The sequence below is a fragment of the Labrus mixtus genome, chromosome 3, assembly GCF_963584025.1.
Source record: "Labrus mixtus chromosome 3, fLabMix1.1, whole genome shotgun sequence".
Lineage (NCBI taxonomy): Eukaryota > Metazoa > Chordata > Actinopteri > Labriformes > Labridae > Labrus > Labrus mixtus.
In genome coordinates, this window is record NC_083614.1 from 16,142,881 (window position 1) to 16,287,059 (window position 144,179).

A 144,179-nucleotide genomic window follows, 5' to 3' on the forward strand; every position below is an offset into this window, starting at 1 on the left:
GAACTCCAGATAAAGTGATCCTCTGCTGTGATTTATATTCCATTGCTATTGGCTCACATGATCAAGTCTTTGTCATGAAATAAGAGAGTTGTCAAAGTGTGGTTAAGTGTGGATCAATTTAAATTGATAGCCAAACTTTTGTTTGAGAGGACAACAAAAACGGGGAAACATTTGCGGCAGTAGAACTATATGTTTTGGTGATAGATAGGAAGAAAAAGGAAGACGCAAGAAGTGGTAAATCAACAAAAACAGCATCTGACCAAATGACTGAACTGCATTTGTTGTGGAGCCAGCACCTGACCCCCAACCAAGCATGAAGGCGAGAGTTTGACATTGGCCACGGCAACCAAAGCTTTGTCAGTACGGACCCCCGAAGAGATCAATTTGCTCCCCCCGTTTCCAGGCCTTTCAGCAGGGTTGAATAGAGGACAGAGGGCCGGTCGCAGCAGCAGGAGGCTTGGCAGTGTTTCTCTAACGGGGTGTAAAGACAAACAAATCACAGGGATGAGACGAGGCCTTGTTATTGTGATGAGCCTGTGATTTACACCTGGATCATTCCAGCTGATAACAGATAATTAGTTTGGGATTACTCTAGAGTTTTGGTAGATTAGTGTGTCAGTCTGTGGCTGATTGAAGAAATGTAAAGGGAAGTGTTGGGGTTCGCGTGTGTTTTAGATATTAGCACTAATAAAGAAAAACAAACTATTGCGTAATACATTTCTTCTGTTGAGCAACAAGATAAAATCCTCTTGCTGAGGCTTAAACTTAAGAGATTCATTCGGTAATAATCGTTTCACTTAAAACATTTTTAAAAAGGACAAATAAAATCCCAAATGGCTGATTTCAGCAGTTGAGGATCAGGGACCAGAATTTGCAGATTTTTTTTTTTTTTGCTGAAAAAGCATTAAATAACCTTACTAGGTTTATTGCTGTAATACTTTTCAATCAGTAAAGAAGGCTAAATTATTTCTTTTTTTGTGGCCTACAGGTAGACTTATGTAAAACCATAGTGATCCTAGCTCTGGTGATTGTGATTTTAATTAGATCAGTGGGCTATACATATTGGTAACCTTTATTTTGAAACTCTTCAAATGATCATTTTATGTAGGCTAAAGCCTAAACACTTTAGGTCTCGTCTTGAATTAGGCTGCTCGCTCTCCCACATAGGCTATTTCATGGTGCATAGCCTACTCTCAATATATATCACATTAGGCCTATGGGTAGGCTATTTTACATACAGAAACAGAGAAGGTTAAATGCTCAATACGTGGCTTTAAAGCTCACTGGAAGTCATTCTGCAACCACCTTTTTGTCTATTTGGTTTTCGAAGTCAAGATTCACATGCCCATAAATTACCTGAAAACTCAACACTGGAGAACCTGGGCACTTAATCTGGCCCAGAACAGTTATGGTAACAAACAAAAATAAGTAGAGTGGGTGTTAAAATACGTATCGGGAAAAAACATGTAGCCTAGTTCACGGGAGGAGGAGAGAGAAAAAAATATAATTGAACGGGTTAATTTTGAGTCATACCGAGCTCCGAGAAGTAGAAAAATGAGAAAAAAAATTCCTCCGCCTAAGCGACTGAGAGAAAGAAAACTTCAACTTTTTGTGTGAATTTGTGTTGTGTTCAGGGTTGATTAAGCAGCCGTAGCAAGGAATGCGATCTTTTTAAGCGACGAAAGAAACCATCAGTTTGATATCAGCTTTACAAAGTTTTTACTATCTTTTCAGCCGACCGATAGATCCGCGCTGACTTCGGCGGAAGGATATGTGTTTTTGTGTCTCCGCTCAGTGTGACTTCAGTAACTGCTGAGAGGAGAGGTGGAGGACTTTTCTATTGCCGTCTGTAACTTAGTTGAGGATAAATTAATGTGTATTTGAAGCGGTTTAATGGAACAACTCGTAGAACTCGTGAAATACGGCTGAAATGTTGTAGTTTGGCACTACAGTACTTTCCCTCTTAATTGTGTGTGACCCATTTTCAGCGAGACATTTTTGAGAACTAGCTAACTGCTTCAGGAGAGAACTCAACTTTTGGGCTGGCGACCTTATGTGGATTTTACAAAAAATATGGAGCAGTTTCCCGGTTTCTCCTCGGGCAAATCACTAGTCCTGGTCTTCTGCTTCATCCCACTCTCTTTGGGTAAGTTTTTTTTTAAACGATAAAGCTTCATTACGGTTCTTCCAAATTATTCATAACTCGTCATTATCACGTTTCGTCGCCTCTGCGTCTGCGGCGCACGGGGCGGACATAGCATCTCTGCGTGTGCACTATCAAGGTGTGGAAACTCTGACATGTTAGAAATATCTAAATCTGAAGATGGACAGAGGATGTTCCCTTAGCTCGACAAATAATGTATACACAGAACTTAATGTGTATTTTACGGTGACAGTTTCATTAAACTTAGAACTTATGTTCTTTCACCTATAATATACGCTTGCAAACACAACATTTAAATATATTATACATACCTCATAGGGTTTGAGTGTGTCACTGTAAAACTCACAGTTATTGACTTTCTTCGTTTGTATTTTGTTTTGTATTATGACTTGCTTATTATTAAATGGCTTTGAATTTATGGGCCTTTATTTGTTTTACCTTTTTTAATTAATGGCACTACAGGCTGCTTGATCTAGCCTATCTGAAATCCCCCTGTGTCTGATTCCGAGGGCTTTTGGTCTGGTTAATATGGGAACTGTGGGCTTCTTCTGACTGTCACATCGCTGCCCAGATGTTGAACAGCAGAACAAGAAAGAATTCAAAATGGACACCTACATTAACAAGACTGCTCTGACTGTAATGAAGGAGGGTGGATTTGGGGAGAACAAACTAACATCATCATTGTGGTTAAATGAGTTTCATGAGGAAACAAACAGAGATTTTGCTTTACAAGATTCTACCGGCGTACAACTTAAAAAGAAAACTATCAAAGATGATACTGTTTTTTGAACTACCCTGTTGTTCAGAATGTGTTGTCAGTGAAACAACTGCACATTCTGGGGATGCTCAAAATTGTGAAGGAAAGAGTGTTAAACTTCAATTGACAGTTTGGCATTAAATGAGGCACAGGAACTGTGCATATGTCAAAGAACTCTAGCACTAAATAGCACTGAATGCTATTTGAAAAAGCAAGTATAAAAACTGGTTGGCACCTGTCTTCAATTAAGCCCTTATTAGTTTCCACAGCCAATTATTGGGTCATTATGGTGTTAGGTATTGGGTCAGCTAACAGGAGATCAGGAAGTACTCTGAAGAAAGCATTGTTGTCTTGCATATAAAAAAAAAATTGGAACTAGATTGGAGCACTGAGACTGATATACCTTAGTAGAATATTTATTACATCAAAAAGGCTTGATTGTCTGTGTGCACTGTTTGTTTTTCACGGAAGTCTGAAGTTCTGAAACTTGCATTGCTTAAATAAGAGTGTTAACACTTAAAAATATATGTATATGTATTTTCAAACTTTCTTTGATAGGCCTAATCACCGTCATTTGGTTATGCATGTGTATTTCTCCTTGAGTCTCACTGCATCGATGCATGTTTATTCCAAGTAAATAAACATGCGTTATTGAATTGAATCCTATGGTAAAACATCTTTTGAAGTGTGTTTGGCATTGTTAACTACCATTGTCATACACATTTTAATGTTTGTCTTTACCATTATATGTTTCTTTGGCTGCTCTTAGAAAAAGAGTTGATAGATGCAGCTCTACTCTTCTTTCTCAAGTTTTTCATGGACCACAGGTGACTTGTGAACAGGAAAGTTACACAAAAGAAGTAAAAAGACAATGTGAAGTGCTGCAGGCAGTGCAAGGAGAGGCAGTGGAATGTTGTTGGTGTTTGACATTCCTCCCCCCTCTCTGTTCAGCCTCTCTATTAAACGCACACGCGCATGCACGTACTCACACTTTGTGAACCATGATTTTCTTTGCCTACTATGTGATAGTAGAGTATGTTGCGTGCAAGGCCAGAGTGTTGTTATTTTTATTTGACAGGATGTCACAGTAAAAGGTGTTGCTTACCTTGATGGCACGGTGAGGTTTTACCTTAGCGTAGTAGAGCTCCTGTAGCCTGCAGCAGGGTCTTTATTACTAATTCTTTAATATTTAAAAATGAGTTTCCTTAGTGCTTTACAGTATCGGGTAACAGGGTGCTATTTGCAACTGACATGAGAAAATGGCATGGCAACCAATTCTTGTCCTCTGCAACCTCTTTTAATGAGAGACAAATGGATGTTGTGCAGAACAGTTCAATATTATATTGAGAATTGTTGAATCCCTACTATAAAAAAAACATTGCAACAATGGTGATTATTAAGACAAGCAGTCAGATAAACCCGATTATTTAGAAAGCGCTTTTATAAATCTGAGTATAACAGACTGAAATATAAAAAGCTGCATAATTTGAATAACAAAGTAATTATTATTCCCCGTCAGGGACATCAACTTTACAAACAAAATATAGAAATCTTATGTAAGTATCAAGTTTGCTGTAATCCATGAAAACATTTATTTTTCTTGTATTAACTTTGGCAATGTCAAACACCTAATTATCACACACTGTTCATTTAGCAGATTTGTGTATCGATGCACTGCTGCAACCGCTTTTGAACAACAAACGTCCGGCGTATCTGTTTAGCGAATATTTCTTCCGTTTTTTGGGCCCAACACAGCACTCTGTATCAGAGTTTGTTTGGCTTAATTACAGCTACAAACTGCAACATGGTGTAACGTTAGTAACTTACTGCGAGATGATTTCTTGTTCAAGGCCCCTTTCAATATGAAGCAGTAGGTTTCTATTAGCAGTATCTAAATCTGACACTTGAACAGGAAATAAAATGCTTTGCATTTCACAATTTGCCTGATCATGTCAAGCAGATCAATATTACCATAATATTGTCTGAAGTAGATGATTTATCTGTTTTGTTCAGTGTTACTAAGCTCTAGATGGTAATTGGTGGTATGGCACATTCCTAAACAACATATCAGAGGGTACATATATAAGATATTTTTGTGTTTTGGTTGACACTGGACATTTTTTGGCCAGGGAGCTGGTATGATTCACCCAGCCAATGACAGCACACAGGTGAGTTCACGAATGGATACAATTCAGTGATTGGACGATATTCAAACCGGCGAATATGACGGACATGGGTGTAGCGCTAAAGATGATAAAATATAATTATAGTGAGGCAAAATTCAGCTTTTCCAAGGGTGAACTTAGGGTTGGCTTTTACCCGCGAACACAGAGCCTCTTTAATGTTGGACAGGCATGTGCCAAGCCCCAATGGTAAGCTTGTGCTAGTGTGCGGTAACTTGTAGTGTAGGAACAAGCAGTAAATGTACACACGGTCACACCAAGTCCTGCATTGAATGTGCGCTTTTGGGGGCAATGAGCCCAGGAGGAGGGGCCCAGTTTGAATGTTGTGTTTACAAGCTGCAACGAACAATGCTACTGGCTCTACCTTTAAGAGCTGTTGAAGACAATGAATCCCTCTGATTCACAAGGAAGCGTGGGTGTCATTTTGGTGGCACACGACATCATAGTGTTACCCCTATGATGTGGGCATGTGGATGGTTGCATATATTTACCCTGTGCAAACAGCAGACTGCTGACATGCGTGTGTGTATGTATTTGTGTGTGGGTATTTATTGTATTGTGGATACAAACTGACAAAGGCTAGCGATTGTGCAGTCCGTGGTTTACTTGCATCTGACCCAAGCTGAAGCCTGGTGTGAAATGTGATTTATCTCCGCCATGCTTCACCCTGTGCACTGAAGACAAAGATATTTATTGAGCTGCCCACAACACTGCATTAGTTTCTGACCACCAGCTCTGCCCACTGCCGTGTGGCTGTTTTATTAATGTGGCCTTAGACTTAGACTTAGTCTTCTCTGTGAGATTTTCCTTTTATTTCAATCTTTTCTCTTCTCATCTGCTCCATGCAGTCTCTGTGTTGTTCAATTTGTGTTGCTTCAGTGTGTTCATATTTCAGGTTATATTCTCTTCAGCCTGTTTAGTAGTATAGTTAAAAAATACCAATGTGTTCTCCCATATGTTTATCTTCTTGTTGGTCGCCAAGGGATAGAAATAGTAAATAACGTGAACTGCTTGTCAGAGGGTGACGTTTTGGGAGGCTGCAGTCCAGATGTAGTTGTCTGAATCTGGATGCACACATACAGTGCATGTGTGTGTGTGTCTCTGAAGCTGTGTTGGTTTATGATTGATTTAAAGATAAACTGTGATATAGCAGTTGAAGTTGACATGCATAGCAGAGAAGTTGAGAGTCACTATCGACCTGTTAATTTCACAGTGCTAATAGATAGATAGATAGATAGATAGATAGATAGATAGATACTTTATTGATCCCGAGGGAAATTCAAATCCATCACTAGGCATGCTTGACCAGTTTGCTCTTACTTGCTTTGATCCACAAGCATTAAATAAATACCAGTGAAAATGTGAATGAAGCGAGGTGCATGAACCATATGCACTGTTACTATAGGAGGGGGTGTTTGTGGCTGTGAAGGTCGAGGGGATTACAGAGCGCTGGGTATGCACTGTTGAACAGGTTAGCAAATTAACAGGGAATTACTGAAGCCTGCATTCCTTGGCCAACACAGCCCTGTAATCCTGGAGACATTCAGGCAGGGCACATGAAGTAATGAAGCAAGCAGGTCACATTAGGCTGGAGAGGGAAGGAAAGTACTTTATTAAGGACTTGCAGTATTAGTTAACTCTGGTTTAGCAACCCTGTTTAATTTCTTGCTATTATTTGGTCTCATTTGGTACTTGGAATTTAATATTAATTAACTTCACTGTTTTTTATTTTTTATTTTTAATGTTTGGAAAATACTATAAATTCAAATTGAAATTTGAAACAGAGCAGATTATAACCAAGACAAGCTTGAATACCTGGAAGTTTTAAGTAGAGCACATGATTATCTAGTGAATTCAGTGTTTGCAAAAAACACAAAACCCTGTGTGTAGAAACACATTGGCTCTGGGAAGGCTGCAGTCCATTTATTTTTAACCTCTTGTTTTTAAAAGTCAGCGCCTATTAGCTCTTAAAAAGTTGTACAGAGACAAGTGTTTGTTTCATCAAACCAGGCCAGGCCTGACCTCTTGGGATGTTAATGTAATCATGCATCTTAATATGAGAAAAGTGGCATTGATGTTTGTTTTCAATTTAATCATTGTTCATTGTTGTTCAGATACTAGTAGTGGTCAATTTCTTTAAAAGTAAATCACATTTTAACTAAGTAATTGCAATAAGTCTGTCCCAGCACTTGATTTGAAAAACATTTGACTCAACAGAAAAAGTTTTTGCGCACCATGTGTGTCTTGACTTGTAATACCAAAATATTGATATGGACCGATATGCTGTGATACTTATTTATCATCTCACTTACAAAGTGAATTAGTAAAACATGGATATGAATGAACAAACTTAAGTCCTGATTTTTCACAAGCAAAAAAAAAACAAAAACACACACAAACTTTGAGCTGGTAGGTCAGCTTTCAGTTTCAAATGAGACTATTATAACTTTGTGACAATTATCAAGCAATTGTTACTGTTTGAGGGCTTTCAGTGGAATTTCTGTGGCTGGGGATCTTTGTTCACCACCGTCGTCTTTTTTGTTTTAAATCAAATTGCAACACAGTGGGGCAGGTCTACAGCTGGTGTTACAGATGTGCAAAGGGTTAACATTAACAAAGTATCAAGGTTGGATTATGTTAAGTAATGCATTTAAAATGCCCCAATAAAATCAAATGGACTGGCTTGAAATATCCCAACTAATCACAAACTTTAGCTGTTTCTGTTGGCACTGATCTGAGTCTTACAGCACGTCCCCACCCTCTACACTGAAGCTGACCTGAGATACTGAAGCATTAAAGCTGCTGCTTGGTTTGTCTGCTGTTTGTGTGGGCCAGTAAGGCTTCCCTTAGGGTAATAGTGTTTAGTTTGAGCCTCATCTCCCTCCTTCCATGCTGAGCTAAGGGTATTTTATTGCAAGTTGCCATGACGACTATTTAGCCTGCTGGATATAGAGGCTTGTACAGCAATTCCAGGAAATGGGGTTACTTCCTCACTCAGCGCGAACAACTTCCTGCCTCTGCAGTATGGATGTGTGCCAGGGCTTGGGGACACCCATTCGTGTGCAGTCTTTGTCTGCAGTTTCATAATTACTTCCCCGTCTCAATCCTCAGCTATTAGTTCAAAGCCCATCCACCTCCCTCCCTCTTTGACTGCCTTTTTTTCTTCTCATGACATGGCTACATCTCTCGAGGGACCCTCTGTGGTGTTGGTGACATAGCAGTGGCGAGTGCTGAGGGAGGAAGCCAGCTAAGCACAACAACCAGACTTGCCCTCTGATTTTGATCACTGTCTACTTGAATCATTAAAGGCTTTATATGCGATTTTTTGATCCAGCAGATGTCGCCCTTGAGCACCAGCATGAAACCAAAACAGCTTGCGCTGCATTGTTGTGTTAGCATGCTAATGCTAGCAATCTTTATTATGCTAGCGATCTTTATTATGCTCGTATCTTCACACTGCATGTAAATTTACCCGAAATGACCGTGATCTAGAAACGCTTACGTGACATTCAATTAAGCAATGAGTACAGTATGTTATTCTTCTCTAGGACCCTCAATTAAACAGCTTTTATATGTGAGGGGATGAGCCGGCCGGCCGTCCCGACGATGTAAACAAACTGAAGATAGGACTCAGAAAACTCGGAAAGCATTGCAGACAGTGGGACTCGGGTGTTATACCCATTGACAGTCATGACTCACAAAGTTATTTTCAGAGGATATACTTGATTTCTATTACATTTAAGTGTGCTTTTATTTCTGTATCTCACACAGCTCAGTATTCATTTTGACAGACTGTAACGAAAATTCTCAGATTTGGTTTTGAACAAAAAGAGATTTCAATCTCAATGGATTTGGACTGATTTAAAAAGGTTCAATAACATTAAGAATAATAATAATTGTTAATAATTTTGTTGCTGCTATTAACCACTTTATTAAAAAAACAGTCCTCTTTGGAAAAAGAAAAATTTGTCTTCGTCTGAGAGACTGATGATGGAGGGTAAAATCTACTGGAAATTGACACTGAAGGTCAGGCAATCAACCTTTAAAACTTTTAGCAATTTTCATCATACTCTGTGACCTGATGAAGTGGAAGAAGGCCAGCTGTCTCACCAGTGATGAGTTTTGTCAAAACTCTAAACACACTGTTAACTAGATAGGGTCTTGTATTATTGAACTCAGAGTAGGTTATTGCAGATTAACACTTAGTTCTTACCTGTATGGTCACAACTGTTCTGCTTTTTCTTGTTTTATAATAACATTCATAGGATATCTGTCCAGATCTGTTGAGACATATTATCAATACAACCAGCAAACTTTGACATAAAGCAGTAACATCAATGTTCTCATCTATAACTCAAGAACCTCAACCTACGTTTTGTCCTGCACCTAAGCTTCTTTAACAGGCTATCATTGAAAGGGCTGGGTCACGTAGGTGCAGGGCAATTGAAAAACAGCAAAGAGAAAAAGAAGATATGCCTTCACACTTGCTCAAATACCACAAAAAATGAGAACTAATTTAGTGGTAAAGCTTCATTAAGCATTGTAATTAGCTGGTCAGCTGCGGAATATCAAACATCATGTAATATAGCTGCAGAATATCTCTCTCTGGTTCAGTTAAAAGTACCGTAAATCCTTAGTTTTCAATAGTGGTTCAGTGGATCACAGTTGATCTGAGATCTGTTTGGATCAACCCCTGTGGTTGGGACTGCTTGTGATCGGCAGGCTGATGTAATGTTTATCATCATTGTGTAAAATTAATGAACTGGTGCAAAAGCCATGTGCTGAGTTACTGCCATGTCAGGTGCCAAGGAGATAGTTTGTACACAAAGGAAGGCTGTTCAGTTGAAAACTGAAAAATACAATTTACACGGATAAGGGTCATAAAGTGTTGATATTTCTTTGTGTATGGATACTTTGTATAAAATCTTGCCTCGACTTTTCCTCTGTCACTTACCTCGCCTGGGTCAATGTTCGATTGAGCTAGAAGAACATCACTGTGTCATATTCTAAATTTGTCCGAGGTTGTTCTATTGAAACCTACTGCTCACCAATTGTAACGTCTGGATTGAAACAAAAATGTACCATGGCATTTTTGGCACACACCAGCCCCAAACGATTAGCCAACCATGACTTGGCAGACACATTATGAGATGACAAAATGAATGCAATTGGATCAGACATTGATTTCAAAGTGATTTTGAATCCGGCACTCAGTGGGTTGATCATTTTGGTGTTCATTGACTGTTGACCAATGACAACAGTCCATTGACTTTCACCTTTTATATGAGAAGATTTAGGCATATAATTTAGTATTTATTTGTATAAATATAATATTAATACATTATTGGTCACTCAATGTTAAGTCATGCAATAATTTGCCCATTACCACTTGTCATAGCTAGCTGAGCAAAAATATAGCTATATTTGTTTTCACAGAACTCTATTCATTAATCTGCCCCCACATTTATACATTTAACGGATTAAAAATTTCCTTTTATTTCCCTGAAATTCCTGTAATTACAAAGACAACAAGAATGAGAGCAATGGTTATCAGATTGGCATTGAGAGAAACTGAGCAAACCAGCACAGCTAATGCAAATACATGTGATTGTAAATATAGCAAGAGAAAGAAACAAAACTTAATTTTTGATTGTTTCATAGCATTTTTATTCTATCAATGTCAAATACCTCTCCAGCTCAAGAGAGACAGTGATGTCACCTGGCCATGTTGTTTTCTTGCAGTCCTTACCTGCAGGCTGTTTGCTGTGTGTGAGTGCTGCAGTACTGTACAATGATTGACACACACAAATAATAATGAGAAAACCTGAAATTACTGAGGCAGTGTCTGTGCAGATACAGACACCATCATACACTTTAGATGGATTATGAGTGATGATTGAGATTATAAAATAGGTCTTTAACAACAGCATTGTTACAGAAAACAAAAAAAATAAAATTTTGTGTGCCCATGGCTCCAGGGCATGGAGAAGCTGCTGTGTGAGAGATGAAGGTGTGTTAATAGAAATACTAGTTGGATGTTCAACCACATCACTGTAAAGCACAAGGAGAAACCGGCTGAGCCAGACAACAGTCGCACTCGTTTTTCACAAGCGGGGAAACTCATTTGCCACCTGGTCAATTAATATACACAACAATATTGACAGAACAATAAAAATACACTTCATGCCCGGACAAGCCGGTTTGAGTTTGGTTCGTTCTCTTCTCAAGTGAGTGTGGGGTAATGACAGTCACAGAGCCAGCTTTTTTGATCCTATTTTAATCACCCACACACTGTTACTACAAACCCATGGACAGCTCTCAGCACTGAGTTTTATGTTACCATCACTCATTTCTTCATTCAGAACTTGGATTTGAAGACCGCTGTCCTACAGACACACAGTACTGATGAGTGACACACTGAAAAAAATATATCGGACCACCGGGAGGTCTGTATTTTTCTACAGTAAAAAAAACAAAAACCAGTGATTACTGGAGCCATTTTAAAATGACTTTACTTTCTCTTCATTGTGAGCGAACATCACATATCGCCTGTAGCTTCCTCAGGTTTGCCCAGCATAAGTACATGGGCATACACAGGTGTGATAAATACATATGGTCACATGACTAATCATAACAATATAGATTATTTCAGGTCATAGCCTCAATCGAGAACTATAGTATGGATCAAACAACATGAAATAATTCATATAATCCACATAGTATATCAATATGAGCTTTGTTGTTGGTTTACCCTTCGAGGCTCCGCCTTTTTGAAGTTGAAGTCCCTGATGGGAGTGAAAAATTACTAATAATGATGGTGCAGCATCATATTAAAGTAAGTTGTACTCGTTACTAAATAAAACAGGGAGTTCAGGTTTATCTAAATTGTTGCATTATTATACGCATTTATAATATTAATTTGATGGTTTTTATGAGTGTTTGTTTTGTATTTAAATGCGCCTTTGCACATGCAATGTAGTTTGTAGTCAACAAGGTTTCCCTGGGACAGCAGAGGGATGTGATGCATTTGAAAATCTTTCATTTTTGGGTAGATTGGGCTAATCTATTCAGTTCATAGGTATTTATTTCATTCTGTTTAACAAACTCCCTTTATTCTGCTTTTGTTTTCCACTTACACCTCACACACACACACACAGACACACACACACACACACACACACACACACACACACACACACCCCACACACATACACACACACGATCAGAAGATGCAGTAGAAGTTTGCAGTAAAGGAAAGTGGATTTTTGATCAGGAAGGGTAAAAAAAATGCTGCTTAGTTGGTCAGCTAGCTTCGTATTGCTTCCCAGTTCACACTATCTGTCTGTAGTTTCACTGTTGACTTTGTTGATTGGGTTTATCAAGGCTATCATTCCTGGGAATTTTTTCTCTCTCTGATAATGAAGTGTGAGAACCATCAGGTAGAAAGGATCCAGAAAAACTTTTCACTGGTCAATCATAAGAATATGTGTGGACATATTATTTCCAAAATTGTATTGGGGAATTGCTGACCCTTGCATGCGTGCGTGTGTGTGTGTGGGGGGGTGTCTCAAAATGGCGTAATAGGAGACAAGCTGTCCCAATTCTGGCAAGATCATTGTGTCTGGTATTACGACAGCATGCATGGGAAACTCTTCAAATTTGGGAGAAAATATTTTTCCTGTCTCTGCTTTCTTACTTCTATCTTATCCCTCCCTCTAATTCACTTTTTCTACCCCTTCCTCCTTCCATTTACTGTACTCTTGCTTACGAATTTTGCAGATGTCTTCTTGCTGCTTCAGTAGATGCTAGTATCCTGACAAAACCATATGGTGCATTACACTGATTTACTGGACAGCAATCAAATTGGATGTTTTTTGGTTGCCTTTTTCAAAGCAGTACAAATATGTATTCTACATTAACTACAATGTGTAATTGTGTGTGTGATTTTCATGTGTAGCTTCCTGGCAAGTGAGTCTGTTCAGTATAGAAATAGTCCCAAAATAGAACAGTATTTTCTGTGGTCTCTTATTCTGCAGCAGTCGTCTGACACATCTGATACTTTATTACTGTGGAGGTCGTGCACTTGCACACAGAGGACTGTGTGTGTGCGTGAGCACGTGTTTGTGTGCATGTGTTTGGGTGTGTGTGTGTGTGCGTGCTTGTTGAGATTATGGATTTCACAGTAGTTTATGTTTGGTATCCCCATGTCTAATGGACTATGTCTGTTAGCCAGGCTTTATGGAATTAGCTTGTCCTCGCTCTCTAAGCAGACCAGTTCAAAAACTAGACTTAGAATACACTACACTTAAATTAAACATGTGAGTTCAACAATTGTACACTGCAAGAACATCAAATTGGATTAAAGCGTCAAAATCTGAATTTGAGTGACACTGTGATAATCTAGTGGCAGGAAGTAACAACATTGCTGAGTGCACTTCCTTGTAATGCAATGACTGTTTTGTGAAGACATTGTTGTCATTTCCTTGAAAGCTGACCTCAGTTTTGAAAAAAAGAGCTTTATTCTACAGTGGGTGTATGCATCACATTACTACTTAAACACAAGAGAGGAATGATGAATATAATCAAAAGTTTAAACAGTGAAAATTGTACAACCATTACTTAGGATTAATGATAGTTTTGGTTAGTTGATCACACACTCTTAACAGTCTTTCATTTGATTACCATATCATATTGATAAATAAAGACACAGATACACCACACTTTAAGCTGGCATGTAGGGTCAGCATGGTGTGTGTGAAGGCCACTTGAGCCATGTGTCTCTGGCAGCTTGAAAGCCACACAATAGCCAATTTGTTTGGCTATAGTGTTTCAGTGGTGGGTAGATAGTTGGGCTTTGTTATCTTCAAGACTCATTTCTGTCTGCCTTCATATCCAGCCACCCCATGACTACTGGGTGATTTCAGGCTGGCCTTTCATATTTGGCAAGATAGGTGGCAAGCCTTCTGCAGGAGAACGTGAAGACTATTACATAGCGCAGTAAATCTGGCCATGGGATATGCATCATGATACAGGGTTGATTAATACATATTGCAATACTGTTCAGAAGAAATGTATGACATTTATAAAATCTTAGTTTAAAGGAAGAATATGCAACTTTTTGATCCAGTAGATGAAACCAAAACAACTCACGCTGCATTGTTGTGTTAGCATGCTAATGCTAGCGATCTTTTTTTTGCTTGTATCTTCACACTGCATGTAAATTTACACGAAATGACCGTGATCTAAAGACATTCAAATAAGCAGTGAGTACAGTATGTTATTCTTCTTTTCTCTAGTTCCTCAATTAAACAACTTTTATACGCAAGGTGATGAGCCGGCCGGCCGTCCCAACAATGTAAACAAAGTGTAGATATGGCTCGGAAAGCATCACAGACAGTCATGACTCACAGAGTTATTTTCAGAGGATATATTTGATTTCTGCTACATTTAAGTGTGAAAAATCGCATATTCTTTTAAGGGAAACTGTCATAGGTTGAAGCAAACACCAATACAAGCAAAAACAAAAAAAGGGTACTTTTCGTATAAAATCACAATATTGGGATCTACATTTTAAGGCAGTCCATGCTTAGCCAACTTTATAGCATTAGAATAAGTGTACTAGAACGAAAACAAAACATTGTGCACACCACAGACTTTCACAATGAGCAAAAACATCCATTTAAAAAAGGAAACTGACGTATTTGAATCTACATCACCTTGTAACGGTGTAATGGTCTGAACAATGTCCTTATATAACATCATGTGGAACAGTGTTGAAGACAACAATTTGAAAAGGGTTATAAACAGTGGTATGATTATTAAGGAAAATCATTTTACATGTTAATAAATGCACAAACTTTAAACATTGATGATATTTTGACTGGACATGGAGCAGATAAAAACCTGTCTTATTCTCTACTCTCTAACTTGTCTTTGGTCTCTTTCAGCTCTGCAATGTATGGATGATAAGGCTCCTTGTGTGAACAACGCCACATGTCTGACTTTTAGCAATGGCACTGAGTACTGCAGGTAAGATTTATTGTTCTTTGATTAAACACACACTTTTGATTTAAAGTCATCTTGTCACAGCCACACTAACAACATGTACTATGTACAGCACCGACAGCAGAAACACCCTCATGAGGACATTACTGGATGTGAAAGCCAGAGCAGAAATAGCTTTTTTATATCAACCACAGCCTGTCCACGGGACCATGAGGTTTGCTCAGGCACGGAAGAGGGAATAAAAGCCTCCTCTGTCTGACAAAGTACATCAGTACTGGGAACAAAACCAATACACACACCTCCACCTCCATGATGTTATTTAGGACATTTCAAGGGTTTTGTTACTTACACTCTTGTTGCTATACAATTGATAGCTCTAGTGTTGCCAACATATTTACAGCCCATTGATGTGCTGTTTCTGGTGGATGTCAATAGAGCTATGAGACATTTTTACACCATACTTTATTACGGAAAAGTAACCTACTCAATGAGATTGATGATAAAAACAATCTGAAATTTGGTTGATTAGATCTAAATTACAGGTAAGCTTATCATTATTTCCAAATTTCTTAGTGCTGGCTTTGTGTTCTTGGCGCATGCCATGCTGTGGTGGAAAATTGAAAGAACCTACATGTAAGTCTCTTCTTTGAACAGTGGTGCAGCCAGACCTTTAAAGAAAAATGCTGTCGCAGTGGCCAGTTTGATGTATGCCTTCCCTTTCTGACAGCTTAGCCTAGTAGTTTGTAATTAACACTAAGCTATCTTTATAATTGCACTGCCACTCCTGAGCCAAATTCCCAACGAAAACACACCATAGCTGGTTCATGAACCTGATCATATTTCATCAAATGTTATGTGAATCACACTGTGCGTCTGTTCCCAGAGCTTTAGGAATTTCAACACTCTGCTACTTGTGTAAAGAGCAAGAAAGACGCATTCCTTAATCATTGTTTCACATTGTAATGCAGGTGTAAAGAGACTCCCTGTTTATGTGCATGTGTGTGAGTGAGTACGAAAGTAAGAGTTATTTAATTAAACTTTTCAAGATGAGGAAAAGCCTGACCTACTGTGTTCATCTCTTCAGAGTTAGCTTTTGCTTTACTCTAGACAGAAAGTCTAACCTTAAAGACAACCATTTAATTGACTCAAAGGTGGATGTGATATTTTGTGATCTTGCTGAATAAAGCTAACAGAGGAGCAGCTGTATTTTTAATTACTGTAGCATTGTGGGGGATAGCTGTGTGTAGTTCAAGTCAGTAATAAAGACGTGATGAATCATTGGCTCCAATGACCTTTTCAAAGTTAGCTGACGTTAGACAGCTCTTAAAGATGGAGGGAATTTATGAAGTATTTCTGGTTCTTATTCTGAATTTATAGATGAAATTGATGATAAAAGAGAGAGATAGCAAAGAGACTTCGTGCCCTGAAGACACACAGAGAGGAGCCTCTCAGTTTAGAAAAGTCAGCTGACAGAGCGCAGGCCTACTGTTGGACTCATTAACTCGTCAGTCAATTTTCTGCCTTCTCGAGCAAACATAAACAGCTACACATGCCCACACTTACACACACATATGTGCACACAAAGGACGCACTTGCCCCTGTCTGGCCCGGTCTGCTCTGTGCTGCTGGTGAAAAGGCTCATTGTTTCAAATCGAATTATGTGTTCATTAGTCTGCTCAGTGTATTAAAGGCAGCCGGTTGTAAGTAAACAGTCACTTTGGCTTTTTGGCGCGGACCTTCCTAATTAAGTCACATGGTTTCACGCCTCAGGTTGGACCGGGACTAGGAGTAACTGTTTGATTAAAACACATGATTCATGTTTTCTTTCAGTAACAGTAGCACCATTGAAACCAGTAAAAACGGTTACATCTGTTGGCAAGGACAATTTTAAGGGATTCCCTGTTCACAATAATGCTTACAGTGGAAAGAAAGTGCAAATGTCTTTGTTTCATAAATGTTTTCGAGCTGATGTTATAACAGGAGAACAATGTTCATAATTTTAAGTAATGAGAACTGTTTAGTTTATATTTTGGTTTCCACAATAAAACAGCTCCACAGTGGAGACGGGGTCTGTTTTGATTGGCAACCAAACGTGCTTCTGTGCATGTTGTCGTCCTTCAACTTGCCACTAACGCTCCCTCTGCAAAGTTCCTTTACATCTTTTAAACTCATATGTGCCCTGAGCATATGTACAGACGTTGTTGTTTTTTTTTTACTTAATTATTTTAAGGGTTTTGGGTTGTGTAGGATATTTTATTAGGTGTGTGTGCTTACATGCATTTTAGAACAAAAACTAGGGTAAATGCAGAAAAAAAAAACTATTTTTAAAATGTGTCTGTCTTTGTTCATGCTAAGGACCTTAAGGTGTGTCATTTTTGACAAAGCAATGTTGTAGAAGAGAGAGTTCATGGGAGAGGTTGACTAGCAGACTTGCAGGGCCGGCTGCAGAGAAGCTGTCAAGCCGGTGACACTGCAAGCCATCAGCCTTGGGTGTGAGAAAGAGGTGTGTTTTAAGAGAGTGTCTCTGTAGATTTGTGCATGTCACAAGTTTGATAGGTTGGTCTTTGTAGCCGACATCCCTGTTAAGGGATGCATTACTTCTTGATGAGGTATTGGCTAGTAGAAACAGAAGTCCAGTTTGTGTACCACAGGGGATTCCTGACCATAAGGAGTCTGACTCAATGATTTAATAACTGATCAGTTGGAACAAGAAAGAGGCAACACTATGTCGTTGAAACCCTATTTTCTCAAGAACAACATCTCTTTGTCTACTGTGGTCACAGTGAAAATTATTAACACACCTTCCCCTTCATTGCTGTTTTTTTCACCTCTCTTTCTCCCATAGTCACTGTCATGCCTTTATGTTTATTTAAAACATAAAGGCAAGGGAAGACAGTTACTGTGTTGTGTAGACCTGCTGCTTGTTTGATCTGACAGGTAAAATTTGTCTGCAGGGCAGACAGAGGAAGAGAAAGGGCCAAAAGAAAAGAGGATGTCTTTTTGCAAGTAATTTGAGGAGGAATCCCTCAGAGCACAGCTCTTCACTTGATGAGAGAGCAGCGAGGGGGGGAGTAAAAGAAGTGGAGCAGAGAGAGGAGTGTAATTTCCCTCTTGCTACGCCTCCTTCATCAAACTGTCACTCATCCATCCATGCCTCTGCTTCAGGGGGATGCCTCTAAACACAACTCACCAGGCCTCTTAATCCTTGTCCCTAAAGCCTGTTATTGTTGAGATCTTTCCCCATTTGCGTTATTCTACCAATACATGCTCTTCACATTGATATCTACATGTTTAGGGAGTTTTGTTAAGATTCTTTTGCTCTGTCTGTTGTTATCTATCAGTCTCAGCAACTTTATGTTCTCTTGTTATTGACACAGGAATCGTGGCGTGTTTTCTCGTCCACATCTTAGTCTCTTGTCTTTTGGTTAGTAAGGCAGTATATGAAGTAGTTGGGGGGAAAAGATGCGGAAAAATGGTTTCAACCAGTAACTGGTCATCCACAGATTTTAACTGGGTTTGGCTTGTGATTAAAACTAAAGTCAACTAACACTAACAGATAGTCACCCTCTGCAGTGATTTCCCACCCTTACTCTCCAAAGACTTATCTCCTTCCCACAGCTCAGCTACCAACGCTGTACATGTGGTTAAGACTGGAACAACGATGATAAGAGTTTCTTTGTGCACATGCTGGTGTATGTGCTCTGACTGTGTTTCCTGAAAAGTCAGGGGCACCTTGAGCCTAAGGCAAGTTCACATGCTGGCACAGTTCAGTTTTTATGTAAGTTCAGTATTTGGGAGATAGATAGGAGCTCAATGTGTATTTTGAACATTATGAGGTTAGTACAGTATATCATTCATCAGTGCTTGTCATGACTCTGACTAAAGAGTGTTTTTCAATAGCTATTAATCAACTATTTTTTTACCATTTTATTATTGTTTTTCTGGAAAATTATCACAATTTCCCAGATTTTGAGCTATTGTCTGGGCTGATGGTCAAACCCAACAAGTAATGTGCAAAGATCTTCTAAGTAACTTTTGATATGACTATCTTTTTTATACACCACCTTAAATACATAGTCCCAAAAGCAAACAAACAAACAAAGGATAAAACACACAGATGCACACCAGACATGTTGAAATTCAAGCCCACTCTCAGAAAGAGGAAGCCTTACAAAACAGTGAGGAATGTAGCAACCAGACCATAAACCCACATACAGTGAGGTGACAAGTGGAACTCTGTCACACATTGATGATGACACTATGGGGTCAAAAGTACCTCAACTTTGTCAAAAGTTGACATATTCTCTGTACATGCACCCAAAGGTGGACTCTAATAAGGTGAAGATTTGCTTAAACTCTTATTTTTTTGTCACTTATTTCAAAAGTGTCTTGTCACAAATGTTAAATGCCAGTTTCATGCAGACTTTTGAAATAAAGAAAAAATAAACTTGAGAGAATATAAAAAAGTTAAGTTGCAAATCTTCTTTGGTGGGCTGCAGTTGTTAATTGTGCTAATTTCTAAATCAGTCTTGATGGAACTATCCATAGCATAAAACTCTGTAAGTAACTTTAATGGGCTGACATACCTATGGTAGGAGACTCCTTTAAACAACCACAGAAACAGGATAATGACAGAACAGCATTGAGTGCTCGTCGTGCATGTCTCTCTGAGAGAAAATGGGTCCTGTGCTCTGTACCACAGTCACCGCTGATGAGTCTTTTTGAACATGTTTCTAAACACAGTCTCAGATTTTACCACATGTCCCGAGTTCGGACTCCACCCTGCTCTGCACTCCTTTATTCACTCAACACAGATGCTTTTCAGTCAGGCTGTCTGGCTTCCATTTCTCTCCATCTATCCATCTATCTCTCTCATTACGTTTCTGGGTTTAACTCCCAGCTCATTGCACTCTTTACTCAATCTGTCTTTTTTATGCCTTTCTTTCTATCTTTGACATCCCTCTTCCACCTCCCTCGTCTTACATCCTCTATGATGTTTTTTGCTACCTCTTCTTGTCTTTGAAAATGAGAAAAAAACAACTATTCAGAGAAGTGAGGGAGTGTGCAAAAAATAAAGCCAACCCACTAAAACTATGCCGTTTCGAGCAACTTAAGTAAACGATTCATAGTTTCCATCCTCAAACCCAAAACAAATTCAAAGAAACACTTAGTTGTAGATTAGAAGTGTGCATTGAATATTTCAAATGTAGAACGGGGCTCCTCCTCTCTTTGGTCTCTACTAATGTATGGGTTGTAACTATCATTAATTGTGTTTTGGGACAAATTTATTTCATCAAGAGAGTTTCCCAGACTCCCATAACCTCACTCCTCTTTCATATATTCTAGTGCTGGGGTTGTATCATACTCCTTTCAGGCTTACCACTTTTGAAAATGTATTACAAAAGAAATTACTATTGAGAGGGAAGAAGGAAGTCTGTCTTCACAAATGCTTATTTCCACACTTGTAGGGCTTTCACACTTGCAGCAAACTCCTGAAAAACAGCCATTTTTATAGTACGGACTTCACCCAGAGTTTCTCCCGCAAGACCCCTTCAGTGTGGACTTTGTGTCAAGGTGGAACAAACAACATCACACTTTTACATTCACATGAGCACATCGAAACCCGTCTTTTGGGGCTCCTGGATCCACGTCTACAGTTAGCTTTGAAGTCTAGAAAGTGTCTTCCTGTTTGTGTCACGTCTGGCTCTGATATGACTGTCAAAGCTCATCTCAGTCATTCAGGTGCTGCAACATCTAAAGAAAGTTTATGATTTATGTATAGAGTTTGGTTGCCAAACTTTAAAGTGTATTGATATCAGAAACGTGACAATGATTTTAACCAAATAACTCTGCCTTACCCCCAATTCACATATACTCTGTGCGCGCCGCGGTCCGTCAGCGCCGCGCACTACGTTGTACTTAGCTTCCACTCTAGTCAATCATTGTGTTCACACAGGGCGCACTGCGGTCCGTCTCCAGCGCGTGCCACCAACGGCACTACGCTCTGCTCCGTTTCAAATACGCAGCGAGTCTATTTTCGTCGGAGTATGACAGCCTGGACAGGAAGTCAGACAAGGCAACGCACAGAGCATCCGGTCAATTTCAAAATAAAACACAATATACGGACTCGCGACCATATTGTTCATCACTTTATCAACATTACGTCAAAACAGGCACCGAATTAACAACAATGCATCCTCAGAAAGACAAAGCAACATGTTGTTTGCATGTTTTTCTCTTTATTCCCGCGGGATCTTGTAGTTCTCCTGTGATGTGTCATGGGTGCGCTACGCTGACGTCCCAGAAACGGATCCAGTGTGAATGGGCGCGAGCCGTCCGACGGAGCAAAACCGTGGCGCTGATGGACCGTGGCGTGCACGGAGTATGTGTGAATTGGGGGTTAGACGGAGTTTCAGAACATCCTTCCTGTGATCTATATTTCTGTTTTTGCAGATTTAAAGTAGCAGACACAGCCTAAAGAGCTGCAGATCTTTTAAAGTGGCCAGTGCAATCTAAGACATGAGTGTTTGTGCTTTTCACATTTTTAAAATGATCTTCCTTCTTGCAACTACATTTTTATGATAAGCCAAGGAGTCCTCATTTCCCCACTTACAGCACGATACTTAAAAACAGCCATGCATTGAAGCAATAGCAGAGCCAGAAACTTGTTCTGAACTTGACTGGTGGTGTTCGTGCATGCACACACAGGAATACAGTACATTGAATAGGCCACCTTTGCTCCAGCCAAGACAGGTAATGATCCAGGTATTGAAATGTGAGCCCCCCTCCCCCTCCTCTCTCTTGCTGTCTATCTGTGATGGCCGCAGGGCAAGAGCATGATGGAGTTATTAAGCGTTGCTGAGACTAGAATAATGACTGGGGCCGGAGGTGGTGGTGGGGTTGTAGTTGAGGAGAGAAAGGTGGAGAAGTAGGAGGAGAGAACTAGCACAAAGGCAAAGGGGAAGTAGTGATTGGGGACAGGAGAAAAATAAGCACGAAGGGGAGTTAGGGACCTAGGAATTGGGAATAAAATGTAGTTTAAAGACATTTCATGAGTGAGTAAGAATCAATCCACCCCTCTCTGCTCTGTGAAGCCCCGATGGCTAGCCAGGACAAGCAGAGGTCAGCATGAGGTAGAAGAGTATGAGGAGGTGGGAGAGAGAAGGGGTGCAGGGGGGGGAGTTGAGATGGGGGCGCTAATGTGAACCAGCTGTAGAAACCTGACACCTCGAGAGCGGGTTTAGAAATGAGAGGTGGAGGAGTGAGAAAGAGAGGGAAAGAAGGGCTTCGGGAAATAGCACAGCGTAAGAAAAGGATGGAGAAAAAAGGAGGAAAAAAAGTCAGGCAACACAAAGGATCCCATAGATTAATTTGGCTGCAAAAGTTCTCTCTCTACTGCGTTGTATGAAAGTTCAGCTGACTGCATTGGTTCAAGGTGCACATTTGCATTAATCCTTTTTTTTTTTTTTCACTGTGCATGGAAATTCATCAGAATTGCACTGCTCCTGAAGTTGCTTTCAGTCACAGACTGTCCCCTAGGTGCTGCGTTGTCTCTTCCTTCAGCAAGATACCACTCCCTGACAATAATGTGAATCATGCATGGCCTTGTCTGTTTGCTTCGGGCTTTAGTGACACAGACAGAGACTAATAATGAGCTCTCTATCAGGCAGTGAAACCAGAAGGACAGGGTGGTATCGCTTCCTGATGCCTTGGCATGTGGTTCTGTCAACACTGGCTAGATAGCAATGACTCAATTTGCGTGAGGTTATTGTGCATCTTTCCTGTTTGCACTATTGAATTTACAAAAATGTCAAAGTAACAAAAACATAATTAATGGTGGTGTTCAACAAATGCGTAGGAATAACCCCCCCCCTTTTTTTGTTGCTTTTTCTTACAGCAATAACAAGGCTAACATAGAGACCTATTCCAGACTCCAGAAGATTTGTAATCAGGCTAAAGATTATGACAAAGAACCAGTTTCAAGTTTCCTCTCTCTCACTGAAGTAGCTATACTTGACTTTGAAAATGAGTCTCATATGTCCCATAGATTTAAAAGTGAGAATGTGTGAAATGTTCCCAGTGCAACGTAAACCTGGTATTAACCTGGACACGCTGTTCTGTGTGTGACGGCCTTCTAACATGATGTATGTCACAGGGCAGAGGGCCGTGTCATTACTCCATGAGGGGGGGGGAGGGGGCGATAGGTCGATAGGTCGTCCTGTAGAGAAAAAAGAGCGGTCCTGATTCCCAGGACGGCCATCTTGTTGTGATATCATGACCAAGCTGTGTTTGTGTTTGAAGTGAGGAGGGACGTCTTTGTGTTTGTGTATTTATGTGTGCGTGTGTTTGTGTATAGGCCTGTGTTTGGGGGTGTGTAGAGGGGTTGCACTGCAGACATGCTGATACAGGGAGGAGACAGAGAAGAGGGAGGGTGGCCGTGTCTAATCTGAGAGAGGTCAGGAGGCATGAAGTCTGTGTTTTCTTTGAAGATCATACATCACTAATCTACCATCTGGTTTATCTGTTTACCACCCGCACTGTTTTAGAAAGAGCTGGTTTTTAGAAAAACATTTGAGGGAAATAATCATTAATTTAAAGAAAATACTAATGATATTTGTGTATAAATATCCTGTCTTGCCTACTGATTAAAAAAACCTGTAAAAAAATCATGAATGTGTTGCTCAATATAATGGTATATTGATCCAATTAAGTGTCTTTTGTTTGTTTGTGTACTGCAGTGGATTTCATAAACTGTATACTTTTTTGTCAAATAATTTAGTCAGAGTTGGCCTCTGTTGCTTCATGTTGTTTGTCCTTTCTGTAGAGACACTGGATGACTCACGTCATGCAGACAGACGTATCACAGATGTGATTGATCTGTGAAACTTCTGCCTGGCATGATTCATGACTATCCTTCGTTCCCATGCGCTCATAACCTAATATCTTAAAGCTGCTTTGGGGTGGGGTGGCCAATAATAAATAAAGTTAGCAAGCGTGGGACTGCATTTCAGATAATTCCCATTTCCACTGTTTTATATGGCTCATAACACCGAACTCTGTTCTTCTGTCTACAGTGCTCTGTTTTCACATGCTCTGGGGCTGTTTATTTGGGAAATAAGCATAATTTTTCCATTAGAAATGGTTATGAAAGAGGATATTAGTTTATCTGTGTATGTGTGTGTGTAAGTAGCTGTCCTCTGTATCTCTGCTCTCCTATTATGTTACCTGAACCCCTCTAGGGATGCAGGTTTAGAAGCTGGTGTAAGAGGGAGCGGGTTGCTCTGTCGCCCATGGTCCCTAGGCAGGGTGTCTGCCATGTGCCCTTCACACACACACACACACACACACACACACACACACACACACACACACACCAAACCCATATAAACATACAGTGCAACAGGCAGTGCACAGGAAATGACCTGACTAATTACCTTTTTTGCTCAGTAAAAAACAACACATCTGACCAAATACTGTCAGACAGTGAGGTAAAGTGGGAGAGGCTGAGAAAACAGAGGAATAGAAAGTGAGGAGGGGATCATTGTCTCTGTTGAGATCCTGGTGGACATATTGCGTAATATTGTAATTTCCTCTCCGGTGCTCTGCATGCTGCTGAATCACTTTACTGAAATAGAAGTTTAGTAGAAGCAAGTAGAAGTCTTTACTGTGGACTCATTTTAGAAAGTAATGAAACTATTTATCTGTTTGCACAAATGTTGTTGGTCTATTACATTAGAAAAATGTTTTCTGGTTCTTTCCACGTTTTTGTTTTTTGTTTCTGCCAGCCTTCAGTCAACAACTTCCAGATGACTCCACCTCACATCCTTCTTCATTTTTACTTCTTCTTTGCCATCACTGGCCCTTGTTTAACCCTGTTACCAAGCTCAGCTTCCCTCTTTTGTCTTGTAGGCTTTAACAGCTAAGAGTATAGAGCAGTTTTTGACTGTAAGCTGAGGGTTTGTAGCTCAACTCATGTCTGATCTTAACAACATTTAAAATTGTCTTCAATATAAACCACAACTTCTGTCCTGGTTGTGTGTTTCCGCAGGGTCACTGTAACATGTGAGGCATTGTGCTGGGATCAGCTTCAGTCTCTCTTGGGACAAGGCCCTAAATAAATGCAGTCTATTAACTATTAACCATACAGCTTGATGGTTGGAGTGATTGAATAACTACTTTCTCTTAAGACACGACCAAACGTTTGACTAACACCTACTTTAGGATGTGGTTCCCCACATACTTGGTAAGATCACTAAATAGCAGAGTCAGGACTGTGTATTAAACCGTAGGGTTAACCCGCTCTTGTTCATTGGTGCATTTGTTCGTTTGATGTGTGTGTACGACAAGGCTATTGTTCAGTGTAAGATCTCACTATCATTGCTGCTGTTTGATGTGGTGCATTACGTGCACCTGACCTGTATGAAACTAACTCTTTTGTTTGGTTTGTTTGTGTCCTTAAAAAGCCCTAACAGACAACCAAATGTGACTTTTTGTTTAGCTTAACTTTCATCTTTATTGTGCAAACTGTGTGTGTGTAGATCCTCCATCGTTGACATTTTTGCTTGTTTGTGTGTCCAGGTGTGCACCAGGCTTTCTGGGTGAGTACTGCCACCATAAGGACCCTTGTCAACCTGGTTACTGCCTGAATGGAGGGAACTGTTCCGTGTCCATGTCAGCTGGTATACCTGTGCCGGGCAGCGCTGTCTGCACCTGCTCTCTCGGCTACACCGGACAACACTGCCAAACGCCCCAGAACTCGACATGTTACCCCAGCAACCCCTGTGCCAACAAAGGTGTCTGCACACTGCTTTCACTAGACAAGTTCAAGTGCGAGTGTGCCAGAGGATGGACAGGTGAGATAAGTGCAGAGATATGACTTATTTATCACTTTAACAAAACTTCATATCTATATGAATGCAGGAACAGACTCTATTGTTAAAATATGTCTGAAACTCTTTTCTGATTGTTTGCACATCAAAATGTTTTGTAATGACTGTAAAATTGTCTAAAGTTGCAAAAAAGTCTCCAACAAATCTTGCTTATGTTTCTATAACTTTCTACTAATCTGAACTTAGATGAATTACCGTTAATCAAGGAGGTTATAATTAATTTAAATGATTAAAAATAGCTTTTTATGAGGTTTGTAAATGTTTATACTCTTACTACTTCATCGTGCACTTTTTGACCTGATAACAAGCTGGACACTTTACAATTAAAAATGTTGTTACTGAAAACAAAATGTGAAAATAAGTTCTTACATCACTACAAAATAGATGCATACCTACCAATGCATATTGCTGACCCTCTTGTATCTCTTATATTATTCTTGTAGAAATAAGGGAAATATGTAAGGAACTAATGCTAAGCTTTTCTCTCTTTTTTTTTTATTCACAGGACTGCAGTGTGAGCAGGAGGATAGCTGTCTGTCTAGTCCCTGTGCCAACGGGGGAACATGCAGTTCCCTGTCTGGTGGAAGATACACATGTTCTTGTCCGAGTGGCTACATTGGTCCTCGCTGCCTTAATGACACCAATGAATGTGCTGTTACACCCTCCATATGCCAGAATGAAGGAGTATGCCTTAACACTCCTGGCTCCTACAAGTAAGAATCAAGTTCTTAAAAAATAAATGTCAAGTTTATATTAGGAGCAACTATTTAATAATATATTTTCTAGAAATTATGATATAGATTTTCTAGAAATGAGTATGACTTCGTAGAGAATTATCTGTTTTTTTAGACTGAATTGGTTAGACTTCATAAAACAAACTCTTTCATTGCTATAGGTGTATCTGTGCCCTGGGGTTTACTGGCAGAAACTGTGAAAGCTCATACATCCCTTGCTCACCTTCACCCTGCCTCAATGGAGGCACCTGCCACCAGAACTCTGAAACCAGCTACTCCTGCCACTGCCTTCCAGGTAGGAGGATTTATACATTTGTTTTGAAAAATATACAGTAATATATATATAATATGATACAAAAGCAATGCCAACAGAGATATGGAGGAGAGGAGGGACACCAAAAGGCAGAACATTTGAAGTAGGAAAAAAGGGAGCAACACTGTAACTGGTGTTTATGTAAGAATGTAGCTATGAGTTATTGTAACAAAATGTTGTTTGAAGTGTAAACAGCCTCATCCTGTTGGCTGTGTTGTGTTAGACACTCTGCTGTCACTCTGCTACACTTAAACAGTGGACATAACAAACACACAGGTTGTGTTTTTATATTACCAGGACTTGTTATAAGACTTATGTACATCAGAGATCATCATACTACAGCAGATGTTTTTTTGTGCATGCTTTGCCCCAAAGGATACATAGTTTAAGCTACGACAATGAAATGTTTCTTTCTTGTGTTTGTGCCAGGTTTTAATGGAACGAACTGTGAGAACAACATTGACGACTGCCCCGGTCATCAGTGTGCCAATGGAGGAACCTGTATGGATGGAGTGAACACCTACAACTGCCAGTGTCCTCCAGAGTGGACTGGTGAGGGATTTGTGTGTGCTTAAGTGTGCTCATGTGACCACAGTTACACTATGTGGTATGCCTCCCTCATGTTGCCCGCTTGATATTAGGTTTTCTAACATTCCTCCGTATTCTCTATCCTCTGGAGGCCCTAACTTCACACAAGGCGTGTCTCTACTAGCTCACTTGTGTTGCATATGTAAGCTTTCTGTCTACAAAGCAAACATGCATACATCTGCTTCCTTGGGCCTGTCTGAGTTTATGTAGCACTAATCGGACCAAGAGAAAATAAGGCCATTAGGTTTAAGGAGGAGGTTACGGCACAATGTGGGCAAATAATGTTATCCTACTGCATTTTTCATAAAATGCAAAAAATAAAACCTTTTCGATATTGTCCACAGGTCAGCACTGTACAGAAGATGTAAATGAGTGCCGCCTGCAGCCAAACACGTGTCAGAATGGAGGAACCTGCAGCAACCTGATTGGCAGCTACGTCTGTGTGTGTGTTAACGGCTGGAGTGGACCTGACTGCTCCGAAAACATTGATGACTGTGCAACAGCAGCGTGCAGCCCCGGCTCCACATGCATCGACCGTGTTGCGTCTTTTGTCTGTGTCTGTCCCCATGGAAAGACAGGTAAGCCAGTAGTGAGAGACAAAATACTTTTTTTACAATGATTTTGCTCTTCTTCTTACTTTGGCCTCTTATTTAAACAGCTGAATGATTCATTTTTTAAACACTTTCTTGTCATCTTGGTGTTCATTTCAGGTTTGCTCTGCCATAGAGATGATGCTTGTATTAGTAACCCCTGCAGAGAGGGCTCTCAGTGTGACACCAACCCCATCAGTGGCATGTACAACTGTAACTGTCCAGCAGGATATGTAGGCAGCACCTGCCAGACTGACAGAGATGAATGCAGCATTGGTGAGCAAGACAAAATTCTAAACCCACAAGACACGCACTCTGATGTGTTCTGCTTTTAAACCTTCCCTCTTCATCAGGTACCAACCCCTGTGAGCATGGTGGTCAGTGTGTGAACACTGATGGCTCCTTCACCTGTAACTGTGCTAGAGGTTATGATGGGCCTCGCTGTGAGCAGGATATCAACGAGTGTGCTTCAAACCCCTGCCAGAACGATGGCACTTGCCTGGATCGCATTGGGGACTACACCTGCATCTGCATGCCTGGTACATTTCTAGATAATTTCTTGCACATTTTTAACCAATTTTATTAGACATTCTCATCTAGATTTTTTTCGAAAAAGCACAACATTTAGAATTCTCATTATTATGCCCTTTTCAGACTGTGCTGAATGTGCTGTAACTAAGCTCAGCCATCTTCACGTCTGTGTAAATTCATATTGATTCTGTGACGGCGTAACTTTGGTGTCCCAGTCTGTGAATTCGCAGCAATGCAGAAACACAGCAGCGGGTGCTACAGATAAACACACAGTCAGACATGCACGCACACACAGTGTGTAACTGTGGACTTGTTAGAGTATTTATACTACTGCATCTTCAATCTTGCCCTCATAGATTGAAAAACTGCTTTGCAACTGCAAAAAGAAATGGGATTGGAAAAAAATATTTGGCCTGTTTTACTTTGGAAAGATGGAGCAATAGTAAAACCTGTTTCTTTCCCCACCTGCAGGATTTGAGGGGATTCACTGTGAGAACGAGGTGAATGAATGCCTCAGTTCGCCCTGTCTGAACCAGGGGAAATGTCTGGACCAGGTCAGCCGCTTCATCTGCGAGTGCCCAGCAGGTTGGTACACATGCTGTTAGAATTGTGCTTTTTTCCTGATTTATTTCCACCCACTTGAAAATGAACTTGTTATGAATTCCAGCCTGGTTCAAACTGGTTTTCCTGCATGTGTCTGTTACTTCTATTATCTGAACTGTCTTCTCTTTCCAGGCTTCAATGGGGAAATGTGCCAAATAGACGTAGACGAATGTTCCAGCACACCCTGTTTAAATGGAGCTAAGTGTATTGATCGGCCCAACGGATACGATTGTGAATGTGCTGAAGGTAAGAGAGAATAACCCTATGTTAACTTCAAGTCATTCTAATTTGTTTGCATGCTCTAATATTGTGCTATAATACTTTTTTTAAACTGTAGACTACGTCACATTGGACCCTTGCAGTAGCCTTTGTATTTATCTAAGAAAAAATGTTTTTCCCTCAGGCTTTAATGGTCTACTTTGTGAGGACAACATCAATGACTGCGTACCAGAGCCCTGCCACTACGGTGTGTGTAAAGACGGCATCGCCACCTTCTTCTGTGAGTGCTATCCTGGATACACAGGCTCAATCTGTAACATCCAGGTCCAGGAGTGCCACAGCAACCCTTGTCAGAACCGAGGACGCTGCATTGACCTGGTCAACGCCTACCAGTGTAACTGCCCCCCAGGAACCACAGGTATGTTCACTGTGTACAACAAAATGCACTGACTATATACTCAGATGAGTGTTCTTTGTTATTTTTGATGTGGTATGCAAATAAAGCAAGCAGTTGTGTGGTTTTGTTTAGACATCTGGGGGTAGCGTTATAAATTGAGATAAACATGAGAATAAAGAACCTGATCGGATACACTTTTTCATCTTATGAAGTGTTTGATCTACTAAACAAAGGTTTGTGCTGTTGCTTCATTTGCAGGATTTTAAACAAACCTGTGCTTGACAGGTGGTTGCTGTAGATACCATAAAGATTGAACTCTTAACACATAAAAAGCTGAGTTTTAGTTCTTTTTCATTTAAGTTCTGTTTAAATAAGGCCTAAACAATTCCAAACCCTTCTCACAGCTCACATAAAATGAGCTCCTAATTTTTTCTCCTGAGTTTCAATTCTGTGACCTTTCAAAGTTTGATAGTTGAGGTAACAGCTTGAATTAAATGTAAAGACATCCGTCCCCCACATATAGAGCTTCCTGTACAGCTTCCAATGTACTGAATGTGCTGTTAAGGGTAGAGCACTCCTTTGTGTGTGCACGCGTGAAGAAGTCACAAGTCTGGGTCGAGCACTGTGACACTACATTTCTTTGAGGATTAGTAGACTCACTTGAGTACGTTGTACCACTCTATGGCCTGGTACTGGAGTCTGTACTGTCCTCACTTTACTAAAACTGGCATCAGGTCACCCTGTCGGGTCTCTCTTTCTGGTAGAATGCCCACACTTCCCCTCGCCTCACGGCCTTGTTGCTTCTCTTGTTCTCTCTCTTTCTGTTTCTTTTTCGTGTTCATTTCCTCTCTCTTTTTCTCTCCCGGCCTAACAGCTGTGTCTTGAATGTTATTCTTGTCATTTTTCTAAATTCATGCCACAGACCTCTGCTGTGTTTAAATCAGTCAGACTTGTAAGCATTTCTTACTTCATACTGAACTCCATGGAGTCTTACTTCCCCCTGGTGGTGAATGAGTTAACTACACATTCTGTAAGAGCTACTTGATCTCTTTCACCTCTAACTCACCTCCATACTGACACCAGCTCTACAGGGATGTGAAGGGTCATTTTTAGGGTGCTACTTTTAAATCTTAAGAAACACTTTAAATATGAGAAAAGAGCATATAACCAGTCAATTGTTACTTAACATTTTTTTCCCCTCAGGGGTGAACTGTGAGATCAATGAAGATGACTGTGCAAGCAACCCCTGTGAATATGGAGAATGCCATGATGGCATCAACGAATACAAGTGTGTGTGTGCCCCAGGATATACAGGTATTGTTTGTTTGCTACCTCAGACAGTTGAATGTAGTAACTGCTTGTGTTTCAGAAACTAGGAAGAAATGTACCAAAAAGATAAGGCACTCTGACCTAAGATTGTGATGCAATCACTCTACTGTTATCAAGTGAAGGCTTTTGATACAACTGACTCTCTCTGATTTACTCTCTAATAGGAACTAAATGTGAGGTGGAGATCAATGAATGTGACTCAAACCCATGTATGAGTGGGGGAACCTGCATGGATAAGCTCAACAGTTTTCAGTGCCTGTGCCCACCCAGCACCCACGGGCCACTGTGCCTCTCTGGGACGGACCACTGTGCTACTCAGCCCTGTGTGCACGGAGAGTGTGTTGAACAGCAACACGGGTATGACATTTTATTCTGCTACTATTAAGTTTAATGTTTTAACATTCATTTGTCTTTATTCCATGTTATGTTACTCTATGAGTGAACATATTTGTTACATAGTTCAAGAAGGAATTTAAGAAGATACATAAGGTTGGGGAAATTTCTTCCAGGCTCTCTTGTTTTTAAAATTTTCCCTTGAACAACACTGAAACTGCAGTATCAGCAGATAAATGATAAGTCATTTTTTAGCAGATTAGCTGATGCTGGGGATATGTCAAAGACTACCTGCAGATATTGTTAACGCATTACTTATTTTGCATTCAATCTTGTGCTTTTCCTCCTTTTGTCTAAAGGTATCATTGTGAGTGTGAAGCTGGCTGGGTGGGACATCACTGTGAGGAGGAAAAAGATGAGTGCCAGCCTAATCCGTGCCAAAATAGTGGCAACTGTGTTGATCGACACAAAGGCTACACCTGTCAGTGTCAACCTGGATTCAGAGGTTAGTATTTTTAAGTATTACTTTTATATTATTTCTAAATAGCAGTCCTTACAAATCTCTTTATAAATAGAAGAAGCAGTACTGAATAAAAAATAAATCGACTCCCCTTTCTCATTTAGGTGTGAACTGTGAGAAGAACGTAGATGAATGTGCATCAGGGCCTTGTCTGAATCAGGGCTTTTGTATTGATGGAATCAACAGTTACACCTGCCAGTGCAGCCCCCCATTCACAGGTTAGTAAAACCATATTTCCATCTCATCAACATCACCATGTTAGCATGCATCTGCAGGGTTTATAGAGGCTAGCTGAATGTTTCTTTAGAGAAAAAAAAATCAGTTGCCTTTGTCTTTATTTCATTAATTAATTGGTTTGATATTTGATGCAATGTCAAACAGGTAAACACTGCGAGGTGGAACAGGATCCCTGTGCTTCTCATCCATGTGAGAGAGGAGGAGTGTGTCGTCCATCTGCAGACTACACCTCTTATACCTGCCAATGTCCCGCTGGCTGGCAAGGTATGTGTCTCTCTGAGAGTATCTTTGATAATACAAGATCAAAGGAAACGAAATTACATTTAGTCTGAAAGCTAAGTCATCTCTCTTCTAATGTACTGTACATACATTTAATATGTTAACAATTGTATAGGCCCACGCTGCAGTGAGGATGTGAATGAATGCAAAAAGAGCCCATGCAAAAATGGTGGTCGTTGCATGAACAGTCCCGGCAGCTACACGTGTAAATGTCAACCTGGATACAGCGGACACAACTGTCAGACCGACATTGATGACTGCTCACCAAGTGAGTTTCACATTGACTATTTCAGACACCTTATTAATGGCTGTACATCATGTAGACTTTAAATCCCTGCATGTATGACACCTATGTGTAATGAGACCTTTGTAATATTCTGTGATTCATCATCACATACTGGAGTTACACAAAGCAAGATTTCAAGATACCTCAAGATAAAAGCAAACTTAAAACAATGTACTCAATCGATGTCCGCAAACCTGCTTGTGCATTGTTCATTGACAATGATTATTTAAATAAGCCTTTAAATCTTCTCCCCTCTGCAGACCCCTGCCTGAACGGAGGCTCCTGTGTGGATGGTGTTTGGAGCTTCTCCTGCGACTGTCGTCAGGGTTTTGAAGGGGATCGCTGTGAGATCGAAGTAGACGAGTGTGTGAGCCAGCCCTGCAGGAATGGTGCCATCTGCAGGGACTATGTCAACAGTTTTGTGTGCGAGTGTCGTCCAGGGTTTGATGGAATCTTGTGTGAACACAACATCCTCGAATGTACTGAGAGGTGAGCCATAAAACCGACATTTTATTAGCAGGCTTGATTGCTCTTCTCTCTTGCAATACATTTTTCCTGAATTACCATTTCCCCTGCAGTAACCTGTGAGAATCAATCATGGCTGTGTCTAAAATAAATGTGGGTGAAAGAGGGCTTAAAGTTAACTTTTTAACTGTGTAGAATTAAAAAAATAATAATTTTAGTGTTTACAAAGATCCCTGATTTGAAGGATTATTACCAGTAGTGCTTGTAGTACTTAATATAGTTCTATGACATTTTTTTGGGCTTAAGTTTTTACTGTTTCTATACTTTTTTTCTTTCCTCTTCACCACACTTTTAGAAAAGAACTCTAGACAGGGGTAGTTTTTCTTTAACCCTTTTGCCCCCTCTCTTTCCTCTCTTCCCTCCAGCTCCTGTCTGAATAACGGTACTTGCATCGATGATATCAACACTTTCTCTTGTCGTTGCCGTCCTGGTTTTTATGGGACCTTCTGTGAGTATGAGCAGAATGAGTGCGACTCTCAGCCCTGTAAGAATGGAGGCACTTGCACCGATGGCCTGGACACTTACCGCTGCACCTGCCCTGTAGGATACAATGGCCGAAACTGCCAGGTAAAGTGTTATGTTTGATCACAGTGTGTCAAAAATGTGTAACATTTACGACATGGGTTGTATATGTTCTTGGTTCACAAAAACTCAAAATATAGCTGGTTTTAAAGGTGCATAATTTAAACACCCCTTTTATGGGAATTTGGGATTTCTGGTTTATATAAATACTCAAAAATATATTTTGTCAGCCCACAAAGAAATTAAGTGATCACAAACTGAAGAACACTTAAGGTATTTGACTATCTTGGTTGTAAAGTTGTTAAGATCTCCAGCCATAATTTCCAGTCACCTTAAATTCTCTCTTTCCTGTTTTTTTTTTTTAATTTGTAGAACTATGTGAACCTGTGCAGCCAGGTGCGCTGTCTCAACGGTGGCTCCTGCTCGCAGACAGCGACCTCCTGGACCTGTCACTGTGCATGGGGATGGACCGGATTGTACTGTGACATCCCGTACCAGTCCTGCCAGGACTTTGCTGCCACTAAGGGTGAGGAGTTTTTACCTGCTGTGTTGTTACTTCAACAAAAAAGTAAACTGAGATCATTCCTGATATGATGACAAAGTTTTGTAGGATTAAGAGATTGATCAAAGCAGAGTTGCACTATAGCTAAACAAACTTAAACTTTTTTTGTCATTCACCCCGGACTGAAAATGATTATTTTCTTATCCTGCATACTATTTCCTCAGTCAAAATCTTAAAATAGACTTTAATTAGGTATGTTTATAATGTTAATTCAGTGTTTTGGCCTTCCTAAAAATGCACCCACAGGTATTGAAGTGGAGAATGTGTGTGAGAATGCCGGGAGGTGCGTGAATGAGGGCAATTCTCACAAGTGTCAGTGCCAGCCAGGATACACGGGCAGCTACTGTCAAGACAAGGTCGATGAGTGCAAGTCAAACCCTTGCCGCAACGGAGCGACATGCAAGGACTACCAGAGCACATACGAGTGTATTGTGAGTAACTTCTCACGTGTTAGTTTATGTTTGTTTGTAAGTGGTGTGCGTGGCTCATACATTTAAAAGTTTTAATGGTAATGTCAAACTAGTAAAGCATTTTCGAGCTAACATCAGTCTCTTGCTTCATTGCTCCAGTGTAAGTCGGGCTTCCAGGGGGTGAACTGTGAGTATGATGTTGATGAGTGCCACTCAAAGCCCTGCCTTCATGGTGGAACTTGCATCAACCTCATCAACCGCTTTACCTGCGCCTGCCCACCTGGAACCCATGGTAGGTCTGCATAAAACATATATTCCTGAATACACACAGGATACTTAAGAGACTCCCCTTCCTATACAGTGATGTCTTGTCTGTTCTCTGTTCTGTAGGGCTCCAGTGTGAGGTGAACATGGATGACTGTGCCCCTCAGCCCGGCTCCTCAGAACCTCGCTGTAGGAACGGAGGACAGTGCGTGGACGGTGTGGGTCGTTACACATGCTCCTGCCCTCCAGGATATGTCGGAGAACACTGTGAGGGCGATCTGAATGAATGCCTGTCTGGGCCCTGCCACGCCCCTGGAAGCCTTGACTGTGTGCAGCTGGTCAACGATTATCAGTGTCGCTGTCGCCTTGGATACACAGGTACATTCATACTAACTGTCAAAGGGGCATATAAGAGTCATTGAAAGCATTTTGTAAATTAGAGAACCAGCATGACAATAGTGTCAGTGATAAAACTTTTTGGTTATCATTCATACAAATATTTCAGATTTTGATTATTATTACCTCTTCTCCTGTGTAACTTTCTCATTTTTCTCCCCTTGTGTCTCCAGGTCGTCACTGTGAGTCTATGGTAGATCTGTGTCTGTCCAAGCCATGTCACAACAGTGGCGACTGCTCTATGAACATGAGTTCAGTTCACAGCTATACCTGCTCCTGTCCACCTGTAAGTGTCCTTAATTCTTGTCTTTTTTTGTTGCATCATAACATGATTTTTTGACTCTTATGGTCCCTTCCCGAATCACACTTTTCCCCTCAGTGCAAACAAGCTCACTGTTTTTGTTCATCCTTTCACAGTTTATTATTTATGCTATGAATGCTACCTTTTATTCAACTGTAAAGTGGATGCTTTTAAACTAGTTTTCTAACATTATGATTGGTAGTGTTGTGCTTAATGTCAGAATAATAAGGTGTGATAGATGGCCAAGGTACAAGAAAACCAAACTGTTATTTTGACAGAGATTGGGGTGCAATTTTCAAATACTAGTGATTTTCCTCCTTATTTAAATTGTCAAATTATCCGGAAAGCTACCATTTCAATGCTAGTTCTTGCCAGTCTGTTTGAATGTCCAGTGAATGTTTACATGAATGAACCCATTCATTATTCTCGGGTCAAAGTAAGGAACTCATTTATTGTGTGTTAATACAGTGATATACAGTTGGACAGGTGCTTTTACCACCTCAGGTTTTCCTTCTCTTGCTCTCTTCAGAGAACATCAATCTTTTCATACTAAACGCTTGGAATTCTCTCCACTAACCTCTTATTCCTCCTCTTGTTCTCATGCTTGCTTCAGAGGGCCACACCATGGCTCAGGTATAGTAGACAAGCAGCTGATCTGTAGGGACATCATCAATGAAGTTTTATTTGGTGTTGAAATATTTGTAGCAAAGCCAAACTATGGATTTCAAACCTAAACAGCATCTTCTGTTTTGTAGGGCTTTACTGGATTTAATTGTGGTGAAATCGAAGGTTACAGTTGTGAGAAGCTACGATGTCAGCATGGAGGGCACTGTGTGGAGTCACAAGTCGGGCACCTGTACTGCCAGTGCCAGCCCGGCTTCAGCGGGCCACACTGCGAGAATGAACAGAGGTGTCCATGGACCTGCCAAAATGGAGGAACCTGCATCAAAGACCAATCCAACCTGTACCATTACAGCTGCCGCTGCCCCACACATTTCTCTGGACAATACTGTGAAAACACACTCGTCATACCACGTACTACATCCTGCCCCTATCTGCAATGTGAGCGGCAGTCAGGGGATAAAGTGTGTGACGATCAGTGTAACAACCACGAGTGTCAGTGGGATGGAGGAGACTGCTCTCTGAACTGGCAGCAGCCTTGGGTGAACTGCACCGCCAGTGTTCCCTGCTGGGATCTCTTTAAAAACGGACGCTGTGATAAGGAGTGTGACAACCCTGGGTGTCTGTTTGACAGCTTTGAATGTCAGGAGTCCAAACCAGCCTCCTGCAAGTATGGCACCCTCCTCCCAATTTCCTTTTTACTGCAGTAATAGTAATAATAGAAATAATAATTATTGTTCTGAAGCCAAATCACCACCCATGCCTTGTCCTCTGTATTTCCAGGTATGACAAGTACTGTGCAGACCATTATGGTAACGGTAACTGTGACCAGAGTTGCTACACAGAGGCTTGTGGCTGGGACGGTCTGGATTGTTCGGCCGACATTCCACCCAAACCAGTGGATGGCTCGCTGGTTCTCGTGGTCCGGCTGCAGCCTAAAGAGCTGCTAGGAGACTTGCGGGGCTTCTTGCGCGCCCTGGGAGCCCTGCTGCACACCAACCTTAAGGTGAAACTGGATGAAAACAAGAAGCTAATGGTTATACCTTACTATGGTACAGAGGAGGAACAGGGTCGACAGGCACAGAGGAGCAGACCCAAGAGGGAGCTGGAGAGGGAGGTTATTGGGTAAGGATAGTTCATGAGGGGGACACACATAGTTTCTCTTCTTTCAAATTCTGATATAATACTTGATGCTGCTGTGCTGCCTTTGACCATCACGTTTAACACATTTGTCTGTGCAGATCTGTTGTGCACCTGGAAATCGATAACCGTGAGTGTGTCCAGAGCTCTGACGACTGTTTCTCCAACACCAATGAAGCTGCATCCTTCATCGCAGCGGCACACATCAAGGGGGAATTGCCTTACCCTCTAGTGTCTGTTAATAGTAAGTCAACCTGTCATTCATGCAGATTATCAAATGTAATTGGCTTGTTAGTAAGTACAAGGGTCGGCAGTAGCTCAGTCTGTAGGGACTAGGGTTGGGAACCGGAGGGTCGCCGGTTCAAGTCCCGGTGCGGACCAAATATGGAAGTTGGTCTGGTAGCTGGAGAGGTGCCAGATCACCTCCTGAGCACTGCCGAGGTGCCCTTGAGCAAGGCACCAAACCCCCTCCCCACCATCAGCTCAGGGCTGCCCACTGTGGGCAGCTCCGTCACTCTGACATCATGTCCATAGGATCCTGTTTGTGTGCATGTGTGTATATACTTCAGCCTATATGTGTGTTGCATGACTACAGAGTGTAAAAACTGAAATTTCCCCTTGCAGGGATCAATAAAGGTTAATCTTCTCTTCTTCTCTTCTACAAACAAACAAATAACTGGTATTACAGGTGAACCAACAGTTACACCAACGTCACTGCTGCCATACCTGGTCGGAGTGTCTGTGTTTATTATTTTCCTCATCCTGGTGCTGGGGATGCTAGCTGCCAAGAGGAAACATAAACATGGATTACTGTGGCTGCCTGATGGCTTTATGGCCAATAAAAATGACAAGAGGAGAGAGCCTGTGGGACAGGATGACCTTGACATGAAGTGAGTGGTTACACTGACAATTAGTTTATGATAAGGAGTATTTACAACAGAAAAACTAGTAGATGAGCTTTCGTACAAGAGTAATTTATTTAGATTCTTGGATGATCTGGGGGGAAATTATGGTATTGAAAGTAAAGTAGTGTCTCTATTATTTTTAATAAACCTTACCTGTTAGCAAAGCAAGATATCAATGTTTAATGTTTAAGATATCCTAAATTTTGTTTTTGTTTTCGCATATCAGGAATTTTAAGACCCAGGATGGAGCCATGATTGACGGAGGTCAGAGTCAGAGATGGCTGGAAGATGAGGTCCCACCCAAGAAACCAAGGGTAAGTGAATTCAGAAAGAAGAAAAAGAATGATTCAAATAAAGCGGACGGATTGGAGTAGTTCAAATCAAATTTAGTTTGGAGCATCTTGAACTGTAAGAAATATTTTTGGTTGTTGTGGATGCTATTTCATGTTGTTTTGCTTCTTATAGACTGAAGACAAACCCTTGCTGCCTATGGCCATGGATGGAGGTGTTGACCACAGAGAGTGGACAATGCAGCATCGCAAGGCTGCTGACATCACCCTCACCCCTCCTCAGGCTGACCTGGATGCTGACGGTCTGGATGTCAATGTCAAAGGACCTGGTGAGGGAAAATAGGCAATTCTTAATTTTCACATCTGATTAGTTTTTTGTTTTTTTTTAATATCTTTCATAATGATTTCCTTCTCTCTCAGATGGCTTCACACCCTTGATGTTGGCTTCCCTGCGTAACGGCGGAGGCCCGGACTGTGGCCTACATGGAGAGGAGGAGGAAGAAAGCGGAGGAGAGGAAGCCGGACCGAGTGTCATTTCAGACCTGATCGCTCAGGGAGCTTCTTTAATTGCTCAAACCGACCGTACAGGAGAAACAGCGCTCCACCTTGCCGCCCGCTACGCCAGAGCTGATGCAGCAAAGAGACTGCTGGATGCTGGAGCTGATCCCAACGCGCACGATAACATGGGTAGAACACCTCTGCATGCTGCTGTGGCCGCAGATGCCCAGGGAGTCTTCCAGGTAAGAGACATTTTTAAACAGATGTTCTGTAAATATAACATTTGGTCATCCAAACATTTTTTATAAGGTTGCTTTTTATTGACACAATTTCAAGCATTGTAGTACTAATTTGATGAAGAAAGGTGAAGTTAATTCCTATGATGAGATAAATGCTTGTGAAATTTGCATCATAATAGTTTGTTTTATTAGTTTTTATTTATTTATTTAATTTTTATATATTGTGTGTCTGTTGTTTTTCCTTCGCTCAGATTCTAATCCGTAATCGTGCGACAGAACTGGACGCCCGGATGAATGATGGCACAACTCCTCTTATCCTGGCAGCGAGACTCGCCGTTGAGGGCATGGTGGAGGAGCTGATCCACTGCCATGCTGATATCAATGCTGTCGACGACCACGGTAGGAAGACTTTTCATATACTTACTCCTCCTGTCATTTCAGATCTAAAACCTCAACAACACAGTGTTTTTGTTATCAATAAACAAATACGCATATACACCTCCTTACTATATGTTATCTTTGTCTTTCCTCTCTGTCCCACTATTTTAGGCAAATCTGCTCTGCACTGGGCAGCTGCAGTTAATAATGTGGAGGCCACTCTTGTGCTTTTGAAAAATGGAGCCAACCGTGACATGCAAGACAATAAGGTCAGTTCTTTGTTTTTTCTTTTATTGGACATGTTCTCATTACAATCTCTGCCCTGTTTCAAAATTCACATGACCGCATTAAGTTTTGAATTCCCTTTTCTAGATATCCTCATTACATTTCAGGAACATTTGTTTTCTGGACACTGTGATACTTCTTCACATCATCCCTTTTTCCCACACCATGGGCCAGATTTACTAAAGGTTTGCGTGTCTTAAAACATGTGCAAACTTGATACCACCATCTGATCTACTAACGGTGCGCAGTGAGGATTGCGTCTTTCATATGAGCAAAACAACACACATTGTCCATTTAGTACCTAAATGCCTTAATGAATATGCAATATGGGGCGTTTCTGCCCTAGCGTGCAAAATACTGGGAGGAGAAAATGCAAAGAAGTTAAGTTAGTACACGCATTGCGATTTACCAAGCCTGGCAAAAATTGCGGTGATTGTGACGGTGTCTGTATTTAACACCTTTGAAAAGAACGTGCTAATCCAGGAGACCAGTGTTAGGCACAACAGGCTGCTGTTATTGTAGGAGGAGACATAGGCACGATCAAAGAAGGCATACAGGTCGCGTTATTCCTCACACATGTTAATATGTTTGGAATGAGAGCAGGAAACACCATGATTAAACTATATTGTTGCCTATGTATAGCCAACAAAGTTGAACATTCACAGCCTCTACATTCTAAAGAATTTCAACATTGACGTTTATTTCTTCCTATTTCCCTCATTTCGCCAACATTATATTTTAAACTGGGGATTTCCTTTTTCTCGGGCTGCGCGTCTCTCCCCCAGCTCGTGCCCTCTGGTGCTCTCCTCTCCATAGTGCGAGCGTCTCCTTCCTCTACAACCCGCTGCCGCTACGCTTGGATGGGGGGACCTCACCTCTGCTTGTACCCCCATCTTCAATACCTCTTTTTTCTGTCTAATATTTACATACAATGCAATTAAAAGTATATTTACATTTATATTGAGTTAAGTACAAGAAGTTTTTTTACTAACTGAATGGACTGTGTCTAATGTAACTTGGGAAAAATTTAATGTAAGTTGATCATGATTAAACAGATTTGCGTATTCATTATTTTCTTTCTTTTCTTGTTTCATCAGGAGGAGACCCCTCTGTTTCTTGCAGCGAGAGAAGGCAGCTTTGAAGCGGCTCAGGTTCTCCTTGACCACTATTCAAACCGTGATATCACTGACCACCTGGATCGGCTGCCCCGTGATACAGCTCAGGAGCGTATGCATCACGACATAGTGCGTCTGCTGGACCAGTACAACCTGGTTCACAGTCCACACAACGGGCCTAACCACATGGGCGGAGGAGGAAACTCCTCCGTAATGTGCGCCAATGGAACAGGTTACATCGGCATGCGTCCCGGGCCACAGGGAAAGAAGAGCAGGAGAGGGGGAGGCGGCGCGAAGGTGGGAGGAGTCAGCGGGGGAGCTAAGGATCTGAAAGACATGAAGGCAAAGAGAAGAAAGAAGCCTGCAGGAGGGGAGGGGCCAGGTGTGGGTGCTGGTGTGGGAGGAGGAAATGGAGGAGGTACTGGAGGAGGGAATGCTAATGGTGTCAAGGCAGCTGGTGCACTTCCAGAGAGCTCCGTCACCATGTCACCTGTCGACTCCCTTGAATCCCCGCACTCTTACACAACTGACGTGTCTGGCGCTGTCTCCACCACAGCAAACTCCCCTCCCCTCCTGAGCAGCCCCACCTCCAGACCCATGCTGCCCCCTGTTAGCCACATGCTGGGTCAGCAGCAAGGCTGGGTGGGCATGGCAAAGCACAGCTACAGTGGCCACATGTTCGGCCTTGTGCCCCACCAGATGGGCGGGTCTCACCCGGTCATGGGCCAACACCACAGCCAGGGCCCCATGCTCACCCCCATGAACGTCACTATGAGCAGAGAGCAGCTACCGCCGATCGTCACGTTCCAGATGATGGCACCCGGAGGAGGCCAGGCCATGATGAAGCAGCCGCAGCCCGGGCAAGTTCAGGTGACACAGTCCCAGGGGCAGAACCAGAGCCAGGGTCACTCCCAACAGCGGCCCGGCCACCTCCACTGCTCCCAGAGTCTGATGTACCAGATGCCAGAGCAGATGAGCATGACGCATGGCCTCTCCCACACCATGCAGCACCCCCACACCATCACCCACGGGGGCCATAGTGGGATTGAGGGCCAATCTCGGCAGCTGCCCTCCTACCCGCCCATGCAGAGCCCAGTGGATAAATACCCCACGCCCCCCTCCCAGCACAGTTACACCACCGCTGGCTCAGAGGGCACCACCCCTGGCCACTCTGCCCACCCAGCGAGTGAGCACCCCTATCTCACCCCTTCACCAGAGTCCCCAGACCCCTGGTCGTCCTCTTCACCACACTCCAACTCGGACTGGTCTGACGTCACCACGAGCCCCACCCCTCTGGGGAACCCCCACCATGCACTGCCGTCTTCACACCACACACACATTCCAGAGCAGGTGCAGCCACAGTCGCAGCAGATGCAGCAGGCGTCTCAGCAGTCTCAGCTTGGGAACATGCAGGTGTTTGCGTAAGCTAGAAACAGAAAAGCAGAAACAGACAGACTTTTGGGTACTGAGTAAATAACAACAAATAGTAACCCGTCTGATGCTTTTCTCTCTTCTCTCATTAATTCTCTTTGTTTGTTCTTTATTATAGCAATCAGTCACCTCCCTTTTATGTTTCTTTCTCCTCTTTGCACTTAAGAAAACTGTGTATAGTTTCTAAAACTGTATTAAGTATTATCAGCTTATCATTCAAAAGTTCTCAGAACCAAAAATCTGTGGAGTTAGCCCTCGGTCACAAACGAACATCAGATTTCCATGTAGCTCCTTCGATCTCAGTGGAGCTTCCTATGCTCACTGTTGGCAAGGTCAGACTTTTCTTTTTCGACCTTAGACACCAAAACGGAAACGTTTGATTGTGGGATCAACAAGGAGCTGCCGACCGGATAGCTGTCAGCTGAAACAAACAGACTATTGAGATGGACACTGAGATCGGGACAGAAGCGTCCGCATTGATATTGTCTGTCTTGGAGGACATTGTCGTTTTGTTCTGCTATATGTTGTACTTTTTTTTTATGTTTAATGTGATAAGCCTGCCAATACTAACTTTGTGTTGAACCATTCACTCTTCGATTTTAAAATTATGGGCCACTTTCAGTTGATGCTTTACTTCAGCAAAACTACCTAGTCGTTGCCTTTTTTGTGTTTTTATTCATGCTTTATGTTTTAATGTGCTAAAGCAGGATTTTTATAAAATGCTGTTGCATGACTAGAAAGACAGACAACAACAAATCACAGATAATTAAGAGATGCAAACAGAAGCATGTTACTAAAAAACTTAAGTTTATTTACTCTTTTGATTACAGTTTTATATCAGTGTTTCCCATCTAAAGTAATCTCTCTGAACACACAGAAGTGTTAGTAAGTGCATTTGTAATTTGGATGTTATAGGTGCAGAAAGAAAGCAGCGTGTTATCCCTGTTTTGAGGGCAGTTACTGTTACAATCATATTGTTTGGATGCAGATGTTTTGCCACAGACCATATACTATACTTCATCTGTTGTGGAGGGATTCTTTCAGAAGCTTGACAAACTTTATGCAAATAAATACATTAGTTTTAGATTGTTCTGTATTGAAATGTACATAGACTTACAGCACATTCTGCTTGTTGTTACTGAGCTCAATATGGTAAAGATTTGTTGACTTTTTTTAAAAAATGTTTCTTTTTTATAAATCCTGTTCGCACTTCTTCGATGATTCTGAATGTTACAGAGGTGCATGTTTTGATCTTTTGATCTTCATGTTTTGAACTGCCTCTTACTTAATGTTTTGTCCTCCAAAATCATTTAACCAGTTTTGCCTTTTGCTCGACTACAATCAGTGCATCTTTGCACCTTTTTGATTGTCATGATTCATTGACTAAGTCTGGGTATTTGTAAGGTTCAGAAAAGTATTTTTCTTCTTAGAAATGATACATGTCATAGCTTTGTGCGACCACTCCTTAAACACAGACAATCATTCAATGGCTTTATATTCTCCTTAAAGAAGCATCAGCGTCCTTAAGACCGGATAAAACATGTACAGACAATGTTAATCATTTCTTAATTTCTTTCAGCTTCTGCCCTCTTTCCAGTGTGTTTGGTGAGAAAGACTATACATGACACAATTTTGGTAAAAATAAACATTTTTAAATTAATTACCCTGGCAAGTCTGAAAATTACACAACAATTATCGAACACTTTAGGTCATTATTGTGTCTGTTCTAATGTTTCAAAAGCACATACAAATACTCTACTTTGAGGTGTCAGTCAGCTTCTTTTTTTTAAAGAATTGAGCATGTCATTTCCGTTCATATGCAAGACCATGTGTCCATGTTGTGTATATAAAATATTTTATTTTTTTTATTTTACTTTCCTGTTAACCAATTAGCTTAACATTTACATGTCATATGAAGTAGTTGTCACCATGTTTTATAAGGTAGAAGAACTAAAACTGATGATAAAAATAAGTTGTCTTTTGCAGAAAACCAAATGATCATCCAAATGTGCTTACTGAAATAAAGTCCAAATCGTCATAGATTCTTTTGCACGTGTCTTCATTTGAAAAGTTTCATGTTTTCAATAGTTGTCTAAATGTTGATGCTGTAAGTCAATTGATCCTGATTTGTTTCATCAAACGGCTGAAAGCTTAGATGTATGAAAGTTTTGAAATGACAAATATTCAAAGACAAAAAGTTGATTTCATCAGTGAATACACCTCAACTCCTCAGAGTAAATAATAAATGCTAATACAACTATTTGAACTTAAACTGAAAGGTTGATTGACAATCTCAGGGTGTATTTGGACTGAAAATTGGAATATTTTCATTCCCATCTACAATGTTAAGTTATAGCCTACTAATGAACGACATCAGAAAAATACACTTCAATGATGTATAGAAACATCACAGGTGGGAGGAAACAATACTTTGTTTTAATTTTGAAAGTATTGACAGTCTGATAAATTACTAAACCAGATCCTCTTACTAAAGAATAAAAAAGTTGCCAACATCTCACTCATCCTCGTCTCATAGCCTCGCTTGTCATAATTTCCCGGCCATCACGTATTAATAACAAAAATGTTATAATAGCATCAAAGTTACAATACATATTATATTCTTTCTAAAACAACTGGCGCAGTCTAGGCCTGTGAAGACTGTTTCGTCATGAGCCGGGGATCCGGCCGAAGATTTCTGCCTTTTAATAAGGCAGTTTTTTCTTACCACTGTAACTTTTGCTGCTTTGCTAAAGTGCTCATGATGGATAGGCCGGATCTTTGTAACATAGCAATAAGTAAGGTCTTTTACCTGCTTTTTGTAACATAACAATGAGTAAGGTCTTTTACCTGCTTTTTGTAACATAACAATGAGTAAGGTCTTTTTACCTGCTCTTTTGTAATGTTAACAGACAAAGAGTAAGGTATTTTACCTGCTTCTTGTAAAGTGTCTCGAGATAACACCTGCTTTGAGTTGACGCTATACAAATAAAAATTGATTGATTGATAACCCTGTTTTTCAGAATATAGCCTATTCAAGTATTCTAGTGTCTTTTCTTCTTTTTACAACAACGGCCAGTCGGCCACTGTACTGTACCACCACATTAGAGCTATGAACGCCAACTGAGAAATACTTAAAAAAAATAAAGATCCCCGTCAGGTAACACAGTTCATACACACTTCAGGTATGTGGTGACAGTTTATGACACTTCTCATACCAGTAGGGAGTCGTTTGTCCAGTTTGAAGGAGAGAGACTGAAGAGACAGTCATGTACACCTTCAAATTAGTTTAGAATCTTATGATGCTGATCCCTGTTCAGAAAAGTCCTCATTTATATGTTTACGTCACATGGTTATTGGTTTGGGGCCGTTAAACAGTACTTTAAAATCATATTATATTATATAATATCCCTTATCTTTTCCATTTACTGCCATTCATGTAGGTGTAACCAGAGCCTTATAATATAAATAATATAATCTTTTTATAGGGTAGGCTACTGGGTGTAAGGTTTTCACAGTTTGTCGTCAGATCAGCAGGGGGCGCTGGTTAGCACCGGAAGCCTTGACGCAGGGACGAGGAAGAAACATGTACACGGAAGTCAACCAGGATCTTTTTCGTGCATGCATTTGTTTCCACTTGGTAGACTTTTTTCTTCTTCTTTCATTTCTAACGGTAAATCAACCCGTAATGACTCTTAATGATGGGGCAGCCGGAGGGGAAACCGTGAGAAGATAATGTGACGATATCAGCGGATGGTTGAGATCCAGAGAGGGTCAGTGGACGCCAGGATTTGAAGTGGTCCTGTTTTGACAGCTGGGTTGAGCCCCCAGTACCTGGTCCGAGTGTCCGAGAGTCTGAGAGAGAAAAGAAGAGAGAAGTGTCGATAACAGAGAAGACTGGGGGGGTTCACTCTTAAAGGTTTTACTTTTTGAAGAGTTGTTTTCACAGCGCCATTGAAGTAAGGTTACAAAGGAGAGCAGTGTTTACTTTGTGAGTATAAAACTACTTTTGTTGAATCTTTATTAACCTCCTTTATTATATCACAACAGCACCTAGAGTTATTGTAAATGTAATTTCGTATTTTTTCCCTTTACTGTAGCTCTACCTTTACCTGTAGCTTCCAACAGGTGAGTGGTCATGGCGTCGTCCCGCCTGAAGTACCTGTCCCTGGGCGTGCTGGTGTTCCAGACCACCTCCCTGGTGCTCACCATGCGGTACTCCCGCACCCTGCAGGCCGAGGGCCCGCGGTACCTGGCCTCCTCAGCTGTGGTGGTGGCCGAGGTCATGAAGATCTTCACCTGTGTGCTGCTCGTCTTGAAGGAGCACAGTGAGTGCACATTGACACGATGCACATGTGGCTTAAAGCTGCAGAGCCTCACATTGAAGGCTTGTGAGCAGTGTTGTAATCACAAGAACTGAATAATCGTTTAAACTCCCAATAAAAGTATAGTCCTTATCGAAACATAGACATGATTTGAAGAGACCGACCAATTCTTAAAGGGATACTTCACTCATCTGCATTTAAGCTTTGTATCATTAGAAACCTGGTAGTATTTTTGAATGGTCGTGCATCCCGCCCTCATTTTCCACCGAGATGGGAAATCTTTGTATTTCTAAGTCTGAAAAGGAGCTTCCAGTGACGCAAAATGACGATTTTTGCGTCACTGGAAGCTGTTGCGGTTAGCGGTGGTGAAACTACAACGCTAGTTCCTCATGTTTTAGACCACTGAAGCTACAGACCAATCACAGATCAGTGGGTGGGACCTCACTCCCAGAATCGAAACTTAACGTCCATCATATTGCTTGGTAGCTTTGCCAACAGGCTCTATGGAGAAAGCTGATAATGGCGAAAAAATATAAATATAGCGGCGAGACGGCTGCTGCCGACAGGCCGGTCTTGTGTTTTGGCCGCCGCGAGCCCGGCCACCGTGAGCTTGCCGCGACACAAGACCGGCCTGTTGGCTATATTACTATATTGCCGCCGCCGAGCTGAGGCGGACTGGTAGTGTCGGTGTTCTCACTGTTTGCCTATGGACACAGACATAGAGTCTGTTTTCTGCCAGGAATTTCCAAGATCAATTCTAGAAGAAATCTCTGAATCTGTTGAGGAAACAGCCTTATGTGTTGAAGTAAATTTGTCTGTAAATGTTTTTATTACTATATTTCTACTGCTATACTGTATATTTTGGAGAAACTGTAACGATCGAATTTCCCTCTGGGATTAATAAAGTATTTCTGATTCTGAACTAGAGGACCTTAGTAGAAGTGGCCTGCGGTGGTGTGGCTTCTGGGATTTGGTGTCTTTCATCCACATGAGCCAAAAAGACACTTTCTGCCTTTTCACGGCCAAGAAGGCACCAACTTCAAAATGTATTTCACAATTCTACTACATCTATGACCCAATGTCAATACAGATTCATGTTTCAACGGGTGAAGTATCCCTTTAAATCTGATGAGTCATGGCAGTAATGGTGCAGGATTGTTTTAAACAAATCATACAGATATGTTGGATGAGAGTTTTTTGCCTAACATATTTAAAAAAGACTAAATCAACATTTGAATCAAGGTTATTCAGGTTGCTCTTGTCCTACTTTTCACTTCTCAGAGTACAGTGTGCGAGCTCTCAACAGTGTCCTTCGTCAGGAAATTGCCCATAAACCTATAGAAACACTGAAGCTGGCCATCCCCTCAGGGATCTACACCCTTCAGAACAACCTGCTGTATGTTGCACTGTCCAACCTGGATGCAGCCACCTACCAGGTACAGAAGATCTAAGAGGAGATCATCCAAACCTGAATGATTCAAAACATGACTGAGTGTTTAACACAAAGGAGCTTATCTGTCTTGTTGACCCATTTGGTCATTTGTTCATGGATTATGTAACTCCTGACACTTTTTCTCCATCAGGTGACATACCAGCTAAAGATCCTGACCACAGCGCTGTTCTCTGTGTCCATGCTGGGCCGCAGACTGGGCATCTATCAGTGGCTCTCATTACTTATTCTTATGGCCGGAGTGGCTCTTGTGCAGGTGCAGTACAGCTTCATGTATTTTCATAACTTGTGGTGATGGAAATCACGTGGTTCTCTTCTCCATCTTTAGAAATAGAAGATAGTAGAAACATAGAGCCAGTTATTGCCCAAAGTACTCTTAATGCTTGTGAAGCCATGAGTTTTTTGTGGTACCACATTTTCTGATATCTACATAGCAACACATTATTAAAATAGTTTAGGCTTTTTTTTACTAGCCTCATAATCTGACAGAATGAACATTTCGTTTTTAAATCATTATTCAATGGAAATATAGAGGCTAAAGCCTGCATAGACATCTGTATGAACAGGATCATTCAAATTTCAGGTTTCCTTATTGTCATGTCAACCTTAAGTGAAATTCAGTTTTGTTTCTCCGGGGCCATGATACAACACAATAGGTAGAAATACAATATTAAATAAAAGTGCAATATAGTAATATTCCGATTAAACAGCAAGCCCTGATTTTACCGATCTTAAGCTTTTAGTATTGCACTCTTTGATCAAAATAAATCACTTGTTGACTTTTAGAATAGCACATGTATGTTTTAATAGAGCTTAGTAGATGTGCGGTTGAACCACTAGTTCTGTCCTTGCGGCACTTTCAGCATCTCTGAAGCCTTTCTAGCAGAACAATTCTTTGTGATTGAAGGCAGGGTTGGTCATTTAAAAAAACTAGCATGGTTTGGAAAGTAGCATTCCCTCAGTGCTCCGTCTGCACCCACCCCCTCCCCTCTGTGCTCCCTCAAAAGCCACGCCCCTCACTTACATGCACAGGCGCTGTTGGTCCAGAAGCGGACCTCAGCTCATGCTTTGAGTGTGGGCTCGTGCACGCAAGAGGTAGAGAACGAGCAGGGAGACAGGGAGGCGTGATTGGTTCATCAGATTGGGACCTCGTGGCAGACATTGGTCAAAGCTTTTACAGGCTTACAACTGCTACAGATGACAGATTTTCTTTATTCCTTTTCCAGAGAACGTGAGTTATTAATGTCTGTCAGAACCTAAAGACGATTTTAACCAAAATCTTAAAAAGTGTATCTGGAGAAAATTACCAACCCTGCCTTTAGCTTCTGTGAAATAGGTACTGACATAATCACAATCATAATAATAACCACTTTATTTATATAGCACCTTTAAAAAAAATATCTGTATGAATTACTTTCCTAGACAAACCTAAGGCAGGAATTCGGGGAGGTAACAGAATAAACAGATCAGCAGTCAGGCCAAACAGAGTGCAGTCTACAAAAAGGCAAGAATGGAGATAGACGGAGGTCAATTTGTGGAGAGTTTTTGTTTGAATTCATCACATGTGGAAGGAGAAATTTAGTTCACTTTGATATTGCAGCCACCAAAATTACTTTCAAACTCTTAATGGTCCACTTGTGTTAAGTTTGGCAGGTTTGTTGTGATACAAAATGTCAACAAATATAGAGACCTTAAAAAAATCAAACACCAAACACAGGCATACAACTTCAGGAAGAAAAAAAAAGGGCCGATCTGAAAGTGTCACTTTATTTAGCCATGAAATCTTCTGTTTAATTGAATTTGCCTCTTGAATGTTGATGTAATCTAGAAAAGAAACTTGGTGTTGACCAAAGGTTAAATAAATAAAACAAAAAAAATTAGATGTTGCCACAACCCTAAATAAATACTGTCTGCCAGTGGTTCAACAGGATGTGCTAATAAAGGATTAGGAGTTGACAGTTGTGATGTCGCTTCCTCCTCCTCCTCCTCCTCCCCCTCCTCCTCCTCCTCCCCCTCCTTGGTAAAACAAAGGAAGTGGCAGTCCGTCAGTATTACACCAGATGTGTTCTTAATGCTGGCGGAGCGTCAGACAGAAGCACAATGAGGCTCGGGAACATGAAGAAACACCTTGATAAACCTGCAGGATCAGACCGGTGCAGATGTTAACTCTTTAACAGTGTAACCAAAAAAAGGATGTATCACACAAATCCACAGCAACTGTTGTGTTTGCAAACAGTATCACCCACTAAGAAGTAAACCAGCTGAAAACCTAACATGAATCTGCTAAAAAAATAATTGGCCTGTTTAGCATTAAAAAAATAAATACACATAGAGGTGAAAACAAATATATTCATGTTCCAATTTCTTTCAGGATTTTTTTTCTAACTTGTTCTGTTATTTTTGTCTCTATCCAAGGAAAAGTGCAGCTTCAATACTTTTCATTTGTTCTTACTGTGCACAACCAGAGATCATCACTTTTTTTTGTTCCTTTGTTTTTTTTTTTGCATTAAGTCTCATTTTCCTGCTTACTGCAGCACATAGCACGTGAACTCTCTCTGCAGCATTTTTACTGCTCGGAAAACATGTGCAGATGCCTCTGTATGAATTTCATGTATCCAGTATTCTGGATTCAGAGACTTTCTCTGTTAACCATGAGAGAGAGAGTTCATGTCATACTAAGAACACGATTGTAGTATTGTTGTATACTTGTATACAAACAATTATTCATTGCAGTGTCCCGAAATGAGATACCAAGTGGGGGCATTAAACCCATCAGGGTTACTCTGTCCGGTAACTTCTACAAGAGCTTCACATACTTTACCTGGTCATGTCTTCACGGGGTCAGGATGAAAGAGGAGAGTTTAGGCTAATTTAACAGGGTTTCATTATGATTGAAAGGCCATTGTCCAAAAAGAAGACATCCCTTTCTTTCATGGTGAAAACTGTCCCTGATCCTCACATGGTGTTACATTTGTTTGATTTGTACAAATCTTTGTGTACAAACAAGTTGTCATTCTGAGTTATGTGCTAGTCCATAGTCCATTTCTTTGCGAGGCCGTTGGTTAAATCATCTCTTAAAAGACACATGTAACCAGTAACAGCTTAGTGTTGTTCTCTTTTTAAACCAATGGGCTTCATTTATGACCAAAAACTGTTTTTTTTTGTTATTTAACTTAAGTTCTAGCAAGTGATTGTTCTTTTACTGCAGTTAAGATCAAGGGTTCATTTAAAAGGTGGAGGTTTGTTGTAATCCTAGTGTTTCTCTTGTATTTGCAGTGGCCCTCAGAGTCTGAAAAGGCCCCAGAGAAGGAGGCCCTCTCTGCAGGCTCCCAGGTTGTGGGCGTGGGAGCTGTGCTGGTGGCGTGCTGCTCCAGTGGGTTCGCTGGGGTCTACTTTGAGAAGATCCTCAAGGAGAGCAAACAGAGCGTCTGGGTTCGCAACATCCAGCTCGGTCAGTTCCAATCAATCCAATCAATCAATCATTAATCAATCGGGCTTAAACACTCCACAATTTAAACTAATAGTTTGATTCAATACACTGCAAAGTAAAGTTGAAGTTTACAGAATTTATAAAAGCACATCAACTCTCAAAGAAACCCTCTTTAGAGTTTCATTGAAAACAGATGAAAAAGGCTCTACCTCCATGTTTCTGAGGTAAACTAACAGTATGTCTGTGTGCACAGTTCTCTCCTTAGAGAGCCAGCTGGGCTTTTACCTCTGACATGTTTCAGCAGAGATGAATGTTCCTGTCTAGTTTATTTTTACCCTGGAGCATGTGAGCCATGTGTTAAGTCTTCTGTGATTCCCGATGTGAGATTGTAGCTTTTTCACCTGCATTATATTCTGGAGATCTGCAAATAGGAGTCGAGAAGTAAATGTTTTTATTCGTTGCTGCTGTCGGTGGTCTTCAAACAGAGACAAGTAATGTGAAATGAGGGAACTGAGGAAATACTGGAAAAATTATGGATTTATTGACCAAGAATTTAAAAATATTTTTGTTGGAGTATGCATGCTATATCTCAATTTGATTGAATTCTTAAATATTTTTGGGCTGCTGATATGACAAAAGAAACACTCTGGAGATGTCACTTTGGGCTCAGAGATCTAGTGAGCATTTTCCACAAGATTTAAAATGAGTGCAAAGTCACAATGAAAACAATACTACGAAATATGAAAATAATACTAGGGAAAATTGAAGAAAATGCCAAGTATTTTGTATGCATCTTGGCAAGACAAATAAGGAATAGTTTTATTTTTCTGAAAGAAAAAAAAACAAACATCTTATTTGCTAAATTTTGATGGTAACTTTAGTCCTTTTCAGGCTGCTGTTTCAATGCACCATATTTAGATCCATGTGGTGTTTTACCTTCAACAAGGTTGCAGAGGCGTAATGGAGGGACGAAGTGATCGCCTCTCTGTACCATCTTCAGAGGTAGTTACAGAGGCGGGATCAGCTGAACCAGCAGCGGGGGACACAGTGCTGTGTGTGACTCTGTGTTTATGTGGAGCTCCCGCTGTGCCTTGCTCCGCAACGTCGAAACGCAGGGTGAATTCACAGACTGGGAAAAAGATATCACGCCATTGCAGAATCAGTATGAACGTAAAATAGACTAAATAATGGCTGAGCTTAGTTAAGGCGCTTTTGCAATAACAAAATCTGAAAAGCCCTATTGATACATCTCACATCATTAATATGAAGCTTGATCCAGGAAAGTGCTCTGGAAACAGCTAGCTTCGCCAAAAAGTAACAAAAGAATCCAACTTTCAGCATGTTTAAAATTCACAAATTCATGCTTTTTTCATTATTAATTAATATGTAGAAGTGTAAACCTTAAATTAGCGTTTGATGGTAATTTGTTTAACTATTTCAGGACTAAAGCAATAACAAATTGTAGAATATAAACATGCAAAAAACTTTCCTGGTGAATATCAACATGCTAGTTTCCTTATTGTCAGCACTTCTGGGCTTGTCTCCACCTCCCTCAGAATTATCGCTTTCTTTTTGTCTCTGTACTTAGCTACATTTTCTTTAAAGTTTTGGAAGGACTAATCTTGACTTTATTTTGAATAACCCCTGACAAATGTGTTTCCCTTCTCTAGTTCTTTTGACTTAATTTCATACCTATATTAAAAGAAAAACAACCTTTGGGGCAACATTTATCCAAGTTTCTGCTCAGTCATTTACTTCGGTGTATTTTCCCAGGTATGTTCGGCCTGGTGTTTGGACTCTTCGGGATGCTGGCCTACGATGGCGAGAGGGTGAGGGAGTCAGGAATGTTCCAGGGATACAACACAATCACCTGGACTGTTGTCGCACTGCAGGTAACGCCCACTCTACAGATTCAACACGTTTCCCATCAAAAATGTTCAATACATAATCAGTTCTCACAGCACAGGCTTTTTATTTCTTGGAGCAAACTCTCTGTGGGCCAGTACAGGTCATGCCTCAGTCCATCTGTGTCTGTGTGTTTGTTGTTTCTCCAGGCGCTTGGGGGTCTGGTCATTGCAGCGGTCATCAAGTATGCAGACAACATCCTCAAGGGCTTTGCTACGTCGCTCTCCATCATCCTGTCAACACTGATATCATACTTTTTGCTTCAGGACTTCGACCCTTCCGGGTAGAAATAAATAAGACCTTACGTCTCTCACTCTTTTCTGAATGTTTGGTATTTCTGTCGCATAATCATTATTTCTTTACCTGACCGTTTTGTCTTCTGTCTTCCACAGCATGTTCTTCCTGGGGGCCATTTTCGTTATCATGGCCACTTTCCTGTACGGCTACGAATTCAAGCCGTCCTCCAACCCCAGCAGGGCGTAGGACTTTCACAGCTTACACTACAGCAGCAGCAGGAGGAGGTCCTGATGAGGCGTCAAGACGTGGAGGGGAAAGGAGGACAGAGAACTGGAGAGAAAGAAGGGGAAAGGTCTTTATTGTATACTTTGATCACTAACAGAGAGCAGGGGAGTAGGAGGGGAGGCGGTAAGCAGACTGTTAACAGGGAGAATGAAAAAGAAGGCTAATAAAATAAGCAAGATTAGTGCTGTGATTGGTCTCACACACCAATAGTGCCTCCGTTAAGAAGGATAACCAATGAGAAAAGAAAACTGGCAATAGGATTGTGTTTCTCATTTTCCTATAATTGCCGCCATTGAGATAATCCTAGCTGCCACAGCTCCACATCTGGAGAGGTTTTCTGGTCGGGACCTACTGATTGTTTTTTTGTTTTTTTCAGAACCCAATTGACTGCCATTGTAAATGCCACATCAATCGTACCTGTACTGTAGTGGACAAAAGAGGCAGACAGGCAGGACATGTTATTTAAAAACATTTCACTGTGGGGAAATATGCCCACACTGTTGGCTAGTTCACCTTAGAGTTGCAGTATTTATGGTTCTGAGTCTTTCTTGTTCCACTCTGAGCTCTGAAAGCACAATTGTTCCTCTCAGTAATGAGCCCTTCAATCCATTACATACTCTAAAGCTGTGAACATTACACGATCAAGACCATGCTAAAGAGGGAAGATTTGTACTCTTAAGATGAATCTCTTCCTGGAAGTCAAAACTCAATGCACCAGGAGCCTTCAGTCTGGTTATATAGAGTTCATAATGACCATAAGGTATTGTGCCCTTAATGATGGCTCTCATGTTGCATTTGTTTCAGCTATTTTTGGAAATGTGTTCTGTTGCCAGGCAACATATAATCACTTGGACGTCTTTGATAAGTGTGTGTCTCAGTGACAGATATGTTTTACTGAATGAGTCTGGTCTCTGTATCTGGTGGAGTTTTATGATTAAAACTAATCTGGGTTTAAAGGAAAATGTTACTTCAAGTCAGAAATACTGCTCTCTACTTTTCCAGGGGTTCATTTGGAACATGTTTTTTTTTTTATTTTGTTTAAATGTTCATTACATGGTCAAAAATATTTAGTAAAACTTTATGTTACTCTTGGGTGTAAATAATGGCACCATTTCATCTTTAAATCCAAATGAATTGTCCTTGTGACTTATTTATTCATTCATTAGGAAATAACAAATTTTCAAAGCCATTGGTGTTAATCATCCAACTCATTATGTTATGGTCTCATGCAGAAATAAATAATTTAAATTTTTTGATAAAATAATTAAACAATTGAATATGGCCCAGCTAAATCTGATCGGGCTGATTCTGATTTCTAGATTCTGATTACATGAGACATCCGTCAGGCATTTCTCATATAGAAAGAATCCTTGCATTGTGTGATTACTAATGTTTTTCCTTTAGAGCAAAGGTTTTGGTGATAAAGCGGGTATAATTAAGAACTTAATTGTTTTAATATCCAATATTTGAATATTTTATAAAAGGAAGAAAAACGTTCTGAATGTGTTTTTGTGTTGCGTTTATTGTGTATGTCCTGTCAGGCCCTGGCTTGCTGAGAAACTCAACTCAGACTGCAGTAACATATTCTTCTCCTAATCATTTCTAATTCATGAACTGTCCTAGCAACCTGTCATTCTTTCAACATTGTATCCCCCTACATCTGATCCTTGAATAAGTTTAAGCACAACAACACATCTACCTCTAATCTAATTTAGTACTTGGCACAGCGCTGTAGAACTGCAAACTACATAATAGGAATGAATTCACACTGATATTTCTGGCATTTGTTTTAATGAGTTTAAAAACACTGCATGCAAAAGCCAGACAGTCTGAGAGAAAGGACGTCAGGGATTCATGTCTTTATATCATGACACTGTAAAACACCATTACCCAGCCATTTGAAACCCATAACTGCATTAAACTCCAGTCAATCAGCAGAACGAGTAGGATAAATGACTCGCTCCTCATGAGGGGCTGTGTGTTGCTCTACCCACCACTCCTCAGGCACATCTGTTTTTGTAACACACACATGAGGTCCTCATATACAGACAGACTGTGTGGCCTCATGGGTCAATAATAAATTCTTTTTTTTTTTTTGCCGACAATTTATTTTAAACTGGGCAACGTGAAAAAGAGTTTTTCCCTTTGTTTCAGCCTAAAAAAGCTCCAAACCACTGAATAAAATCACAGACTTATATAGATCTTCTAGTTATTTTTTTTTCCAGTTAAAAGTGCTGCTCCGGATGTTTCCCTTGATTGTCAGCTGCTGTCTGCCTCAAAAATGCTCCTGTGTCATGGCTACAATATGCATGTTTCAAATATCCAGTGTGTACTCCCTCTATAGCACAATACAGAGGCACAACGCTCCTTCAGCTGATCACAGCGCTTGTGTCATTCTAGATCAGGTGAGTGTGTGAAGGCTCGTTGGTTTGCACCAGGAGAAATGAGCAGCATGGGTAAGATGACGTGGTCACATCCTCTGTCTCTCTTCATCTCTGTCTTGTCTGGACCAGCTCAGCACTTCAGCGCGTCCTGTTTCACTGGCCAGATGTGTTCAGAGTGTGTCCAAACAGAAAAACATCATATAGAACAATCTCAAAATACAAAATTAACATTTTCAGATTCAACATGATTTTGAAATGCTCATATTCTATAAGCTGCACTCTGGTTTTCAATTTCACTCATTTGTCCTCATAAAAACACATTTTGTCAAACATCATAATGGCACGAGAGACTGCATGTCTGTAAACCAAATACTACACCAGTCTTTAAAGGATCACTTCAACAACAACAACAAAAATACAAACAAAACACTTTTCTTGACTTCTATCAATACCATGCCACGTAGATAACTTGGACTTAGTATTTTGAGGTTTTGAGACAACCGCCCCTGAAATGTCTGCCTCTGTCCAATACAATGTAGATGAATGGACAGCAACCTGTGATACTCAAGCTTTGGAAGATTTCATTTCCATCTATTCACCATATTCAAATAGTGTCCATTTCCCCTGATGTATCTCTCAGGGCCTATAGCTCAGATGCTGCTATAATGTTGTACTGAACTGCTCCCAAGTTTTAAGTTATGTAAACGTTAGAAAACTTGTTACCTTATCACAAAGTTCTTACAATTTCTTCTTGGTTGTTCGGTTACTGAAAGATTACAATTAATGGATATGGGGCCATATTTTAGCATCAAACAACCTATTTTAACCCATTAGCTACCATTGAGCAGCAGCTAACGCTAGCATTAGGAAATTTCCTAGCTCTTTGTACATTACTTCTGAAGTAAGTTCCTAGCTAAATTTGCATGAGCCATGCAGTATATTCCTGACTAACATATTAGCTAGTAACTTAAGAGTGACACTACCATAATGTAATCTTATCAAATAATGGAACTGTTAGCCAAGAAGTGGCTGAAAAATACAAGTTTAAATGCTTATGTTAGCTGTTGTCTCACCACAGGCTTTTAAAGTATCTGTTCTGTTTAAAACTGGGTTTCACTCAGTGCCATTTAGTCAAGGAGCAGGAAAATAATTAGGATTTGTCAGTTACCCTAAATGTATACTCAGCATCCTAACATCTTTCCTTGCCCAACCTTAAGGTTGCCCAAAGATATACAGTATGTCACTGTCAAATGCTTTGGTTTAAGACTGCAAACATGCAGATTCCCATCAGTGTCATCTGCATTATCTTATGTGCTCATAACTGATAGCATGCATCCTTATGAGCATATATGGATAATAAACCAAACATGAGGGTGTTCGCATTGTTGATAATGACAAGTTAGCAATATGTTTAAACCATACTCTGTCTTGTTAAAATGCAGTTTTAGAGTGAAAAGAGTAACTAGTGTTAAAAGTTCATTCATCTCAACTGTATTGTTTGGGAGACAGAAATTTCACTGACACACAACTCAAATCTTCAACAAATAAAGTCCCAACAATCTGCATGGCTACATGCTGCAAGAGGTAAGTTTTTGTACTTCACACAACCTGATTCTTTAAGTCTTGTCACATTAATACAATTCCCTTTTACTACAATCTGCAAGCTCTGCTTGCAAATGAAAGCAGACTAATTTCATGATCTGTACAGTACCATTCTTGTTTCTTTACCCAATAGATCTGGTTACATTGGACATGGTATAGACAAAATTATTGTTTTAAAGGCTGTCATCAACACAGGCATCATGGCTTTCAAAAGGCAGGGATGGAGAAGCTCTGCAGCTTTGATGAACTGGACATTTGTGATTCTAAAAGAAAAATCCCAGTACAGGGCTTCTTTTAAGATTCTTCTAAATGCATAAACTGTGTGCATGTCACCAAATCCATGTGTCTACATTTTCTGGGATATGTAAAACGTAAAGTAGCTCTGAGGATGCATGTATGTTGACAATCTTTCAGTTTTTAGGTTATCCTAAAACTTACCTTCCTTGTAGCATAGTGCCACATGTATGTGTGTTTATGTGAGGCAGTCTGGTGTGACAAAGCAGCAAGCCAGGACCCAACCCTTAGGCTCAATTGTAGAAAACACACAAGCAGGTGCACACATGCCTGTAAACTCACACTCATATCATTTTTGAACATGTCCACTAATATGAAACTTATCTTTGTCCCTTACAAATAAACTGTGCAGCTGTGTTGTCCTGTTTAACACATAAATACTACTACCCCTCCTTTGTTAGCCTCTTACACATCACTCTACTGTACAGTACAGAGCAGGCTAGCATTATGTCATCATTAAGGCTGAAGAACCTTCTTAAACAGGGTCTGTTTTTTTCTGGGCCTGAGTAGCTACAGTACAAGTTTGTGTTAAATCCCAGCACTAATGGCAGATTTTCAAAGTTTTGCTCAGATGTGCTGGGTTGAGTTGAAGGCCAAACAGCTCATCAGCACCAGAAGTGGCGACAAACAAACTTTCAAGATCGTCAAAGGCAGCGTTTTGGAATTAAGGCAATTGTCACCTCAAGATTTTCAACACCAAAGACTGCAACTAAGATTTATGCCAGTGACAGTTTAAGTCTCAGCCTTAATTTTTTTCTTCTGATTATTTTGTTTGCACTGCAGAAATAGTAAACCACCAAACAGATTCTCTCATTGCTCTACTTGGGTGGTATGACAACAAGTGGAGGCCCTCTCCTTGGCCTCCACATCAGAACCTGGGCGTCATTGGCGTTGGGCCTCCCCATGGCATTAGGAGGGATGGGCTCCATGCGGGTCAGCACCCTCGGCTGGTCCTGGTGCACCCGCCCCACCAGCCTGGCCCTGGAGCCCAGAGGCAGGGACGGATCCACAGAGATATCAACCCTCATCCTCCACTTGATGGTGTGAAGCAGGATCTTTTCCCTGGACGTGGTGTTTAAAGCCACCAGCCAGGTGGTGAAGCTCTGGTCTCTTTTAATGTTCGTCAACAAGGGTGTGTTGGATTCACTGACCGGCACCGCCCAGGTGACGCTGGGGTAAAAATTGTCATTCATGCTAACGATGAAGCGGGATGGCTTGGAGGTGGGGCCCACTATGGTGACGGTCTCTGTTGTGTTTCCGTACCAGGGGTAGCTCACACCGTCGGAGTCACTGATGGCCCTCACCAGGCCTTCTCGGAGCTGAGGAAGCTCCCAGCTCGACCTGAGGTTAGACAGACAGAATGAGACCTGGAACAATGAGTACCTGTGTGCCATTCTTTGTTTTATTTTTAACCAAAAAAAATACAATGAATGGACTAACAATGAATTGATCTAACCGACTTGTATTTTCAATGTAGCTGAAGCTTGAAGTAGTTTACAGCACTCCCTGGACTACTCTTCTAGTGTAGTATCCATGGGTCTGAGAAAGTTCTGGTCAGCAGAAACTTATCTTTAACCAACCTTTTTAAGGAATCATTTGTATGGAGGTCATCTTGAAGAAAAAGTGCTGTTGTTTTTCAATTTGTATTTATAGAACTATACTAAAGGAGTTAATGGAAGAATCATTCATACTTACATTTTCTACAGTGGTCAACACAAACAAAATGAGCCTACAGTCATAGTGTTTTATTATCTAGATTTTTTCTGAAATTTAGATAGAGAATTGTTTAAAAATTTGTTTAAAAATCTATGAATTGTCATTTAAAAGAACAGGGTATACGAAGTAGGCTAACGGGATAGGCTATATAATTTATCGCCAAGCTTACAGTGAGACCACAACAGCCGCCTGAAAATGATATCTAGTGGTTCAGTGTGTCAGCAGAGGATTATCATCATCTCTTTGTTGTGCCCAGCAGTTTTTGTCATCTGGTGGCCCTCGTCCATGTTGTGCCTTTAAGCCCAATCTAATGCCACACCACACTATCCCATCCTCTCACCCCTACACCCACTCATTTGCTATAAACCCAGGCGGATTAAACACCCCCTCACATATGCCCTCCAGATAATGTGTGTGATGTGGGGGTGTGGGGGAGTGGGGGAGGACATGTCTCTGTTGACTGTGAGTGTATCAACTGTTGTTTAGCTCCCTTAATAGCAGCTTTTCCATATAGGTGCCAAAGTCACAGGAACAGAATCTGCCAGTGGGCGTCTGAATGAAGGAGGCTGACAAGCACAGTTAACCTGCTGCGTGCACAAATGCTCCTCTGTGCAGCTCAGTGTGGTGCACAAGGGTGGACAAGCATGCACTTTTTTTTTATGTCTGTACACGTCACAGGGGTGTTATGGGGACATAGGTGAGAGAGGTGTGAACTCACATGCCGACGTCTCCATAGGTGTTGTAAAATTCCATCTGTGTACACGCCTGGATCCAGCCAACCACCCAGGTCTCATTGCGCGGGATAGGGGGCATCACAATCCGCGCGGAGGCTTTAAAATAGGGCGTCTTGTATCGCAACACTATAGGCGAGTTCTCCTCGATGACAGTAGAGCAATGGTCTATGGTGGCTGACAGGTCATACACCACGATGTTCTCTCTTTTGATCCGGGACTTGTTACAGGCTATGCTCTGGATGCAGCCCATGGCGGTGCAGGTGAAGGTGATGGTCAGGAGCAGCCAAGTAAGCCTTACGGGCCTGTGAAGCAGCGCTGCTGACCGGGACTGGACCAGAACCAGAACTATGAGGCCGTGCATCAGAGTAAACTGTAAGGCAAAGGTGGTTGCTACCACTCTGTAGGCCCAAGTCAGAGGCTTCAGGGCGGGGGACAGGTGGATCCAATGATATAATCCAGATTCAATGCCCCTGTGTCCCCCCTGGACAACATACACCAGCTCCACGGGCGCTGGTCTGGGACTAACCCCGCACTCTCATCTCCCAAGAGAAACAACCTGCATGGATTAAAAAAGTATCACATGAATCTTTGATGCAGGTGTGATCCTCAGACAGTGCAGAGTTTCCGTGTGCCCCTTCCTCAAGGATCCGACCCGTCTTCGCTCCTGCTCGGACCCAAGCCCGTAACCTTTGATCCTCTTCTTCCTTCCCCGAGCTGTCATGTCATAAGAGGCGTCGGGGGACCGGCGGACACCGGGGCGCCGGCAGGGGGACCCTGTGGTCGGGCGTTGAGACTCGTCGATGCGGCACTGTCGTACATGAGACGATGCTGCTGCTGCTAGTAACTTGACGGGCGACGTTACTGTCCGTCATGCCTACCGACTCGACGTGATGGAAACCCGGAGAAACAAACCAAACACGGGTGCATCTCTGACGGGAAAAACAGCTTCCCCCTGCAGGGTTAGACGACACAAGCGGGTCGTTTCTGATGAAGAGGAGGTAGAAAATGAGCTGCAAATAAAGCGACTGTCAACATCTGTTATAGACTAATGATACAAGGCCAATAAGGCGGACAAATTTCAAATAAACAGTGTGACAGTAGCCGTGTAGGGCAGCGTATGCCGCTCGGCATCCTCTTCGGATGAAGGCTGCATGGCTGAGTGTCGCTGTTCAGCTGCGTGGTGCTGAAGATGCTGAATGGACCAATGAGCGGCAGAGGGCGACTTAAGGCGTAGGAGTGCCCGCGTCAGCACAGTAGTAGCTTGACGACCTCTTTCCTCCATATTGAGATGATACTTTCAAACAGCATAAACATAATCTTACAAGCTCCAGTTAAGCACCAAATGTTTCAATGGGACTCACACCCTTTGCTACATCTAAGAGCATTTGGGGGGAAATAATCGTATGGTAAAGTCGTATAGCCTACTTATAAAACATCACTTCAGTCGATTTAACATTTTACATACATTTTAACATTCACCTTCAGTAACTAATTAGAAAAAAAAGGCGTTGCTAATTGTAGGCTATGTACAGTAGAAACATTTGATTGGTCATTGCAGTCTGCTGTCAGTTGCTCTACGACGCTTTCAAAATAAAACATTTCAATGTCTCCCATAGACTGTGACATGTAGCCTACGTCTATGATATCCCTCCACAAATTACACAAGTTGAAGATTGAATAAAAGAAAGAACAAGAAAGTGATTATACAGCTATCTCTAATGACAATATTAAGTCAGCAGTTTTTCCTGTTAATATCCCCTCATCATATTCACACTCTAAGGACTGGCCTGTAGCAGGACAAAGAACCTGTATCTATCAGCAACACAAGTTATTACAATAAAAATTATTGCTTGCATTCTTCTCCTAAGAAGGTGTTCATGCACCAAGCAAACACACACACACACACACACACACACACACACACACACACACACACACACACACACACACACACAAACACACACAGGTTAGCCTTCTGTGTCTTTTCTCTCCTTGTACATATTATGAATAACAAATTATGATAAAACAATATTTAACTTAGACCGTTTAATTGTTGGATTGGAATGATAAATTATAAATATTTGAAACTGTATCTCAATTTCATGCTGTATAGTTTTTTTTTTACAGTACCGGTTGAGCCATATTGATTTCACAAAATATGCAGCTTTCTTTTGTTACTTTTTTTGCAACTTGACTGTCTTTAAATTTCCTTACACTCCACCGTATCATTTTTAAATAGCAACAAACAGAGCCTTTAAGCCTGCATCAATCACCTGCATTATAACCTGCGACATCACAGGCCAGAGAGCATCTCCACCCACAAGGCCCGCTACCACAACAGCTTGTTCCCTGCTGCTGTGAGACTATAGCACAGGACATTAAGGTGGGAAGGAAGTACTTCACCCCACACCTCACAGACTAAATGGACAACTGACCACCTCACAGTGCAATACAAGTGTGCAATAACATGGACAATAACATACATCCCTTACACAATCTCGTGTGTGAACAAAAGAGTGTTTTTAGTGGGAGGCTACGGCAGCTAAGCTGCAAAAAGGACAGATTTAAAAATACTTTTTTACCTACTGCAATTGCACTTTATAATGACTCCTCTTTAAGTAAGGGCAGAAGACATTTAAACTTTTAAACTTTAGCCTGAGCTGCATATATCAAACTGTATTTTGCACCTGTATATTTGCACACTTGACTGCTTTTTTTAAATATAATTCTTTATTTATCTATCATACTATGCACTGGCAGAGCTAGTATTTTGTACTGTTATCTATGAGTAACAGCTACTTATGCACATGGACCATCCATACCACTTTTTTTATCCTGGCTATGTATTGTGGGCTCATGTTTTTTGTATGGGTGGGATATGTATGTATATATGTGTTGTGTTGTGTGTTTGTATGTATGCTGGCTGCTGGAACACCTAAATTTCCCTGCTGGGATGAATAAAGTATATCTTATCTTATCTTATATTAACCATAAAAACAAAAAACTGTGCAATTATATAATGTGAAAAAATGTGTGTGCAATAACCTCAGGTGTAATAACAGATGTAAGAGATGTACATAGAGGGACAAGAAAACATATCTATATTTTAATTTCATTGTACAGTGTTTCCCTTTGTAATTTTTTTGTATTATATCTTTGCTTCAATAGAGTGTGCTATCTGTACAGTTTATTTTTTAGATGTTACTACAACTTTTTTTTCTACTCTTTTTTTATATTGCTATCCTATTTTATACATAGGCTACTTTTAACTTTTTTGTAGAACTGACTCAGGGAGAAATGCACAAAAATTCCAATATACCTGTACTGTCCTGTACCTGTGCAAATGGCAATAAACATCTATTCTATTCTATATTTTTTTGAGCGGGCTACAAACATTCAAATGTATAATTAAAAGAGTTAATATTTTGAGCTACATTTTAAGATTTGTTTTTTATTCGTTAGCCTGCTCGGGTTTCTATAATAATAGATAATATCACAGACGTACCAAAAAACCCTATCACTATCTTTACATGAGCGCTTTTATTTTGAAAACATGAACTGCGCACTTCGTCACATCCGGCGAACAGGGAAGACTGTTTGCTGATTCACATAAACACACGAGAAACGACGTCCTGAGCAGACCATTCAAACATGTCACTGTTATAAACTATAGAAACTCAGCGACAGTATTTCCGAGGAGGTTACCATGGTGAGTATCTGATATTCATGCCGCAGTTTATTTTGGAAGCTTGAAACCAAAACTTCCACATGTGTCGTACTGAGCTAAGACCGGCTAATGCTAACCGTGATAGTGTTGATGTAGTTGTTGTGCTGCTTTTTATTCCGTCATATAATTATTAGTAAAGCAAATTAGCCAAGAAACGAGACTTTATTTGATTCAAAACTGAAAAAAAATTAAGGCTATCAAGTAAAGTATAACTTACTATTTTAAGTAAACAATATTATAGATTTTATTTTAGTTTATCACTGTTTTTAAACGCTTACTCAGAGGCCAAAACATAATACATTTGTAATCATATGCATACAGATATATCAAAAGTGTTTACCCTTTTTAACTAAAGGGGTGTCATGAAGTAATGTTTAATTATAATAGTTATTCAATTTAGATGATGTGAATTTGTGTCAGTCCTCTCAATGCTGAAATAAATCACCCTTTGTTAATGAAATGTCACTCTCTCACTGCAGATCCCTACAGACTTTAAAGCTCTCATCCAGAGATTTTATCACCTTCAGTCTGAGCGGGTAGAGACCTATCGACTCTTTGAAGAGTGAGTTTGTATATTTTTTAAGACCTACTAAACTATGAATAAGTAAATACATTTAACTAAGCTCCCGTACGCTCACATGTTGTTTCCTGTTAACATATAATCTAAACTTTCCTTCAAATTCACTTCAACTTGTGTTTTCTTTTTGCTGCTTCTTCTTCTTCTTCTTGTTGTTGCTGTTTTGCTGGGTTCCTTCCAGAGGTCACGAGGCCTACTTGAGGACAGGGCCTCAATATGACTTTGACCACTACAGGCAGCTGGTCCACGAGATAACACAGGCCTTCTGTGGCATCTCCACGGAGGTGCTGGAGATCAAGGGGAGGCTGCATCATGACTTCGACCGACCAGACCTTACCGAGCATATTGACAAGCTGCAGAGCAAAGAGAAGGAGAAACTGGATTTGGTATGCAATCACCCTTCTCTTTTCTTTTTGAGTGGGATGCAGAGTACATGATGAGGATCTTTTCTAAAATAATATGTATGAACTAATAAATTAAAGCTACATTAGCTGTGTTGTTGGATGGTCCGATGAATATGTTACTCACCTTTTATTTTTCAACAGTGACTTCAAAGTGTGCAACTGGGTTTGTGTTGATCATTCAAAGTGTTAAAAATGTTTAGTTTTAGATAGTCATGGTCTCAAGATCTCTGAAAGTTTCTGAAGTTATTGGAAGGGAAGGCATTATATTTAATCTGTGGCAGAATATGTCTTCTCTGGTAAAGCCTTCATGCCCTGCTGTCAGGTATCAGACAGTGTTCAGCATGTTATCTGTGATACTGATGACCATAAATATGCTAAATGCAGGACACGCTGTTTTCTATCAGACTGCCTCTAACAACTTGTAGTTTTACTGGCTAAGGTGTACTGAATAATTCAGTCATCCAAATGCAATAAACCTAGGGCTGTTACTTTTAGCCAATACTCGCACGTGATTAACGTCAGACTATAACACAAACTTTATTAATCCCATTAATCGCATGCTGTTTTGTCCCTTTCCGCACATTGTAGTTAAGCCACTGTAGCGTCTTCCTGCTGCGGCTGTGATTGGAAAAAAAAAAAAAAAAAGGATTTCCAAGGACAATAAAAATAAAAATCCTTGCTCAGTTGACACGTCAAAAGTAATATGCACCCTGTGGTAAAGAGAATAAATATCACTAAAGCGCTTTGAGTTTGAGCTTTCTCATATGAGCTTAACATACAGGTGCAGCTAGTCAGGCTGGTGTCAGCGGCCAACTGCATCAACTTAGCTGACAGGGCACTTTTTGGGAGTGTGTGCGAATCACCACAGACCTGTGGATGAAACCATGACGTTGATGACAGCGCTTGCTAAATGACCGTCAACTGACTGCATGCCGGTCAACATTGTGGAAGACTTTCTCAGGTTGGCCTGTTGTGACCAGCCATGCCTTACCGTAACAGAGGAACAATAGTTTTATGAATATATAGTACCTTTATGAAGCAGAGAAAGTATTCAAACTCCCAAAAAGTGTAAATGCTGTTGTTTAAGCTGATCATCATTACACACAAGTCATTTTGTACATGCACTATTGCATATTTCTTAGTGTGTAACAGTGTTATCCTTTCCAAAGACGACAATCATTCTCTCAATTTGAAAATGTAACACTTTTCAAGAATGTCTTTTGTTGCTTTCTTAAACTTGTTTTAGTTTCAAATCAATGTAATGTAAATTAAGCTCTGTCTTAAAAGTTCACTCTCTTTAACATTTAATACAGTTCCCTATTTTCTCAACAAGGGGGCAGACTTCTGATGCAAAACATTCAATAACTGCAGGACATTGTGAGAGATTCAGATATTCTTTTTTTTAATCAAAACTTAAGTTTTGTTTTATTGTTTGAAGTGAAACATCCTTGTGTCAGGAGAGTGCACAATGCATCTGGAGAGGTTTATTTAGTTTTTTAAAGCCCAACAAAAATGGAGTTAAATTTAAACCAGAAAGTGACGTGCCTGTGTTTGAACTGGTCCTGTTACAATTCACTGGCATGAAATCGGCAGTCTGTCTGAGATTCTCATTAATGTTTGAACAGACAGTTTGAGAGAGACTGGTGTTGAAATCTTTATGCTTCAGTTCCTCCCACATCCTTGAACAGTCCACATCTCATACATCTGGTGTTCAGCAGCACTGTTTTATAAAGTTTAACACTTGTTTAATAAAGTAACCTCAACTTCCCCTCTGCCAGTAATGTCATAAAACCCCTATTATCTCAGAATCCTTCCTCTGTCTCCCCGTCCTCTGCTGATGAATGGTTTGCATAAATCTTATCTGATGTGCTTCTCAACAGACAGCCAAGCTGCAGCTGGCCAGGCAGCGGGCCCAGGATCACCCCGAGGAGGAGGACTGTCAAGAAAAGATTCAAGAGATCAAGCATGAGTAAGAGCAGCTTTTACCACCCCTACGTTTACTGAGTTTACTTACTCCCTGCTGACCCATCCACTCACTCACTTTCAACCTGCTGTCGGCTGCAGGACTTCCTGCTTCCTCCTCATGTAACAGACTTTTCTTTGTTACCACGGTAATATAATAAAACTGTTTAATAACAATTGTTGTTTTGGGGTTGTTTCCAGGATCATCAAGAACAAAGAGGCACTGAGTGAGATCATGCAGGACTTTAAGTATGACTCTGAGGAGTGTGATTGACGGGCAGCTCCCAAGAGGCCTAGAGCCGCCCTCTCACATCACCCGACAGCAGCACTGACGGATCAGCTCGACTCTGCTGCAACTTCAGCGTTGGACTCCTCAGCTTCACTTATCGATCCCCCCTCCGGCCCCACCCTGCTTGATGCTGCAGTCTTATTTTACCCAGGGGACTTTTCACATTCTGGCACTGTGTGTTTTTTATCTGTAGTCATGTGTTCATGAAAATGCATGCCAGAAAAAACAAAAATTATGTTTCCATGTTTGATTTGTAAATAGTTTCTTGGGCCCACCCAGCTTTTTGTTTACTTAATGAATTGTATTTTTAAATAAAACACTGTCCAAGACATTTTTGACTTTTTACTGTTCAATACACTGAACACATCCTTAAGAGGCCGTGAAAGAATATAACATTTTTTTAAAATATGAAGGTACACAGATATGAACAGTATGATAATGTGATTAAACAGTCTGTTTAGACACGGGACTTCATGAACATTTTACAGAGGAGTCCTTAATTCATGGGTATCAAATAACTGATGCATCAATAAAAACGTGAAATTAAAGTAGTACTAAGAATAGGTTTTTATGCAACATTTTAGACAGCTTGCTACTTAGGTTAGAATTTAGTTAGACCCGAAACCTAATGGATAAGTTGTTTGATGAAAAAATAGCTCACTAGCTAAGCTATTTTCAAAATAGATGAAAAGGCTTTTGTAGAAAAGTGGTGACATTCACTCATCTGATTTTCTCAGATTTAAATCACTGAAAATTTAATATATTTGGGTTTTAGACATTTGAGACAGAATACAAATACTGCTGCACATGTCAACTTTTGCATTTATTCTTTACCATCTAAACATGTATAAAATGATTCATCAACTGATTTAAAAAATAATAATTAGCAGCTAAATCGGTAATAGAAATAATCAAAAATAGTTGTAATTGCAGGGAATTCACACATTTGGAATTTCCTTAAACATTGACCCATGAAAATTGGGTTAATGTTTGCACAGATGAATCATTAATTTATACTGACATTATAAGCCTGTATTTGTTTTAGGATACTTTATCAATGCTTTAACCTCTGTGACATAATTACAGCATCAGAGATCATTTTGCAGGAGGTTATAATTAAGTCTAAATGTCTCGGCTAACTTTTTCACGTTTTCAAAGAATCACGTTTAGTTAGTGAGGGACTGCATGTATCTGTTTTTGCAACAGATTTAAAGGACAGATTTGGCCAGCGGAAACAGCAGAAGAAGGCTGCATTGTCTATCTTCAGTCATCTTCCACCCGGGCCCTTTAAAACCAAGTTAAGGCTTTATGACCAAACACTGCGGTATCCTTCAGGCGAGGCATTGGACCTCTCACACAGCTGGGACCCACGGGGCCACTAATCTATTCTTGAATTAAACACCACAGTGATCCTGAGTGGTGATGCTATGAATTATCTTCTTGAAAAATCTGAAACGAGAAAAACAGATGGTTCAAACTGGGATAAACTAAAGTGGCAAACTATGTAATCTACAATCATTACAATAATCACTTTGTCTGGCTGCCACATTCTCTTTTTCTCAGTGTCCTTCTTTGCATCATCTCTTTTTTTTTATTCTCAGTACATCACTCTTGAGCCCCACCCCCTCTTACTACATTTCTCTCAAGGTGATCAATGGGAACCTGTCACGGTGAGAGAACAAAGACATTATTCAGGAGACAGCGTGTGCCCTATAAAGCACAAAAACACAGATACTACTGAGCTGATTGAGTAAGGTAGAGTGAAGGTTTCTGTGAGTTTGAGAGGATTATGCTGACAGATCGGAACTCATCATAAAGTAACAAACACATAGAAGATGTTGCTCTGCGTGACATTTGGCCTAAGTTATTTTGGTAAAGGGCTTCTCATACTAATAGGAAACATACAATACAGAAACGAAGCACATCTTTAACTAAATTAACATGTTCCTATCTCTTTGTTGTGGTCCTCAGATGAAAGACATAAGTCTACTCTGTTTTAAATATGTCATAAAATCAGAGTGCATGACTGAGAGCACATCTACTTCTGGGCCTGTAAAGTCAAAACCGCACATTTTTACCTTTATGATAAAGCAGAGAAAGAAGCCTCACAGAGAGCCAGCTCAGAAGAAATCAGTCCTCTGTGTTTTAAAAAAAATGCTGACCACATGAATTTACAAAGGAGGGGTCAGAGAATCACTTCAGGACTTCACTGCAGCAGAGGCAGATTGTGCGAGAAGCTCAGAAGAGATAGTAAAAAGAAAGGGAGAGATTGCGCTTACCTACCTGGTTGCGTGTTTTGTGCGATTTCTGCAGCCACACCCTCCACTGATCATACAGTTTGATTGACATGCCACTGCAGCCATTCGTGTGCTTGCGGACCCAGCCAAAGAACTGTTTGAGTTCCCGTCGCAGGGTGGAGTTACGTTGGCTGGGCTTTGAATCACAGGACCCACTCTTCAGCTGCTCTAAGAGGGGAGGAGAGGAGAGGAGAGGAGAGGAGAGGAGAGGAGAGGAGAGGAGAGGAGAGGAGAGGAGAGGAGAGGATGTATAAAGTACGAGGTAAGAGATAGGAGAGAGGCAGGAGGATAGAAGAACAGTGTGAAGGATAAAGTTAGGACGGGTTTACTTGAGTTGTAGTATAAATTAAAGCACAGGCTGGTGTTTGTGTTTATTACCACAACAAAAAACACATTGTCATTTAAAAAGTCTTAGTGTGATGTTTCAAGGACTGGCAAGCAAAAAGACACCCCTACATACTAAATTATATTTTAAAAAATGGGAAAAAGAATGTGAAACAAAAATATCCACAGAAGACTGGCATAATATATGCAACATACAACGGACATCCACCAGCTCCAGAATGTGGAAAGAATTATGTTGGAAAAACATAATTAGATTTTTCATTATACCAAAGACCAAAAATACGTTTTTAACTACTCAAAGGCAATGGGTATGAATTACCGAAATAATTTGTGGAGTTATTTTTAGGTAATCTGACACGGGACATTGCTTATTGTGAAGACGAATATCTGGTGAAAATTTGCTCGCAGCAACCAAGAAAGCAGTAACGAGGAAATGGCTCCTACTTTGAAAAACTGGGTGGAAATTGTTGAGGAGATAAATGACACGGAGAGTCACACATGTTCTGAGAATTCAACAGTCAGAATTTACAAAGAAATGGGATAAAAGGACGTCTTACAAGACCCTTAAGGGACACCACTTAAACACCTGGATGAAGATGGAGATGTTTCAGAAAAGCATCAAGAACTATGTACCCCACTGACATGAGCAATGTATGTATGTGTTTGTTTAATTGCTTGTTCCATTTTGTCTGTGCAAATGAAAAATTATAAAACTCAAGTAACAAAAACAAGTCTCAGTGTGGGCCTGTGGTGTTGTTGTATACATTTTTAAACACATTTGTATTTTAAAGAGAAAGAGATGTAATAAAGTATAGATTTTGACACAACTTTTCACAAACATCTCTGTCTACATGCAGGCTTCAGAAAAGCCCACACTATACCAGGCCTGATACACTGTGCTCATTTTTAGCTCATGTTGTCAAGGGAAGTGAACACGCTTCGAAAATGGAAAGAAACATAAACTATCTAGCTCGTTATCATCTTCTTTGTACCTTTTTCTACTCTAACAAACTAAGGCACAGAATGAAGTCTACCAAAATAAAAGACCTTTTATATTCAAATAGTGTTCAGCCCTGCATGGGATGACAATATCTGTAACGTAATGTAGATTAGTATAGATTTAAATACAAACTACCCCATGTCTAGCCGTGACATTAAAAGGATAAATTGCAATTACGTAATAAAACAACTTTTGTATCTTGCGTCCTCCATTTGTTTGTTACGTCTCTAAAACTGAAGACATTACCGTCATCATCATTTCATGTTTAGTGCTAATAAGCAAACGCTAGCATGCTAACATTGAACACTGGTATGATGTTTTCCAAATGAACATGGTTAAAAAAGGACCTGCAGAATATCAGTGTTAGCGTTGACATTTGTGTACATGTTAGCTGGTTGACATTAGCAAGTAGCTCCAAACCTGATAGAGTCACAGAGATGTTAGCACGGTTGAAGATTTTTATTTTATTTGATCATTCATAAGCCAAAAAACAATAACTGATGACAGTCACAACTATGACATTTTCAATTCATAGACTTTTTCATAAAATACTGAAATCCTTAATAATAATCCTCTATCATTTTACTATTTTTTATTAAGTGCCTGTCTCCACTACAGGGGTTTTATGTTGAAAACTGATATGCTCGGTTCACATTAACGATAATTCCTTTAGCAAAAGAGTGAACATTATCATATATGGAGAAATATTTCTTAATTTAAAGTTCGAAACTGTGGAAGTGATCCTCCAAACTCTGCTTTCTGGGCAGTAAAAGCTACTAAAAGTCATCTTAAATCAATCCTTTATTGCAAACTACGGAGCCTGATAACGACTTCCTCCCTCCAGGGAGTAAATACCACATAACCAATGTAACTCATTATCTGCTCCTCCTGCTTCCAAACCTGCTTCCACTCAGGCTTTATAGGACCTGTGTGTGCGCAGTCAGACGAGCAGCTCTTTAACCTGATCAATCTTTGAAGCTGACGACACAAATCTATCAAATGTCCCCCCAGCTCTTTGCAGTCCCCTCTAATCCTCTGCTGGGAGATCTCTATCAAGATATCTGGCCTATTGATGTTTGCTTTCTCCTGGTTCACATGCTGTTTGGATCTGCTTGTTCAGGATGTTGAAACAGGGATAAGGACATTGTTTTTCTGGCTTTAATTGATGATGAAAGGTTCATTATTAGACAGGATGAATTGTCAAGATATGTGGGCACCAGAGACATTTGGAAAGCTGTTTGAGTTACGAGCACACAAAGAAATGAAGGACCTCAGTTGTTCTTTTAAACATCAGCTTGATTCTGCATTAAACAAGTCTTGGGTCCCCTTTTATGTACTCACGGCTGCTGGGCGTAGAGGCAGCGGCCGGATGACTCCAGTCACTCCAGATGCCAGCCTTTCTGGAGCCATAGATGCCCACTGGATTGCACCTCACCTGGACAAAATAGACGGTCCCGGACCGAAGACCTGCCAGCCGACATGATGTCTGGTTACCAACATCATCCACCACCTGTGAGAGGGAATAAAACCACAGAGAGGTTTAATCAGACTTTTTTAAAGAATGTAAAGCTTCTGTGAGGAGTTTTTAGCTGGTTATGAAACAGACCGAAATTAGCCTCTATAGCTCTAATTGACATACAAAAGAAAGTCATGGCTGTTACCTGTGATGATTCTTATTTTTTTAAAGTGTATGCAGGCAACCTGTTCACAGATATTTCCAGTATTTTGTCAGTCAAAGTCATTGTTATGTTATGTTGCCTTTATTATGTTCATGCTGAAAGACATTTGCGTATGACCATATGACCTTGAAGTCGGGTAATGTATGGACAGAGAGAGAGAGAAAATGAGGGGGAGCTCTTTTTAATGATCCCGCTGCTTTTCTACCAGGCAAACACGACTGTATGTGATTTAGTTACCTTATTAAATACTGTTAGACTTTGTTTCATAAAGATATGGCACAATATGTTTCCTTTTTGTTTTGTGCATGAAATTGTCTTTGCTCTCTAGTTGTCATGATACTTTAATGAAAATAAATATAAAAGTGGACGTCTGTAAGATGCATGGAGTCTTTTATGACCAGTATAGTTACATAGATGATGTGATAAAATCAGAGTAATTTTAGTCAAATCATTGTCAAAGAGATCTTTCTGCTGCATCTTTCTGAATGTCTTCTTACTTTGTTTTGAGTTCCTTTTGAGTGATTCCTGGATAACAGTGGCATCACACTTATATTAACATTATTAGATAAAGAGTGAATACAGAAATCAAAGATGTACTGTCTGTTCATACACAGAAAAGAGAAAAAAGAAGCAGTGGGTAGAAAACATCAAAGAGGCCGTTTTGAAAGAATGACAGTTTCTGCAGCGAAGCCAGCTTTCTAAAAGGATCACTTGCAGCCGTCAAGACTTCAACAAGAGCATTATTTGCTTCAATGCAAAAAGAATTTGCTCGAGATGCAGCCGGAGATACTTTTTGCCTTCATCATTTAATAGATCACTCAGCTTTCACCTCCTATATTTCCCAAACTGCAGAGAAAATGTGTGTAGATTAGTCTGCTGATTTCTGGAATAGTTATAATGACCACCTTCCATTCAGCGCTGTCCTCCAGTCTGTAGCGGATCTGATATTTGGCCTGAAATAGGACGTCCTTGAGCTCGTGGGAGCTGGCCCAGCGGATTGTCAGCTGGTCGTCGAGGTCGCCGACTCGGCTCACCTGAACGTTGGCAGGAGGGTCGGTGGTCACTGCACTCACAAAGAAAACAAATACAAAGTTTGTATACAGCAGATGTACAGTGTGTGGCTTGAGGATAAAAGGATACAAGAGTTTTAAATGATTAAACTCCAACAGTAAATACTTTGAGAATACACAAATGGAAGACGAACATCACATCTTATTATTCTTCATAGTGAAGATGACTAACTTCTATCTGGCTCTGCATAGTAAGTTTAGTCCTTCAATTTCCCTTGGACTTTTTAGACAGCTAGCTAAGCAATACAAATATATATAAGTACAAATGTTCTTCTATTTTACTTGTTTTTATGATTTGTCTATGTTTCCTTCTTTCCCTTTAGAATGACAAAAAGTGTCAAAGAGAAAGTAAGTCTCCTTCCTCCTTTGACATTCCCATACCATAAGTATATAGGGCCCTAACTTGCTGTTAAAACAACAAGTTATATAATGAATATTTATTTATTCTAATGTAAACGTATATAATGTATCTTGACTTAGACCTAGGCAGCCTGGATTGCAGGTTTGGGTTCAGGTCTCTCTGTACTTCCTCGAGAACCAAACAGTTTACCTTCTGACTGATCCAGCTCTTTGAAGGAGAGAAAGATGGAAGGAAAGATTGGAGGACGGCAGCACCAAAAACAAAGAGGGGAACTTATTAAACAACTCATTAAATGTCTCGTAAAAGTGTTTCCTGCTTCAGACGTCCTTCACTGCTGTCTGAGATGCAGTTATTCAGCGCATGTTCTTCTTTTCTTCCACTCTATTCAGCCCAAGGGAGAGAATATTCTTCAAAATATTCTTCAGCTTATTGTTTCTGTCATAGAGGCAATGCATCACACATATAGCAGAGCTCCTCTTTCTCGTCCTACCCATGTACAGCTCCAAGTTATCCGCTCCTCAGTGTGCAGTGAGGACAGGAAGGAGGCAGTGCTCCCTCAGGAACAATATACACTGATTTTAAAATGTGGCCGTCACTGTAGTACACAGAACTACGGTACGTTATTAAATTACCACTGGATAAATTGTGAGGAACACCTGCTTTTGCTAATTTATCATTTCCTGAATTTCTCATTTAGAGGCCCTTAAAACCAATGCCTGAGAAGCATCTGATGTGCGGTTAACTTTTAAAACAGCACAGTTTATCTTGGAGAGTTTCAGCCTGAACCCATAATGTTTCTACAGCGGCACATCAAAGGAAGCAAACCATAAAAATATATGCCCTCGTGTGATTGCCTTATGCAGGAGAGCTGCAGAGAAAAAGACATTTCAAAGAGAGGAAAAGACATGAGAGCAAGGGCAGGTAAATGAAGGACAGGAAAGGAGAGGTTTGCTTACTCACCTACATTGAGGATGTCCAGGGTGGTGATGTCGGAGGTGGCAGAGCCCAGCTGATTGGCTGCCTCCACCCAGATCTCATAGGGCGTGAAGAGAGCCAGGTTGCGGGGGATGTAACAGGAGTAACGCAGCTTCCCTGCTGTGCCGTCATTTTCACATTCCTTCTCCTTGCCATACCACCTAAAACAGAAAAAAAAAATCATATTTTGTTTCTGCTTTCATTTCTGAAAGGCAATTTTAACAGTTGTTTACTTCCCTTAAAAAAACAAAAAGGAAACAGCAGCCTGTTAGTGTAGTATGTTGCGGCACTGATGCATTTATTGCCTGTCCACCAGTGTGGTGCTGGATGAGGTGATCACCTGTGAGCTGCAGCAGGTCGGGGCGCTCACCTCAATTTGTACTTGAGGATGTATTTGGTTTGGATGTGGGTCTCCCCCCGCCCCCCTGGGCTCCACTTGCAGCTCAGGTCTTTTGTGTTACGGGACCAACATGTTATATTGACAGGCTTTTCTGGAGGCACTGAAATTAAAATACAAAACAACCTGGAGAGTTATATAATTTATAGTATGTATAGATGATTGTTTTAAAGATACAAATGGCAAACAAACTCTTCTGGTTGGACGTTGAAAATGAGCTAAAGGTGGGGTTGACCAAAGAGGGAAGTCAAATAAACTTGTGATTTAATCAATAATTTAAGTCAGTTTAGTTTTCTTTGGTTTTAAGTATTCAAACTGTTTAGCCTTTACATTAAAGCAGCTCATACTTTATCACTGACCGACTCAAATGAAAAGGGCTTTTTATAGACTTAAAAACTATAATAAGTAAACAACAAACATCATTTTAAGTCTTGTGCTTTTTTTATACAAATTATAAAAGTATAAATAGACTTATACATTATACAACTGTGTCATTGAGAAACACACTTATTAAGTAACAATCTTTAGAGGTTTCTTTATGTGAATAATTCTACTGAAATGTATTTTATATTTTTTTAAATATCATCTTACAGGTAAAAGAAAATCTCCCCTCATAGGAGGTTTTATGATTTCACTTTGGATTGAGTTTATTTCAATGCAAGTTCATTTTCTTTTAATGGTTTTAAATGGAAATAAATGTTGAAGTTAGTTAGAAACAAGGACAGCATTTGGGATTTAATTAGGGATATACAAAAACTGCTTTAGAAGCGAGAATATACTGTATGGTATTAATTTAAATTTTTACATACACACTACAAACTCCTAAAAGCCCTATGCCATATTAACAGCCAGCTTTCTCAGCAAAAGTGAATCTGAATGACAAATCTCCGTATGAGTCTTTGCAGACTAAACTTACTGCCCACGTAGAGACACGAGCCGGCCAGGACGTGTCCATCTGCTCTATGACACACCAGGTTGTCTCCAGACTGCTGCTGGGAGCCGTTGAGGTTGTGAAGAGTGACACTCAATGCGTCAGGGCCCAGCATGCTGTAGGTGCTGTTGGACAGAATCATGCCGTTTAGAGTCCAGTACAACGAGCCGGTGCGGATGCCAAGCTCGGGATTCAGCGTGCAGGTGGCTGTTAGAGAGGAGCCGATCTGCAGGACGGGATCCTGAGGGGAGATCACTGCTGAATCTATGTGGTGGAGACAAACATGAAAAAACACAAAGAATTTTTAAAGTATACTTATTTATCTTCTAACATGCCTTTCCTTTTCCCAATGACATGTTTTTATTACATTTTATAATAAAATTCCAGAGCCCAAGCTAAGGTCTAGTCCAACCACATTTCACAAAAACAAAAAAACAAGGTCATCAAAATTAAGACACAAGAACCTGCACTTTTTTTATTTTGTCTGATGAATAACTTTAATATATACAAATTCACTACAAAATATATTTCAAGGGGAAATGTTTGACCCACAACTTGTTTAAACTCTGGTTTGACTAATTAATTAATGGGGATTTGTTTTATGTTTTTGTTACTGCATCCCCAAAGTTTTTGTCTTTCTCTAGCTTTTGCCACTATTGTGTTTTATGTTGGATGCCTCATTTGGTCAATGTTCACATTTCTTTTTAAATACACTTAAAGTGCCAACTGTTTCTAGTACCCCTTCACTATTTACATGATTTGAGTAGCTGGTCCACTCCCCCCCCCCCCCCCCCCCCCCCCATTCAAACCTCAAGAAAACTTTGTTTGTGTGTAGAGAAGGAGAACCACAGCAGCAGCAGTGCATCAGCACAGAGCAGGAGCTCAGCACATATTTATGACCCTGGAATGAAGTGGATTTATGAAGCCTCAGAGGGATCAGTCACAGAGGTCACCCTGGTGTGTCAGTAAAAGCCTTGAACACTTTCCCATATACATAACGCCTCAGCCTTTATGATTGAATCCCCTGAGAACGCTTCTGCTGTGAGTCTGAATGTTACAACTGTGCTTCATTGTGTAGATTTTTATTAACTTTGGTCCAGGTGTGCGGTGAACAACCTTTCCAACACATGTCCCTTTAACATCTCATGTGAAGAACACATACAGAGATAAAATTGTTAGCAGATGAGATCACTTAAAGGCTTAGTGAGTGGTGTCAATATAAAGTGTGTCTGAAATAAACTGGAGAAAAATAACAATGTTTTTTAGTTGTGCAACAATTTCTTGGAATATTCTCGTCTTTTTTGCATTCCCTTCATATAACAGCAGCATGAACGTTGTTTATTTTATTTTGTCTGCGTAGCTACATCATCAGCACCATGTCTTCTGGGTTTATTAAAGTGGATAATGTAATAGACAATACCTTGTTGGTATAGTCATACGCTGGTAGCCTAATTTGTCATCTAAGAAATGTTTCCCAAAATACATTTTAACAACATTCAGCGAAGTTTTGCCAAGAAAAAAACCCCATTAATATCTGGAGTTGTTTTTTTAAACAAGATTTAATGATATTATAGGCTACATAAATACACATTTGTCAAGTGTCAGAGATTTTGCCCTTCAGTTTATACTATAATACATATCCCCCTGGATACATGAGGTCACTTCTTGCAGTAATGTACTTTTATAAGAGCTGGCAAAATCAGACTGTTGATACATCAGTTGACATTATTTTCCTGCAATGATATAAAAGTATATCTAAGAAATAAATAACAAGAATTTGCAGTACATTAAGGTCAAACATACTTTAAAGGTAATTGAAAATAGTCTCTTAAAGGGCACAGACATTTTTGATTAGGCCTATGGAATTAGAAATAATATTGGCTGATACAGTATTGTAAACTCTCAGAGCCTATATAATGAATAACATGGGCTACAAAATGCCATTTGGTCGGACTGCGGTTCTAATTTTTTATTTTAACATTAACTTAATGTTATGGGTAAACAGGTTTATTTTTTTAAATCTACTTTGGTCACAAACTGCAATTAATGTTGGAGTCATCACAACCTTTTTGTAGGTGTGAAATAACTGAATTCATATATGAACCATGTTTGGAGCTTCGAGCTGTTCACTCCTGGAAGCTCTGATAATATCTTTAGCTAACTCTGCTGCTCTACACTGACACATACATCATCATTATGCCCATCGGTCTGTCAGCTTGTCATTTAAAAATAAAGTTTGGTACTTACGTGTCGAAGACGAAAACACACTTGAAACAAGTAAGAGGAGGAGAGGCATGAAGGAAAACATTGTTCTTCTGCTATGTTTGTTTGTGTTTATTTCTCTCTGTCCCTTTGTTGTTTCCTGGACATGAAGACCAGCAGAGTTAAAGTTGTAGGAAGAATTTCGCAGCTTCTCTCAGGCGACTCTCGGTGACTCTTCAGTGAAACCAGACAGCAAAACAAAACGAAACACTGTGTATGCTCCTTTTTAAACTCCTTTCTCTCTGCTACTGCTGTGACACTCAGGTTCATACTGTCAGCTCCACCCTCACTTTACCACACAGACCCGAGTCATCAGTGCTCCTCAGTCTGTCCCCTCCCTGACACTCCCACTACACAGTCTCACTACAAAACCTACAACCTACACACAACCTACACACAACCACTACACACAACCTACACACAACCACTACACACAACCTACACACAACCTACACACAACCACTACACACAACCTACACACAACCTACACACAACCTACACACAACCTACACACAACAACCACTACACAAACGACAAATAACAATTAAGCACAATTAGAGATCAACTCTGTAATCTACATCCTGGTCTTTTATCAATTAGAGACAGTGGAAGGCTACAGGTGAGGTCCTGACCCTTAAACATCTTTGAAAGCTAATTGTGGAGGATTTCATCATAATATTATATTAATAAAATAAAATAGATAAAGATGTAATGTATTTAAATATTATAAGGGCTGTCAAACGATCAAAATGTTTATTTTTGATGAATCACTGAATTTCAAATCAGGATCAATCCCATTTTAACCGCATGTTTGAAATTCCATTATTTTGCGAAAAATCTATTTACAAAAAACAACACTTTGGGAATATATTATCTTACTGTCCAAGTGTAGGCTATTTAAATGACAGGATTGTCCTATACATCAGTAGCCTAATGTAAAATGTCTACTTATAGGCTATATGTTTGCACCATGGTCTGCACTTACCTTACACAACCCCTAAAACAAGCTGATATGTATTTATTTTCCTTTATCTGGTAATTTGATAGTTTGAAAGCCTGCGGTTTTTTTACACTGCTGTTCCCAAAAAAATATTTCTCGAAGTTTCTGAGGATAGTTTATGGTTTACTGCTGTCTGATAGGCTATACAACCAAACTGGTCACAACAGACCAGTCAAATTGTCATCAGGCTTACTGCATATCCTACTTTAACAATGTGCAAACTCTCTTTTTCTATATATTCACTACATAAAATAAATTTTCACTTCTGGTAAGATGCCAAACTCGCACTTCTATGCATTAAGAAAAATCTCATTTAAATAAAACGTCATCATGTTAAATAACCGAATGATTGCTGGGGTAGCCTACTTTAATAGCAAAGTTGTGCATAACAAATAAAACATCTCCCACACAGCGACACAATGAAAAGGCACTGAACATCGATCAAGTGTGTACTTTTGGTTGATTTAAGAAAGAGGGGAAACAATTAGCCTGGAATGTTATATCAGTTGTTAATATATTATTATATTATTATAGAAGGATATATTTAGCCTAATTGAGATTGATTGTTTCTGAACAGTGAGCCAACAATTGAAAACACATTCTATCTTCCTGCTCTGTGCATGCATCTCAGCATCACAGCTCGGCCCTCATCAACTGTCCGCCACCTTTAAATGAATATCATCACTGCCACACTATGCAGTGAGGGCTTCTCTGTCTGCAGACTATGTATGTTTGTGTATTGGGGGTTGAGGGGGGGGCAGCCCGTGCGTGATGATGATATTGATGCGCGTGACGCCACGAGCAGCAGCGGATGAGTGGAGCAGACAGGAGGCAGGCTGAAGCAGCAGCAGCAGTAGCAGCAGCATCCGCACCAGCAGCGCCGCCACAAAGAGAGCTCAGTGCTGCTTCAGGCTCGACTCTTCACTCCTCTTCTTCAGGGTTTGAGATGCTGTGGCTCGGCGGCACGATGTGCGGCTTATCGGCCCTGCTCTCGGTGCTCTTCGCCGGGCTCGTGGCTGCGTCTTCGGATCTGTTCGACAACCAACTGGGCGACATCAATTACTGCAAGAAGCAATGCCAGCTCACCATCAAAAACAAAAGCCCTGCTAAAGTAAGTTATTCGTGTGCGCTGTAGCGTAGGCTGTGCTCTGCAGAAAGCGCGTTAACATCGATGAGAGCACGGCTACTTTCTGCTCTCCGACATTTCAGCAGCTGCATCGACACACAGAATTACTCTTGATAATCTGCAATCGAATAAAAGCCTCTGTTATGATATGAGAAAAATGAAAGGCAGGCTAGGAGGAAAGGTTGGTGCGTAATGATCGTAACGCAACATCATTGGTGCTCCGATATTTCGCTGCATCCTTTGAGATGCTACCGTGCAAAAATTAGGCCAAAAATGGATGCAGCTGCATTTCTTGTGCACCTTAAAGACTCGTCCAAGAAGTGAGCTGTTTTCAACCAGCTCATCTTTGATATGCAAATAACTGCACCAATAGGCTAATTGATCGTTTATACGCCAACATTAAGATTGGCCCATCTGCAGACCAGAGGGCGCGTTAGAAATGAAGAATCAGCCAGACTGTTGAAATCTAAGAAAACAATTATCCTGTATTGACCACACAGCGCCTGCCATCTTGCACTAGGCCGAACTGGACCCTTGCAAGACGGTAGATTATGGTTTGAATTACAGCAGGAGTTGCTGTGCCTTAGAGCCTATATATTTCAAGCTTCGGATACCCCCCCCCCCCCCCCCCCCCCCCTTCTCCTCCTCCTCCTCCTCCTTCTCATCTGCTGCCTTCAGGTGTGGTTAGAAGTATCCTGCAGAGGGGGGCAGAAGCAGAGCTGCAAAGCGGTGCACAGTCACCTGGATTTTAAGGTTGTGATTGAGGACTAGACTTTGTATTGAAACGTTTTGGGTCTAGTACAGCACATGTAATCTCTGAGGCGCCGTTTTATGGTTTGGGGGTAATCTCTCCTCCCTGCATGTAGCAAACAGGCAAACGCACTGAGGATGATGACAAGCACAAGGCTCAAATAAAGCGTTCACGGTCGCGGTCAGGGAATCTCTTTGTGTCTCCTGTTCCCAGAGATGTCACTAGAGGGGGCTGTTTCCTCATTTTAAACAGAGAATAAGGGCATTATGTCAGAATGTTAGTTACAGTTGCATCAATCCCTTTTTGAAACCACATTTTTTCCCCCTGCAAAGTTGTATTCAAATGTCTAATTGTTAACAGCGTGCTCCTTTGTAGAGACAAAAAGCATCATAACAACTGTGTAAAGGCAGGCTGTAATGCAGCATGCCGCACCGTGTCATTAAGAAATGCCAGAATCTTTTTTGTCACTCATTCTATCAATGTTATCTTGAGTTCAGGAGGCCTCTCTAATTTTGTATCTGTCTGTCTTTTAGGACTCCATAATGAATGCCTGCCACCGCGGCTGCCGCCTCTACTCTATTTGCCAGTTCGTCAATGGCAACGCTGGCTTTAACACCAGCAGAGAGGAGTGTCAGGGAGGTGAGTGAGTGTGTCACTTACAGCCCTGCTGAGCTAGCAGAGACCAAAGTTTAAGCAGCAGAGGCCTCAATATGTCATGTCAAAATGAAAGGCAGAGGAAAAAATCCTCATAAGAATACATTTGAAATGTAGCCAGAGTTTTTCATTTGAACCCTATGACTGCCTGCTGTAGATTCAAACTCTTATTCTAGTCATTTCTACCCTAAGTGTTTCCCAAAGGAGTGTGTCTTTTGGTGCCTTTGAGAAAAGATAATTTAAGGTGGAATCAAACAGATACATCTACTTCAAAGGCAGAGAAGATAGCAGCTACATTCTGTCTCACGGATTAGCTGAACAATTGCAGGCTGAAATCTCTGTTAAATATTGCATTGTTTCCTCTAAGCTGGAAGACTTTGAGTATTTTCTGGGTAAAGGCGCTTCTTCCTTTTTGAACTGCTGTATTGGAAATCAATGCATGATTTACCGTCCAGACAGCAAATGCCCCGTCGCCCCCAGTTTCAATAAAGACAACATAAGATGAATCATCTCTGTGGAGTCCAAAAGATACATCTCACCAGCATCCTTATCTTTGTTCCCACATGAAACGTGTTCACTGTTTTTTTTCCCCTTATTGTCTTCCAGCTGAGTGTAGTGCTCCATGGTCACTTCTCTTTCTTTTTTACTGTCATCATTTTTTACATCTTTTTTTGCTTCCTAACCCCTCCCCTCTCTCTCTCTCTCGCTCTCTCTCTCTCTCTCTCTCTCTCTCTCTCTCTCTGCAGCCTGCCAGGAGGCGTATATCAAGCTGCTGGAGCAGGAGGCCTGCAGCACTGGCTGTGCCAGCCAACCCTCTGAACCAGAGATCAAGAGGAGGAAGGTGAGAAAGGCCACCAGCTGCACACACAAATACAGCAAACTGGGCTCCCAGTGCCAAAGTGACATAGGATGACTGACAAAATAATATCACAACTTAGAATACAAAAATGTACTCAATAAAGCATTCACACCTGCAGTTAATAGTCTCATGCTCTCTCTTCTGCAGCTCAGGGCCATGACTCTTCGTCCTAAGCCCCCCTCTGTGATGGAGGCCGTATCCAGCTGGTGCAACGACATCGTTAGCTCCGCCCAGAGCTTCATCTCCTCCACCTGGACCTTCTACCTGCAGGCCGATGATGGCAAGGTTGTAGTTTTTCAGGTAAGCTAAGTGTTTGTCCTGGGAAAGTAGGCTCTGCACTTTGGGTGCCCAGTTAGGTTTCATTCTTTAGCTTTACAATAAGCATCTATCTCTGATAAGGTAAATGTTTATGAGTTGAAATAGTAAAAGTTGAAATTAACAAAGGGGTTATCTTAAGGAAATTGTTCTGGGCTGTTTTTTAAACAAGTCACAGAAGCTTCATTTTTTCAAATGTGTTTCTGGCAGAAGCAGCACTACCTACTTTACCAGAAATGAAAAAGTCAAACGTATATGTGGTTTTTGTTGAGCAGCAATAGTTGCCAAACTAAAAAAGTACAACAATTCCACCTACCTCTGTATAACTTCTATACCAAAAACGTAAGAAAGCAAGATGAAGAGTCATCTTCAACAACAGCAACAAAGTCAACTGCACCAACAACGGACATATAAAGCCTTTTATAAGTTATTCTTAGCACTGTAAATTTGTCTTAATGTCTTCACTGACAATAAGGTTGAAATCTGGAGGGCTTTGCTGCAAAAGATGTCGACACATTGACTGTGAAATCTCCATAATTGAACCAGTCTCATAAACTTTATTGTGGCTGACTGAGTTCTGATATTGGAAAATTATACCCAAAGCTTTTTTTTCACATTCTATATTTTAATTGGAGGTTAAAAGCATGCCACTGAACCTTAATAGATGATTAGTGGAGCTAACCTCTGCTCCCTTTTATGATAGATAATATATACCTACACTGTTAAATGGTGTTGTAGAGCTTGGGTTCCTGCCAAAATAACTCAGTGCTCATACTCCAGTCAATGCATTTGTGAAGGTTGAGTGAGCAAGGGCACACAGCAGGGTGGGAACAAGGTGGTTAGATTCATTCATTGCAGCACTTTAATTGTTTGTAAATGTCCTTTTAAATTATATCACAAGCCATCTGTAATATGAAAATTTGATACCTGGCAGGGTTAGCTGTGGTGAACACACATCAGGACAGAAACAATGCAGGAATGAAGAAAGCCTTGACTGCACTTAAGTATGGCTTTTAATAAAAAAAAAATCTTAAATATAAACAGTGAATTGATTGGAGCTGAAGGAGTCATGGTTCTTGCTATGGAAGGCAAGTTTATTTATAAAGCACATTTCAACAGCAAGGCAATTCAAAGAGCTTCACACGACATCAAAAGAATCATGACAGAGGAAAAAAATAATTTTAAATGATAAAATTTAAAAATCACTAAAACAACCAATTCACAATCACAGAAAGAACCATTCAGACATTCCTTGGTATTTTTACAACCTCCTCCATATCCCAGATTTGAAGGACTCACGTGAGATTTTCCCTGAATCTTGACAGGATGCATATTTTTACAATTGTTCGCAAAACCTCCAACTGTTGGATAAATATAACAACAGTTATCACAGTAAATGCCAAGTTCAGTGACAAATGTTAAACATGTAACTTGTGAAATTATTCCAACCGCCAAGCAGGTTATACTTGGGCTTCATTGGTCTGTCTAGTATTGAAGAAAGTTTGGCTGTGGTTATCCATTCAAACGATTTCCTTATCACAACATTGCTTTTCTTTTTTTCCTTTTACTTTAATGGCAGATGTAGACATTATTGCAGCCTTGACAATACATCTGATTTCTTAGAGAACATATTACCAGAGTCAATGCAACCACCTATACATTAAAGCTATAAAAGGAAATGACCTGTCGAGCCAGACCTAACCGTATCCTCCAAATTTCAAAAGCTGGTCAGATACCAACATCCTCGTTAGAGGTTTTCCTGTTTGCATAATGAGTCATTGTGACATTTTTAGCGATGTAATTAGAGGGCTTAAAGGGACATGATTCCAGCTAACACATACAGAAGAGTGTCTGTAGGACAGAGGAGTCCTTTATATGCTGAAACTCTCTTTTGGTTATAAAGATTTTAGTGCGGACTGGAGTCTGAGATGCAGCAGCTGCAGAACATGAAACATTTCTTTGGGACTTTGTGATGGATGGTTGCTCTTTACGGCAGTGACGTGCAGGCCGGAGCTGCATGAGGCTCCACGGGGCTGCAAGGAGACCATCAGGCCTGTGTTTAGTGGGCAGCTGGCAAACCGCCACCAACTTGACAGATTGTCTCTCTGAGCGTTGAAACAACAGAACAAGTTGAGGGACAGCAGTAGAGGGAAAACAAAGATACAAATGTATGTAGATGTCCATAATAAGCTATCTAAACACATCCATCTGTCCATATGTGTGTTTGTTGGACCCAGACATGTAAGAATAACTAGTTATGTTCAGTCTGAGCATCTCTCAAACAATAGAAACCACCACCAGACAGTGGCAGCAGATAGTTGAGATTTTGAACGTGGAGTAAGTCACTCTAAGGCCACAAATGTGGTTTGTCCCCAGGGAAGGAAAAAATAAAATCAAGGAAATGTGTAATTATGAGGACATATTGGTAAAACACAGCCGTTATTTTTGCACTGTAACCTTGTTATCTTGCAAAATCAGCCCATGTCAGTGTGACAGTGCGAGCGTTCAGGGCAAAAGTGAGTCAATTAAAGACTTCCTCCCACCAAGCCGAGGTTCTGTTAGCAAGCGGCCCTGCAGAACAAATTGAACTTGGTTCGAGGCTGAGTACAAAGAGAGAAATCCCTAACCCATTTCTCCTAACAATTGTATTACTCACTCTACCCGACTGAATTTTAAAGAAACTAAAAGGCTGAAGAGAACAGGGAGTACTGGTGGAAAAGTAGACTTGGAAAGTAGTGTGCTGATGATGCTACACAGAAATGAGTGAGCTTCATGGACTCGTACATGAGAAAAAACAGCTTTTCAGTTTTATTGTCTGTTGGTCCATATTTTGTTTGAATAAGAAAGATAATATTCTGTGTGTTTCTTATTATAATTAAAATTCCTTAACATACAAAAGGTTATGTCTTCCAACCACAGACCCTTTCAGACTAAGATACTGAAGCCTTTATATGTGCCATTTGTCATCGCAATTCATTTTCTGATTTCTTAAAGCCACACCTGAGAGATCAATGGAACGGTCTTAAGTGACACCATGGGGGTGCTGTAAAGTTCAAATATGAAGCACCCAGGTCAAAGGCCATGATTATTTAGTATTAGTATTTAGTATTTTAGTATTTATTTATTTGCACACTAAGGGAAAAAAACAAATAACAAAATAGACAACATTTAGTGCAGGAAGAGGCAGAAAACTCAAAAAGCTTATTTGAAGCCTCCACCTAAATAATGCTAAAATATCACCAAATTAAAAAAACAACTAAACAAAACATAATTAAGATGCAGAAATGAATATGTACACAGATGTAAATGTAGTAACTGCATACAGTAACAATGAAAAACAAAAGCAGAAAATGTGTGTAAATATGTGTATTAACACTATCAAAGCCTCTGTGAGTAGATTTTTGTCCGGGTGGGTGTCAGATGAAGTGATTATTTTCGCATTTCAAATAAAAAAATGTAGGCTTTTATTTTATTTTTGTCTTAAGCTGAGAATGCTTTAATTGCTGTTTGAATTCAACCTTGCTTTTATTTTGAAATAAAGTCAAAACCTTCTGGTAGAGTGAAGGTAACAACATGAACTTTACCACTGAAAAAGAAAGTAGTTATGGATCAAAAGCTAAATCAAAACAGCTGAAAGGAACGGTACAAAAATAGCATGCTATGAATCGTGAATTAAAAAATGTATGCATTTATTTCAGACCTTCATAAATTGTGATTTACTAGTTAATGCTGACAGCCCTAATATTTACCCCATGCAGCCAGACATGTTTTACACATGACTGACTGTTAATGGATGAAGCCTGAGTGACATCAGCCATCAGTTACAGCACGGGGCTGTGGAGGCTCATCGGCAGCAGCCGCCATGATGGAAATGCTGTCTCAACCTAACTTTCAGTCAACCTGACGACAGGCTGAGAGCTAGAAACCATTTCAACACAAAATCAACTAAATTTGTCTCTGTATGACCTAGATGTTTCTGTGGCTCAAATTCCTCATTCTGTTTCTCTGTAAGCACCTTTACATTCCCCCCATAATGCATTACAGATGCTGATCAGGCTGCGCTTGTTCTGATGGTTAAATCCCTTCAGTCTGTAGCCAATAAGAGGCACCCCCCTCACATCTCCCCTAGTCTCTGAGATCTTTACCCTGGTGCTGCATCTGGTCTTAATGCACTGTCAGAAAACATTGCTTGCAAAGGGCAATAAACCCGACTGTGAAATAACTGCAGGAGAAGACTGAAGGTTTTGTAACTTTAGAAAAGCAAATGGTATGGTATTTTTGTTATTTTTGGCCAGTTATCAGAATGAGAACAGATAAATAATGAATGAGAGTCATTATATTTAGTTTTAGTTTTCCTGGATTATATTAAAGTATGATACACAGCATAGGTCATCATGAAATTGGTTAAATAGAGGAAGGTTAGGGAGGTTGATCCTTCTGCAGTTAAATATACTGTACTTCTCAAAATTCTGCGTGTGTGTGTGTGTGTGTGTGTGTGTGTGTGTGTGCGTGCGTGCGTGCGTGCGTGCGTGCGTGTGTGTGTGCTGAGGCCAGCAGTAGTATTGTTACAACCGTCTACAGCTGCTGTTGTTGGGGGCTCAGCGGTGGGGAACATAAATCCTTGTTTAATGAGTTCTCCAAGGGAACCAGGAACACTGTGCACATTATAAAAAACACACAATAGTGCAAATACTGACAGCGGGCTGTTTGTGTATACGTTTTTTCCAAATATTTTTTCAGTGGTGCTGTCTCAGTTAAAGGTTTTAGAGAACGGTTTGGGGTTGGTAAGAAAGGTAAGATAAGATTATTCGACATATTGGTGTAAGGTAAGAAAAAAGATCAAAATCAACATTTAATCACTTATTTTACAAATCAAGAAGGTAACAGTCTATGAGGGGATTGTTCACTATCAAAGTAGTTCAGAGTTTATGCAATATTTAATTAATTCAAATCAGTTTGATAGCACTCTCATGTACAAAGGTTGCATACGCAATTAGCCCAGCTTAGCAATTAGGTAATTAAAAACCCCACTGTGTCCTTTTTCCAGTTCGATTTTTGGCTAGCTCTATATTCCTGCTTATGTCATTTATGCTAACCAAGGCTAACTACCTCAGCTTCTTCAAACATGATAGAGGTATCAATCCTTAAAGAGAAATCTTCACAACAGAGAAAAAACTGTTTTGAACTATTTCTTTAAATATACAAAATTAAATCTCATATCCACTTTTCACATCCTGTATCTGATCTAACTGCTGTGGTGTTCCTCTTTGTGCATCTCTGCCATCCATTTTGAGTTAAAGTTGTCAGCTGCTGTTTGGGTTGTTAAGCACCTTTGTTGTTGTATTTTATCCTCAGAGCCAGCCAGAGATGGAGTACTCTTTACCCGAGCTCCAGGCCCCTCGCTCAAATGTTGCAGACAAACCCTGGCCTCAGATCCACTCTCACACCCAAAGGCCCCACGGTGAGATACACAACACACATACACCACACATACAACACACATACAACACACATACACCACACATACACAACACACATACACCACACATACAACACACATACAACACACATACAACACACATACACCACACATACAACACACATACAACACACATACACCACACATACACAACACACATACACCACACATACAACACACATACAACACACATACACCACACATACACAACACACATACACCACACATACAACACACATACAACACACATACACCACACATACAACACACATACAACACACATACACCACACATACACCAAACTTGGCACAACTGTAAATGATGAGCATTAGCTTCCAAAGCAAAATCAACCCAATCAGCCAGATGGTGGCGCTGTAATAAAAGGAAAAAAACATGATTTTTTTTCATACCTCAAGGCAGATCAACTTGAAATCTAACACACAGGTTCAGCTCATTTTGCAAATCACATTTTTGACATCTCCTAAACCATAGGCCCAGTTGTATCCAAATCTGCTGTTGATGCTCATTTGACGATGCTTATTAAATATTTTTTAAGGGTTGTTGCTACCTTATTTATTTTTCTAGGTAATGACAAATTAAATTGCGGTGCAGATTTTCAGGGCGTGTCTGTAAATAGGCTGACCAAAGCATTTTGATTCTGACCCCTAGGGGGTGCCAAAAATACCAAAAATGTGTACCCCAGAATTGGGTGAGCAGATTTTCACTAAAATTGGTGTGTATGCTCTGGGGCTGAGCTATAGTCAATATCCCATGTGTTATATGAAAGGAGGCGCGGCCTATCACCTTTCTGCTAATAACTCAAGATGCCTTTAATCAGTTTTGATAAAACTGACTGGAGACATCTTTGGTTATTCCCTGAACATACACACTGTTTTGTTAAAAAAAAAAAAAAAAAAAAGGAAATCAAATTCTTCTGGGGAAAAAAACATTAAGGAGGAAGAAAAGGAGAGGCTGGAACTTTGCAAACCCCTATCCAGCACGGGCAGCAGGGATTCAGAGGGCTGTGGTGTATGAGCTGGACTTAATTAATGTTGATTCAAGTGTGTTGTCTGTGTTTGGGATCAGAGAGTTGATTAGCTTTACCCTGTTTAGAATGAATAGGTATGTGTTGAGTTAAATCTACCAACAGTAAGTTTAATGTTATTCATTTAAGAGACTGTCAATATTTAATAAAAAATAATAATAATTCATTAGAATTAATAATTAGAATAGTTCATGTATTTAATTTAAAGGTGATGATATTGTGTATATATTATTTTCTTTGTTTGAAGGTTATGAATCTAAAAAACTCTTGTAAAGATTTTTTTGTCAACTGAAACTAAATGGACTATTATCTGTTGAGCATGACAAGATTAAGTGTTGAAAATAAAAGAGGCAAAAGAAGAGGGATTGTCCCGAGCCATGCGTCCTTTAAAGACGAAGCAAGTCTTTTCATGTTTGGTCAGGAATTCAACTAAAAAACCTCAAATGACATGACACACACTGAGCCTCAAATCAAGGGTTTAAAGGTGGATCGTTAAAAAAAATATATATATTGAAATCCTGCAGGCTTAGTGTGACAGAAGTAGTGTGTGATTCATTCTGTTTTTGAAATCAGAATGAAACCAGCTGAAAGTGACACTTTTCAACGTGTTGAGACTTGAAACCTGCTCACTGCTGTTTGCAACATAAAAATGGCTGGAACCTGCTTATTGTCCCTTTGCAGCAATTACATATATTTTTCAGATTTTTTTTAATTTTTTTACAATGATTGTTTTTCAGGTGTGAGGGGACATGGGGAGAGGGGATCATCCAAAGCAGGGGGGAAAGGCAAACACCCCGTCCAGCACCCAGAGGACCCCACAGCTGAGCACGACTTCCTCGGCTGCATGTCAAGGTGAGATGAAGCTTACATCCTACCAACCTTTTCCCCTTAGATGAACTTTATTCTTTACACACAGTCTAATGTTATTATGAAAATCAACCTGCAGAGACTTTAAACTTAGCTAAGTCATCACCAAACCTCATATCTATTTCTTTCAACAATTATCATGATGATCTAATTACATTTTTAAAAAATATGCTGGATTGAGATGCATCCAAGATTATTTAACTCACAGTTTCATACCTCTTGATGCTCATTTTATATGTGAATTAAGGAAAATAAAAGTGATGTGTATGGTAGGAAAAGTTTAATCACATTATCCCCCCAAACTCTTGTCTCCCTCTTTTTTCCCAACCCCTCTTTTTCTACAGACGCTCAGGCCTTCCACGGTGGATCTTAGCAGCCTGTCTCTTCCTGTCCATTATGGTCATGTTGTGGCTCAGCTGTGCCAGCCTGGTCACCGCACCAGAGCAGCACATCAAGACACAGGTACAAATCACACAAACAGAAAGTATCCACACCAACAAAGACACATGCACATGTGAGGGAAGCAAAGACTTATTATTAAGCTCAAAAGTTCACAAATTCAAGGGTTTTCTGATGCACCTTTCCTCATTTATTCCCAAACTGAAGACACTACTGCACCAACCACCTGAGAAAATGTCACTTAAACTGAGACATTTCTCTGTGTACAAATAGCAAGCCGCGGTATAATGTTCTTCTTTTGTGTTATTCAAACTCCCTTTGTAACCATCTGCTGGTGTCTGAAGTCTCTAGCTTGAGTGACACATCTGGTTTATGCAGCCTGGATTCACTTGTGTTCATCTTGTTTAAATCAAAGACTCAGAGTTACCAGGGCAACAGTTGTGTGCATCCTCTTCCTTTCTTCAAACTAACAACAGGCCTTTTAGATTGCGACACTGTAAAAACTGTTATATAATTGAAACCAGCATTGAATGAATGTCATTGTAAGTAACATATTTGAGTTAATCTGGACAGTTGGAGTATTATAATAATGTTTCCCAATGAGAGAAGAGCCAGGTGAAAAGCATTTTATGTGTTAGAAATGTGGCATTCAAACTTGAATTAGTTGCACATTTACAGATAATCAGAAATACCAACATGAAGCCGTCTTATTATTTGAACCCAGGGGAAAAGGAGCATGCTAACAAGTAGTGGTAAAAAAACAGATCACAGCAGGTCTAGAATCTGTTAGGATAATTCCCCTCGGTTTGGGCCGCATGTGATCCTCGGATCAATCCACTGTACAAATAGGAAGTCAATTCAGTCTTTTTGAAATATATATTTATGGGGGTACTGGATAGCCCAGTGGTTATGTTGCACACCCCATGTACGGAGGCCATAGTTCTCATCGCAGTGGCCGTGGGTTTGAATCCGAGCTCTGCCCTTTGTTTCTTGTCATCACCCACTCTCTCCACCCGACATTTCATGTCTCTCTCCAGCTGTCCTTTCTTATGAAAATAAATAACGCAAAATTCAAAAGAGGCCCAAAAAAAAGAACTTAACAAAAAAAAGTATACTTTTTAATGAATCTTAACTTTCAATTAAAAAAATAGCAAAATTGTGTTGAAAGTTAGTGTTAGCAATGTGTTTGTTGGTCGTCCAACAGTTTCTTGGTTGATTTGGGCCAAAGTTGGTTAGAGTCCATCAATTCCATATCAAGGGATTGTAAGTTTTGAATCTGGGCATTCAGGGTATTTGGTATAAAAATAAAACATGACACCTGAAACAAACGCCTCTCTCTAATCCAAATCTAACTGAGCATATATGTAAAGACAAGGTGGGGTGTTGTAAGTCTTCTTCACTTGTTTCTTCTTCTTCTCGTCGCTCCAGTTGAGCATCAACGGAGACAAAGAGTTTCTGGATAACTCCGTCAAAGTCAACCCATACCACCTGAGTCCTGTGATCGCCGTGGCTGTCAAACAATCGGAGGAAAGTCAAGAGGCGGGGCCTTTGCCGGTGAAGGTTGACCTCAACAAAACATGCGTTTAGAATGGACCAATGGGGAGCTGCCGTTTTGTTTCCCATGGTCACTTTGTCCACAATCCTTGGCCTGTGTGTGAAACAAACCCAACACAGGACTCACTGAGTCACCAGAGTTTTTGTAAGTCATCTTTTTAAGAGCATGGCACCCTCCTGTCATTTAAAATTACAATAATGAAACCTCTAGCTTTTTCCTGTTGGTCTGATGCTACTTTACTTCCTTGTTCCAGATTTGTTCCAAGTCCATCTTTAGATGATTACAAACACTCACAGCCTGCTCAGTGCTTATTAATAACTTGGTGTGCATGTCTCAGAGCTACAATGGAGACGAGCAGGGAGGACAGATTAATGTAAGAGATTTTCGAACATGTTTTTTCTTTTCTAAAAAAAGAGACACAAGTCAGTTTATTTTAGCTCTAATTTTTCCACGTTCCCACATAAAAGTTTGGATTCATTAATAAGCTGCTGAGAAGATTAATGGAAGGTGGGTTAAGTACTTCAGCTTGTGAGTGCTGCAGGAAGCAGATAATGTAGCTCACAGTAGTTTATGATCTGTTTACATAATCGGCATTATGGGCTGTTTACTTACTCAGAATGAAATGATGAACTGCTCTAGAAATGCACGACCAAATTTCCCCCCTCACAAGGTAAAACTACTTTCTAGTGAGCTTCACGTTCTCTCCAGAGAAACGAGAGCACACTAACTCAAACGAACTAAAATAGTGTCTTTTGTCACGTTATTCCACTGTGTGTATGTGTTTGGGTATGTCTGGGTGTGCGTGTGTGTGTGTGTGTGTGTGTGTGTGTGTGTGTGTGTGCATCTTCAACACAACACAATATGTATTTAAGGGGAACCAATACTCAACACTCCTATAACTGGAACTAGACAGATAACTGCGCGCTCTTCTTGATGCTGATCCAAAATAAACTTTTATTTATTGTCTTTGTATTTATTCAGTCATCCACATGAGTTATCTGTTCAAGTGTTATTGAAGTGCCATGTACTGTACATATAACCATCATACAAATGTAACCGCTCTGTATGTAAAATACATTGTAACACAGATTGCATAGAGGGGATATTGCACCTATTACTGTATTACTACTATAATTATATTATTGCTCTTATATCAATTGAAGAGTTCTTAGCTGTGATATGTGCCATGTGCTTTCTAACAGCTGCCTATTTTGTATGTCCTAGGAGCACACACTGAACGATAACCTCTGTAACAATGTGTACTGCAAAGCTTTGATTATTTTGTTATCGACCAGATAATTGCACAGTCTTATAGAGAAGATTTTTCTTTTCCTCTCGATGCTTTTGATGTGTGTAATGCTCTCTTTTCATCCAAGCTGTGTAGACAATAAACCGTGCATGCAAGTGACGCTTCGATAGTTTATCTTTAACCGCCCGCCATGCCCGTACGGCAAGCCTCTGCTGTAGACTTGTGATTTTTTGTGTTACTATTTACTGTAAACACTGAATAGAAGACGTGACGATGATTGAGGAATCACTCCCATGATTTACAGGAAGGACTCTGAATAATTAAAAAGCCATTCAATCAATATCTGTGCTGGTTCAAACTGATAATACAAGGAATATGATATGTTGTTTCCTTTTTACGCCGTCTGTTTCTTTTCAATGAAATGATACTTACAACATGATGAAATAAAGTGTTTTCATTGTAAATAAGATTGTTGGGCCTATGTGTTTTTTTATTCACATAAAATAGGAACTAAAAACGCTTCTGTTTGCACTATGACATTAAAAAAATAATTAAAGCATTAATAGCATTTAGGATAGCTTAACTACTAGCTTACTGAACATTTAAAAACATATTTCCAATAGTATTTGGATATAAAAGCAATGTTGGGACATCAGAATATCACATCTTTGTGTGTAGTAGATCGTTGAACACCTTATACCTGAGCCGCTCTTCAGGGAAAGATTTCCACAACACCATGTACACTGGCATCAGGATTCAGAGACATCACATCACTGTATGCACTTGAAGTAATCTCATAGGTGTTTGCTGTGGTTGAGGTCAAGCAAGGCTCTGTGCAGAGCCGTAAAGTGCTTCTTCACCAATCTAAAAAAATAACATCCCCCTGCCCTCTTCTGTCACTGCAAAACAGACATTTACCCTCATCAAACTTTTGCCATTCAGTTTAGAAAAAACACATAGGCCTATATGTTCCTGGATAATTTAGCATTACATTTTACATTCTCTTGAGCAACTCTTCTCAACCCCGTTCTGCTCTACAGTTTGGATAGCAAAATCCTAAATGTGTAATTAGTGTTTCGGTCCACTTGGTGGCAGCACAGATTTGGCATTTCCCTTAAGCTACCATGATGATTTGTTAAATGCTGAAGAATGCTGTGGCTTGATGTAGAGCCTGTCACCTGAGCGACAGTGAAAGTCATATTTTTTTACACTTTAATGCATGAAAGAGGAGTGTTTCATGTTATATTTACGATAATAACATATCAATGAAAGAAGGTTATATGGCTGTACACCTACGTCGTGTGGCTCTTTGCTGTTTACTTATTTGCACTAAAGGAAATCTTCTTTACACTACAAAGCTATTAGAGCCGATAGTCTGAAATGGTTCAAAAAAATCATCTGAGACATTCACTTTACAAAATGAATGAGATGAAAGCTATTTTATGAATGGTCGCCAAAACATGACAATGAGAGTTGCATCATAAGAAATTTGATTGTGGGACTGTTGATCGACTAAATGAATCAAATGTCTGCCTTCACCTGCAGGAGACAAACTGTTATATGAATATTACACTAAGTCTCAAACTGTGTTTACTGCAGCTGTACGATCCTCAACATGTGCTGAGACTGCAAAGAAGAGATTCATTTGTAATACAACCTGTGGCTAAAGGAATCAGTGTGCATCATTACACAGCACTATACTATACACTACACTATTCTGAGTGATTCTTCTCAAACATGATTCATTCAAAACAAGAGAAAATGCAACAACTAAAAAAAGAGTTCAAATAAAATTGATGGAAATTTGCTTTGGCTTCTCTTCTGTTGCATCAAAAACAGACCAGATATGATGAATATATAATCAAACATTACAAAACAGGGGCAACACAACAGCGATCCAGTGCATGTGTCCAATTAGCATAACATGCTGGCTGTGTGAAAGAGAGACAGACAGATGGAAATATAAAAAAAAGAGCCTGCTTCTTGTCAGCTATGACACATAATCAAAGGATAGAAGCTGGCGCTGTTACATTACATTACATTACGATATGTTACACTGTGATGTTTGGACAAGAGAAAAATGAAAGTGGAGATTGTCCAGAATTTATTGTCCTGACTTTATTGGAATGCAAAAAATCAGAAGACACTCTATTTTCAGTTTCAGTTTCTCTTCACACTTTGGAATAAAAAAAATATCCTTTTTCTCTCATAATATTTCAATTCCTGGAGCTGTTGTAAGGGCAGAGGGAGCAAATTTGTGTCTTTTACTTCCTCTCCTACCCACACCGAAGGGTGCACACTGGATCAGTGCTCTTTTATGTCTGACATACGTTCACACACTTTAGGTAAAGAGAAAAAAATTGCCTGCATGTAGTGCCACTTTAGTAACTTGACCCGGCCTGTGTGTGTGTGCGCAGTGAATGAGTTTGGCAGCAGTCGGGCTTCCATTGAGAAAAAAAAGGAGAGGGAGCTTGTGTGTGTGTGTGTGTGTGTGTGTGTGTGTGTGTGTTTCTAAGTGATCTTGCAAAAGATAGATCCTGTATTTGTGAAGACATGGTGGAGGAGCAAGAGCTTAAAAATGGCAAAAGAGCAGGAAGAGATTGTACTTTTCACACTGACATGTTGACTCATTTAATGCAAATGAACACTGTTGTCTCAGTCTTTCGCTGTCTCCCACAATCAGACTTTCAATGTTGACGCAGGGAAAGACAAATGCAGGTTTTATGGTTCTTGCAGCCTCACCTTCAGGAAAGCACACACAAGCTGACATTTATGACCTGACAGAGGTCTATCCCTACCTTAGATGCAATTAAAAAAAGAAAATCTGTTTTCAGAGTACGGTATTGGCTGGAAGGATCTTTTGCATGTTTTGTTTAGAGCTTAACACCAAGACAAATTCCTTGTATGTGTAAATGTACTTGGAAATAAAAACCGATCCTGATCCTGATTCTGATTTGAACCCATAAATGAATGCATCAATACCAACCAGCCCAAAATCCCCCAACATAACCCCTACAATGTTTTGACATTAAATGTTTTAAAATCTTTTTTATTTTGAGAAAATGTAAGAAAATAGACTAGAACTTTTAGAAACACCATAAAAATCAGCCATCATTCAAAGTCTGTATTTGAATGCATGCCACAGTGCGAAATGTTATAGTTTAATCATCTTTCCGCCATTATAATGAACTCAAAATATATATATATATATATATATATAAATATATGTTTTTTAAATGCCAAATTTGGCCGGAAAGAGGGGTACAAAAGCCAGCAACAAGACCCTGGCTCTTTGGCTGTCACTCAGCTAGCCACCCACAGGGGGCGCTCTGGCTCTAAGTAAGACTGCTGGTGGCCCCATTATTACAATTTAATGGTTTATGTGAGTGAAGAGGCAATGTTCCTCTCCTTCTCCCTCCCTCCCAGCAGAAAGCTGTGTGCTGCTCTTATCTGGCCAGACATGCTGCAGGAGCCAACCTGCAGTGCATTAAACAAGCCACCACACACACACACCCACACACACACACACACACACACACACACACACACACACACACACACACACACATACACACACACACACACACACACACACACACACACACACACACACACACACATCTTCACATGCAGCTCTGTGTGTATTTGTGTGTGTGTGTGTGTGTGTGTGTGTGTGTGTGTGTGTGTGTGTGTGTGTGTGTGTGTGTGTGTGTGTGACTGACTGTGTGGATACGAACTGAATAATGAGAGAGGAGCGACAGTCAGAGAGACAGTAAAATGAAGGAGAAGGAGAGTTCATCAGGGGGATTGATTGGACAATCTATTGTAGTGTGTATTTGTGAATGCTTTATCTTAGAGATTACACCATGAGAAAATGATGAAAATGTAATGTATTCCTGCTCTGTGGAGCCTGTGCAAGAAAGTGACCCGAGGTTGAGAAGATTAACACAGCTGCATAAGACAAATGGCCTTAACAATGTTAACATTAAGGATGGCTAAGTGTGAAGTTATACCTTCAGTAGAACATTTATTTTCAACCTTACACCGAAATATATTTAGCCAATGCATTTAATTTACATACAAGATATTAAAACTATATGACGATGTTAGTAATGATTATCTATTTCCATAGTTTGTCCAAATCTTGAAATCAAAATCTTGAATGCAACTTTAAGGGGTATTTTTCCCATGACTCTTTGTGCCCACAGCAGAACAAATAACAGAGGTAGCCAGGCATGAAACCTGTCAACTTTGCAGCCATCTGAGTCATGCCTAGTGTGTGACAAGTGTCACAATGAATGTGAGTCTGTGTCAGCTCTGCTTTCCCTCGGTGAAAAGTTTGGTGGTTTTATGGGAGGGGAAACGTTCACACACTCTTCATCTCTTTGACAGTCGCTTTGTTTATCACACACACACACACACACACACTCGCGCACGCACGCAAACACACACACACACACACACACACACACACACACACACACACACACACACACACACACACACACACACACACACACACACACACAGAGAGAGAGAGAGAGAGAGAGAGAGAGGGAAGGAGCATCCACCAGACCGGACTAACTTTATTTCACCACATCTGTCATAAACCTCCGCTGCGCCTAAAACAAAGATTCAATCACAGCTTTTAGCATGTTAAATCAAAATTCCGAGCACATTTCTCGCTCTCTTTCTCTCTCCATCCTTCTTTCTGTCTCTCTCGCTCTTTTACAGCCGTAACATCCATGCACGTACACATGGGGAGGCAGACATGTACATACAGCACGGATGCTACCCGGACTATTAAACTCCAAGCTGCCCGACACGCCACTCTCTCCAAACTAGGCGCACAGGCATGAGAGAACGGTTTCAAGTTGCCCTCTCTGTGAATTGATTCTACTATGAGCCTACACGAAGCTCTCCTCTAAGCAGCAGGGGTGAACATAAACAAAGAGCGAGTCTAATCCGGGTACGAAACTCACATATTTTCACACATTTAGGAACAAGTATCTTCAAATATTCGTCTTAGTGTTTGCACTTCCTGAAAAAAGATAAATGACTAATTCTTCAAAGGAATTCGTGGTGTCACCGAGGATCCGCCACCCCCGCGCTGCAAAATGGAACATCCCACAATTTATTCCAGGGAAAGACTGACAGTTTTTTGGGTCATGAAGCAGCTGTTCAAGTCAGCAGCCTGTCCCCCCTCCGCTGGAATAAGAAATTAGTCCATTTTAAAGTAAATAACTAAAGCCTCTGGCCGATAAGAAGGAATTATAGAATGGTGTGCAGGCACAATTTGGCGGAGAGAGAGCCCCTAAAACATTTAAATCCAATAAATATGATTTCCCCCTCCTGCTACATCAAATTATTAAACACATGGTGTTAGAGTTAGGCCAACTTATTATCAACACAAGGAAAGATGGGGGACTATAGGATAACATACGCAACAACTATAATGAAGAATAACATTTTCAAGGTTGTCATATGTGGTTGTGATAAAAACCTTGAAGCCTTGTTTTAAAGGGATGTTATTTAAATGCACATATCATGGTGTAAATATATTTATTAGTTTGAATGAAATTTTAGGCCCCTGAAGGTCATCCAGTGTATAAGCTGAGTAAAATTAATAAGAATTCTACGAATGAATCATAAAAGATGAACATGTTGTATCCTGAGCTGTTTCTTGGTTTCATTTCATTCTTAAATCAACTGTATTACATCCAGCTCATTGTAGTACAGTGAAACTAATGCTGAAAGTTCATAAAGTTTACTGTGAGACCTGTGAAATGATAAGGTTTAATTTGAGCACAGGGCCAGTGTATGTTAGAGACTATGTTTTATAAAATGTGACCTATAAAGACGGCTGCTAAAAACGGCATCAGTGGATAGTCAGCAGAGGCAACGGCATCAAAAAAGATCAGTCACTTATAATCAGAAAATTACTGAATTAAATTAATTAAACTGAATACACAAATGTAATTTCATTTCGCTAAACTGCGCTCATATTTAACTTTTACTGTAATGGGTGTTTACATCTTCAAATTTCTTGCCTAACTGACTTTATTAAGGAAGTAAGCTACTAATAATTGAAGTAGAGTGATATTGCAAAGCGTATACGTTTTCAAAGACATGCTAAACATAATATCAAGAACACCATCGGCATTAATATCCAAACTTTATGTAATAAGTGAACAGATGGTGTATGATGTCGACGTGGGAAGATGTAAATTCATAATCTGCATATCTAAGAGAAAATATACATTTCCTTTGGCGTCATTAACATCTGTTGTTTGGGCGAATGTAAGACCTTAAACTCCATACCAAAGCAAAGGCCATGATCATTTTTTAAATATATCTTTGTTAATGTTTGTTGTAAGGGAAAATCTGTATTGAAACGACGACATGACACAGGTTTAATTGTGTGAAAGTAAACATAGAAAAGTCAGGACCTAGCTGCTATTAAAGTTACCAAACTCCATTTACTTGTCCGATTCATTCCTTTACACTTTTTGCATTTTAAAATGTTTCCATCTATCTTCTTCTCTCTTGCCACGTCCACCTGAGCCAATTGTTCTTCCCTACAACACCATTCTCCATCTGTTGGAATTCCTCCATCTCTTTCTCCACCACCCTCTCCTGTCCACCAAGAGTCAACAGTCATCCATGCGTTGCTCCTCCGGTCATAATGAAGATCATATGTTGAAGCCAGCTCCGAAACCCAACACGGGACGTCCATATCAAATAAAACCTGCTGTCAGCAGCGGGGCCTGGCTCTGCCAAGGGGAGTGAAACCATATCTGTATCGGCCTCACCAGCACGCCATAAAATGGAGGCCAAGAGACCGAGAGGACGGACAGACAGAGAAAGACAGACAAACGGAGGATGGACAGACGGACCAACGGACAGACAGATCACGATTCTCTGGGAGACATTCCAGTCTCCCCCTGCCGAACTACAGACTAAAAAAATGTATCATTTTGGTTGGGGTGTGCACAAACCTTTGAGGTCTGAGGTTTGCAGCCTTTTAACCAAGAAAGGCTTGCAGCTGTCAATCATCAGAAAAGGGCATGATTGGTAAGCCATTTGTTGAACTACAAGTTTCATTGTTTGTCCTGAAAAAATACCACTGTCTTATTTGGTCATCATTTTGGCATTCTCATAAGACATCAAATACTCTTGTTTATTGCACTACCTTCTTGCCTAAATACTTGGATTGTCTGTTCTGCACATGTAATGTTACATACCTGGTGTCCTTAGTTGACTTATCAAATGTGCTCATCGTCTGCCAATGACGAAAAACAATGCTGACTTCCAGTTGGAACCAAGCATGGATAACTTACACTCAGATTATTTCCAGACCAGCATTCCACTAACCTATAAGAATACCAACAAATAGTTCTCTTAAACATGGTTTTGACTTTGAAAATGTGTTTTCAAGTTATGGAAGAGGCTACAATGATCTTCAGGGACTATGGAAGATTTGCTTCAGGCAGATCAGTAACAATTTTAACTCTTTAGACTCTTTACATGTAACCCCCATATTCCACATTGGACCAATTTAAAGCCAATTAAAACACATAAAATCCCAAAACCTTTCAAACTATGTAATTTGGGAACTTTTGTAGGTCAAAGTGTATAATTAAAAAGTAGTCTATGATATTTATTTCATTAAAAATGGCCTAGTGGTTATACCACGCCCCCCCCATGTACGGAGGACTTCCTCAACAATCCTCAACACAGCGGCCGTCGGTTTGAATCCGACCTCGGCCCTCTGCTGCATGTCCTCGCACACTCTCTATTCTCAATGTGTCCTGTCTCTTTTCAGCTGTCCTACCAAATAAAGGCAAAAAGCCCAAAACACAACTTTATCAAAAAGTTCCTTCATGTGAGGTACTTCCTCTGTGGGGTTACCCCCTTTTTACTTGTGGCCTATACCACCCGTTGTATAAGACAGCAGCAGAAGCAGCATCACCATTTCTCAGCAGATATGACTTAGATTGAATTGCCCTTCGAGTCCTCATGTCTGGATAGTAGAGATAGAGATCCGGTGTAAGAGCTGGAAGATGGATGGAGCATCGGCGGTGATGGTACTGCTGCTGGGGGGGGGGGGGGGGTGGAAGCCGGGAGTGTCCTGTTGTTCGTCAAGTAGCTGATAGATCAGATGCTATCGGGCCAAGAGGTGTCTGCTCTACAGGACGGGCTCTGCACACAGCGGCTAGTTTACGTAAAGGATAAACAGTGACCTCAGGGTTGTAATCCACTGGCAGGCCGAGCAGGGGCTGTGTGGATTACTGGAGGCTAACTGTAGCCTCTCCGCTTGTTTTACACCTTAAGAGGATTCTAATTGAACCAAATCTCATTATTTATGGCCGGCTATGGAGACCGTAATCAGAGAGGCTGGTGTGTCTTTAAACAGATCAGTCAGGAGCTGTGTCTGCTAACGCAAGCATGTGCGTACTCACACACATACAGATACATGTTCAGCGCCCAGGTTTTACTCATGGGAAGACTAAGCAAAGGGAGGGCATCATTCCGTGGTCATAAGATGCTCCTGTAGGCTCATCTTCATTGTTCCACGTGTAAGTCTGTGTAAAAAAAGAAGGGAGACAGTGAGAGAAATCGCTTCATGAAGGTGTTTTGTTGCGTACCTGGAGAAATGAAACATCGCTGATTTAATATTTTCATAAAACAATAGTTAACAAGATTTTTTCCGCCTTAATTTCTTCTGATTTAATGAATCCAGCTGGAATATTCATTGCAAGCAGCTACCTAGACCAGCAATTTCCCGTCTTATTAAAAGGATTTGTCATACCGTTGATATGAAGATATGAAGTTTCATTGCTGGCTGATATGAGATTTATGAATGGCAACAGAGGGCAGAAGCTGACCCTGCGTTGAGTCGTGGTGAAGAGGGGATCTGCAGCTCTAATGACAGACAAAAGGAAAAAAAGAAACTCCAAGAGCGGTTCATATAACTGTCACGCTTTCTAGACTGCTAATAAAAAAAAGAACATAGCTCACACTAAAAGGGGTGAAGAGAGAGAGAGAGACATTAAGCAAGCCGGAAAGCAAGACAGAACAGGAAGAACGACATGGAGTTTGTTAATATATTTCAGACAAAAGGGGGGAAATAGATATCAGACAAAATGGCGGTGGAGCGATTTTGCAAAGATTTTGAGCTGTATGGGATGAGGTGATGTGGAGCGGAGTGAAAGAAAAAGAAAGAAGATGGATGATGGTTTGGGATTTTTAGAAACCTCTCAACCGTATGAATTTCTATGTGTGCAATATACATGCAAATGGCTGCATGCAGGAGCGATAGGAAAGCAAGGAGCAGAAATGTTTCTCTTTTTTTTTTCAGAGCCACATTACCCTGAACAGTGCCAAGCTCCAGCCTACCTCCACCCATCAACACAAAACACACAGAACTGCAGACGACGTTGGACATTTAACTCTTGAATTCGGCATTTTCCCCGTTCATCTTTCTTCTCTCTAATCTCTGCTAATTCCAATCTGTATTGTTTTACTAAATCTATACAAACGACTGAAGCTGAAGTCATTTCTTGTATTTGAAGACTTTTTTTTAACTGACAGAACTTGGAAAAGAATAAAATGTAGAGCTGGAGAGAGACACTAAAACTAACAGACAGACAGATAGCCCCTGGTTCTCATGAGAATGCAAACCTGGTTAGGATTTTTGCACAGAGCTCACATATCTACAAAGGAGCACCACTGTAAAGTTGGAAAACACAGCGAGACACAAAACCTCTGTTTTGGGGTGCTGGGTGAAGGAAGAACGTGTGTGCAGCAGATGTTTTATTTGGACAAATGAAGACATAAGAGGACATGTTACTGTCCACTTCATGTCAATAAAATGGTCCAGAAACAGGACAAAAGCATTAATTCTAGGTTTGTAAAGTAAAGTGTGTATGTGCATATGTGTGCTCTTGAACTTCACTCTTTTGCGATAAAGCCCTGGTCATGTAGGGCTAGTGTTACCATTGGACTTTTTTTTATAAATTACCCCCTGATGTCTATGTTTTAATGTGAAGCATACAGGGAATGAGCTATGTTTAACTCAATACACTGACATCATCCCTTGGTTTGATGTCAAGGCTCAGCACAACATTCACTTCCAAACTTTGCATTAAACAGGCTATCACTTGAAAACTGTTAGGATGTTAGACCTGATCAATTTCAATTAAGATGAAATTTGTACAACTATGTGACTTACACTGCCATGCATTTCATCCATCTCTTTATCATTTAAATCCTCCCTCTTTCAATGGATGTGAGTTCAGTCTACACAGTGTGTTGCATGATACGCCTCTGCATTTATCAATGCTTTAAAAAACTATCTCTCGGAATATAATTAAAATGGAATACGTTACATTTGAATAGTATTTATTTCAATGGGATCAAATGAGTGCTTTTCCTTTCCCTTACCAATCTTGGTGCCTATAATTTACCGGACCTTTAACTGTTCAACACCAAATTAAATTGGCAAGACAGTTATTTATGGATCCAGTTCCAAAAAAGAGATGCGTGAGAGTACTTTGCTCCCTTTTCAGAGCCATTTTACATTTTAAACCACTGTTAACATAAAGAAACATTTTTTTCCCCCTCACGACTCTTCTTAATCTCAGAATAAAACAATAAAATGTTTAATTATGTCTGTTTTAGATTCAATCTCAAATTCTGTTAAGGCCACTGTACACAAATGATGTGCTCAGCATTTGCATCATAGAGCAAAACCTGTTCTGTGAGGATGTAAACTGTTGTGTTGGGTATGAATGTATGTCTGTATGACAGGGACTGTATTGTTTGCATGTTAACATATGAGTGTGTGAGCATGGCTCTATAAACACAGGGGTGTTGGAACAGAACTTAAAGAGGGTGCAGACGTGTGGAAGAAGGGGAGACAGTGTAAATGTTTGTCCGAAAGTATTAGCAGTTAAAGGATTATTGTAAATCACACTGTGTGGCTTTTAGGACTGAACCAGGTGCACACATGTGGGTTTGAGTGAGTCTGTCGTCTGAAAGGGTGTGTGTGGGTGTGTAACAGTTCTTCTGATACTATCTCTTTGACTGAGCATATGACTTCTGTTATGTGCAGTAACATGCATATTCTGTAGTCTGAAGTGTAGCAGCCAGCAGATAGATTTATAGTTTTTCTAATGTGTGTGTGTGAGCATGTAATGTGTGTGTTTGTGTGTGCAGGTCGTTGTGAGCAGCCTCGTCTTTCTTCGTCTCTCCTGCAGTAATCAGTAAGAGTGGAGGCCCAGCCTTCTCTACCTCTCCCTGCATGTGGTTTGTTCACATACCGTCTCAGCCGAGCGAGTAGGAATGTGTGTGTGTGTGTGTGTGTGTGTGTGTGTGTGTGTGTGTGTGTGTGTGTGTGTGTGTGTGTGTGTGTGTGTGTGTGTGCTTGTGTGTGTAGAAGCATTTCTATGTGTTCTCATGTATCATATAGATTGTGTGCAAAGAAATGTGTGCATTTGTGTGTGTGAGAGAGAGAGAGCGAGTGCGAGAGCGAGAGAGAGAGAGAGTGAGAGAGTGAGTGAGAGAGAGAGGGAGGGAGAGAGAGGGAGGTAGAGAGTGAGGGAATGAGGGAGCGAGAGATTTAGTGTGTTTGTGTGTAAGAACAGGGGGTGGGGGTTGAAGGGGCCCTGTAAGGGAGAAGACAGAAAAGCTGAAGGTAGTTAGCTGGCCTTTTCCCTGCAGGAAACGGCACATGATGCATATGAATTCAAACCAGACTATTGTGTATGCTAATCATACGAATAAGATGATCATTTCATGAAACTGGAACAAGAGGGTTTGACGTAAATATAACGAGCGGGACATCAACAGAAAATACTGAAATGAAATCATCATGGTAGGTGGCTGCTTGTACAGTATTTTGGTATGTTGCATCAGAAGAAATAAAGCTGGAGAGGTGTTTTCTGTTTTGGTTTTGTTCAATAGTGAAGAAGGATGACTACGAGCCGTGCTGTTTTTTCAGACACAGGCAGAAGAGAACAGAGGAAAGCATTTAACTGCCTCAGAATACCCACAGTTACACACGTATGCAGACATGAACTTTATCTTTAACTTTCAAGGTATAGAAATGCTTCCACACACACACACACACACACACACACACACACACACACACACACACACACACACACACACACACACACACACACACACACACACACACACACAGGCTCCTACTATCTCGTTCATTAATGAATTGCGGCTCTCGAACAAGGCACAAGGCAGGGTTTATATTACACGAGTCTGGCATGATCCCTAGGCTGATATAATCAGAAGTGATGAGAGGTTGTGATGACACGTGAACAGGGAACATTTGGTGCCTCTCCAACATATGTCACTGTTACGATAACCCACTTACCACTATGCTATGATGACTTTGCAGTCATGGTAAAAAAAGGCTGCCTAAAATGCTTTCGTAGCATCTATTCTTTCTGTTCCACAATAGCATCACATAAAGATAATATAACTTGAATATTTTTGGTTTTATTGTTCAGTCTTTGATGTTGTCCTTGTAAATCACTTATTCTACTTTACTTAAAAAAACACAAAACAGTAGCTATAGAATTTTCAGGGCTGCAGTCTTTTATGTTATCCAGGATACATTTTCATAAAATATATGTCACCTATGACCAAATTTTCTGGATCCTGGATTTTTATTACCCAGCTGGACAGGAGCCTTATTGTGTGGGCCTCAATGCTGTCTCCTTGCATACATGGGTTCTGTCCAGGTACTCCAGCCTCCTCCAACAACCCAAAGCATTCTTGTTTAGTTAATATTTGTAACTCTAAAGTGTGAATGTGAGTGTAAATGGCTGTTTGTGATTGACTGGCGACTTGTCTAGGGTGTAACCCACCTCTCGTCCAATGACAGCTGGGATTTGCTCCATTCCACTCTGACCTCTAACAGGATAAGAGGTATGGATTTTAGAAGGATGGATGGATAGATATTAGAATAATGTCACTTTTATTGCATTTTGTAATGCAACTCAAAAGTCAGTGCACTGTGGAAAGTGTTTCGATATACAGCCTCTTTACAGCCAATTTGCATTTGTTGTATTGCGGCCTCACTGAAATTGGCAATTCAGTTAACTGGAGTCTGATATTTTGCTTTTACATAGACTGGTGGGATGGGGCTATAAACTGATGAGGAGGTCCTTATACTTAGGACTGGTAAAATATTCAGTTTGGATAAACTTCCAAGTCTGTTTAGGTATCTGCAGTCTTCTCTGTATACCTATTGAGCAGGTTCCTCATGAATCTTACCATGCTCTCTCTCTATAGTATTACATTCAAAAATACAGCACAAAAACAGTTAGGGTACCCATTTAGTGTAAAGATTTTACAAAAATGTCACGCTATTACAGTAATAAGACATCTATCTATCTATCTATCTATCTATCTATCTATCTATTTATATATCTATCTATCTAAAATCAGTTAATCATCTGTATTATGTTAGACGTATATTTTCTATAGGGGATTCTTCAATAGTATGAATGCGTTACCCTGTAGTACAAAAACACAGATCGGATGCAAGCTTTTAGTTTGGTAATCCGAAGCTCACGTAGCTCCAGGGGGTGTGGCTTCAAGGCACCAGGCCGAGAGGGCACCAGACAAGAGGGTATGAAACAAGACAACACCTTTATCTGTTTCAGGCTGCATTGGCTTCTCATTGGCCCTTACATGTCAGCTGATCGCAGATACAGCTTTGATTGGTCAACAGACCAAAACAAGATGGCAGCGTCCTTGTTAGCCGAGTGAGCTAACAGAAGATACACTATTGCACTAAAATGTATACATAAATCATCACAGATTACATTCATTTTGGGAGGTTGGGTCCGGACAGTCACTGAATATACACTGATCTTCTCAGAGGGAAAGAAAAGCTCCTGGATGTCGCAGAAACACACAGAGTTTATCAGCGGAAAGCTGCCAATCTGACAAAGCAAGTGGATTTCACAGTAAGTTGCTCTGTCGTTCCGTTCTGTTTTTAGTGCTGAGGATGTCAACACGACATGTTCAGTCGTATACGACAGCGTCGACAGAGGGTTAATGAACAAACTTTTAAAGTGTTGATAATCTCACAGATTTACATATTTTTATTTGTATGTCAAATCCTAGCTTTGAGAGATATTGTCTGCAGTTCCACATGTTTAGGTTGTATTCAATTGAATATGTGAAGCCCCTGCCCCATTTGGCCCAGTGGATACTCTTAGCCAATCAGTGCAGAGACTGCAGACGAAATATGGTGGTCTTTCAGCTGTGATGCATGTAAGCAGCCCTGCCCTGTTTCTATATCTTCACATTCATTCTCTCTTTCATAGAGTTATTTCTGGGCAAGAATCATTTTTTGATTTTGTGTGTTCAGACCATAGACAGTTTATGGTTCTGTCGTGATGCTTCTCTCGTCAAGGGAGACCAATATTACCCCATTACTGATGCAAATTTAACGTACAAAGGTGCAATGACAGCGGAATTTGTTACCGCGCTGTGGCAAAACTACAATCTGTAATGGGCTTTAGCTTTACACTGTCGTTGTCCCTGTTTTTAATAAATGCATGGGTTAGTGGAAGTGTCTTGTTTCAGGCAACACCAACCAAATGAAATACAAACCAGAGCATCCAGTTTGAGTCACATGTCAAATCCTCAGAAGATGCTTATGAATATTAAAGTAATTGATGTCAGTCATTTTATCTCTGGATACATGGGCTAAATAGTAAATCGTGTCTTCGTTACAAATTCATACCAGGAAAGTATGCTTTTTTGATTAGTAAAGTGATTCTATGCTGTTGTTGGAAAAGTGGCGCTAAGTTCAATTATTTTACTGAAAAACTGTTGCAACGTTTGGTAATATTGTCCTCTAAAAGATGAGTTCAAATGCGAAATATAAGGTTTTTTTATGCAGTTTGTCTTAATGCAGCCTTAGGCCGAGCTCTCTCACGAACACCTACACAATGAATGGTATTGATGATGATGATGATGATGATGATGATGATGATAGTTTTGTTTGATAATGACGATATTTAGGATGGTGTTAATGCTGATTAGAACTCAGAAGAACAGCTGTTGCCAAACGGTAGATGGTAGATGCCAAACGCTGGTGGTTAGCTTGTGCTAGCTTGCTTAATTATTGGCTTTTCCATTACAATAAATGTAATATTCTCAGGTAGCTTGCAGTGTAAGTAAGTACAAGCAGTAAACATAAACGCTAATCATGCAGTGGGCAAGTGCTTCTGGTGGCGATAAACCCAGGAGGAGAGGCCCAGTATGAATGCTGTGCAACATTGTTACTGACTCTACTGTTAATGGGACCTAATGGGGATTCCTTGGCTTTTGGAACCAGGCTCATGTGGGCAATCAATCAACTCCAGTTGCACTTTTATTAATAAAAAAAAGTATTATAATAATATTAACCTATATTTATATCATTCCAAATTATAAAGTGCTTCACAAAGGCAGCCAAATACATTCATTTGCTTCATTTTTCATCATTGGAGGTTTCCACTTTCCGTTTCTTACAGGGAGACATGTATTTTAAAAATGCATTGAAATCGAGACTGGGTTAGAATTTATCATCTACACAAACTTGGATATTGTAAATGTCTTGAAAATGCTGGCATTTTTAGGATCTGACTCAATAAATGACAATGTTTTGTACCCTGACAGGTTTTTAAAATCTGTAGCTTTCTTTATTTTTTGATGAAAAGCCTGATTGTTATTTTTCTCTTTGCAAAACACCGCATCTGTTTCAAGTCTGGACTTTTACAAAGGATACTGATATAACCATCCTCTATTGTTTGCACTCACTTTACGGGTTAATAATTGCAGAAATTCAGTGATTCAGGCTCAGGTGCTGCTGGTTGCATCTAAATCAAACTGTTTGTGACCCACCGTGACCTCCTCACCTCATCCTGCTCCCTCAGACTAAATCTACAGAGCTGTATTTCGTAGAAAAAAAGGACGGTACATTATGCTCCCATCTCTCTGTCTCTCTTTGAGCTCATCCTAAGCCACCGCCCCGTCTAATTCCAGCCTGCATCTCAGAGACTGGAAAAAAAGGAAAACACAGTCATAAACACGCCAGATTAGGTCAGAGTTGGTTTCATAACCACTCCATGACCCCTTTCCTCTCCCCCTGTCGGTCTCTCTCTCTCTCTCTCTCTCTCTCTTCTGCACTTTCCTGTCCTCACTCTTGCCTTTCTTCTCATCACGCTGCTCTCCACTTTCTGCACACCAATCTGTCCTCTATTTGGCTTTGCTCTCTTTTCCAATCTTCCCTATCCCCGCTCTCTTTTTATGTGCTCTATTTTCACACTCTTTTGCCCACTTTATGAGGTCCCACTGTACCTCTAAACTTCACAAGTCCCATGCTCCTTGTATTTCCCTTTTCTCAGCCTTTTCTTTTTTCGTCACCTGTTCACACAGGTTTTTTTTTTTTTTTTTTTTAATTAAATTTTCAGAACTGTTCTCATCTTAGCCACCAACCTCTGCAGCATTGAGTCTCAACATGGCTGGAAGACATTTCAGAGTAACATCTACAGTAAAGTTAAGTATTAAGATGGCATTGTGGCGCAGTGTCCCTGTGGATGAGTGAAAGAAACAGACTAATGGTTTAAACTGAAATAATACGAATAAAGATGACAACATTGGTGATTTTTTTTTAATGGATTTCCAAAAGATTCACATTTAGATTTATTCCTGTATGCAATTCTGTCAAACTGGAACTGCTGTTTCCAAGGATCCATAACATACAGTGCCCTGACCCCTCCCTTGATGTAGCCTATGCTTTTTGTATTTTATCATCTTATATTCATGTGTAGCTTCGGGGATAATGCCACTTCAGGGACCAATAATGTCGAAAGTAGAGTGAAGTGAAGGGCCGTATGATGTTTGCTGTATAGAGGGAGCTTTTTCAAGTCTGATGAAATAACCCGTATGATGTTATCAGAATCAGAAATACTTCACTTTATCCCCGGGGGGTATTTAGTCAGTAAAGTAATGTTTATCTGGTCATAATAGGGACGTCATCCTTTGGTTAATAGACCACAAATCCTTAAAAGCTTTGGAAACACACATTTGGGATATCAATTGGACGTGGTTAAAAATGTGTTCTGCAAGTTGCAATTAATTCAACAAAACAATCACAAGGATGGCAATATGGCACTTTCCACATTAATACAATGTGTGAGTGTCATTCACATCTGTGGCGTAAGGACTGAAGTTTTTGTTGTTATTGTTATTGGGGGAGGGAATTTATCCCAGAGCTGTTCGACTGTTTGACAAGCATTTCTCACATGAAATCCTGGCAGCTTTCATCTCAACTTCTTGAGCTTAAACATGAGAGTGATCGTGTTTTAAACCATCTTTCCCAAATTCCCATCCTTATATCCTCACAATACTTAATTACAATATAACTAGTATTCAATAAGTATCTTGTGCTTTCTTTTAATTCCTTGTTTCTTTTTATATATCTAATCCCTTTCGAAGTTGTGGAGGTGTGGATCCAATCTAAAGCAAGATGTCCCTTCGTTCCTAGAACCATGATTACACGTTGTAACCGTACGTTCTCTAACGTATCCAGACTATCTCTCCAGCCCCCGAACATAGGGAGTAACGGAGTGGAGAGATAGTCTCTCTCTCAGAGAACATGGTTACAGATTGGGGGCGGCATAAGCTCATTCTGTAGGATATTAGGTTGGGAACTGGAGGGTTGCCGGTTCAAGTCCTAGTGCGGACCAAGCCTGGAAATTGATGTGGTAGCTGGAGAAGTTCCTGAGCACTGCCTATAGGTGCCCTTGAGCAAGGCACTGACACTCTGACATCTCTCCATTAGTGCTATCCATAGGTTTCTGTTTGTGCATGTGTGTGTATTTCAGCCTATGTGTGTAGCATCTTCAACTTGAAAGACTAAAATAAAATTTCCCCTCGATGGATAAATAGTATATCTTCTGTGTCTATATTCGTCTCACAAAGAAATCTCACAATGAGAAGGTTTTAATTGAGTTTTTCGCACAACATAAATTCTGTAATAAGTCAGACAAACAAACTTAATCATCTAACTTAAAGTGTGAAGATGTAAAAAGACATACATCCTAAAGGAATTAGACTACTCCAGTGCTTGAATATGATCAACTTATCTGTGGTTGGGCCAAAAGGGAGCATTTCAAGTTGTAACACTTAAAAGTTCAATTAAAATATCCTCTTCTTTCTTATACAGTTACTATATTTAAATTCTATGTTTATTTCCCTATAAACAAGGATGTGCAATGAAGTAAAGTATGTAGGCCATCTGCGGAGCATATTACATATAATCATGAGCGATTGTGGATTTCACTATCTAGACCATCTGCATGTAAACATATTGCATCCTCCATGTTGACTCGTTGACTACGCTGGCATTTATTTTGCTACTTGGGAGAATGTGTTAGGTGATTCTCATTTTTATGTTTGTAAAGCACAAACTCTGCTTTAGAAATCGATGTTTGATGATTTATTGGCTATTAAATCCATTAATCACATTTTTCTCTGTGACATATGATCTAACACACAGAGTTGAGAACTAGCAGCCTGACCGCCGGGCACATTTGTGGCCAAATATTCAGTAATCTGTTGTGGTGATTTAATTACTTTTGAAAGAATGTGATTAATCAAATCAATTAGATTGCACTATGAAAACACAAATCATGTTTCCCATGTCTCATTATCCACCGTAATGTGTGTGTGTGTGTGTTTGTGTGCATGTGTGAAAAACTATTGCGTGTCTACAGTGTTGTGTGTCCAAGTGTGACAGTGAGAAAATCTGGGTCTATCTTTCAGTAGCAACCATTTTATCTGCAGACGGTGTTTCTATGTGTGTTTGTGTGCATGGCTCCGTGTGTGTTTGTGTGTTTACAGCCAGTGTACACTAGAGAGTAGCTGGAGAGGAGAAAGAGAGGGATAAGCATTTGCAGGCTGCAATTATGGGTAATTTTCCAACGGCAGCAGAATTAAAGCCTCCCAAAACAAAACAAAGAGGGCAAATTTACTCCCAGGACGAGTCTGTCACTGATGCATACAACACACAGAGAGAATGAGAGTGAGGGGTAGAGAGAGAGACAGACAGACAATTTTCATGTAAAGCTCCAGGCAACATCTATAATATAAATATTGACCAGTTATGTCGTCATGTAGTGAGTAAGCTTGGTTCACACTGGAACTCCAGCAGCTCCATGTCTGACCTTTGGGATCTACACTGCGGCACTGCAGCCTTACTTGATCCCCATAAAGCATTGTGCCACATTCATCTGACCTCACATGGCTTCCATGCTCATGGTTGTAATTCATTTGTACATTCAGATATCTGGGTGTATAAGCTTGATATTTATTATTATCATTGATTGCTTTTCCAGAATCAGAATTAGAATCAGCTTTATAAGAAAGGTGAATGTATACAAGAACTGTGACTCTAGTTTAATGTTGCTGTTCGTGTTCAAGCATACAACATTAAACTACTAAATACTGTATGAAGCGTTCAAGCCTACAGATATAAATAGATTTTAAAAAAATCATAAAATATAAAAGTTACAAGTGTACACAGTTTGATAAAGGTGCAATGGGGGTTGTCAAATAAATATGAAAAAATTAAGACGTTAATCGTGATTAGTTAAAGTCAGACATTAATGCATTCTTTATTTTTTAATCACATGCTATTTTGTCCCTTTAAGCTCACTAAGCCTTCGTAAAGTCTTCTTGTTAGACACAATGATGGAAAAGAATGACCCTGCTGCTGCAGAGTTCAAATTAATAACCATCATGTGACATCAAACACTTCCCTTTTTTTGCATTTGTTGCATTTGCATGTTTTTATTTGCAATCCGTAATGAGTTCCTCTTTGCGCAGTAAAGTTAATGTTGTAACCTTCAATGTACTTAAAGTTCTTTATTTTATAACAAATAAATGCGGGTTAGTGTGCAGGTAGTTAAGTACCCTCTGTTACGGTTCGGTGAGTAAAACAAGGGAGGTGGACCCAAGTGCAGAAACCAAAAATTATTTATTTAAACAAAAAGGCAAACACTAAAACTATCTATCAAAAATGTCCAAACTGAGAAAATCCAAAAATTGACAAGCACTGAGAAACACTAGGCAACACTGACACTCTAACATACGACAAACAACACTGGCAACTTACAACAACGAACTGACACGGAAGGGAAGACACACAGAGACTAAATAGACATAGGGTAACCAGACACAGGTGAGACTAACAAGACACAGGTGAGGACAATCAGGGCAATCACACTGGGAAACACACAGAGGCAGGAATACAAGAAACACTGAGGACAAACTAAATCATGAAACACACAAGGGAAAAACCAGCAACACTAGGGAACATTAACACACAAGGGAAACAAGCAACACTGGGATAAAACAGGGAAACTCAAATACAAAACCAAATCATGACACCCTCAGTCTTAAGACAGTACAAAAATTCAAAATGAAAGAATAACAGTTTTTAAATGCAAAATAATGGAATTTGATACATGTAATTAACCACGATTACCTATTAAAATTCAGCAAATATTTACGATATAAATGTTCATAGTTTGACAGCCCTAGTTATCATCAATGAGCTGGTGTCCCTAAATGTTTTAAAATCTAAAATGAAAGACTTCTATAAGACGTCGATGCTTTTAGCTTGACTGCTTGAACTACTGACTCCAAGATTTCACTCATAGATGGTTCTCTTTTGATGCAAAATGTTGTGTGTTTGTAATTTTAACTTTGTTTCCCCTTGTGTCTCTGCCTGTAACTTTATGTTTTTGCTGCTGCCTGTCTTGGCCCTTGGAGCAGAGGTTCTAAATCTCAATGGGACCAACCTTGTTAAATAAAGATTAAATAAACAAAAAAAAAATGTAACAGGTAGTTTAATTCAAATGACGTAACTTACACAGAGGCTTCACTCAATCGATTTTCGTGTGATTTACTTGCAATTTGCAGGTCTAAAGTCAGCTGTAGGTTTGTCACAACCTCTGCCAGTAAAAATGAATTTGAAAGAAAATTGAAATATTGATGTTGTCTTAGTTGGAGTCCAAATAAGCTTTTTTTTTCTTTAATTAAAGGACACAATTTCACTTAGGGGTTCGAAATATTTAGTTTCAGTATATACTTTTTCTTCCAAATGTAAATAAATTCAGTCACAAGTCCCCATAAGTCGTCTTTGAGAGAGACAAGTAATGGAGGGTGACGTTGGGTGGGTGTGACTCATCCTGTTTGGAGAATCACCCGAGCTGAAATTATAGGCTGGTATGCATATCAATGAGAACTGAGCTACCATGACAACTAGCAATGATATGAATATTTCTCATAACATGTATACCTTTTCACTCATTTAGTTTTCACACACTGTTGGCGGCGAACACAACAGCATTTCACAATCTCTGTGGATATATAGCAGTGTGAAATGTACGTATTCTTACTGCAGGGTTTGGAGTGAAACGTCCCTTTTAATGCTCTGTATGTGTCCAAGAGTGAGGTGATAGCAGAGAGCACAGACAGTGCAGAGAAGGGGTTAATTAACAAAACCTCACAGAGTCACTCTCCTCTCCTCTCCTCTCCTCTCTTCTCCTCTCCTCTCCTCTCCTCTCCTCTCCTCTCTTCTCCTCTCCTCTCCTCTCCTCTCCTCTCCTCCCCTCCCCTCTCCTCTCCTCTCCTCTCATCCCCTCTCCTCCCTTCTCCTCTCCTCTCCTCTCTTCTCCTCTCCTCTCCTCTCCTCTCCTCTCCTCTCCTCTCCTCCCCTCTCCTCTCCTCCCCTCTCCTCTCCTCTCCTCTCTTCTCCTCCCCTCTCCTCCCCTCTCCTCTCCTCTCCTCTGCTCTCATCTCCTCTCTTCTCCTCCCCTCTCCTCTCCCCTCTCCTCTCCTCTCCTCTCCTCTGCTCTGCTCTCCTCTCTTCTCCTCCCCTCCCCTCCCTTCCTCTCCCCTCCCCTCTCCTCTCCTCTCCTTTTTTCAGTTGATGTTTCCAATGACACCAGAATGACCATCATTAAACAGCGCATAGCCCACAGTAATCCCATCAAAAGAGAATGCGGGAACAATCTCTGTCCCCCCCCCCCCCCCCCCCCCCCCCCAAAAAAAAAGCACAGTAATTAGCTTAGCACTAACAAGTCGCCTGAGTTAGCAATAGTTCATCTCAGCTGCTACAACTCATGTTAAAGTTCAAAAATGCTGTTGGAACAATGGCATAAATCTTATACTCAATATCACTACTCAAACAACAAAGAAAACTGTAACACAGCAGCTTTTTTCATTTCAGAGAGAATTGGAGCAATCAGAAAGACGTTTCTCTATTATCATCCAGCTAAATAAGATATCACTGTATTTCTTATTTAAGGGCAATTTTGTAAATGGTAAATATACTTGAGCTTGTAAAGCACTTTTCTAGTCTTCTGAAAGCGCTTTTCACACTGCAGGTCACCCAAAGTAAAGCTATACGCTCAGCTACAGGAGCCATCGGAACAATTCCTAACTGGTCCAAAAATCCAAACTTTGATGCAGTATTGGCACCACATGAAATAAAAAAATATAAAGTGGGAATTTTACAGAATAACATTACAAGAATAAAGTCAAAAGCGAATCAATTGTAATCTCATGAGAGTATAGGTTTAGGTTAGTCTGTTTGTTATTTTGAATAAGAATGTGAACCCCAGGAAAAATAGCTAAGCTCTCGGGTACAGCTAATGGGTATCCTAACAAATAAACAAATACAAAAATTCAGTGACTGGACTTAAATGACAAACGTGGAGCATCTTGTAACGTTGTACTTTAATACACATTGCGTATCTATTTTCTTTTTTTTAACACATCAGCACAACACTGTCATATGTGTCAGGACTCTGAACAGAGTGTGCAAGAAACTCAGTCCATTCTGAAGAAAGGCAGTCTTTAGTTGGCCTATTATGACTTTTTTTCCCCCTCAAAATCCCAGATTTTTTTCTTTAATGTGGTCCTTAATTCCATGTTAGGACAGAAGCAGACATTGGACAGTTTCAGTTTTTCCAAAGAAGAAGTCCAAATATGCTCTGGCTCATTTAGCAGGCTGAGCAGCTTATCGTATACTCAAAGTTAGAAAAACCTCTCAGCCTGGCTCTATTTGTATGAACTTAGCACACCTGTCTTTCATTGTTAGATTGAACAAAATACAAGTTACATAAAAAAAACAATCTTGTGCAAAGTGCAGAGCAGTTACATCTTTAGAAATTGGTAGGAGAGAAAGGATCCCAAGTGTGTTTCTATTCTTGCTTTTAAACATATAGTTAAAATGCTGTATTCACTGTATCCAGAATAAGAGAAAGTAAATGGTAAATGGACTAGAGCTTGTATAGCGCTTTTTTAGTCTTCTGACCACTCAAAGCACATGTCACACCTACCAATTCACACCCTGATGGCAGAGGCTGCTTTGTGACGTGACCATCAGAAGTAACTGATCCCGTTCATACACACTCAGATGCCGCCAACGAAGCAGCGGGAGCAATTCGAGATCAAGTGTCGAGCTGAGGATCGAACCCCACACTTTCCAGTTGAGAGGCGATCGACTCTACCTCAACGTTATCAAAAACAATAAACAGTGTCGGAAAATAGGTAGCAAGTAGCAAAGTAGCAACCTGCAGTGATTGAAAATATCTAAAGGCAACACGTGGCATCATCAATACAGATATAAACAGCAAACGAAACAGTCTGTATGTGTAAAGACACCTTGTGGGTTCAATGTGAATCCAGCCTAGCAGCCATCTGTTTTTTTCACACTCAAATACATCACACAGTCACACAGGCACAGTTGCGCTGTAAAGAACAGATTTGACTTGTTGTTCTTCATGAGTGTAGCAGTGGATGAAAACTTTGGTACAGATTTGAAGAGAATGACAGAATTCTTGTAGGTGACGATCTTACAGACATATATTTAAATCTTGGTTATTGGTGTTTGTATTTTCAGTGTCAACAAACACTGAAGCGTGAATGAACGGGAGGATTTGGGGATTTAAACAACTGTAACGGCTCAAGGAGAATTTCATTCGATTAACAGTCATTGAAATACAGCTTAAGATCAAATGAGTACAAGTCAAAGGAAAACAAGAAACGACAGAACATAATTATACTCAGTGATAAGATATGGTTAAGGAGAAAGAGTTTGTGGTATGTCATACAAAACAGTCTCTTTATGGCACACTATAATGATTCAAATTTGTGTAAATGGTGAAATGATTCAGTGACAAAATACATAGTTTAAGTGGGAAACATTTTCAGGTATCGGTGAAGAAATTAAACATGTCCCCACAAATTCAGTTTCTGAATTTTTCTTTCTCTTCATTGAAAAATAATTCATTGTAGCTGGATCTGTTACTGTGGCACAAGTAGACATTCAATATGAAATTCTTCTTTACTTATGATGACAGGAGGAACGATCTAATTAAAGGTGTACCATAGAAAAACACGAAACACAAAAACCTTATCATTTTAGAATTTATTCGGCAGAGGTCAGACAACAGCAACAAACCACAAATGGCTGACAATCTTTTCATGTCAACAGTCGTGCTTATTTTCTGCTTAAAGGTACAGCCTCCTTTCCGTTTGGGTGCACTTCTAATAGGCTAGAAAGATGACATTACCCTTACTTGTAAATGTCAGACACATACATTTCAGTCTTAGCAAACCTTGTTTCCTTTAAAGCTCACAACATATAGCCTGTATCCAAATGTAGATCTGCTGCTAGGGTCTTACACATTCTGTTACATCTATACAGACCTAAAAGATGAATTACCCTAATATGGTAGACAGATTTCAAATAACATATTTACAAAATTTCCAAGATCAATGAATTCATGAAAATTCATACTAACAAAAAGGAAGAAGAAAACAGATAAAGCCACTAATGACTATGGACTATACAAATCGTCAAAACCATCCTCAGTGAGTTGTACCAGAAATGTCTAAAACATAAATAATATTTTATTTCTCTTCCACATGAGCAGTTTGCATGGCTAAACTTTGGTAGAACTGTGTTTGTTTGAAATCTCATCGCTCTTAAATTGTGATGACTCAAACTTTGCTGGGCACCTGCCAAGTTTTAATTTGTTATCTATATTTTGGTCAGTAATCTGTATTTATAGACTCAATTCTAAATTGATTCAGTATTAACTGAAGGACTGTGTTCATCTTGTACAGCATGGCAAAGCTTTAAACAGCTGATTTGTTGGTCTTTTCAGAAAACACAGCTGCTGCTGCTGCAGTCATCTCCTCTCTTGATTTTTTTTCTGTTTTGCAGCGGTAAGCGTCCCCACAGATAAGATCATGTGAGCAGGGAGGCCAAATTTCATCAGAATTGGTCACTTGGGGCATATTTGAGATGCACTCTGTGTGCCATCTGAAATAGATCTGGATATAATCTAGATATATCTGGCTACACGCTATTAGGTCTGAACAGTCCTTTGTGCAGTTCTAGTGGTTATCACTGTTCATGCTAAATGCAGAGCTCCTCTGTTGTTGTTGTCATAAACAAATATCATCAGTTGTTTCCCTTCAACATACCCACCAATAAAAGGGGACATTTAAAAGTACACACTTTCATGACCTGATGACTGTGTTCCTGCAGGAAGATCACTCCAAAATACTTTCTCAGAACAAGAAATGATACATTATTATCATAGGATTTATAGAATTTATGACAAAAATGTAAGACACCATACAACAATTTCTTGAGTCTTTGCGTCTATGCAGCCAAAACATCGCCAAACCAGAATGTAGATTAGATAAAGTTTTGCCTTAATGTTTTATTTATTACAGCTTTTTCAGACCTACATTTATATTTGCTTTACTGCAACACCCACATTTTAAAACCAAATCTTTGTAGGGGCACATTTATTTTACACTTTCAACAATGCCATGACTATTAGGCTACATTACACTCAACATTTCAACAAATTAAGCAGCTTTGTAAAAGCTTACGATCCAATCAAATTCACCCCAACGCTATGTCCCACTTTAAATAAAAAAGACTCAACGTCTACTATGAAAATATGAAAAGGTCTATAATGTCCGAAGTGTAACTAAAGTGTTTACTCTTTCAGGAAGTTCTGCACAGATCTGTTCTGTTGTATTAATCTGCTACACATACAGTAAACAGAGTAATTCATCAGCAGATATCTTCACTTTAGTATCAGATGATTTTTTACAACACTTTACAATATGTCTGTCATGTTTCAAGTAGGCCTACTATCAATAGTTATACAAATTGATTTCCTTGTTGTACAATTTACAAATGGCTAAAGATTATTGTGTAACTTCCTGAAATGTACAAGGTTTTTTGCTCATGAATAATCATATTGTTTTCCTCTGGATTGAAAAGCACAACGACATGTTGGTGAAGGGTTGGCAACCCAGCCTCTTACCTTGCCGATGTCCACACTAACTTAATCCTTTGAACAAGAGGATCACTTCCCTACACACACATACATCACACTCTTCCTGTCTTTGTCTCTTTTTCTCTCTTTCACCCTCTGAGGTTGAACCCAGCTGATCTGTTCAATCACCCAGGAGCACTGAGGCACGACCCTGTAAACCGCGATTCACTCCATTTCAGCTCCTCATACACCATTTGTCCTCTCATCCCGTCTCCCCTCTGTTTAGAGATCTCCTGTCAGACATTGTCGACCTAACACTGCCACGTGACATAGAAAGACCATGAAAAAATGTTTTTCTAGTTTACATGAATAGTTTAGACTATTTGGCTCTCTCTATAACATAATGAAAAACACACCAGACACTCCCATATCTATTTGCCAAAGTAAACATTTCTGTTATGCAATTGTCAGTAAAGATAGTTTAAAGAGGTTTGTTTTTTAGGGGAACTTTCTGTAACTTTTGTGATTCTGAGCGAACAGGAACACTGTGTATGCTACCAGAGTCTTGTTTGCAACAGATGACTGTCATCATGTTATTAATGCAGACCCAGATCACAGCATGTACCAAACTTTTGTACATGTCATTATAACACTAGAGTCTTTGACAGCTACATAAGTAAAATTGCTGATAGGTGGGCCAAGATAAGCCAAGAAAAAATACCAGGAAAGTAGGAAGATGAGCTTTGCTTCTCAGCTGACCAAATTCAGATCTTTATTTAAACAATAAGAAATTGAAAAACACTGTCTTCGCCCCGACAATGTGGTAAACAATTACCCAATGTTCCTTTTTGTTTCAGCCACTGACCCGTGAAGACTGAGAAGTGACTGATGTCTGATTGTATTGTGTTGTCGCTCCTCATCTCCATTCAGTGTGGCCAGGAAATGTAGGGGAACTGGGCAATTATTTTTGATTTATCTACTTGGACAAATGCTGGCATATTGAGCAGAGCTCCAGTGTCTAGCTGAGGTTTTTGTCCTCATTATCGATACTTTCCATACTGTTAGCTTACTTCAAGCTTTGCCAAGACGTCCAGTTTTCTTTTTGGGATCTACAGTGCATGACTGATTTTGAAATGCATGATTTCTCACTCATGTAAATAGGTTCATGGCTGAGTGAGTCATTAAAGGAGAAGAAGCTGGCCTGATTTTGTCTTGGAATTAAATATAATTGTCTGCCCTATCTAAGGTATGATGAGGAAATCAATCTGGGACCAAGAGGGTAGAAGGAGAGTAAAAGCCTACATTTGATTTTAAACCTCAAAATGTAAGCAGAGACTGATATTAAATTATTATAAATGATCAAAACATGAAGATGACCCAAGGTGTTAAACTGCCTGGAAAATAAATAGTGGAGAAAGCAGGAATGAATAAAAGCCTCTAAGTCGGAGGTATAGTGATTTAATGGCTACTTGTTATTGTTGCATGCTGCATGCTACCGAACCTGTTGATTTGATCCATATCTATCACAAATAGAGTCACAAACACAAGCTAAAAAATAAGTGAGCATATTATTTACTATCCTGAAAAATTGGAAACAATGGGCGGTAGGGCTCCACAATCAATTACGCTTTCATCATTATGGTGACATGATCCTTCGCAATAAACACATCCCCCAAGTCTGAACTTAAGGCAACAAAAAAACACAACACTTTTAATGAAGTCGAGCAATGCTTTCTCACTCAGCATTTGTATGTTACTCCTATTGGATGGAGGCCTGAGTATAAGGTTCATGCTTTCAAATCATTTTGATTTGAGTTGGATAAAGCAATTTATTTTGGATTCAGAAGGAACAGGTTGTAAACTCAGACATTGTATAACACCTGAAGAAGAGCAGATATAGAGAAACTGAGTTATAGCTGATATGTACTCTTTTTTGGTTGTTTATTTATCTAAATTTATACCATTATCGCAAAATCGAATCATATAATCGCACATCGCATATTTTTCCCATATCGCGCAGGCCTCATGTGCAGATGTCTCTGTGAAACAAATGTTTTGACATACATGCATCTAATCTTAAATCAGATCTCTTGGCTTGTATCTGAATCTTCCAAATATCACGTCTGGTTCTGCACAACATTAACAAAGCAAAAAAACACTTTTGAGGACCCATGGTATTTAGAGGTCATAACAACAAGTGTTGCTATATTTCTGGTCTCGAAAAGTATATGTAAAGTGGCTCAACAGAGCTTGCAGTTGATGATTAATACGTATAGTATATATATTATAAGGGACCCCACTAGAAATCCTCAACACATTATCAACCATTACCCATGACTAACTTCCAAGAAACCTGCCCTCCTTCTCCACCCTTCTCTCCCGTACTCTGCCCATCCCGTACCCCAACAGTAAATTGACACTGCTCAACACAGAGAGCATGTGTAATACACACATGTGTCACACATGGAATGGCCAATTCAGTTAATTTCCAGGCAGGCAGCTACTCCTCCAGCCAGCCAGGAAGGAGGCATTCTTCAGGAGTGGGCCATGTTGTCTTGGCCAATAACTGGCGTAGGAATCTTGTAGCTACGACTGAGCCTCCCGTATAGTCATCACTGTGACTCTGATACGCCTCTTTGTTCCAACAAAATCCTCATTAGTCAGGCTAAACTGACAAACACACACGTGCGCTGTTCAAACTCCTCCAACTTCCCATCTCATGTGATTCTGTTACAATGGAATAGTGATTTAATGACTAAGGGACAACAAATAATTCAGGACCTCATAGAGTATGTGCTTAGAGGTGGACGTTTGTGACACCATCATGTCCACTGCAGCATGGGTTAATATCCAACAAAAATAAATAAAATTAATAAAACTTATAAGGTAAAAAACAACAAGTCAGGATCATTCAAACAAATAACACAGAGAAGGAGAAATATGGGAATCCCATTGATTTTGTATATTCAATATGCTCAGTTGGCTTAGTGAACCTACACTGGACAACAGAGCGGGGCAGCTGTGGCTGGGGCGCGGAGATAAAGCAGGTTGTCCCCAAATGTATCGGTCCGCAGTTTAAGAGTCGAAGTGTATTGGTCATGACACTGAACGCCATATTACACCCATTGATGTGTGTTCTTGCCATTGAATTACATCATGAAGAGCACCCTGGCACCTTGAATTCCAGCCTCCATCATAAGTGCATAAATGTGTGTGTGAAAACATTTATGTTGCAGGCAGTAGTGTAAAGTGCTTTGAATGGTCTACAGAAAAAGAACTGGAGACATAAGTGTGGTCCATTTAGCACTAAAATAAGACACAGCAGGATATTGCTAACAGGGGTAAACATCAGATATCCAATGGGCCAACAAAGGGGCCTCAAGAGATTGCTCGTTAAGTGTTGTCAGGTGTTACAGTAAATAACCTAAAGAGAGAACACAAAGTAGTAGTTAAAACATGTATTTCAAACATTGTTAAAAAGGATATGAGCCGTGCACAGGCTCATATGTGAAAGGCTTCTATTGTTCACAGCCACAACTTCAAAAGATTGTCCTTCACTTCTGGTTTATGTAATGACCAGATATGAGAACTAATGGCTTGGGTTATTTTGACAAAGTTATAATTGGTCCATTATTTTTTCGTAGGCTGCTCATTTTGGATGTCAGATTTTTGTGCTTCAGTGTGAAAGAAAAGGTGGGAATCAGTAAATTGCATGATGCCTCAGACAGTGAATGATTCATATTCAATAGGTTCGAGCCTTGTGGAGTGTGCTTGCTATTTTTAAAACAGTTTTTCAGTCCTCTGACTCACCAGTGCCTCTAGTTTAAGTCATTTTAAGAAATCCTACGCCAACAATGACCACAGTGTTCATCGTGCTGCTTAATCATCAGTGGACTGGAGGAGCTGCAAGGTGTCTCGACACAAAATCATAGCCAGACACTCAAACACACGCAGAGGCAAAATAAAGAGGGCTCAATCTGTTATATTAAAGTCTGGATTCTGCGTCAATGTGGTGCAGGAGGTGTTTACAGATGCAGGGATATGTGTTTGTGTGAACACTTACACATTTACAAATGTACAAATATGTGTGTTCTTTTGAGCAACGTTTTTTTTTGTCTGTAATAAATATGCACAGCACATCTACTGTTTGTACTTAGGCAAAATAGATGGCATTGCTGGTGAGAAAAACATCTATCATTTCTGCCTCTGATTAATAGTTGTCCTGGGGATGGTAGCTCTGCAAAGAGAGATAGAGAGAGAGAGAGAGAGCGAGAGAGGACAGGGAGGAAGGGATGAAGTGAGGGATGAGACGGAGAGAGAAACAAGATGGAAAACAGCAGTGAGAAGAAAACAAGGGAGAGGAGGAGAGATAAACTCTTCCTGCTCAGGGGTCTGAAACAGTTAAACAGAAAATTGAGCTCAGAGATTCTCGAATGTCTCCTGTTGTGTTGCAATTGTGTATTAAAGGGGGTTTATGAATAAAGCCTGTCAAGAGGGTGGTGTCACTTTGGGTTAAATGGGGAATCACAATGTTGTAGTTAAGTGTTTCCGATATTTTCTTTTTCCCCAACTTCCCGTTCTTTCTTTTTAAAATATGAATATTGTAAGTTATTATTTGAGCCTTGTGAATATTTTCTACACAGCTTGATGTCATTTACTGATCTGTAATACTAATCTTCACTACAGTGTACACATAAACCTGTCATTCCACTCTCAAATTTGAAGTTGTTGGCAAAATGATTTAAAATCTTAACTACTAAATGGCAAAATGGTTCACCATTTCCTTTCAGAGCAATTACTTTTGGCATTGATTTGATGCCCATATTGGCAATTGCATTGCTTGACCATGTTTCACATTATCGCTGTCTGTCCTGCTACCACAGCTGTCGTTAAGGTATGATGAAGGTCAAGGCACAATTTTGGTCATATATAAACTAGCATACAGATTGGAGCAATGTGTCACCACATTTAGCACAGGCATGTGGACATTAACCTGTGAGGATGACTAAATGATGGTGCTGTTTCAATGCTTATGTTAGCAAAGTTCTGCAAATCTATCTAACATGGTTTACAGACGGCCAAATTCAACCGCACTGCTTTTTGGTTCACTTTCCTTGTTTGATTCGGCAAACCGAACTCTGGTAGACTTGGAAGCGAAAAGAGACTTTTTGAAAGCGGACAAGAATTTGGTTCTTTGGTCCGCACCATTCATTTGAGGATTCACACCTTCGTGAACCAAACAAAACTATCTGACAAAGCACACCAGAGTTAGTTTCAAAGGGACCAAACAGCTCAGGTGTGAATGCACCCTAAGAACCAGTCATTAAACTGGTAAATAAACAAAAAAATATTCACAGTTGGCTGCAAATCAACTTACCTTACATGCTTATCTTATCTTTGTTCTATACCACCCTAAACTAAAACCCAATGCTCACAGTCACTATAAAAGCTGCCAACGACTTTCTGCATGCGCCCGGATTGGTTACTTCATCTTCCTTTTACGAACACATGTACTGTACAATGTTCACACATGAACCCACTTACACTACTGACTCCACTGACATCCAAACCTCATCGCTTTTTGCAATTTAATTTATGTTTTTGTACATAAATAAAACAACATAATCAAATGTTACTTTGGTGACTTGACTTTATTTGCCATGGCCTTTAAGCCGGTCATGACAATGGTTAACTAAAGAGGGGTCTTTTATGCTGAAACATCTGCATGTATTTTTTCCAGCAGGTGAACTTATGCTTGCCTGTCAGCATTACCAACAAGGACATCATGGGCATCAAGGATTAGGCTGTGATGTCACCATACAGACCTACATTGTCCACTGATAATACGTGCCAGTGTATCTCCTGGTGTATTCTACTCATCTTTTGTAGTTTGATTTTAGACTGTGATAGAGGGCTCCAACCTCAACCTGTCAACCTTCAACCTTGATTTTGGAAAATGTAGTTTTTGTGGACACTACCCCACTACTTCATCAATATAGCTTAGCTACAGAAAAGCTATTTGACTCAAAGAACAGCAGCGCTACCACCGAACTACAAAAAAATGTAGTTGAACCACTTATGATAATATACACTGTCGACTCTATACTGTCGATGGTCAGGTGAACAGAGGACTTTCACATGGTTGACAGGTGTTTGTGTCCTGTCTGAATATAAAAATTGTCAATGACCTCATTCAAAATCTAATCGATAAGGCAACTGGACTCCAATGAAGTTCTCATCTGAGATGCTTTTTTAGTTCTGAATGGATGAGAAGCGGATCCTCCTCAACAACCAAGTCCGGTTGTCTGTTAAGACTTTGAATTACCTGGAAAACTTAGATCCTCCACATTAATGTTGACTTATTTAAACTTACGTGTTTAGGATGAAGTCATTAACGTTCAATGTAATACAGTACTAGACTGGAATGAAATCATGTCTGTATTTAAATTTCTTTTGATATTTAAACAAAACTCACATTAGGAAAGGTTGTTACTTGAAGTTGTTGTCCTATAAACATTTTTAAGGTTAATCCAGGATGATCAACAATAAACCGAATATCACAGCATTTTTTAAGAGCAGAGTTTCTTCATCTAGTTTTTTTCCTTTCAAAAGAATCATTTCTTCAGCAAATAAATGCAACGTCAGTTAACCTTCCTCTCGTTGTGATGTGTATTTATCCATTTTAATGGTATCGGACGTGTGTGGTCTTACACCCAAGCTTTATCATGTAAGCTGTGAGTCATCCAATCCTCAAAATGGAAACTGTGACCACGCTATCAGTCATGATGTCCGTCTACAATCTTTCATGTAATCGTGTGCATGTACGTGTGTTTGTGTTTGTGGTTGGGTGTGTGTGCGCCTGTGTGTGTGTGTGTGTGTGTGTGTGTGTGTGTGTGTGTGTGTGTGTGTGTGTGTGTGTGTGTGCATGTGTGTGTGTGTGTGTGTGTGTCAGAGAGCCATCTGCTCTGGTGTTGAGACGGTTAAAGGCAAACAAAGGACACAATGCAAATAATGTAAATAGCCTTCTTCTTGTCTGTCACTGTTATCTGGTGTGTGTGTGTGTGTGTGTGTGCGCGTGCACGTGTGTGTGTGTGTGCACGTGTGTGTACTTAAAATATGGCTGTATGCTAATAAGAAGCCACTTGGATATGTAGGTCATGTCAACCTATTTTCTGCAAGGCTTACACCCCCTTTCATGTAACATCCACACATGTAGCACACGAGCACAAGAGCATAACATGGACACACACACACACACACACACACACACACACACACACACACACAAAAACACAGTCACAGCAAAACACAAAATCCCCCCTCCTCATTCTTAAAACAGCCGTTTTGAGTTTGAGCCACTTTTTGGGAAGCTGAGGTAGAGGGAGGAGAGTGAGGGATGCTACATTCCTTACACACACATACACACACACACACACACACGCGCGCGCACACACACGCGCGCACACACACGTGCACACATACTTTTCTCATATAACCCAAAACGCTCCGGAGAGCATCTTTTACAGTCTTCTCCTCAGTGTGGAGCCTTCAGAGGCTTTCCCCAGGCTTCCCGTAGCATTAGCTCAGTTTTGATTTTACTTTTCAAACTGAGACAAAAGCTCCACCTTGCTGTCCCGTGGCTTCTTATGGACTTTGGTCAATGCGATTTAAAGAGGGAGCAGGGTTCATGTAGGAGAAGGGGTTCCTGTGGGTCTATCAAGATGTTTAAGTGCAATAAAAAAAAAGGAGGAGAGAGGAGACGAGAGCCAAATAATACCTCCATCCTACTCTCCTGACAACACTAGCAGCTCTAAATTCATCATCCCACTGTGGCTATTTTTGGAGCTTAAAAATTAGACAAACTTCATACAGAAGTGTCTCCAGCTCTTCCTCTCGCTCTCTGTTTGTTTACCCCCCATCTCTCTCTCCTTCTATGCCTGTCAAGGTGTAGGTGTTAAGAACATTAAAAATGGTTATTTACTCTCCATGTGGTATTATTCATATTATTGGGTCCCTCTGTCGCCCCCTTCCTTCCTCCTCTGGATCAGTCTGCCCGCCCACCCCTGTACGCACACCCCAACCTCACACACCTCCAGCTATCATATCAGCCACTGTCCCCTCTGTGACCCCATTTTTGCATCACGCACAGCTTTGCCATTTTGTTGAATAGGAGCATTTGACAGGTCCACCAAATCTGACAACACTCTGGTCCCCCTCAATAACCTGTCACTGCATATTTATAAACAACAATCATACACCCCAATACTCTCATGTTGCTGTACTACATTTGTGCTTCGTTTTAGTTTTTTAAGCTGAAAAAAGTGCCGTTTGAAAATCTGAACGGCAGGCAGGAGGTGAATTTGACTCACTGCGATGACTGAAATAAAAGGAAACATCTAATTGCCGAAAAAGTTGCAGGTTTTGTTTTTTTCCCTGCCTGTATGATTGTTAGTTTCATCACTAAAGGGTCCTGTTGTGACGCTCTGGGAGTGAATGATGCCTATGAAGGCACCAGTTCTTTTTCTTGAAGCCACAGAGGAGCAGACAACCGTCTCTCCCTGACTCCCTGGTGTGACAACCCCCATTACCCGTCTGCATAAACCCCATCCCCCCCTGCCATACACACACACATGCACACACACACACACACACACACACACACACACACACTTACACACACACACACGCTCACAAACATACTCATCTCGTACGCCCTCGGGGCAGTGGGAGGTCACAGCGCTCTGTGCTGCTTGGCAGTGGTGTACGAGGGCGCGTGGGAGACACGCAGCAGAGACAAAGTGTGATGCTGTGCGTGCTGGTGGTGGGCACGCATCCTGGCAAGCATGCTTGTGAGCATGTTTTGGAACTGAGAGTTTAGAAATGTGACAGAGAGAAAGGCGGGGGAAGAGAAATGAAGAGTGGGGATGGTAGGGGAGGAGAAAAAGGAGGAGGAGTGACTTGGCCCGCCATGTTTTAGTGGTTTCCTCTGAGGCGTCTTTTTGGCGTGGTGGCTTCCTTCACGCTGATGATGCAATTTCACTGGCTGAATACCAGTCGCAATGCGACGTGTGTCCCTTTTCACTGCCACCACTGAGTTGGAGTATTACTGTGGTTCATCATTGCCTCTGCAGGTCCAGCTTAGGGTATCAGGGTACCACAAATCCTGTTACAGAAACAGCTAGCTGCCCGTCATCTTCCTTAGCACTATCATGGTAATTTGACTCTACATGGGAGAAAGGCAAAGCGAGTATATTGTGGTGGTAGTGGGGCAGCTGAGGATGGAGTATGCTGAAGGATAATGGAAGGAGAGAGTGAGCAGGCGGAGGACGTAACCACATGTTTCAGTGTGGGTATGGCGGGCTGGGCCTAGCTGTTTGTGGTTTCCATCTAAAACTAAGCAGGAAGCCGCACCGGAAAAATCCAGAGCAATTCCTCCTCATAGCTATCACTTAAAAATAAAAAAGATCTTCTAGTGATGACATTACAGAAATAGGAATAGAAGATAACCATGTTTGTCAGTTTTATATCAACTGTAACATACATACCAGTAACAAAGGAAGTTCCTCTGATGAAATAAATACTTCTTCTCTTCTTCTCTTCGCCCATCAAGGGTCTTTCCTAAAGCATAGACTGTAGCCATTGCCATATTGCAATTCTGCAAAAGTGCTCTAACAAATGTCTGCCATCATTCGGTCTTTTTACTATCAAATTGATTCGGCAACGGCATTATATTTGTGTCCCTTGTCTGTGATTTCACATCGTGTTAAACTCCCCCGCTGGCTCAGCTGATCCCATCACGCCCCTGTAATGCCTCTGATAATACCTCTGATGGTGGCACAGAGGTGGAATCACTTTGTCCTCCCATTATCCCATGAACTGAGAGTCTGTAAAGGGGTTACATAAAAACATGGTCTCAGTGACATCACCCAATGGCGGTTGGCATATTGGAAAAGCTGACTCCAAAACCTCAGGCTAATCAAGAAGCAGGAAAGAGTTAAAGTTGAGGCAGACCGAATGAATATCTTGGTTGTTGAAACACGTGCATCAAGCTCACCTAGCTTGTCATCTAGCTAGCATATTCCAAGGGAGGAAAACAACATGAACAAAGCAGGCAGTTTAAAGCAACAATATGTCGGAAATTAGTATAGTGAGTTTTACGTCCCACCAAAGGTCACTTAATGTAACTGCACTGTTGTGAATAACACATACCTATATACCAGATCATTTATTACAGATAATTGAGGTAGGTTTCAGGTTCCAAATGTATAGAGCCAAGTTGAAAGCTTGAGACATAACTTGGGTAAGATGACTTAAAGAGGACATGTTATATCCATTTTCCACCTTTTAAAACAGTCCCCTGTGGTCTAAATGAAACATCTGTGCCTTGGTCAAAATATAAAATATAACAAAGCACCAGAGACCCTGTATAAACCAGCTCTCTCAGAATGCTCTGTTTTGGTGTGTGTGTCTCTTTAAATGCAATGAATCCCCCCCCCCGTGCAAAAGTCTTTCTCTAGGCTGGGGGAGGAGGCCGTGGGTGGAGATAGCAGGGTAGGGGAGGGTATTTTTCTGACCAGAATCTCACTGTGATGTCACAAGGAGAGCAAACGGAGCATTTTTCTCTGTATTGCAGAGTTATGCAGACCACAAACAAAGGACTGGATGGATTTATTTCACATTTTGTGGGTCAGTAGAAACTCAGGTTACCCAAATATATGTTTAAAAACACTGTACAAGTGGATTTTTCTGAATATGTCCCTTTAATGCACCCGGTAAAGCTGCTAAACATGAGACAACGATGACACCAATAACGACACGTGCTAACGCTTGCAATCTGTTATAAATTAAATCTGCTAGGATCACTCTGCCGTCGTATTGTTGCTTTCCCAGTAGCTGTGAGAGAGATCATAAAACCTACTTGCTGGGCAGTAGTGTAACCAGTTTGCAACCGTCCAACAGCAACAGAGCCAGCTCTGTGTCAGACTTGCAGCCCACAGTTTCGCAAAGCTCTCGTCAACATGTAAAAGCCTGCCCAATATTTACTCTGGTCAGGCTACTTCCTCGGTCTCTCTCTCTTTTTCTCTTCTCAGCTTTATCTGTCACCGTCTCCCATCTCTTAGCCTCAGCTTAGATGAATTATATCAAACCTTACAGAGACGGGCTAACTGGCTGCTTTTTGTAATTGAAGGCTCGTGTGTAAACCAGTGCTGTAAAGCCGTAAGGCACCTCTCGTGAGATGATCTTGGCATGTTGCCATAGTTACATAAAACAGTAAACAGGCAACCAGGGTGCTCTGTGGACATGGAAGAGACACCATTCTCTATTACGAACGTTAATGCAGCCTACTATTAGATAAACCTTTGAAACTACTTTCATAAGATGGAAAAGTTACATATTGTTGCTGTGAGGTCAGTAACAGGATTTAACTAAAGTGAAGCCTAGCCTCCTGTCAAACAGCTACAATGTGCCTGCCTGTTATTCAAATGAGCCACACCCCTACAAAATGAACGCTTACAATAATTTAATCAAAAGAGATGAGCTACAAAAAAACTGAACTCCCCATTCTTTTTATCAATAAATAAGCAACAGGGAACAAATCCGTAATATTTATTTCTAGTCTAAAACGTATTATTTTAACGTGGAAACTAATGGGGATTCCTAGATTTTTAAAGTCAGCCTCAAGTGGACACTTGAGAAACTTGAGTTTTATTTTGCAGTTGCTGCTTGAACTATAAGCTTCGGTCCTCTGAGCAGTCTCTACTGGTCATCCCTCAGGCTCAGCAGAAACTTAGCGGTGACCGCACCTTTTCAGTTGCAGGCCCCCATTTGTAGAACCAAATGCCTCCCCACATCCAATGCTGCAACTCATTACATTCATTCAAAGCACAGCACAAAACCCATCTTTTTTTTCTCTGGCCTTTGAAATGAGTTAAAGCATTTTAATTTGTGTACATTTTTTCAACTTTATTACGTCGGTCTGTCTTCTTTATATTTTATTGTTGTACTATGTTTTAGTCTGGCTTGTCCGTAAAGCACTCTAGTGATCTGATGCTGTTTTGAATGTGCTAATCGAATAAAGTTGACTTGACTAAAACCAAATCAACTTTTCGCCCTCTTCTCAACCATGACTTCTTGTCAACCCTCTTCAGTATATCAAACTTTCTCTCTCTTCCTTTCAACGTCTCCTTGTCCTTTTCTATGTTTGCAGACTAAGATGGAGATCACAGCAGTGGAATATGGTCTTCAAAATCCCTCTCGTTTCTCAGACTGTGTGAGGATCGGGACCTTCGCTCAAACAGAAAAATGTGGTGCCTTCCTGTGTGTGTGTACGTACATAGGCGGGCGTGTGTTCATGCGTGTGCGTGTTTATGTTGCGGTGGGGCTGTGCCACTTCCCACAGAAAGAAAACACATGAGAACATTACCACAGTCTTCCTCTCCGTTTCTTTCTCTCTCTCTCTTTTCCCCCCTCCCATCCTCGCTTCTCGTTCTTAAAGGTATAAGGACAAAGTAAATTTAAGATAAAAACAGAGGCTCTCTGCATTGTCCATTTGAACACTTTCTACTATCTCAACTTTAAAGCATGAAAGAGGAAAATCCTCATGTTTAGTTATTGTTTTTAATCTGCGTCAGACACATTGCATTTGAAGACCAATGGTTTTGGTCAGCTGGTTTGACTGTTACACTGCAGATGTTGAATGTACATAGTTATGTTTTCTACAAAATCAAAGTAATGGGTCAAGCTCTTTTTTTAAAAATTTGGCATTAAAAAAATAAAAGACAGCAATATACAATTCTAAATAAATTAATATAAAATAAATGAATATCAGAGACACAAAAACACTGAGTACATATAAATATGTGTGACTGTTTACCAGTATTTTTCAGGCTTATTTACAGCTAATGAATGAGAACAGTAATGTTAAGTAAAATTTTCAATATTATAAACCTGTGCTGTGCAGGTTTTATGATAGGCCTTCAAACTAACGGAGATTTAACTCCACCAAATCAGTCACTCAGAGTTCTTTTAACGCAGTGGTGTTTTAGTTCTGACCGAAACGCTCAGTAAGGCCTCATCTATCAGAGCTTCAAGGTTCGATTGATGGTAAATTGGCTTTAACTGCTGGTAAATCTAACGTCATGGCAGATATAACTCAAAAAGTCATGGAAAATCAAACACAGATGCCTTTTACCCATTAAGGCTTTTTTGCCTGTCAGCTGCAATATGTGGCATAGTGTTTTTAAAGTTTGCAATGGCTTTGAACATTTTTACAAGGTGTCCAGAAAAAAATGATATAAATGGATTTTATTATTATTTCTTTCATGTGTGTCTACAACCTGTATCTGCAGCGGAGGAACAAAAAAAAAAAAGAGTGCCAGAGCTTTCTTTCTGTCTTTGTCTCTAATTATGGGAGCGCTGAGTAGCACAGTCTTTCTTCAACACAGCAGTGGCCCACAGTAGCCACTGGGTGTCAGATAGATGAAACAAGCAGGATGGGGGGCTGGGGAGGATGCTGGGTGTTTGGCTCAGATGAACTTGGTGACCAAGTGGAATGACGCAAATCCAAACAGACATGAAGGCAGGCGGACAGCCATAACAGCTGGTAGATAGGCACGCAGACTGCCATACTGACAGACAGACAGACACACAGACAGACCGACACACAAACTGACTGTCTGTTACTATGACAGACAGACATAACAACAGACAGACAGGTTCATTTTTGGGATGACAGCGTGCTTGGAGTTATGTAAGCAGTGGCTTACAGCTTCAAAAATCTTCCAGCAGCAGTAGCCTAGATGTTTATCAAGGCTGTGCAGAAAGATTTTTTTTTTTTTACAGCCGTAAATAGTTTCCTACATGCTCAGTGTTTCTGCTCTTTGCTCAGATGTTTAGTGTTTGCATTTAAAAGATAATTTACCTTGAGTTGGGCTTTATTCGAACCTAGCAACCAAACAAAACTTTTTTTTTATGGAAGTGGGATTTTAGAAAGTGGATTCAGATATGTGACAGAGCTAAGTTAAAAAAAAAAACCTTAGATAAGAGCTAAGTTCAAAAGACATGTATTGATAAAAAAAAATACAATTTTGCACTTTCCTCTGGGTTTCATGCAGAGTTAGAAGTACAAATTGGGTTTTTTGTCCCAGGGTTGCAAATCGTATGAACATATCGATATTGGAAATACGTGTGAAATACAACACATTTAAGAAGATGACAGATAGTGACAGCTGGAGGGATATTTAACTATCTCAGTATAAAACAATGTATTATTTAACCAGTTAAATGACAACAGCTCACAAGCGCAAACATAAGCATTCAACCAATTCAGGGTTAACACCATTAGTTTACCAAAATGATTGTTAGCTTGTTAACATGAGCTGTCGTATATAGTTTTCACATTTAGTTGACTTTAAGTTGTGAAATCCATGAGTTGTGAAATAGCATTTTTTACAACATGCAATATATTGTGTTGGCTGTGGTGTGAATATTGACTATTGATTTATGTCTGCACTTTCCTGGCTGAATTTGACACTTAAATGTGACTTGATTAGCATTGACGGATTTTGTAATCTGAGCAGGGCTCCCATTGTCTCCTACTTTCTCTTACACATGAACCTCCTCCAACCTATTGACTCTGTCAGCGACACAAACAGGGTAAGAGCTGTACTGGAGTGGAACCAGCAACCTCTTCAGGAATCCAAGCGCTCCGTATTAAAAAGTGTCATTGTTAGGTGTCAAAAAGAAGGAGGGGAAAGTTGGCCTGAGCACATGAGAAGAGATGAGGAGGATGAAGGGGCCACAGGGAGTTATGGCTGACTCATAGGGATTACAGGGTGGAGGTTTCACTGCTGCCTTGTGTTTGGTTGTTTAGGGTTATGCGTTTCTCTTTTAACTGGCCCTGGAGACGCTGCTCTACCTCACACACATATACAAACCTAACCTACACACTTGCATGAAGGCTCTGGAGACGCCTCCGGAGGCAGGTGCCGAGAAATGGGCTGAGAAAGGCATCCATTCACTCTTGTGCTGAATTTTTCAACCTGTGATTAATTATAATTTGGCCTCACAAAGACAGGGGCTGGGGGAATTCCTTTGTTGGTCTGGACTGCAACTTATTGTGTTTTTCCTTCATATGCAGCCTGATGGAGCTGAGACCTAACAGGGTTTCTGGATGCCTGCATGTCTGACACAGACCCTGACTGGTGGAGCTGTTGCAAAACGAAAGTATTTAATAGAGATAGAAAAGACTGAACAGAATAAAAAAGAGCACTGAGAGTTTAACACACATTTCAAGTTAAAAGAGTCAATTTGGCCAGAGACAGCTTCCTGGGTCCAGGTATTGCAATTGCAACACTTGCTCAGTAAAAGAGAGCTGTTCAAAAGAGGGAAAGCATAACAAATAAAACTTAAATGAATCCATGGCTTAATCCCAAAATGATTATCATTTGAAGAAAAATAGGCACATTTCTTTGGTTCACTTTCATATTTTTCATTTCATTATTCCCTTTGTTCACCTGCATGTGTAGTGAAGGATGTACTTCTGCAAGGCATGACTGTCTCACAGTTTTCACATCTTACTGCACTCAACCTTTGACAGCAGGCATGTTTTACTTTAGCAGATTAACAGTTTTTACCTTTCACATGAAACATGTGAAGACAGTCTGGAAAGCCTCATTTCAAGTATTTATTTGAGTTATCACGACATATTAATCGAAGCTCATACAAGTTTTTGAAACCTTTAGTTTGATCTTTATATTTTATTTTCAAGACATGTAACAACATGCCTGACAACAGCAAGTGTCATCAAAATATAAAAAATACTGTTATTTAAATGACTGAATTGTTTCCTTATTAGTATACTCTTTCAACCAACACTGCGCGCTTTATTCAGTATAGAAATGCTCTTTCCTTTTTTGTATTTAAAACATTTTCAGTCAAATTATTCAAGTTTTTTCCCCCCACTGTTCAATTTAATGTTAAAATTATAGAAAAATGACATTTTGAACTTAATTAAAGGGGAAACTCCAAATATTTTATGCATAAAGATGAGACATTTTGGAGAAAGCAGCCTACTAATCATGGAGAACAGTTGTTAAATATCTTCAGGTAGGAGCATTTAAATAAATATATATTTTGATGTAGGTTTAACAGAGTGGCTTGTGTTTTTGGAGCCCACGATTCACAGTGAGTCAAACAACTTACTGTTACAAGATAAAACATTTTTCTTCAGAAAACTCTACTGACACATGTACAGGATAAGATCAGCTAGGTACTGATTTGTCAGCAGGGGGTTCATAAATCAGTGAAAACCAAAAGTTTGTAACAGAGTTTTTAAGAAGGCCTCTATTGCTTTGATTGAAATCCTTTTCAAATCTGCCTTTCCTCCACAAACTATTGGAAGTCCAACACAAAATTTCTAGAGTTTTAGAGTCAAAGCTTATATGGGGGATGCAGTTTTTCTATTAGTGTATAATCATTCTAGGAATTGTGTGTTTTGCTACCTGAGAATGAGCTCTTATGTGCAGACTGAGCAGGTCTTGTTCAGGGAATCTTCCACGCTTCACTGCCTTGTTTCTACAGTGGCCCAGAACTCACCAAACACTTGTACTAAAGAGTTTTTTAGGCCACTGTAGATTCTATTTTATGCAGTTTGAGCCGTTGTTGTATTCTGCAAAAAAACATAAAATTATTGATTGCAAAAGTGTAACCTCCCTTGTGCCCTTGTATAACATTTGGTGCCTGCCTTGTTTCTGTTATCTGAACTATCAAACACTGATCTAAGTGAACATTAGGCTTAGTGAGAGTGCCAGGATAGGAAAGTTAAACTATAGAAGCTAATCTATCTTTGAGGTCTATTTGACAAATATTTTGTTCCTTTATCAATCCACGGTTGCATCACAGCTATTATCTATAAACTGTGATATGGGACAACCAGTGCGCCACCTACAGCACAGGTGCTGCTTTGTGATTGGAGTCTGAGGTGAAAGGTAAGGGATGTTGCTTTCTGGCCCCAGGGCTGTCAGAAATTTAAAGCAATAATAAAAATCATTCTCTATTTAGTTTTTAAGGAAATCAGCTACAGATCTCAGACATAAGAAGCAGAGTTATATCTGTTCTCACACTGTGGGCTGATCGCTCTCTATGCAGAACAGTGAGTATGACTTGGCACGGGAGACTGCAGCTTAAAGCCTCCCTTGTGTTAACCGAGAACAACCTTGATTAACTCATCCCTTCTGGATCTGCATTCCACCCATTCATTTTTGATTTTTAATAAACAGAATAACACAAGTTCATGTGCCCTTTGCTGCTTAGAAAGCAGAATCACTTAAGTAAAGCTCAGAGCTGCGTGTGAGGAAGTTGTACTCTGACCACACAACAAATAGGCCTAGGATAACATCTCAGCTTGACTCCGGTAATTTTGACTAAAAAGGTACATCAATTTTGAGCTCAGTCAGTTTTCTTAATCTGTCTAAAGTGCCCGCCCCTTTTACTTTATGCAAAGGTAAGAGGTTGGTGAAAATACTGAGTGAGAACTACTTGACAACCCCAACTTCATATGCCCCGTATAGAAGGAGTTTGATGTGGGAAGGAGGTCCCAAACAAGGGAGGAGGTATAGTTGAAGTTGGCAGTTGGTGCACCAGAATATTTTTATACTGTGGGGGTGCTCGTCTATTGAGTGATAGTACTCTCAAATAGAGGATTATCAATCAATGCACTGACGGCCAACACCACTGACGCAGTAACATAGGCTACCTTTATTCACACAGACGTCATGTCATCAAACATTGGGAAGTTCTTTCAATTTTAAACAACAGATGGAATTTTAGGTTGAAGGCAAATGTACAAGCCTGCCTACATGCACACTTTAGAATGTAAAATTAGGCATAACTGAGTCCGTGACAGGGCCTGAACACACGCAGCAAGCATTACATTTCATTTAATGCGTACTTCACCCTCAGATACTTAAATCAGACGAACTCAGCTGCCACATTTCAGCTTATGAAGCTAACATTACAACATTCACATTATTCTGTTCCATATTGCTTGTATGAATGAGAAACGCACAGAAATAAGTATACTCATGATTTCTGCGTGTGGGCTTCACACACACAATCAATAAAAAATCAAGCAATCCATCTTTTGCTGTGGTTAAGGGTGAGGGCATCAAGGACTTTTTTGCTATCCAGGGCCCTTTTTCTTTTGGTGTTGATCAGCAACAGTGCTAGGTTACTAGTTTGATAGTCTTCGCTGCATTTCCCCAAATAGGTTTTGTCAGAACTCCCAGTGGACCCTCAAGGGAATTACTACCTACAGGCCTACAATTGTCAATGCCAGAATCCTCAGCAAAAGATGTGGGCAGGTATTCTTTTAGTGACAGGCATTTTTAAATCTTTATCAGCCCAATAAACAGCACCTGCATGAGTTGTAATAGATTTATCATCACTCTCGTTTGCAGTTTTTGATCGAGTCTGTGCACCTGCGGACGAAAACGAATACAATCTATTGCGATACACCCTCGTAACTGATGTCAAACTAGCGTAGACTTTAAAGTTGCGTTTTGCTTAAGTGGAAGTGTATTAAGGTCCAAGTATGATATGCTCCTTCTTTGGTCAAATTTGAAACACCTGTTATGGCTTTTATTGAAGAATAAAATCTTTATCCTTGTTGAAAGGTGGCAATGGTAGTGCTTTTTCATTTTAGCCATTCCTTTTATATTCAATTTTACACTTTACTCTTACAATATAAACATCATTATGTTTTGAAGAAGACTTCACTGTAAACTAAGCGGCAACCTACGATGTTGAAAAATGAAGCCTATGCAGAAGTGCAAAAACTGCAGTTCTTCGAGTAAGTCACATACACACCTCATTCAAAAATGTGTTTTTTTTTCCCGCATTTTTCGCAACGCCTCTGTTTTTTTATGAATGAACTCAATGCTACATATAGGAACATAACTGACTGACAGGCAGGTGCCTCAGCTCCAGCTCTTAACCTGTCATAAGGTTGACTGAAAGTTAGGTTGAGATGGGATTTCCAGCATGGCGGCTTCAGCCGAAGAGCCTCCAGAACCCTCTGCAGTAACAGATGGGTGATGTCACTCAGGCTTTGTCCATTAAAGGGGCTATATGTAACTTCTTACATGTATAAATCGTTTTTTTTATCGCCCATTAATAAGTGAACGGTTAACTGATGTGAAAAAGTAGATGTTCACTGTCTATACGTGTTGCCTGTATAAAAAGTTTCCCCGGGTCGTATTTTCCGCGAAAGCTCCAGGAAGTGACATTTTATGCACGTTCTCAACGTCCTCCTCACTCCGCTCCGCTTACAGAGATCAACAGTACAAACTCATCACACACTCCCACTACAGCCAGAGGCCGCCTTCCACACACTTCTAGCCGCCCTACGAGCTCTCAAAGGCGGACAAACTCATCACTCACTCCGGCTCTCAGCCAGTGCCTGCAGAGACTGTCGTTCGAAGGATGGAGAATGAATACAGACACACAGACTCCTTCACAGACTTTCACATGACCACTTACCTCCTCTGTAAACATTATGCCTGTAAATATCCAGTGTTTCGTGGCCGATGATGATGCTCGTTTTTGTACGTACCATTGCCTAACGGCCATGTGGTATCACTACAAACGCAGTATTTTTGAAAGTTACATATAGCCCCTTTAACATTTAGGGCCAAATTTACTAAGATCCCAATTAAAGAGTACTAAATTGCGTGTTCGTTTCAACAAATTGCACGTTTGGTTGGTGGGCGTTTTGCGGGAGATCTAATAAGAAAATTTGAGTGAATGACACCAGGTGCAAACCTTGTGGAGGCGGTACTATTTATGTTAGGTTTTTGCGTGTTCTACTGGTTTAAGTCATGGAGAGTTTGGACGGAAAGCAGGATGACTGCAAGCGCAAAATAGGTATCAGTGGAAGAGGCATTAAACGTACAGTATTTTCGAGTTATAGCAGATAAAACTGAATATTACAAAAAGAAAATATGGCTTGAAGAAAACCTCGGCATTAAACAGGGCCTCTCTTTTCTTCCCTCCGTCTTTTGAAGATGAATTCTCATACATTGCGCAGAAGGTGCGAGCTGTCTCCTCTGTGGCGCTCAAGCACGACACTCAAGCACATTGTTTCGCACAAGACAGGTGGCCAGCGCTGTGTCTGATCGGACATAAATGCTCTGGCAAGAGGTATTGAAGATGGGGGTACAAGCAGAGGTGAGGTCCCCCCAACCAAGCGTAGCGGCAGCGGGCTGTAGAGGAAGGAGACGCTCGCACTATGGAGAGGAGAGCACCAGAGGGCACGAGCTGGGGGAGAGACGCGCAGCCCGAGAAAAAGGAAATCCCCAGTTTAAAATATAATGTTGGCGAAATGAGGGAAATAGGAAGAAATAAACGTCAATGTTGAAATTCTTTAGAATGTAGAGGCTGTGAATGTTCAACTTTATTGGCTATACATAGGCAACAATATAGTTTAATCATGGTGTTTCCTGCTCTCATTCCAAACATATTAACATGTGTGGGACATACGCGACCTGTATGCCTTCTTTGATCGTGCCTATGTCTCCTCCTACAATAACAGCAGCCTGTTGTGCCTAACACTGGTCTCCTGGGTTAGCACGTTCTTTTCAAAGGTGTTAAATACAGACACCGTCACAATCACCGCAATTTTTGCCAGGCTTGGTAAATCGCGATGCGTGTACTAACTTAACTTCTTTGCATTTTCTCCTCCCAGTATTTTGCACGCTAGGGCAGAAACGCCCCACATTGCATATTCATTAAGGCATTTAGGTACTAAATGGACAATGTGTGTTGTTTTGCTCATATGAAAGACGCAATCCTCACTGCGCACCGTTTGTAGATCAGATGGTGGTATCAAGTTTGCACACGTTTTAAGACACGCAAACCTTTAGTAAATCTGGCCCTTACAGTCTAAATGCTCTAAACTGTGGATTAAGAACCATTATCTCATCAGGGAAATGTTAAATAAGGTAATCAGCAGTTGCCGCATGTTGTCCAATAGAAACGCTGATTAAAGACAAACCACATTTGTTTTACTTGACATCAAGAGGTCAAGTCTAATAAATGAACTACTGTGACCTGCACACTTTCAATTTAAGAGTATGTGCACATAGGGCACCACAGGAATGAGTCCTAAATCCCTGAAGTAAGTTAGCATTTGAGCGACTTGGGGTCTATCGTCTCAAAGTAAATGGGACTTTTGAATGGGTTTGTGGTTAGACGCCTGAAATAAGCTCTGTGGTTAACACAAGCTTAAGAGATGTTCACGTTTTGTTAGCTGACATAAACTACGTTAGGTTATACCCCCTCTTGTGAATTTTGAAGGTTTCAGGCGTCCTTAAAAAGGCGGTTGCTAACAAGTGGCTAAATGAGTACAGTCGTTGTCAGGGACATAAAACGTCATCACGCCAGATACAAACGCTGGGAACTCTCTCACCAGTCCGCCTTACAGCCTCTAGTCGTGGTTTTCAGTGCTGTTGCAAAATCTTGCAGATTTATCAATATATAGGCAAATATTAGGTTAATAAACAATTCATCAAGCTACGGTTTCGCTAGTCTTTCAAAATGGCTAATTAGCTTATCGGAGATCGCCTGAAGCATAACGGTAGTGACGTCAATATCATCCGACTGTGGTGTAGTTCGCTATAGTATAAGGTTAGCTTTTTACTTCTGTCGGCTGCATTAACGCTACAAACATCATAAAAACAGTACGCCTATGCACAAGAAATGTGTGTTTGCCACAGAGCTTATTTTCTGCAACAATCCAAAATCCAAAAATGAACGAATTCTCAATAGATCCCATAGCGATGCTAGTTCCTGGCTGGCCTTCAAAAATACCTAATTTGGTTTGTTCTCTATGTCCAGCGTGTAGCGCTGAATGTTGCTACAGTTGCATCTCCTGCAATAACTGAGATAATCAGGATTTCTATCTACATCGAATTTTACTTCGGTAATATGTGTTCTATAAAACTCAACTGTACATTAAATCGGCCATTTCAATTGTAGCCTATACTAAAATATATTTTCTTCATGGCAATATGAAATGACTTCATAATATGTATGTATTATTTTTAAATCATTACAAAACAAAGCTTTGTAGCCTACACCAAGACCACATCACAATGTAAGAAAATGTACTGGCTCTGTGTGCGAAAACAGGTTGTAAGCAGTGTCCTTGTAACAGTGAGTAAAGTCCCAAAATCAATCATAACGACATCTTAGAATTCCAATTTTTTGGGGGAGAAAAGCAAACCATCTATTGCCAGTCTTCGTAAAGGACCTGGCAGTAGTTTTAAAGTGCAGAGCATGTACCCGGCGTGCCTTTCCCCATCTTCCCCCCTTTTCTCCTCATGTTTCTGAGGTCAGTAAACAAGAAGTGTGTGTTTCCCTTTAAGGAGCCCCCACCGTTTGCAGAGCGGAGGGAGGAGCAGCAGGTCTGCGGAACAGCGGCTGAGGAGGGAAAAAAAAAAATCCAACAGAGGACGGTTTCAAGTCCCCCCAATAGAAACTGTGCCTGATTTGTGGCCAATGTTGGAGATGTAAAAAAAAAAAAAAAAAAAAAAAAAAAAGTAGAGAAAAGAGAGGGAGGGAGAGGAGAGAGAAGGAGGAGGAGGGAGGAGGAGGAGGGGAGGAGGAGGAGAAGGGGGGAGGAAAAAACACTAAAGGGGTAGCTATGGAGATGGAGCGTTTTCCTGGCTGCTTTCTTTGACAGGTGTTGAGTGGGGCAAAAGTCTTAAAACAGAATCCAGCATGTACGCCAAAGGTAAAGGAGCTGTCGTCCCTTCCGATAGCCAAGCGAGAGAAAAGTAAGTGAATTATGCGCTTTATGTTAGAGTTTACCTGCTTATAATGCAGGCGAGGGGGGCAGAGGAGGGGAGTCCAACTTTCGAAACTAGGTACTGTAATTTAAAAGGAGTGTACTGTTGGAAAGTGCGCTTCAGCGTGCGGTTTCCTCCTCCCCTCTGA

General features: G+C 40.3%; 7 protein-coding genes across 8 annotated transcripts in view; 5 read left to right on the plus strand and 2 right to left on the minus strand.

Moving 5' to 3' along the window:
* Positions 1–1,787: 1,787 nt before the first annotated feature.
* On the plus strand, positions 1,788–44,881 carry notch2 (notch receptor 2). The gene is made up of 35 exons (XM_061033292.1): positions 1,788–2,146; positions 15,052–15,133; positions 25,688–25,962; positions 26,504–26,711; positions 26,894–27,027; positions 27,475–27,597; positions 27,978–28,211; positions 28,344–28,499; positions 28,577–28,762; positions 29,226–29,339; positions 29,490–29,603; positions 29,761–29,994; positions 31,177–31,287; positions 31,467–31,659; positions 31,995–32,140; positions 32,260–32,373; positions 32,537–32,656; positions 32,787–32,939; positions 33,218–33,446; positions 33,848–34,049; positions 34,377–34,530; positions 34,813–34,997; positions 35,136–35,268; positions 35,367–35,618; positions 35,810–35,922; positions 36,693–37,228; positions 37,342–37,683; positions 37,800–37,942; positions 38,387–38,588; positions 38,830–38,917; positions 39,069–39,222; positions 39,314–39,633; positions 39,882–40,029; positions 40,180–40,277; positions 41,391–44,881. The coding sequence occupies exons 1-35, from the start codon at positions 2,074–2,076 to the stop codon at positions 42,831–42,833; spliced, it is 7,512 nt and encodes a 2,503-aa protein (XP_060889275.1). The 5' UTR covers positions 1,788–2,073; the 3' UTR covers positions 42,834–44,881.
* A 1,514-nt stretch (positions 44,882–46,395) lies between these two features.
* Positions 46,396–55,966, plus strand: slc35a3a (solute carrier family 35 member A3a). Its single transcript, XM_061033298.1, has 8 exons — positions 46,396–46,827; positions 46,937–47,164; positions 48,443–48,597; positions 48,745–48,867; positions 51,888–52,062; positions 53,815–53,933; positions 54,096–54,229; positions 54,339–55,966. The coding sequence occupies exons 2-8, from the start codon at positions 46,975–46,977 to the stop codon at positions 54,427–54,429; spliced, it is 987 nt and encodes a 328-aa protein (XP_060889281.1). The 5' UTR covers positions 46,396–46,827; positions 46,937–46,974; the 3' UTR covers positions 54,430–55,966.
* Positions 55,967–58,282: 2,316 nt separating this feature from the next.
* Positions 58,283–62,966, minus strand: fam78bb (family with sequence similarity 78 member Bb). Its single transcript, XM_061033299.1, has 2 exons — positions 61,183–62,966; positions 58,283–60,089 (listed from the first exon to the last, which is right to left on the minus strand). The coding sequence occupies exons 1-2, from the start codon at positions 61,557–61,559 to the stop codon at positions 59,567–59,569; spliced, it is 900 nt and encodes a 299-aa protein (XP_060889282.1). The 5' UTR covers positions 61,560–62,966; the 3' UTR covers positions 58,283–59,566.
* Positions 62,967–64,755: 1,789 nt separating this feature from the next.
* Positions 64,756–68,488, plus strand: rex1bd (required for excision 1-B domain containing). Its single transcript, XM_061033303.1, has 5 exons — positions 64,756–64,907; positions 65,405–65,487; positions 65,684–65,888; positions 67,787–67,875; positions 68,070–68,488. Exons 1-5 carry the CDS (start codon positions 64,905–64,907, stop codon positions 68,140–68,142), a joined length of 453 nt encoding a protein of 150 aa, XP_060889286.1. The 5' UTR covers positions 64,756–64,904; the 3' UTR covers positions 68,143–68,488.
* Positions 68,489–68,535: 47 nt separating this feature from the next.
* On the minus strand, positions 68,536–79,772 carry crlf1b (cytokine receptor-like factor 1b). The gene is made up of 8 exons (XM_061033300.1): positions 79,460–79,772; positions 77,198–77,476; positions 76,255–76,384; positions 75,870–76,045; positions 74,384–74,541; positions 73,141–73,309; positions 70,441–70,622; positions 68,536–69,606 (listed from the first exon to the last, which is right to left on the minus strand). The coding sequence occupies exons 1-8, from the start codon at positions 79,518–79,520 to the stop codon at positions 69,583–69,585; spliced, it is 1,179 nt and encodes a 392-aa protein (XP_060889283.1). The 5' UTR covers positions 79,521–79,772; the 3' UTR covers positions 68,536–69,582.
* Positions 79,773–81,305: 1,533 nt separating this feature from the next.
* Positions 81,306–95,240, plus strand: tmem59l (transmembrane protein 59-like). Its single transcript, XM_061033301.1, has 8 exons — positions 81,306–81,585; positions 82,885–82,990; positions 83,752–83,846; positions 84,012–84,164; positions 89,535–89,640; positions 91,441–91,555; positions 91,915–92,032; positions 93,398–95,240. The coding sequence occupies exons 1-8, from the start codon at positions 81,421–81,423 to the stop codon at positions 93,554–93,556; spliced, it is 1,017 nt and encodes a 338-aa protein (XP_060889284.1). The 5' UTR covers positions 81,306–81,420; the 3' UTR covers positions 93,557–95,240.
* Positions 95,241–143,841: 48,601 nt separating this feature from the next.
* ssbp4 (single stranded DNA binding protein 4) overlaps positions 143,842–144,179 on the plus strand; it is an 81,175-nt gene continuing 80,837 nt past the window's right edge. The window contains exon 1 of one of the 2 annotated variants that reach the window (XM_061033304.1): positions 143,842–144,019. In XM_061033304.1, the coding sequence (XP_060889287.1) occupies positions 143,964–144,019 (56 nt within the window). In that variant the 5' untranslated portion in view covers positions 143,842–143,963. The remainder of the gene's footprint in view (positions 144,020–144,179) is intronic. The other variant, XM_061033305.1, reaches the window with a different exon arrangement.

Coding starts and splice junctions, on each gene's coding strand:
- slc35a3a (XM_061033298.1), top strand. CDS start 46,975: ATGGCGTCGTCCCGCCTGAAGTACCTGTCCCTGGGCGTGCTGGTGTTC. Junction 47,165..48,442: donor GCTCGTCTTGAAGGAGCACA/GTGAGTGCACAT, acceptor TTCACTTCTCAG/AGTACAGTGTGCGAGCTCTC. Junction 48,868..51,887: donor CCGGAGTGGCTCTTGTGCAG/GTGCAGTACAGC, acceptor TTGTATTTGCAG/TGGCCCTCAGAGTCTGAAAA.
- fam78bb (XM_061033299.1), bottom strand. CDS start 61,559: ATGCACGGCCTCATAGTTCTGGTTCTGGTCCAGTCCCGGTCAGCAGCG. Junction 60,090..61,182: donor ACCTATGGAGACGTCGGCAT/GTGAGTTCACAC, acceptor GTCTAACCTCAG/GTCGAGCTGGGAGCTTCCTC.
- tmem59l (XM_061033301.1), top strand. CDS start 81,421: ATGCTGTGGCTCGGCGGCACGATGTGCGGCTTATCGGCCCTGCTCTCG. Junction 89,641..91,440: donor TCACACCCAAAGGCCCCACG/GTGAGATACACA, acceptor ATTGTTTTTCAG/GTGTGAGGGGACATGGGGAG. Junction 91,556..91,914: donor TTCCTCGGCTGCATGTCAAG/GTGAGATGAAGC, acceptor CTTTTTCTACAG/ACGCTCAGGCCTTCCACGGT.
- crlf1b (XM_061033300.1), bottom strand. CDS start 79,520: ATGTTTTCCTTCATGCCTCTCCTCCTCTTACTTGTTTCAAGTGTGTTT. Junction 76,046..76,254: donor ATCCTCAAGTACAAATTGAG/GTGAGCGCCCCG, acceptor TTTCTGTTTTAG/GTGGTATGGCAAGGAGAAGG. Junction 74,542..75,869: donor CCTGGACATCCTCAATGTAG/GTGAGTAAGCAA, acceptor TTGTGAGTGCAG/TGACCACCGACCCTCCTGCC.
- rex1bd (XM_061033303.1), top strand. Junction 65,488..65,683: donor ACCTATCGACTCTTTGAAGA/GTGAGTTTGTAT, acceptor GGTTCCTTCCAG/AGGTCACGAGGCCTACTTGA. Junction 65,889..67,786: donor AGAAGGAGAAACTGGATTTG/GTATGCAATCAC, acceptor GCTTCTCAACAG/ACAGCCAAGCTGCAGCTGGC.
- notch2 (XM_061033292.1), top strand. CDS start 2,074: ATGGAGCAGTTTCCCGGTTTCTCCTCGGGCAAATCACTAGTCCTGGTC. Junction 28,763..29,225: donor CACCTGCATCTGCATGCCTG/GTACATTTCTAG, acceptor CCCCACCTGCAG/GATTTGAGGGGATTCACTGT. Junction 37,943..38,386: donor CCCTCTAGTGTCTGTTAATA/GTAAGTCAACCT, acceptor CTGGTATTACAG/GTGAACCAACAGTTACACCA.